Source organism: Patella vulgata, chromosome 8 (genome assembly GCF_932274485.2).
Source record: "Patella vulgata chromosome 8, xgPatVulg1.2, whole genome shotgun sequence".
In the NCBI taxonomy this organism is placed as follows: domain Eukaryota; kingdom Metazoa; phylum Mollusca; class Gastropoda; family Patellidae; genus Patella; species Patella vulgata.
In genome coordinates, this window is record NC_065886.2 from 40,208,045 (window position 1) to 40,352,223 (window position 144,179).

The following is a 144,179-nucleotide window of genomic DNA, read 5'->3' on the forward strand; positions in this document are numbered from 1 at the left end:
GACAAATAATTCGTGTTTTCAATGTCGAAGATTTTTGATGATATTGCGTTAGAGACTTAGCTACTTTAATGAAGACGGGCATACATCATGAGGGACATTTGGCCCGGATAGCAATTGAATCCCAACTGTCAAGTACCCGCCAACATGAAAACATGATCTCGGTATTTTTCCTATCCTAAAGAATATACGCTGTTTTCCTTGCCAGTCCCTCCGCGCTGCACCGGCGACAAGGGGAAACTCCCAGGGAATTGTGCAGTATTGTATTTAACAACAATCACAATAGTCGAGGGGACTGGACACTTTTAAGGAAATGAAATGAAATGCAATGGGGTTTAACGTCCTACTGTTTTGCTATGGGGGAAATTTTTCCCGGACAATGTGCACGCCAATGTGTACACGGGAGCTAGGTTTTTCTTCCCATCCAGACGACTAGACAACTAACTTTATCAGGTCCCCGACAGGAGGAAACCACGCTTGAAAATACCAAAGAAATTTCTCGGCCAACACCATGATCGAACCCGCAACCTCCAAGTTATCGAGCCAGCGCCTTACTCACTTAGGCACCGTGGCTCCACACTTTTAAGGAGGCTGGACACTTATGTAAATGACAGTTTGATTACTTTACACATCCCACATATTGCATATTCAATCGAACCCGCGACCTCCAGGTTATCGAGCCAGCGCCTTACTCACGTAGCCACCGTGGCTCCACACTTTAAGGAGGCTGGACATTTATGTAAATGACAGTTTGATTACTTTACACATCCCACATATTGCATATTCGATGGTGTGGGCGTGCATCTTTTCCCATACAACATTCTTTAAGATACGTCAGCATTTTGCAATAGATGGAGACATAACTAGGAAATAGGGCCCATCCTCTCATGTTTCCTATCGAATCAAATCCGTTAAAAACTGTAGCCTTTATCGTGTTCACAAGGTTTTTGGAAGAGGAGGAATAACTTTGGGTCGAAAGTTACGATGTACACCAAAATCAAACCCAGCCGAGATCTCTTAATCATTAACATATAGGCTAAGTTTCGCCCGAATCGGAGTGTCCACAAACTTTGTACATATTTCACATATTGCGTCAGAGGCTGGGGATCATGACACCGGAATCGAACGTCTGATGCACACTAAAATCGATATCATCTAAAATATTTTGATCGTTAACACATATTTCAACTTTCATCTTAATCGAACTGTGGTGTTATGTTTGGGAAATGTGACGATACAGTATGTTATATCGGAATGTTGTCTCAGATATTATGGTTGTTCATGTTTACGTTAATTTGACGACATACGTATATGGGATGGCCGTCTCAAACTGGACAAACATGGATAATATATTTTAAAATTTCGAAAAGAGCTTTCGATTTTATCATTAATTAAAGGTACATTATGAAAGATTTAGATAAAGAGTTGACCATTCTTGCTATAATTGCTCACAAATAGATAATGTAAAGTGAAAATATTGAAAATTTTATTCAAATTACTTCATTCTGAACCAAGTTATCACTGGTGGTAACCAGGGCACTGGTATATTCGAGACTTAGCCTCGCTTTCCCATTTTTAAATTAAATTTTGAAATGACGAACCGTTCTAACCTGGTTAAAATCTCGAGTATCCCTGCAATCGAGAGATGATTATGGTCTTGTTTTGTTAAACATCCATTATGCAAGAGCAAAATCGGCCTATTGTAGGCCTTTCTTTACGCCTGATATGTTAATTAGACATTAATTAACTTATCCAGACCAAAATCAGCTCTCGATGTCAAGGCTTGCCTGCGATATGTGTTGAATTACAATCCGATTTGCTGCAAAACTTTCCTTCGTGATTAACGATTAAATGGATAATCAAGACTATTAGTTTTGTCTTATCGACTTCAGTAATGATGATCGAGGCTTAGTGGAACTTTCATCCGCTTAGTTCTCGGTTCATAGTGGATAAATTTGACTGAAATTTTCAGCAAGTTGCCTTTACATTATGTAGTTTGATACTATTATAGTGAGAACTACCAACTCGTTATCTAATCTCCCATAATGTATCTTTAATAAATGTCTAATTAATAGTTTATACAGTATAATATTTCAGGTCTAAGGAAAGACATGCAATAGGCAGATTTAGCCCTTGCATAATGTATGTAAAACTGCTTAAGTATCACATAACATTATGATGTGGTCGGTGTTCCATACTCTGGATGACCTGGCGCCTGGTACGTTCGGGCATTTTTATGCGCGAACTCTTAGGGTTTTTTTTACTGGCATGCGCACAGGTACTATTTCTTTTTCTTTTAACAAGTACCCAAATCGGGGATTTCGTGCGGAGGTAGTTCGGAGGTAAACAGTCTGTGAAGTACAACACTTGCCACTGTACTAGTGTATCGCTAATTATAAACCGAATGTGTGAAGACAGTTCATACATATCACTCAAAAATATTTCAGTACAAACTCAGTTGATTCACGCTCGATTTGCTACTAAACAAACCCATCGGTTTATTTTCTCAACAGTGTGACCCGAAGTGACCGCGGATTTATTGACCTTGTATGAACTTATCCATAGCTATATCCTTACACCGAGAGAAATTATCTAGTCTCGGTGAAAAGAACCATGGTCATCTGGTAGAAAATTACTTTTGTATTTTTTGGAACGGAAAACAGTGTTTTTAGAAGCAAACTAACCTGCCGCACATGAGGAAGTCATTATACTAATAATAAAAGGCGAGACCTCTTTTTGCGGCGCAGGCTTATCACTAAGTAGTAAACCGTCCACAAACAATAATATAGGAAGCCTAGTGACGAGTGTAGTAAGTAGGCTATAGGCTATAGGTTTGAGTCGAGATTACTCGCTTTCACTTTACTCTGTTTTTGCGATAACCAATTATGTGAGAAATACCATACTGACATTCGGTTTTTAAAAGTTGTACGCGAACTAAATGCGTTTGTTAGATACTGACAGAGCAGCCCCGAGTCGAACAATCGCCGCCCGAGCTGTCTTCGTCAGCTAGTTTCACAATATCGTGCAATAGGTGTATTAATGTGATTTTTAGGTTTAACCCCGCAAACAATGCCAAAATAGTGTTTTCACTGCTTACAGAAAACTGAAATTTAAAAAAAAATTTTTTTATGAGGGTGACCCTCCCACACACTCCCTATCGAGCTGCCGCTCGGTCTGCGCAGCCTCATGCCTGGCACATACTGGCACATACATAGTACAACACTTGCCTCTGTACCTGTGTATCGCTAATTATAAACCGAATGTGTGAAGACAGTTCATACATATCACTCAAAAAATTTTCATTACAAACTCAGTTGATTCACGCTCGATTTGCTACTAAACAAACCCATCGGTTTATTTTCTCAACAGTGTGACCCGAAGTGACCGCGGATTTATTGACCTTGTATGAACTTATCCATAGCTATATCCTTACACCGAGAGAAATTATCTAGTCTCGGTGAAAAGAACCATGGTCATCTGGTAGAAAATTACTTTTGTATTTTTTGGAACGGAAAACAGTGTTTTTAGAAGCAAACTAACCTGCCGCACATGAGGAAGTCATTATACTAATAATAAAAGGCGAGACCTCTTTTTGCGGCGCAGGCTTATCACTGAGTAGTAAACCGTCCACAAACAATAATATAGGAAGCCTAGTGACGAGTGTAGTAAGTAGGCTATAGACTATAGGTTTGAGTCGAGATTACTCGCTTTCAGTTTACTCTGTTTTTGCGATAACCAATTATGTGTGAAATACCATACTGACATTCGGTTTTTAAAAGTTGTACGCGAACTAAATGCGTTTGTTAGATACTGACAGAGCAGCCCCGAGTCGAACAATCGCCGCCCGAGCTGTCTTCGTCAGCTAGTTTCACAATATCGTGCAATAGGTGTATTAATGTGATTTTTAGGTTTAACCCCGCAAACAATGCCAAAATAGTGTTTTCACTGCTTACAGAAAACTGAAATTTAAAAAAAAATTTTTTTATGAGGGTGACCCTCCCACACACTCCCTATCGAGCTGCCGCTCGGTCTGCGCAGCCTCATGCCTGGCACATACTGTCAACATTGTATATTTTTCCGTTTCCGCCCTTCCCCCCCCCCCACAATATATATTTCACGGCTACGTTGCGACGGTACCAGCATACCCAGTTGTTGACACCCATTACATCACTCCTGTCTAACCGATCATAAAGCTGTGGTGTTACGGTGGCGGCATAGTATTTCACCGTAACACCACAGCCACTCTAACCATTCATAATACATCTAACTATCCCTTTACAGCACTTCACTCCCTACACATTTCCCCTCGTCCTATTTTCCCAAACGTCAACAACACATCTCATACATCCAGTTCGCTGATTAACCCTTGTACCACGTCTACTGGATGCGCCTTACTTTCAGTATAAGGAAACTGCTGCTCGATAGGTAAATCTTTCTCCATCACATTTTCAGTATCCCGTTAACCACTCTGTCCATAAAAAGGTTGGATTGCATGGTATCAAATGCGTATATAGTTTTTCAGTTCTTATTTTTCATTTTGAGAATGTGTGTGTGTGTGTGTGGGGGGGGGGGGGTGCTCTACTGATTATACTAATGAATTTTCAAATTTACTAAGTTGTTTTTAAAAAGAAAATATTTCCTTTTTATACACTTCATAAATGAAATCACCCCAGCGGATTGAAGTGGGATTATTCATAGAAATAAGATATGAATGTTCTTGAGCTTTGGATTATGTCGATTATTAATATCGATGAATAATCAGTTTTGTATTAATTTCCGTGATATATTTATACGTCCGTTTAATCCTCTTATTCAAGCTATAATAGCCTTTGAATTGTTTCACATAGGATGCGGCGTTTCTTGGGTCTATTCTTTGATCACACAAATCTCCTTATATCTCTGAAAGTATGATATTTCTAATAACCAGGAAAATATTCCCGCAATATGACTAAGGCTAATCCGTGATTAAATTTTCCACAGCTATTTTCCTGTTTTAGTTCAAAGAGTGTAGGATGTACCTCAACTAATTAGTCCCCCGATGTGGAGACGGGAGTCGGATTGGGTGATAGCCCAGGGGCTGACCAGGGAAATATTTCAGAAAGCAAAACTGCAATACAGCTCTTTAGAATCGATTTTCAACTAAGGCTCATATTCAACTCTTCGGTGATTAAATTACTGTTTAAAACAATGTTAGATATTGTATATGTTAAACGATTGACTATTTGAAATGGCAAAACATTAAAGGCGTATAGATGTGTTGTTTTTTTTTTACGGCATAAAACAGATTTTGGTTGTGAAACTTTTGATGTTGAAGAAAATAGAAAACAACTAAATTTGAATGAATATTAATAACCATTTCCGTATAAAAATATATTACGAATTAATAAATTTAGAGCGTGAGGAGAGAGAGAGAGAAATGGGGTTTAACGTCCACTCGACACAAACTAGGTCATTTCGGGACTAACATATGGTTTAATGTTATTTCAATAATTCGCTTGTGCGTAGGGGTCTTTAGCAGTGGGAGGAAACCGGAAGACCCAGAGAAAACCCACGAGGTTGGACAGGCGACCCTACTCCTTATCACGTACAACCGGGGATTCACAACCACGCCAGTTGACTCAATGACAGGCCCTATGATACAGCGTGCACGTGCTAACCATTCGGCCACCTAACCCCCCAATAAATTTAGAAGATCGATAATGATAAAAGATTGATTGGGTTGTTGCCATTCGAAGAATGCCGTGAGAACTAAAAAAAACCCCAGCCTTGTCTGCTCCAATCATTTCACGATAATTGTCTTTATTATATCAGAAACTTAACATTGCTAATAATAAAAGGGAACAAATGACCAGATTTATTTATAACCGGTGTCGTGCTTTTGACAGATATTGCTTACAATTCTAGAACACCTTATTCTGCTTTTTTATGGAACAGTTCACATGGCTACAATAAGAAAATAATCCCTTTTTTTGTTTTCCAGGTTACTATGCTAACGAGAATACAAGAAATTGTGAGAAATGTTCGTATTGTTATCCAGATCACCCGGGTTACACGGTTTACGTGTCTGCTTGTGATCATATATCAAAGGACCCGGATTACAGGTGCATGCCTGTAAGGCATCCCCCACTTGTTGAATTTGCTGGTACACTAAGTGAGTAGAATACTCAAATAACAACACATGGCTAGAGATATAAATGAAATGAAATGGGGTTTAACGTCCTACTGATCTGCTCCGACTGGGCTAATGAAGATGGGCTTACACCACCCAGTGTCATATGAGGGAAAGTTTACCCGGAGATCGGCGCTAGGGCTATTCTTATATCGAATTTTAACTACCAAGGGTTATTTTACGTGCACACCAATTTGTTCACGGGACTTCGGGTTTTCGTTCCACCCGAACGAATAGTATGTTGTCCCTCGCCAGGCCCTCCGTCCTGTACAACTGACAAGGGGGAACCACATCAGAAATCCCGATGAACTTTCTCGACCAACGCAGGGAGCGGACCCGTGACCTCCAGGCTAGCGAGCCAGCGTCTTACTCAATTAGCCATCCTGGCTCCTTGGCTTAAGATATATTGAGTGGTCTATCTCAAAGGAATCCATTGAACTGGCCGGCTCTGGAATACCCCATATAATATATAACAGCCAATATAAGGATTGAGGTTAGGACAGATCCAATGGTGTTAAACATTTCTATTTCTGAGAACTGTTATGTTTGATCGGAAGAGAAGACCATTTTGACCGCAGCGGCAATAGCTGTTTAGGAAGTCTGAATGTCTAACAGTAGAATTGATTTAATTTATTTGTACCAACTCCCTGTTCTGTGCTTATAGCCACACCCCCACTTTTTTCTGGTATACAGTCCTAATGGTTTAGACCCATGCTTTTAATTTAGAAATTCTGACAGTTCAAGCCCGAGAACTTGCAATATTATCGACAACTCCTATTTTTTATCTTTTAATACTGCAAAACAAACACACGTTAATTTGTCTGCTAACCAATTTTAAGCTAAACTCCTATTACAAAACAACAGAAATGATTAAATAAAAGGAGTTAACGCCCCAAACAGTCGCCATACTTGTTTTCAATTTGTAGAACAAACATAGCGAATGTTTACAGCGTATAAAAAAGTACACTGTGGTTGGTTTATTTCATCTAATATGTGGGTGATCAGACATAATTGTTGTGTAGCAGTAATATTTTCAGTAAACTGATAATGAAAAAAATCTCAAACAGTCGAACGTGTGGTAGTTGAAATATAGCTAGCCGGATGTGGACACTGTGCTTGACAAGGCATATACTGGATGTGGGCATAGCCTGCCTATCTTGGTATACCCGTCACCAGTCGCCATGTTTGTTCTACAAATTGAAAACAAATATGGCGATTGTTTAGGGCGTTATCTTTCTTTTTATTTAATGATTTCCGTGGTTTTGTAATCGGAGTTCAGCTTTAAGACAGAGTAGTGGTCAAACATTCTTTTTTGGAGCATGTGTAGGTTGGTAAATTAATGGCTCGCTATAGCCTGGAGAGCCTGTTGGTCGAGAAAGTTCATCGGAATTTTCGGGAGTGGTTTCCCCATGTCAGTGATGCAGGACGGAGAACCTGACAAGGGCAGCTGTCTAGTCGTTCGGATAGGACGAAAACCCCGGTTTCCGCGTACACATTGGCTTGCACATTGCAGTTGGAATGTGATATAAGAAAAGGTCTTAGCGCTGCTTTCCGGGCAAAATTTCCACCATAGCACCCTGTATGGAGTATACCCGCCTTCATTGGTCCAGTCGGAGTAGAACAGTAGGACATCAAACCCCATTCATTTCATTTCCATAATATACCATGCCTATTTGAACACCATGCCAAGACTGAGAGTCGTTGGTTGTTATTTATAAATTAATAGCAATGTTGCTTCTTTAGTATCAATCCGAATGACATTTCAGTTAGTCTTTAAAATTGAAAGTCAGTAAAATTGCAATTGGCTAGCATGGTTTATATCATATTTAATGTTTTTTTCCCGCTTCTTTTCCAGATGTAGAAACAACATCCAGTGTTTCAGTCTCTTCTACAGTTCACATTAGCTCGCAGACGAAAAGTAAGAAACTTACTGCAACACAATGCAAAGTTATTATCGCCTTGACAAGCATAACAATCTTTATTGTGATTTGTGTAGTTGTGTACTGTACAATAAAACGAAAAAAAGGTCACACGACCTGGAAACTCCTCAATGTGATAATAGATAAACTGAGAAGGAATTCGGACTCACATATTTCAAGGGACATGCTGTTAGAAGCAAATGGGAGGCTCGGGTCAATGGAAGGCAGCGCAGAAAATGTGAGTTCAAATGAAGCCCTTAATGCGGTAGAAAGTGTAACAGTAAACTCAGATGATATCATTGGGAGCAACTCAGATGAAACCATTGGGGGCAACTCAGATGAAACCATTGGGGGCGACTCAGATGAAACCATTGGCTTTGAGAAATTTGACCTCCCTGAACATGTTGTCACCGAGACGCATCCATACAACGTTGATGAGCTGCTGTTGAACAGCCATTCAGAAAATGCCGAAAGCAATATACCTGTGGATAAATTGGATCGTATACCATGTATCAATGAAAAGCCATACCGTAAAGCGCAGAAAGTGGACCATCAGCTAATCGTCAATAGAACTGCCGAAATGACAGTTCCGATGTATATGAGGGGGGTGCAAATATAAATTTTAATCAAATAAATATTAATTACTAGCAGGATACCCGGCTTCGCTCGGGGGTCATAACTCCGAAACCGGAAGTGGTAGACTAACGCCACCTGGCCTATGTTACTCCCCGGTCCGAGCTACCCCTATACCCCAAATTTCAGACTCGGGGCAGACCTAGTGTAGCCGCCAACCCCGAACAGACCGGCTTCGCTCGGGGGCCATAACTCCGAAACCGGAAGTGGTAGACTAACGCCACCTGGCCTATGTTACTCCCCGGTCCGAGCTACCCCTATACCCCAAATTTCAGACTCGGGGCAGACCTAGTGTAGCCGCCAACCCCGAACAGACCGGCTTCGCTCGGGGGCCATAACTCCGAAACCGGAAGTGGTAGACTAACGCCACCTGGCCTATGTTACTCCCCGGTCCGATCTACCCCTATACCCCAAATTTCAGACTCGGGGCAGACCTAGTGTAGCCGCCAACCCCGAACAGACAGACAGACAGACAGACAGACAAACGACAGTCACAAATATATATATATAGATAAGATACTCTAAAGCCTTCCAATAACTATCAACGGCTTGCAACATATACAGGATGGCGTTACAATGGACATAATAAAAGCGTTGCAGTGTCTTCTTCTTTGTGACATAACGCCCGCTTCCACCTATCGCAGAATGATATTACAGGCAAGTGTTAAAACCTGCAAGAGGAGTCAAATAAGAGGCTCGTCTCGCATAGGTCGGAGACGGGTGAGCGATTAAGAGACGTAATCAATACCGTTTCCTTTAGATAAAGACAGGATGCCCTTTTTTAGGAGTAGCGTCCCGTGTAGTCTTCATGGCCACAATGTTGCGTTACAGTGACGATCAGCGGTTTTATATATACACAGGGTGGCGTTACAATAGAGATAATGTAGAAACAATTGGATAAAGATCTGATTGCTACACTGCGAAAGCTCCTCCGTCTTCTCTTATCCAGACTACCTACTACAATATTCGCAGCAAATTATCTCCGCGACCCCGCCATTTATGACAGCATAAGGTGGTAAAACCCTCGTCGTGATTAAGTGATTTGATATGATTTATAGGAAATGAAATGGGGTTTAACGTCCTACTGTTCTGCTCCGAATGAAGACGGACATATTACGCCATACAGTGTGCTAAGAGGTACTAAGAGCGAAATTGTGCCAGGACAACGGCAATATGGTCTAATCTTGTCTCGAATTCCAGCTGACAAGGGTTTTTTACATGCACACCAATGTGTACACGGCATCATGGTTTTTCGTCCCAAACGAATGACTATGCAGTGTCCCTTGCCAGTTCCTCTGTCCTGCACGACTGCCAAGGGGGAACCACGCTGAACAACCCAGATGAACTGATTTAAAGATTTCTCAAAATTATACAAATTTATAGCAATAATAATCACAAAGAATTTCCCTCCTAAACGACGCCCATACACCCATTCACCTTCCAATGCAAACACAGATAGATAAAAAGATAATTTAATTACAGAACCTACACCCTATTAGATATAGCTTAGTAATACAAGCTAATAGTCCAGGAGCTAATGACAAAATAATATGGTCATCAGTTACAAAAGGTTTGAACACCCAAATTCGTAGCAGGTGTCCGTACGAGTAAAAATCAGTTGGTCAGATCGGGCACTGCTGGGGCATATAGCCACAGCAGCACCTTAAAGTAGGCCCCAGGGGGCCTAAAATTAGGTCATAAGTTACATGGCTGAAACTTTGTAGAGACAATGGTATCCATAGTCGGAGTAAATATTTCACAAATCTAACCAAAATTTCCGGGGCTTTCCCCAAGTCAGACCACGCCCAATATCGCCTTACGGGGCTAATAATATGGTCATAAGTTACATGGCTGAAACTTACCAGAAACAAAGATCCACACTTGGTAAATACAATTTTCAAAAATCTAACGATGTACACCAAAATTAACATATAGGCTAAGTTTCGTCCGAATCGGAGTATCCACAAACTTTGTACATATTTCACATATTGCGTCAGAGGCTGGGGATTATGACACCGGAATCGAACGTCTGATGCACACCAAAATCGATCTCATCTAAGATATTTTGATCGTTAACACATATTTCAACTTTCATCTTAATCGAACATGGATAATATATTTTAAAATTTCGAAAAGAGCTTTCGATTTTTTATCATTAATTAAAGGTACATTATGTAAGATTTAGATAAAGAGTTGACCATTCTTGCTATAATTGCTCACAAATAGATAATGTAATGTGAAAATATTGAAAATTTCATTCAAATTACTTCATTCTGAACCAAGTTATCACGGATTGTAGTTTTGACAAGATGTCTGCATGGTGGTAACCAGGGCACTGGTATATTTGAGACTTAGTCTCGCTTTCCCATTTTTAAATTAAATTTTTAAATGACGAACCGTTCTAATCTGGTTAAAATCTCGAGTATCCGCTGCCATCGAGAGATGCTTATTAATATGCTCTTGTTTTGTTAATAAATGTCTAATTAATAGTTTATATAACATTTCAGGCCTAAAGAAAGACCTGCAATAGGCAGATTTAGCTCTTGCATAATATATTTATATTCGTTATTATTTTGTTATTGTTCCTTATTGATGTATGGGATGTGAGACAGAAAATACAATATAATATACCTGCATGAAAATTACATATTATTTTTTCTCAAAAAAACAATTGGAAACCCTCATATTTTGGATGGAGCCAAACTCCCGAAAAATAGGACCTATTGGACTTCCAGCAAAAAGTTAGTGTAGGCCTATGTTTGAATTATCTTGATAAAATTGTTTAATAATGATTAAGTGTTGAATTACGACAACACCACGGTCTCTAGCCACTGTAAATATAACAATATCTTTCCTTCAGTTTTCTCAGATATTTTGCACATTTTCCATCCGAGACGACAACGTAACGCTCGACATTTTGTAAAGTGTCTAAGCGTTGATATTTTACAATAAGTGCACTTACATTGGTAAAATTTGGTAGAATTTGGCATAAAGTATGTCTTATACCGATCTATTCTGTATTTGGGAATCATTTTCATGTTATTTTTGCACTACAAAATGCCCAACGTCATTCCATCCGCAAACACATAACGTTGACTTCGGATATAGAAATTATGAATGGTAGTTATAGGCTTCCATACCATCCAATATAACGAACAAAATCCAGCATTTATTTTGATGAGAGCTTTGCAACAGATTATTTTGTTATTTGTTTGTTTAATACATAATTCATAGATTGAATAAAAAGTATTGTAAATAATTAAATCAAGAAAATAAATGTTGTAGAGATATAACAGTTGTTATTTTCCATCCGAGTTATGCCAATTGATAATTCAACTATAATTTTAAAAGTAATGGGAATAAACACTCCATTCAAAATTATTATAAGGTGGAAATAACATACTATTAACTTAAAAAGGTCGAACAGTCATTTCTAAACCTCAAATGGTCAGTATTTATCATGCAATATCCGTGGTTCTTTTTTTGCTATCTCTGGGTACTGTTATGTAAACACTCATATGATGGAGCAACCCCGCTAAGCTATCCCAATAAATGAATTTTTAATTTTTAAAATGGTCCCTTGGTATGAATCAAAATAGATAAATGGCCTATTATTACATTTCTTTTAATCTTCCTGTTGGGAATAATATAACCCATTACTGTGCAAATAGCCATAATATATCTAAGTATCACATAACATTATGATGTGGTCGGTGTTCCATACTCTGGATTTTCCATAACTAAATACATAAAGATGACATCGTGACCTGGATATGCTTGCAGTCGGACACCGCGTACTGTTGGATTACAAATTCTCATTTAAAGTAAGGTTAGTAAGAAGCTTCTTTATCACATTATTGCACCATAATTAAATTTAGTAAGAGGCGATATCAATTGCATAATATGTAAGTCATAATAAATATTGCAAAATGGGACCTAATTAGCATAGTATGCCTATAATTTAAACACAACTAGCATAAGGCATTTGCCACGAAACTATTTAGAAAATGAAGCAAAAATAGAGCATATATACTACTACCTATATTTAAAGAAGACCATCAACTTTAATTATAGAAGTAAGTTTAAGATCGTAATGGTTATATATATTTAAATATAGTTAACGTAGAAATAATATAAATAGATACAGTTTATAAGCAAACAATAACCACGTTTACTTATTTCACACCTGGTGTACATCGAATCATATTACGCTAGCAGACTGCCATTCAGATAATCTAGTGCATATATACTCTTCAAAAAATAAGTAGGGGATATTGAAATACAAATACCTATGCTGGTTGCGTATGATAAATAGTCATGGACACTTGACATGCTTTGAGAGTTTGTTCACAGATGAAGAATTTATCGCCCCAACAGAACCACTGAGCTGCACATGCGACACGCAATAGCGCCATACACGTGGGAGGGGTTCATTGTCAAATTTGACACTTCAAGGAAGGGTTGATGAAAACTGCCGCGTGCTGGTTTATCCTATCCATGTTTGCTTTCTTATCGGTTCTTGCATACGATTTACTGTTTACCGAATCTTTGCTTTAGTGTGTTACGTTTAATTTGATCAGGAGACGTGTTCGGTCAACCGACAACACTGTAAAAATTGACCGTGGCACTACAAGGGGAGTAGGTCAGATTGCCCCAAATCGTGATTGGATGGTTGATTAGGACTATGACACGACGAATTGCTGAATGTCTGAGGATTGGTGGAGCAATTGCTCATTATTAAGACAAAAATCTAAAACGTCCATTTTCACTTTTGACAATGTATCTCTCTGCGAGTGAAATGGGGCCGTCAGATAAGCCGCCCATATGAACTGTTTATGTTCATGTGTAGGCAATTGGCCTGTTATTAAAGGCTCAATACCACTCTTGTTGTAACTGAATAATATGTCCCAATCTTTATTCTGGTCAACAAATTGTACTATTTTAGAATATTTCAATTAATTGATGATACAAATTTCATCTTAACACACCTTATTAAAAATTTTGAAAAATTCAACATAATGGTTTGAAACGTCTAACGTAAACCTTTTCAAATGAAACTTCGATTTAAAAATATTTTCTAACCCCTGGACAAGTAAAATAGGATGTAATGGATAATTTACACAACAGGTAGGACACTTAAACATCAAGTACTTAGATAGAGATATTATTTATTTTCTGGAGCTTTCAAGCCAGCAAGAGTGTTATTGTCCCTTTAACAAACACTGGTTACCTCTAATAAAAACAGCAGTGCATTTCCGCAGTTTTGTATTGTTTCTAAATATACCCTACTTTTTTTGAAGAGTATATATACATTATATAAATTGTTATACGTACAGTTCTGTACGGTGGCTGCAGATTAGTATCATGTCGTGATGTCGTAAGGCGACAACCCGACATGACGACATTTTAACCCGACATCACGACAACCCGAAAACACGATATTTTAACCCGACATTACGACATTTTCACCCGACACCACGTAATTTTCTGTGGACAGTGGCATTTCTTCATCGAATTCCAACAGTGAAGGGTTCTTTTGTGTGCACGCCAATTATACACAGGAGCTTGTGTTTTTGTCCCATCTACACATCTAGACACTTGTTCTTTGCCAGGCCCTTCGTCCTGCACTACCGACAGGGAAAAACCACATAGCCAAATTCCTATGAACTTTCTTGTCGGGTTGTCGCCTTATGAAGGGCATCACGACATGATATCAGTCAGCCACCATAGCTATATCTGTATAGAATAATAATAGAGTAACATGACAAAGGAATCGAAGAACAATATTACAAAGGTTTTTAATGTATATAATACACGGAAGAGGAAGTTAGAGTGGCTGACATCGATATTGACTAACATAAAATATATTTTATTTATATGACTTATTTATAATTATTTATATGTATTATAATGTCTATAAAGGGCAGACCAGAAATACTCAGCTTATGGTTTGATGTATATTAAAATGATGAAATAAAATTGTTTATTTGGGTGGTGGGTGGGTAACTAGGCGTATATTTATATGTATTCATCTATAAAATTGAACGCTTTTGGTATATATTTCCATCTACCGTTAACATTGAATACAGAAGAAGTATAGGGTCGATCATGATTACTAACTAGTCTCCGTTCATTATGGAGTGACAAAGAAAGCACTTTGGTCATGTTGAGACTAACAAACTGTTATTTTTGTTCGTTAATTGGGCTATGCTAAGTGGTGGATGTCATTGAAATATAGTACATGTATATTGGTTTGAATAACGGGAAGTATATTGCGAGGGCCCGGTCTATTTTAAGTAGTAACCGTATATTTATTCAAGTGTTTTTTTTCCTTTAGCACACAAGAATAGTAATAGCGTCGTCGTAACTTCCTGTTCTAGTGAATGAGCTATATATGTCTGCAGGAAAATGTATAGCTGCAAACAGTTAATCATCACAATACAATTGGTGAGTAAATGAAATTAAATGGGATTTTGCGGCCTACTCTTATGCACAAACTGGGATAATAAAGACGGGCATACGCCATACAGTGTGCTATGGCGAGGGAAATTTTGCTCCGACAGCGCCGCTACGGCCTTCTAATGGTTTCTTTTACGTGCACGCCATTGCCTACAAGGTCGCCCGGGTTTTCGTCCCTTCCGAGCGTCCAGAGAGCTGCCAGGCCCTCCATCCTGCACCACTGAGAAGGGGGGCTATAGAGTGCTGTGCAAAGAATATGACCAATTTCTCATATTCTAGTACATTAAAAATTACTTACGGGTTCAAAGCCTATTGGTGGGATAAACTGGGAAAAGCTGGAATGGCTTGCTGATCGAAAAGTTTGCACAATTTCCATTGAAAGATATTATATCGGGTGGCCCAGAAAAAAAGGAGTACACAATTTAAAGCGGGGTTATTCAAAAAGCACTATACATATATTACCAGGCTTGGATTCCCCCCCCCCCAACCTGCTCAGCTACATAAATTTTTTTGTAAAACAATCTTTTTTATGAGAAAAGTGTCATAATTGTGCTTTATCCTTTAGCGTTAGATGGTGCGACAGAATGGGCACTCAAAGCGCGAGATAGACATTATGTGATATCACAATTAATGCTTTGCATCAATAAAATTGAATCACAATGTCATCGTATTAATTCATAATAAAAATTGACGTCAAACAGGATGTTGGATTTCTCTGTTTAAAAAGATCAATGTGTATGTATATACGCCAAAATGACGATAGAGACCATGTATTTCTCAAAACATTTCAAGCCGAGGGGGGGGGGGGATACATTTTCTCAGGAACCTGGCAAACCTCCTCCTGCAAAAATTCCTGGATCCACCCCTGATTATATTTAACATTTCACATTGTTAATACTATTGAAGTTATCAAACATCCATACGGTACGACATGTGCAATGTTAATGATATAGGTACGAATATAGGTACGATACGTTTTTCAATTATTACACTTTTTCTATGCCACACGATATATTTTGCGGGTAATATCCACAGTTGTGGGATATAATCACTACATTTATGCGTGGCAAAAACTTAAAACGTTTGTTGTCGAAACAGACATTAAAAAGACAAACGTATTTGTATGAATCCAAGACAAGAATTTAACTGCACACTGTCGTTGCTGTGGAGCAACAGGCTGGGTTCGGTCTCTTAGATTTGGTTAATTTGTGCTTTCTTTACTCTCGACGATGCATCGCTTAAAATATGAATTTTGAAATACCGAAATCGCGTAAATTGACAATTTTTAAGATTATATTGTTACCTTTCCATTACAGGTATGTGTTGTTAAATCGGTGATATTTTGTGGATTACAAAATGAACATAACGAAGAACCAGGAACGACCCATAACTGTGCGCGGTGCTCGAGCTGCTCCCCAGGAGAGTTTATAAAAACAAAATGTGCTATTTCAAACGATACAGTGTGTGAACAGTGTCCGCCAGGAACGTTTTCTTTGGAGAAGAATTCAGTCATGTGTACAGAATGCACATCATGTGATGACATTCTTCAATTTACGATTCAAACTTGCACAGCTGTGAGCAACACGACCTGCTCCCCGTGCCCGGAGAACATGTTCTTAAGAGATGGAGTTTGTAAGAACTGTTCAACGTGTCCTCCGGGTACGTATGCGTTAAGAACGTGTTCCGGGGAGAGCGATACAGTGTGCAATGAATGCAGACCAGGTTCGTTTACTGCAACACAGAACCTGGACAGATATTGTAAAGCGTGTGCGATTTGTCTGAAGAATCGAATATATAACAGATCATGTACAAGTACAACGGATAACATCTGTGGTGACTGCAAACCAGGTAAATACTAACGTCACTGAAAAAAAACTTGTGTTGAAACAACACAAAATTGTGTTGTTTTCAACACAAGTTAGGTGTCTCTATTTAACAACACAAACTTGTGTTGAAACAACACAAGACTTGTGTTAAATGTTGAAACAACACAAGACTTGTGTTAAAATTTACCAAACAACACAAACTTGTGTGAAATTCTACACAATACTTGTGTTGAAACTTGTGTTGAAATTTCTGAAACTTGTGTTGAAATTTCTGAAACTTGTGTGGTTTCATAAAAACTTGTGTATAACCACCAACAAAAACTTGTGTTTTATTTTCCCTCAATTTAGCAATCTTTCCCATGCAGCCCCCACCCCTTTTGCTCTGTTTAACCTGTAAAGTTTGATAAATGAGGTAACAATTTCATTTGTTAAATTATCATTTATTCATAAAATGATAGGAAAAAGTAAATTAACACCACCAAATCAAAACTAAATAGACATCATTTGAAATGTTAACAGAAAAAACAGAGATATAATTCTAATACTAATAAAGTTTTTGTTATACTTTGCCCCCCCCCCCCCCACACACACCACATCACAAAATAGCTATTTAATTTTTTCTTTACCCGAAAACAAGAACTGAGAAAAGAAAGATCCCTACCCCATACCCCAAAAATATATAATTCAAATATATCTAAATTTAATAACATCCAAACCAAGACCTAATTAGATTAATTATGCACTAAATTGAAATACTTTCAGAAACTGAAAAGTGCTACAAAGTCATATTACAAGTGATTTGTGAGGCATCTGGAAATAACTAGCATACACAGAAAACTAACAAAAGAAAAATGCACTATTTTGCAGGAGTAATAAAATGATGTAGAACCTTTTCCTCATTAAAAAAAACAACAAACAAAATGAATATTTTGTACATAAAAGGAGCAAAGCATCAAGATTACAGGATTGAAAAATAAAAAAATATCAGAGAAAATCGCAAACATTAAATAATATGTACAAAATATATATAAATAATCACAAGTCAAAAGCAAGGAGGAGTCACTGTGGTTCAGTGAGTATAAGGCATTGGCCAAGAAATTTCAACTGGATTTTCCGACATAGTTCCCACACGTTAGTAGTGTAGGACATGGCAAGGGATAATTGGGTATAAGCCCGAAATTGAAACTACCCCCAGTGCGTTTACTTTAAAGAACCCTTGACAATTGAATTATCTGACTCAATGACAGACCTTCTGATCCAATGTGCGTGTGTTAACCATTCGGCCCTCCTGGGTTCCCTTTAAACAACCCTTGACAGTTGAAATATTTGATATAAGAGTAGGTTGTAGGGCAGAATCACCATAATAACACAGAAAAGTAGGATCTTAAACCCTATTTCATTTCATAAGCAAGGGAAAGTCACCTTAATGTAGGTCAAGGTTTTTTGTAATTCTGGGTATATTTGATCTACATTTGGTTTCTAGATTATGCCTATTAAATACTTTATAATTTCCGACCAAATTCTAAGTGATTAATATGTCACTTTACATTCTATATTATACATAAATTTCTGTAGAGAATTAAAATCTAATTGTGTTTGGGAAGAATATTTAACAGTAAAAACAAAAAATAAATATTCAAAAATTGGGTCAAATGCATTCTTTTCCAGAATTATAAAATATATTGGTGCTTGGGATCTCTTGTTGTTATCATACATCAAATAATCTTCCAGCCTAAAAAATAAAAAGTAGGCAATAAGAATACTTTCTTACTATTTATGGTTCACAATGTTTAAATAAACAATTTATTTTGCCACATCAAGACTGAGTCTCTATTTTGTTTCATCTTTGGGTAACACTTATTGTGTCTTGTCCAGTAACAGACCCAGGCAGATTATTATATTTTATTTCCATCGACAACAAATTGGATATTACCTATTAAAATCTATTTGAAAAGTAAAATATTGTCCATCATTTTTATACTGCTATTTACTGTAAAAATACACATAGGGTCTATCACAACTTGAAGAAAATCAATGGATGTGATTGTCAAAAATCAAGAATGCAACGACTTGAATAGGAGAGTCCTAGGCATTGCCCCAAGAAGAATAACTAGATTACCAAGCAAGTGTATAGAACTAGTTGATGATAAAAAATACAAATATGTATGGTACTTACATTTTACCTGATTATCAAGCTCTGTGAGAAAAAGTTTCCATAATATGAATAGCCATTTCCAACTGTCTTGATCTTTCTGATGTAGTTAACTGAGAAAAAAAAATACTATGTATTAGTTGACTTAAATCGACTCGACAGTTAAAAGATGAAAGTTTTAATTTAATTACATTGTATGGTAATGTGTTGGTTTGCTTTGTCACAGATGAGACAAAATGAAAAAAAGGAAATGGGGTTCGGCATCCTACTGTTCAGCTCCGACTGGGCTAATGAGGTTGGGCATATGCCATACAGTGTGCTATGAGAGAAATTTTGCCGGGTACCGTGACCCTAAGGCCTACTCTTGTATCAAATTCTAACTGCCAGGGGATCTTTTACATGCACGCCAATGTGTACACGGGACCACGTTTTTTTGTTCAATCTGAACGACTAGACAGCTGTCCTTGTAAGGCCCTCCGTTCTGCATTGTCTTACTGCAAACCCGCGACCTTAAAATATGCGAACCAGTGTCTAACCCACTTGGTCACCGTGGGTCCCCACAGATGAGATAGTCATATCTACATTTATCTGGACATAAGTAAGATTCTGTCTGTGCACATACATGTACGTTCACAGTTTTACTATACTAAACTGAATTTTAATTTTCAAAATATTAAAATGAAATCAAGGTTTATGTCACATCAGCTCCAACCGGGCTATATTGTGCCAAACACATTATGGTGAGATTCCAAAATACCACAACAACAATCTTTTCTATTAGAATTGAACACTCACCCTCAAAAAACACCTATGAGAAATCATAGGTGCTCAAATCACCATTTCTTCAGCTCTTTCTTTTCCCATATTTGGGTTTTTTGACTTATTTTATTATATGATCTTTGATTTGCTATGGCATCTAATATGGAAACTGAAAAATTGGAATATGTGACATGTAATTAACGTTTAAGATACCTTACCATATACAAACTGTGTGATATCTAAAACCATTTGAATCCCGAATATCTTACCCAAGCCGTGAAAATCTGTTTTAATAACCCTTGTTTGTCATGTGACTGGACTGTCACAGTAATTAGAAGAGAGCCATGTGGCTTAGTGTGTAAGGAACTGGCTTGCTACCCGGGAGGTTGCGGGTTCGCTCCCAGTGTTGACCGAGAAAGCTCATTTGGATTTTTCAGCATGGATTCTCTGTCTAGTCGTCATGGTGGCTAAGTGGGTAAGACGCTGGCTCGCTAGCCTGGAGGTGGGTTGTTCGATCCCTGCATTGGCCGAGAAAGTTCACCCAGATTTTCCGGCATGGTTTCCTCTTGTTAGTGATGCAGGACGGAGGGCCTGACAGGGACAGCTGTCTAGTCATTCAGATTGAACAAAAAAGCTTGGTCCCGTGTACACATTGGCGTGCATGTAAAAGATCCCCTGGCAGTTAGAATTTGATACAAGAGAAGGCCTTAAGGTCACGGTACCAGGCAAAATTTCTCTCGTAGCACACTGTATGGCATATGCCCAACTTCATTAGCCCAGTCCTCTGTACTGCATTGTCTTACTGAAAACCCGCGACCTTAAAATATGCGAGCCAGTGTCTAACCCACTTGGCCACCGTGGTCCACCACAGATGAGACAGTCATATCTACATGTATCTGGACATAAGTAAGATTCTGTTTGTGCACATACATGTACGTGTACAAATTTACTATACTAAACTGAATTTTAAATTTCAAAACAATAAAATGAAATGGAGGTTTATGTCACATCAGCTCCAACCGGGCTATATTGTGCCAAACACATTATGGTGAGATTCTAAAATACCATAACAACAATCTTTTCTATTAGAATTGAACACTTACCCTCCAAAAACACCTATGAGAAAGCATAGGTGCTCAAATCACCATTTCTTCAGCTCTTTCTTTTTCCATATTTGGGTTTTTTGACTTATTCTATTATATGATCTTTGATTTGCTATGGCATCTAATATTGAAACTGAAAAATATGAATATGTGACATGTAATAAACTGTTTAAGATACATGTACCTTACCATATACAAACTGTGTGATATCTAAAACCATTTGAATCCCGAAGATCTTACCCAAGCCGTGAAAATCTGTTTTAATTACCCTTGTTTGTCATGTGACTGGACTGTCACAGTAATTAGAAGAGAGCCATGTGGCTTAGTGTGTAAGGCACTGGCTTGGTACCCGGGAGGTTGCGGGTTTGCTCCCAGTGTTGACCGAGAAAGCTCATTTGGATTTTTCAGCATGGATTCCCTGCCTAGTCGTCATGGTGGCTAAGACGCTGACTCGCTAGCCTGGAGGTCAGGTGTTCGATCCCTGCATTGGCCGAGAAAGTTCACCCAGATTTTCCGGCGTGGTTCCCCCTTGTCAGTGATGCAGGATGGAGGGCCTGACAAGGACAGCTGTCTAGTCATTCGGATGATACGAAAAAGCGAGATCCCGTGTACACGTTGGCGTGCACGTAAAAGATCCCTTGACAGTTGGAATTCGATACACCGCAGTGTCGCTGTCCGGGTAAAATTTCCCTCATAGCACACTGTGTGGTGTATGCCTGTCTTCATTAGCCCAGTTCGGAGCAAAACAGTAGAACGTTAAACCCCATTTCATTTCATTTCTAGTCGTTTCAATGGAACACAAAACCTGAGGTCCCATTGGCGTGCATTTAAGCCGATAGTATGGTAGTTGGAATTTGTTGGCTGTAGCACCCGTGTCACAGTTTGACTGCAAGTTTGTGATACCCACTCGATATGAATGAGTGGTGATTGGCTAATGAATTCTAAAATCAGATGAATGCTTCGGCGAAGGGGACACACCACTCAAATACAATTCGGCCAAATATATCAAACATGTTTGATTCAGGTGTATGTCAGTGGATAAACTAGGTGAAGTTTAGCGCCAATTGATTCAGCCGAATCCTTTGGCTAGTTTATCCAGCACTGACGATTTAAGTTTGTACTTTCTTTATATGCAAATATCACATTTGAAAAGAGGCTGTAGGCCTACTTTCTTTATATGTAAATATCTTATTTGAAATAGGCCATTATTATGTGATTCCCCACTTGAATGTGACTAGGAATAGGGTCGCCTGTCCAGCCTTGTGGGTTTTCTCCGGGTCCTCCGGTTTCCTCCCTTTGCTATATACCCCTAGGGTGTATTCGAAACAGTGTTCCGGTGCAGAGAACGGACGGAGAATGGGTTCTTGTCGGACTTGAGCAGTCTGGAATGCGTTCACGAACACGTTCCCGTTCTCAAATCCCACACTACCTCATAGCTGGTGTGAGGGAGAGAAAACAGCATCATGGGTGCATTTATTAATTTAAAAGTTTAATACCATTCGAAAATTGGATGTAGTATGTGGCCAGTATAACATCAAGTAAGTTAGGTTGCCAGGCAACGAAACATATGTCCATAGCAGTTTAATCGTTTGCGCAGTCAACAGGGATTGTCGCGTATTCATTCTTTAGTAGGTAATGTGGGCATTTACAAGAACATTTCATACAAGATTATAATTTTCGTCGTTTGTGGGTTTACAAAAGTTCTACAAACTGAAACAAGGGCCTTAATTTTTGAAATTTGACAGATTTTTTTGTTTTGTGTTTTACTAATTTAAATAATGCATACAAATTTCATACAAATCTGATGATAATTTTGTTGTTCGCGCGTTCACAAGTTTCGAAAAAGTGAAACAAGGACCACAACTCTAGACATAATTCACGAAAATCGCAGAAATTTAATAGACGTCTTCGTTTCACTAATTTAAAAGATGCAAATGAATTTCACAAAGTGAAACAAGGGCCATAACTCCAGAAGAAACGGAAATTATTGAAATTAAATAGGATTCATCTCATTAAAATAAACAACATATCAATTTCAAAATAATCAGGTCTGTAGACGACGGACAAACCTACGGACGAGGGCGATGACAATATGCGACCACATTTCCATGTGGGCGTATCAAAAGGTGATGTAATCGTCATCCAAAGAATTGAAAAGGAGTAAAATGGAGTCATAATTTATCAAAATTATGCTTACTGTCTCAGTCTTGGTAAATTTTAAACGGATTTCTTCGATTATGAACAAACTACTTAACTTTGGTTATTATAAACTTACCTGTGTGTTTGTAATGAACTCCCGTTCGATAAAATCCATTGCACAACTAATTATCACAACGATGGAAACAAGTTCTCTCTTGAAAAATTGAAATATCACAAACTTTTCCCAGAGAAAATACCAATATGGAAGATGGTTACGTCACTCTGCGGAAGATATCATTTCGTATTAGGGGTGACAGCATAGGAAATTCAAGTACAATTACGACAAGAATCCATGACCACTCGGACCAAAGACCACTCGGTTCAAGACCAGTCGGACCAACTGATAGACCACTCAGCCCAAACAAATAGACTACTCGGACCATACAAAAAGACTATTCGAACCCAACAGAAAGACGACTCGGACCAATAATAAAGTGTTGTTTTAATAAATTGATAATTGCATTTGTTTTAATATGATTACTCGAACCAATAATAAAGTGTTATTTTAAAAAATTGATAATTGTGTTTATTTAAATATGACTACTCGAACCAATAATAAAGTGTTATTTGAATAAATAGCTAATTGTGTGTGTTTTAATATGACTACTCGAACTAATAATAACGTGTTGTTTGAATAAATTGATAATTGTATTCCAAATCGCAAAATATCGAGAACCACACTTGTAGTCACGTTTAAAAAGGGGCATATAAACGTCCGGTCTTCGTATTATTATGTGCTGTTTATATTAACGCATCAAAGGCGGATAACTTGAAAACGTGTCTCCCCCCCCCCCACCCACATACATGTATATAGTAACCCAGGGGTTAGTGGGGTAGAACGGAATGAAACCACTGGGGATACCGCGAATGTTTAAAAAGTAAAATTAGGCTATCAGACAAGAACAGTATACATGTATATGTAGAAACTGTCAAAAGTCTGGACATACCGAGTCTCATTGCAAGAGTAAATAAGAAAAATTAGATTGATATTTTTTTTGGCACCATTATTAATTAATTTTAAAACTAATCGTTGATTTATTTTCCGTACACAAAATTGAACTAAACAACTCTAAATATAAGAATTCCGTATAAGAATTATTTGCTTCTTTGTATTGTGATTTACTAATAAATAAATAGCATATTGTCTAGCCTTATAATATAATTTAATTGGTTCGACTGGTCTTGTTTTGGTCCGACTGGTCTTAGTCCGAGTAGTCTTTGGTCCGAGTGGTCTGGATACCTATGACAATTGGCATTGAGTTTGAGCGTTCGCACACATAACTACCCGCATTCCTGTATTTAGTTACCGTCTTTTACATTCTAGTAAAATCTCTGCAAATTTTATAGCTTTACTTTTTGAAATATTTTGTTCTAATTATTTGATTAGCGACTCGGATGGGATTATTTACTTTTGAACACGCATGTCGCACAAACACAACTATACATTCGTTTTACGGGCTTTATCACACTTCGGTCCAAACTGTTGAATCGAGAATTAATGTTCTGCTTCTTACGGGGTCATGCGGGCTTAGTAGCATTATATACCATTATATATGTTACTGAAGCGGTTATTATTCGATCGAAAGAATGCGTATAAAATTAAAAATACACTCAGAGAATTCGGAGGTAAGCTTCATGATCCTTGTTAAATTATTTATAACATAAAGAAGATAGGATATTTATAGTTTATACATGACTTTATTTTTACGAGTATCCGTGCAATCAGTGATATTTTAATTGTAAAGAAAATTTGATAGACTGGCGATCAATGGTTTCCATATAAATCTCCTATGTAATTGCCTTCAATTGATATTTTTCGTCGCCCAAACCCATATACGATCAAAATGATCGCGCTGTCAAACTATCTTTCAATGTTAACCAACCCCCGCAACAGGTATTTCGACCAATACGTCACGAAGACATTGTTGACATCGACTCTGTCGAAATTACAAGTAAATTTTCAAATTTTTCAAGAGAGAACTTGTTCTCCTCATTGTGATAATTAGTTGTGCAATGGATTTTATCGAACGGGGGTTCATTACAAACACACAGGTAAGTTTATAATAACCAAAGTTAAGTAGTTTGTTCATAATCGAAGAAATCCGTTTAAAATTTACGATGGTTCACACAGTAATAGCGAAGTCAATACCAAACAAGTTATCGTAACAGATTGTATAAATTTAATTCATCTTGTTACTATGGATACCGTTCTCTCATGTTCGAGACTCATGAAAGTGTTTTCATGTTCTTCAGCCGTTCTCGAACCTGCGCGAACACTGTTTCTAACGGTACGCGCAAGCAAATCATTCAAATAAAATTGAACAATATTAGCCTCGAAATTACCTAGCGCCAGTAAGTATAAAGGATCTATCCGACAAACACTAACAACAACTCTAGGTTTATGCAGTATTAATATAACACAACATACACAGATGGCAATAGAATGAGACAGTGTTCAGGAAAAGGGCGGAAACGGAGAAGACTACCTGTCCTACTTGATTCTAGGACATATATATGGCATGGACCTACTTGATTCGACCAATTTAATACAAGGAAATGAATGGCATAGTTTGTGTCAAATGAATTTAGTGAACTTTAAACCCCATTTACTCGCCCTCTCTCTACAGAGATAAATACTTTTCATGTTACATCCAATAACAATTATTGGCCATTATTAAAAAAATATATTAAAAGGAAATGAAATTCTGTTACCTGTTTTTCTTTGTGTAGTACATGCTAACATCAATGACTGGAAAAAAAATAACGAAACTGTAGAAAAACTTCTGAATCATTGAAAGTCTAATATTAGGCCTACACATTGATGACATTGATATAAAAAAAGGCTGATTTGTTTGTTGTTGTTTTTTTTCTTTTGCAGAAATAAGATTACATTTCAACTAAACAACTAACACAAAAGTTAGTATCTAGCTATAGTCCATGTCTGGATATACATTTCTCCTTTTGCCCGAACGTCTATAAAAATCAAAGATGGCGGCCAATAATTGCAACCGGGTATTACTATAAAATCAAAACAGATTCTTACCTGCTGGTTTGTCTGCGATATCACCTCGGTGGAAGCGGACGTAAAATACAACTAACCCATCATCATTACCTGCTGGTCCTAGTCGGGGGTTTCTTGCAATTATAAGTATTTGAACAACGGTGTAGCGCCGATTAGCTAGTAATAATTAAGCACGATTTCAGAAAAATTAAGACAGATTCATTAGATTGCTGAATTAGCGGAACACTTTTAGAACACATCAAAAAAATTTTCATTGTGGCGCCATTATATAAATAGACTTCCGGTGCAGTCAGTGGCAGTGGTTCTAAATCTGACTGTTTTAAACGCAACGAATTATTATATACATAGAAGCAATATATACATGCTAAATTAAACACACGGTTTTATTTTTTGTAAAAATTTACAAACCTGCGGTCTGGTATTCTATGTGACCATTATAATTTTTTTAAAAATATCACGGCTAAAGCACTCTGTTGATGCTAACTTCACTACATCTAACATTCTAACTGAATGTCGCTGATATAATATCAAAGAAAGAATTTGTCGCAATGACTAAAGTATAGATACTTCTTCTTAGTTAGTTGTATTTTAGGTCCGCTTCCACCGAAGAGATATCGCAGACAAAAAGTATAGATAACTTGGAGAACCATTATATCAATAAGTCGATTATGAGATACACGTGGATGATCAATTAAATTTGATTGGTTACTTTTCAGTTAACCAATACTGTCCAATTTCGATTAGGCCTACATCAACCAATTACATTATTAAGAGTTTTACTCATTTTTTTGTTCATTGCACATTGAATCAATTTTCGAAAACACCAGGGTGCTGAAAATCACATGTACACTATATATTCATTTGATCTATCAGTTTATTGGGTCAATAAAAAAAGACAGACATTTTAACTATACAGACAACTAAACACCAATTAACATTCAAGTCTGTCTGGCAATTGTCTGATTAATTGGTACTCACTCCCTTCCAGTGAAGAACAGCATGTGATTTTCGAGATGTGAATTAAGCCCTTTATTACTTTTCTTAAAACTTGACGACTCCCGAATTCAGACTTTGTATGGAGTTTTTTTTTAAAAAGAAAACAAATCGTGGAAGGTACACATTACTTGTGTTAATGATATGAAAAAACACACAAGATTTTCTAAATCGACACAAGTTTGTGTTAATGCAATGCAAAACAACACATAACTTGTGTAGATTAGTTTTAACACAAGTACTTGTGTTGAGATCCAACACAAGTGTTTTTTCAGTAAAGTGAAGCCCTTGGCATTTAGAAATGAAATGAAATGGGGTTTAACGTCCTACTGTTCTGCTCCTAACCTGGGCTAATGTAGACGGGCATACAGTGTGTTATGATGGAAATTTTGCCCGGGCAGCGGTGCTAAGGCCTACTCTTATATCGATTTCCAACTGCCAAGGGATCTTTGACATGCACGCCAATGTGTACACGGGACCTCGGTTTTTCGTTCCATCCGAATGGTTAGCACGTGCGCGCTGTATCATAAGGTCTGTCATTGAGTCAACTGGCGTGGTTTCGAATCCGCGGTTGTACGTCATGACAAGGAGTAGGGTCGCCTGTCCAACCTCGTGGGTTTTCTCCGGGTCCTCCGATTTCCCCAGACTGGTAAAGACCCCTACGCGCAAGCAAATTATTGAAATAAAATTGAACCATATGTTAGTCCCGAAATGACCTAGTTTGTGTCGAGTGGACGTTAAACCCCATTTCTCTCTCTCTCACTCTCTAAAAATTTGGCGGGTAGAGAAAGCAGACGTTAACTAGCCCCACGGTATACCCAGCATCGTCCTCGACATCCACTACACCGTGTAGGTGTGAGATCCTATCTTTTCAAAGCCGACCTTTGGCGTTAAACGTTTTCAGTTTCTGGCATCCTCAAACACAACGATTGTATTCCAAAACTAAAATCGAAGTGTACTCTGTGGTCATTACAGTCCAAATAAAATCAAAGTGACCATTCTGGCGAATTCCATATATTTCCGACCCCCCCCCCCCCCCTAAAAAAACAAAAACAGACACACCCTTTATTACGGGCATGTCAAAAATCCTTGGATGCGCCTTACTTTCAGTATAAGGAAACTGCTGCTCGATAGGTAAATCTTTCCCCATCACGACATTTTCAGTATCCCGTTAACCACTCTGTCCATAAAAAGGTTGGATTGCATGGTATCAAATGTGTATATAGTTTTTCAGTTCTTATTTTTCATTTTGAGAATGGGTGGGGGGGGGGTATTTGTGCTCTACTGATTACACTAATGAATTTTCAAATATACTAAGTTCTTTCTTAAAAAAGAAAATATTTCCTTTTTAGACACTTCATAAATGAAGTCACCCCAGCGGATTGAAGTGGGATTATTCATAGAAATAATATATATGAGTGTTCTTGAGTTTTGGATTATGTCGATTATTAATATCGATGAATAATCAGTTTTGTATTAATTTCCGTGATATATTTATACGTCCGTATAATCCTCTTATTCAAGCTATAATAGCCTATGAATTGTTTCACATAGGATGCGGCGTTTCTTGGGTCTATTCTTTGATCACACAAATCTCCTTTTATCTCTGAGAGTGTGATATTTCTAATAACCAGGAAAATATTCCCGCAATATGACTAAGGCTAATCCGTGATTAAATTTTCCACAGCTATTTTCCTGTTTTAGTTCAAACAGTGTAGGATGTACCTCAACTAATTAGTCCCCCGATGTGGAGACGGGAGTCGGATTGGGTGATAGCCAAGGGGCTGACCAGGGAAATATTTCAGAAAGCAAAACTGCAATACAGCTCTTTAGAATCGATTTTCAACTAAGGCTCATATTCAACTCTTCGGTGATTAAATTACTGTTTAAAACAATGTTAGATATTGTATATGTTAAACGATTGACTATTTGAAATGGCAAAACATTAAAGGCGTATAGATGTGTTGTTTTTTTTACGGCATAAAACAGATTTTGGTTGTGAAACGTTTGATGTTGAAGAAAATAGAAAACAACTAAAGAATAAAAAATGAATGAAAATTAATAACCATTTCCGTATAAAAATATATTACGAATTAATAAATTTAGAGCGTGAGGAGAGAGAGAGAGAGAAATGGGGTTTAACGTCCACTCGACACAAACTAGGTCATTTCGGGACTAACCTATGGTTAAATTGTATTTCAATAATCCGCTTGCGCGTAGGGGTCTTTAGCAGTGGGAGGAAACCGGAGGACCCAGAGAAAACCCACGAGGTTGGACACGCGACCCTACACCTTATCACGTGCAACCGGGGATTCGAAACCACGCCAGTTGACTCAATGACAGGCCTTATGATACAGCGTGCACGTGCTAACCAATAAATTTAGAAGATCGATAATGATAAAAGATTGATTGGGTTGTCGCCATTCGAAGAATGCCGTGAGAACTGAAAACAAAACAGCCTTGTCTGCTCCAACCATCAGAAACTTATCATGGCTTATAATAAAAGGGGACAAATGACCAGATTTATTTATAACCGGTATCGTGCTTTGGACAGATATTGCTTACAATTCTAGAACACCTTATTCTGCTTTTTTTTTATTGAACAGTTCACATGCCTTTTGTTTTGTTTTCCAGGTTACTATGCCAACGAGAATACAGGAAATTGTGAGAAATGTTCGTATTGTTATCCAGATCACCCGGGTTACACGGTTTACGTGTCTGCTTGTGATCATATATCAGATGACCCGGATTACAGGTGCATGCCTGTAAGGCATCCTCCACCTGTTGAATTTGTTGGTACACTAAGTGAGTAGAATACTCAAATAACAACACATGGCTAGAGATATAAATGAAATAAAATGGGGTTTAACGTCCTACTGATCTGCTCCGACTGGGCTAATGAAGATGGGCTTACACCACCCAATGTCATATGGGGGAAAGTTTGCCCGGAGATCGGCGCTAGGGCTATTATTATATCGAATTTTAACTACCAAGGGTTATTTTACGTGCACACCAATTTGTACACGGGACTTCGGGTTTTCGTTCCACCCGAACGAATAGTATGTTGTCCCTCCCGATGAACTTTCTCGACCAACGCAGGGAGGGAACCCGTGACCGCCAGGCTACCGACCCAGGGTCTTACTCAAATAACCATCCTGGCTCCTTGGCTTAAGATACATTGAGTGGCCCATCTCAAAGGAATCCATTGAGCTGGCCGGCTCTGGAATAACCCATATAATATACAACAGCCAATAAGGGTTGAGGTTAGGACAGATCCAATGGTGTTAAACGTTTCTATTTCTGGAGTGTTATGTTTGATCGGAAGAGAAGATCATTTCCGGGCAAAATTTCCATCAAAGCACCCTGTATGGCGTATGTTCGTCTTCATTGGCCCAGTCGGAGTAAAACAGTAGGACATTAAACCCCATGTTATTTCATGTTCATTATATACCATGCCTATTTGAACACCATGCGAAGAATGGGAGTCGTTGGTTTTTATTTTTAAATTAATAGCAATGTTGCTACTTTAGTATCAACCCAATGACATTTCATTTAGTCTTTATAATTGAAAGTCAGTAAAATTGCAATTGGCTCGCATCGTTCATATCATATTTAATGTTTTTTTCCCGCTTCTTTTCCAGATGTAGAAAGAACATCCAGTGTTTCAGTCTCTTCTACAGTTAACACTAGCTCGCAGACGAAAAGTAAGAAACTTACTGCAACACAATGGAAAGTTATTATCGCCTTGACAAGCATAACAATCTTTATTGTGATTTGTGTAGTTGTGTACTGTACAATAAAACGAAAAAAAGGCCACACTACCTGGAAACTCCTCAATGTGATACTAGATAAACTGAGAGGGAATTTGGACTCACATATTTCAAGGGACATGCTGTTAGAAGCAAATGGGAGGCTCGGGTCAATTGAAGGCAGCGCAGGAAATGAAAATGTGAGTTCAAATGAAGCCCTTAATGCTGTAGAAAGTGTAACAGTAAACTCAGATGATATCACTGGAGACAACTCAGATGAAACCATTGGGGGCAACTCAGATGAAACCTTTGGGGACAACTCAGATGAAACCATTGGCTTTGAGAAATTTGAACTTCCTGAACATGTTGTCACCGAGACGCATCCATACAACGTTGATGAGCTGCTGTTGAACAGTCATTCAGAAAATGCCGAAAGCAATATATCTGTGGATAAATTGGATCGTATACCATGTATCAATGAAAAGCCATGCCGTAAAGCGCAGAAAGTGGACCATCAGCTAATCGTCAATAGAACTGCCGAAATGACAGTTCCGATGTATATGAGGGGGGTGCAAATATAAATTTTAATCAAATAAATAACTTTGACGATATTAATTATAAGATGCTCTAAAGTCTTTCAATAACTATCAACGGCTTGCAATATATACAGGATGGCGTTACAATGGACATAATAAAACGTTGTAGTGTCTTATTCTTTGAGACATAACGCCCGCTTCCACCTATCGCAGAATGATATTACAGACAAGTGTTAAAACCTGCAAGAGGAGTCAAATAAGAGGCTCGTCTCGCATAGGTCGGAGACGGGTGAGCGATTAAGAGACGTAATCAATACCGTTTCCTTTAGATAAAGACAGGATGCTCTTTCTTAGGAGTAGCGTCCCGTGTAGTCTTCATGGCCACAATGTTGCGTTACAGTGACGATCAGCGGTTTTATATATACACAGGGTGGCGTTACAATAGAGATAATGTAGAAACAATTGGATAAAGATCTGATTGCTACACTGCGAAAGCTCCTCCGTCTCCTCTTATCCAGACTACCTACTACAATATTCGCAGCAAATTATCTCCGCGACCCCGCCATTTATGACAGCATAAGGTGGTCAAACCCTCGTCGTGATTAAGTGATTTGATATGATTTATAGGAAATGAAATGGAGTTTAACGTCCTACTGTTCTGCTCCGAATGAAGACGGACATACGCCATACAGTGTGCTAAGAGGTACTAAGGGCGAAATTGTGCCAGGACAACGGCAATATGGTCTAATCTTGTCTCGAATTCCAGCTGCCAAGGTTTTTTTTTTTACATGCACACCAATGTGTACACGACATCATGGTTTTTCGTCCCAAACGAATGACTATGCAGTGTCCCTTGCCAGTTCCTCTGTCCTGCACGACTGCCAAGGGGGAACCACGCTGAACAACCCAGATGAACCGATTTAAAGATATCTCAAAATTATACAAATTTATAGCAATAATAATTACAAAGAATTTCCCTCCTAAACGACGCCCATACACCCATTCACCTTCCAATCCAAAAACACAGATAGATAAAAAAGATAATTTAATTACAGAACCTACACCCTATTAGATATAGCTTAGTAATACAAGCTAAGTTATATCACAAAGTTTAATGAACTGTCCATATATATATATATATATATATATATATATATATATATATATATATATATATATATATATATGTGTGTAGGTTAAGACACGCATTATGTATATAATAATGGACTCTTGTATTCTATTTCATCATTAATTAACTTATTATCTTTATGAGCATGATCTTGCACATTATTTGACTCGAGAACACCATTGGATTATTCAGAAATGAATGGGGTTTAAAGATGCATTATGTAAGATTTGGATAAAGAGTAGGCAGTTCTCGCTAAATGAAAAGAGAATTGCAGAACGGTGTAGTCACGGTTGCCATTGCTACCGTTGTTACGATAATAAAGTCTGGAATATCCAATTTTAAATTAAATCATTAAGTGTGAATCGTATTTAAATATCTTGAAAATCTAGAGCATCCGGTGGCATCGCGAGGTGATTATAGTTTTGGCATGTTTATAAATGTCTAATTAATAATTTAGATAACATTTAAGGCCTTAAGCAAGACCTGTAATAGGTGAATTTGGCTCTGACATAATGCATCTTTAACGTCCTAATATTCGGCTTCAACCGGGCTAATGAAGGCGGGTACCCGCCATGTAGTCTGCTATGAGGGAAATCTTGCCCGGACATCGGTGTTTCCACATAGTCAACGTCGAATTCCAACTGACAAGGGTTTTTATATGTGGCCTCCCAACGACTTGACATGGGAAATCCCCACTGGAAAATCCCCAGGAGCGTTCTCGGCCATCCCCGGGATCGAACCCTGGTAAGTGAGCCCACGACTGAGCTACATTCACACCCCTATTGTATACAAATACATTTAGGCAATAGTTTTGCGTCTTTAATAACTGTAAATACCGGAAAGTTTTCCCCCACCTTTTAGTGGTCGTCGCTAGCCAGGAGTTAATTTTATGAAAATAAGCTAGAAAACTGGATGAATTTCTGGCATTTACTTCAGAGAGTTATGGAACAGTGATAAGACTAGAGAATATAATAGTATAACTAGTAGAAGCAGACGGTAAACAGTGGGCTACTATTGCCAGAAAGGGAGAAAGAAAGAATGGGGTTTAACGTCCACTCGACACAAACTAGGTTATTCCGGGACTAAAACACGGTTCAATTTTATTTCAATAATTTGCTTGCGCGTAGGGGTCTTAGCAGTGGGGGGAAACCGGAGGACCCGAAGAAAACCCACGATGTTGGACAGGCGACCCTAATCCTTGTCATGTACAACCGAGGTGCTAGAAAGGGTTTTCTTGGCAGCAACAATAGTGTTGAATTTGAACACCTGCTGACAAACACTGTTTTTCACCGAAATTTTGCTCTGACAGTGGCCTATTTTATATTTCCAATTAGAAATGTCAAGGGTTCTTTTACGTGTATGTCAATGAGTACACGGGACCGCGGTTTTCGTCCCATCCGAACAACTATACGTTGTCCCTTGCCAGACTAAAAAGGGGAACAGCGGCCATAAAATCCCGATGAACTTTCTAAAACCCTTTTAAAGAAGACCTTGGCCTACTTGTAAACAAAAGCGTTATTTCGTGCTAAATATAGACAAGGGGGCTGTGGCAAAGTAAATATTAGAAAAGGGGGGATGGGGGGTAGTGGGAGTGGTGTCTTCCTTTTCTTTACGTAGACTAAAGTCAGAAGCACTAATAATCATATAGGCCTACATCTTTGGTAGGCAGCTCCAGAATTCCTCAAAACATTGTAACGTCCGTTTTCCATGTACGCGTTTCTGCGCGTGTTTTCGCCGGTTACATGGAAACGGTTCCATTACATTAGCATTAGACTGCCTTCTTTTTCGCAGCGAAAAAAATGCGCGAAAGCTCCGCGAAAACGCGTTTATGGAATATGGGCCTATGTACAATCACGTGACTAGCATTATGGCCAGAATCGGATTTACTTACTTCAAGAGAAAAATCGGGGTTGAAAAATAGAAAACAACTGCCCCCCTTGGGGCTATCGCAATAGCGCCCTTTGTAGTCCCATTTAGCACAACCGTAGCAAGTGCATCCAAAATCATCAGAGAACACTATACTGATCTCCAGGAAAATCACCTGAAAATCAACTAGATATAACTATAAGAATCCCCTGGGATAGTGGAACAAAAACGTTTTTAGAAAATTCAATCCATATTAAAAAAAATACACTAATGTGGCTCTCACTCTAGAGCCTCAATTTAGTTACATTTTTTCTTCAGAAACATAAATACCTGAAGACCACCAGCTCCACCTGCAGATCATCAGCGCCACCACCCACCAAAAATAAATTTAATGTATATTATGTATTTTTATAAAACTATATAGGAAATACCACGACCTAAATTTCCATCATCATCTCCCCCAAACTCTTAAACCCAACCCTTGCCCGTGCCAGGCTGATGGAGCCCTAGTTTGGGATATTTCCTGTATAAATTTAGTCATTTCTACTTATACATATAATCATGTTTAATACATATTTTTATTATAAAACTAGGAAATACCACGAACTAAATTTCCATCATCCTAGGCCAGTGCTTATGTGGAGACTATAACTCTCCCCCAAATTCTTAAACCTAACCCACAATCCTCGGAATCAATCACGAGCCCTTGACGAAATCTGCAGGTAGCCTTAATATTTAGATCTGACCATATACGCTGGCACATTGCACGTCAGATTGGTTGACCTAGGCCCATGACATACTATGCCTATATATGAATATGCCTATGAGTAAACCAGACCCTGGCCATGCATAGCAGTTTCTTCCTTCCACAATAGCACCCAGACACTCTACAGTGAAGCCAGCAAGAATAGACCCTTCACCCATACGCGTCAGCATACCATTCAACGGCAGTTCATCATATCACATCAGAAGGATCCTGAAACAGGCAGGCATTGACACGGTCTTCTCCAGCAGCAGCACCCTGAAAGATTTACTACGAGCCAACGGAAAAATAGACCCAACCATCCCACAACAACCAAAAGGATATGTCTACCAAGTTTCGTGTTCGTGCGGCCAGACATACATAGGAGAAACTAAACGCCCGTTAAATGCCCGTATCAAAGAACACCAATCCCTAGCAGCCAACAATACCTCTGCAATAGCCCAACATCTTAACAACAATGGTCGTCACAAAGTGAATTGGGAAGATACAAAAACACTGACAGTAAACCAACACAACAAAAAGACAAGGAAACTCTTAGAAGCTATCAACATTAAAAGGTACCATCCAGAACTCAACCGCGATCCTGGTCTATTTATCCCAAGGGCATACGACAGTCTTATCAAGTAGTATACCACTCGGTTATTCCCCCAAGACATTTATGAATTTCTTTACACTAGTAAGCCACAGGCCCCCTATTTCCCATACAGTTACATTCACAATATTAATCCTGATTATTTTTTATATTTATGAATACGGTTTCTTTTATTCATTTCTCACAGCATGTATGCCCTATGTTCATAATTGTTCCACAATGTTCAAAAATGCTTTTGCAAATGAATCTTCACATGTTTTTTTGCATAATTACTTTGTACTTTAAGTACTATACATATACTTATTGAATTTCTTAACACCCAATGCTTTTCACGTCTATCTTAACAATTTCACTCAACCTTTTTTTGTATATCCTTTATATGTTATAGTTTTCACATTTTTTTACAATTCTTAAACATATTCATAAATCTGGATTTTTTAAAGACAATTTATGTATATCAAATTTTGTTAAAACCATGCATCCAACTTTTTTTTAAATGCCTAATTGATTTGTACCGGATAATCTCGTGTTATTTCACAATATGGCTTCTCTATATGGTCCTTTAGTAGGTTCGTTCTGTGAAAGCATAGTCACCGACCAATCTAGCTGCCTTTATTACCATGTTTTCTTTGTACATAGTTCACTAGACCCACCCTTATGGCTTCCCATCCCCTTTGATGGTTTCCAAATGATTATCTCTGATTGTATATAGATGTTTGTCTTTGTTCCATATTTTGTATATATATCCTCATTGCACTATGATTGTCATTCTTTGCTTGATAAAGAGGTGAGAATCCTCGTCGAAACGTCGCTGTAATAAACTCTTTAAGTAACTTGTATTCCATATAATTGTGTCATGTGTTAGTTACTTCCTTGACATAAAATTTAGTAGCGGTCAATTCGGACATTCGTGATGTGGTATAACTAAAAAAGCTAAGAAAATACGCAACAATTTTCCACTGAATAGATAGGCGTTAAAAATAACTGAAATATAATATGATGATATGATAAAATACCACATCTTATGTGTCATAAAACTATTGTATAATTCCATCAACGTGTAGCCCACGCTTCAATTATGGTTTATTGTCAGCTGTATTAAATAACGCTTAAAGATGCCTATGTAAGATTTAGATACATGGGTGGTCCTTCTTGCTATACCAGTTCAAAATTAGATAATGCAAAATGAATATATTGAAAGTTTCATTCAAATTACTTTTTTCTGAGCGAAGTTGTCAGTGTTTGGAGTTATGAAAATATTTGGCATTGATTATTTATTATTGTAATCACGGTACTGTTTATTCGAGACTTAGCTTTTCTTCTCCATTTTTAAATTAAATCATTAAATGGTCGAAGCGTGCTAATCTATTTAATATCGGAGATATTCGATGACCTAGAGAGTTGAATATGGGCTTGCCGTGTTAATAAATGTCTAAATAATAGTTTATATAACATTTGAAGTCAAAATAAAGACCTACAATAGATAGATTTAGCTCTTACAAAATGTATAGAGTGGATTAGACAATGTCCGCCATATCTGCGCTGAACGCTAATATGGGGATAATATGAACTACGGGTGGAGTTTCCATCTGCCAATTATGGCTATCTTTTGGCAACACCTCAAACAATCATAATAGAATAAAGTAATTCGATTGAAATGCTCAATATATTAATTTTCCATTGTATATCTTTAAACTATTATAGCAATGCCGGCCATTGCTTTATGTTAGACTTACGTAATACATCTTTAAATTATAATAATGAATATGTGTTCATTACGCCAATACTGTCGTGATGTCGTGTTGTCGCGTTATGAAAAGGGCGAGATTTAACATGGCCACTATCAGCCACCATAGGTTCATTGTACGTTTGAGTGGGAAATTTTGGGGTGGTGTATAATAAGAAATTTTAACATCCTGATTTAATAGTTTCAAAATAGATCAATCAAAATTAATATATCTAAAGATTCATTCAAATTATAATTTATTTATCTTAAATGTTATCTAATATTATACCTTATAAGACAGCTCTAAAGAAGGAAGGGTGTGTTAAATATTAAACTGCACCCAACTACACCGGGAGATAAAATGTGCATATTTCTAAGAAATAAAACCCTCGTGGTTTAAATAGAGCTTTAATAACCCACCCAACTGACACATAAATTCCAAATATATTAGGTTTTATATTGCTTAAAATGTTATCTTATCCACCCATCCGACAAAATTAAAAATTCCAATTTTATTATATTTTACATAACAATAATTTCAACATTTCTTGGGCTTGGTGTGTTTGATTGTTACATGGATTGTTAACGATATAGAGCATTCATTTTTAACTATTGTATCTGAAAATCAAACAAACAAACAAACAAATAAATAAATAATGTAAATGTTTAACAATTAAAAAATACCCCAAAAAAGTTTAAGAATTTTAAATAGATAATACAGATTCTTATTTACAAAACTAGATGAATTTAACAATTAAAAACATAATTGCTCAATATAAAAATAAGAATAGTGAGTACAAATAGTGGTCCAATATAAGAATTATGTCATGCGGCTAAAATGGATAGTGTAAGATCTAAATTTAGCTGTAAATGTCATATAAACTATTACATATATTGACCTGACAAGCCTATAATATATTGCTGGATAACGGGAGTCGCGGTGGCTCAGTGGGTATAGAGCTGCCCCCCCCCCCCAACACTGATTGAGGACAGAGAGACCGGTAGGTGTAGATAAGGAGGTTGTTAAACCCCATTAATAGTTCATTCATTCATTTGCTGGATAACGTGCATTCTGTGAAGTATTGGAGTAGTTTGCTGGATAATCTGCAATCGGTATAATTTGGTATTGGAGTAGCTAATTTGGTAGATTTTTAGGATTAAATCAGGAATTCATAAAATTCATTTCAAATTGATCATGAACAGAGTATGTTAGAACATGGGAATGGTATTGACCAAGCGCCAAAACCACTCCCAAAATTATTTTCGCATAGTAGGCTCGGCCAAATAATAATCTAATCACCAACATTCCAATTCACACCAACCACCTTCATACTGGAAATTCCAGTTTTACCATGTTTAGACATTGGCTTATTTGAATTACATAAATATAACACGTCCTCAAATATCGGAAATCCCAGTTATTCATAGTCTAGAAATGCACTGACCTCGCCTTAATGTCAAAGTAGCACAGTGGGTATTTCCGATAGATGGTGACAGAAACAAAGTGCTGCAATCTTCATTTGTGCAATTGTTAGCAGACCCTGGACATTACAGGCGAATACCGAACGCCCCTTTCTAATTTTGAAAACTGGAAAACGTCTGCAATCAGAGTTGACAGTAAAGTTTAGGTTAATTTAGTTTCTCTAGCAATCTAATTAAAATGTAGATCTATACTTCGTTTCTTTTTTTTATATATATACTTTCGATGGACTCCACTAAATGAAGATCTTACCAGTGGGAGGGGGAGGTCGCGTCAGGGGTCGAACGAGCGGCTTTCGGCCTTGTGAGGTCAGATATTTTATTAACCAATCAGCGTTGATTGCACCGTACGCCAAGAATTCGCTGTAACAGACCGTTTCATTGGCTAATCCCTCACATCAACCAGAACGCGGGTTATATAACAACTCTTTCAGATCCTAGTGTAGTAAAGACAAGTAAAACGAAATTTTGAACTATAAAAAACGAAACGAAATAAGATCTGTGTTTTAATCAGATTGTTTCTCTAATTACCAATAGTTATAACATAAATCTGAAGTCGCACTTAGACTCGTTTTCCCACTGCGTTCCTCCTTTTTCTCGGCAGCAATTTAAAAATATGTTTTGTAGATTTTAAACTTTTGATCTACGACGATGATTGGTTTATGTGGCAATAATCATTAGATAAAAATATTGATGTGTTACCCCCCCCCTCACCCCTGGAATTTAAAAGAAAAAAATAATCATTTTTTGACGTATTATTTTCCCTAAGCCATATTTTTTTTTTAGTTTTACATTTTTAGCATTCCACAGTAAAAACATCAATCAAACCTGACAAAAGATGAAGATTAAAAAATACACATATATATAACAATATATGCATGTAGTGTATATAATATTATATTTTTCATGCGATACATAGATATGGATTAGTGATTAATCTGGTTTCATAAGCAGGTCGGATTAAGGGGCGGTGTACTGACTGGGCTGAAACCAGGGTCCCCCAATATTAAGAGGGCCCGATAATTAGTTAAAAGAAGAAAAACAAAACAACAGTCATACCTATAGATAGACCAATGAAGTATATTGACTGTCAGCGTGTGTGTGTGTGTGTGTGTGTGTGTGGGGGGGGGGGGTAGACCTTGTACTGATATTTAATTTCTTGAAAAACTGTGCCAACTTTTAGTTGATTAGCATCAAAACAGAAATGGCGTGAAACGAAATGGGGTTTAACGCCCTATTGTTCTGCTAATGGATAGTTGCATACAATATACACTGTGATATGTGGGAAATTTTGCCCGGACAGCGGCAGTACGGCCTACCCTTATTTGGAGTTCAAAATGTCAAGGGCTGTTTTACGTGCACGTCAGTGTGTACGCCGGACCTTGATTTTTCGTTCCGTCCAACCGACTAGGTGTTGGCAATGGCAAGGGGTGGCCACGCTGAAAAATCCCAATGAACTTTCTCGACCAACAACGGGGATCGGACTTAGGACTTCCTAGTTACCAAGCCAACGTTATAATCACTTTACCACTGCAGCTCTTGTAACGTTTATAACAATATGTATGGAAAAAACTACTTCTTTGGATATATGCTAATAATAAAACAAGCCAATTTATTATCTTCAATAATAATATATCATCCCCACTATCGATTACATATAAAACTTTGACTTTTACGCTCGTATATTTATATATTATGTCAGACATTCCCCGATTGGAGTTTTTCAGGGAAACTTTAACATTCCTAGAATAGTGGGACGAGATTGTGGGTTTAACCAAAGTAGGAAATATTTATGAGAAACTCAAGTGTAATAGAATGTTGTAAGAGAGAGAGAGAGGGGGAGAAAGAGAGAGAGAGAGATAGAGGGGTAACGCCAACTCGACATAAACTAGGTCATTTCGGGACTACCATATGATTCTATTTTATTTCGATAATTTGTAGGGGTCTTTGGCAGTGGGAGGAAACCGGAGGACCCGGAGAACACCCAGGAGGTCGAACAGGCGACCCTACTCCTTGTCACGTACAAGCCGGGAATTGTAACCATGACGCCACTTGACTCAATAACAGACCTTGTAATTTCACGCGCACACGTTCCACCAATAGATTACTCTATTACTTTGAGTCAAACCAAACTGAAAGTCAAATATTTAGATACAGGTCGGGGTGAATCCATTCATTTACAGTGTGTGCAAGAGGACAGCACCACACACAAACAATTACACAAGACAAACCTACGGACTTGACATAAACAAATAAACAACAAATGTATGTTGCAGATCATGTGAATAGATCCGGGGGAGTAGGCTGAGACTCCGCTGTTCATGCAAAATTCTCATCAGAATTGCACGTGTGAGCATAGAAAAAAAAGTCTTAAAAGGGTTCAATTCCGGTGTTGGCCTAGAAATGTTCTCAGGGTTTTTTCCATGGCGGGTTCCCCTTGTCAGTGGTGCAGAATGGAGGGTCTGGCATGGTACAGCGTCTAGTCGTTCGAATGAAATGAAATGAAATGGAGTTTAACGTCCTACTGTTCTGCTCCTAATCTGGGCTAATGAAGACGGTAGTCGTTTGAATGGGATGAAAGACTGAAGTCCCATGTACACGTTGGCGTGCACGTAAAGGACCCCTGGCAGTTGGAATTCGAAATAAGACTAGTTGTAGAGCTGCTGTCGAAGCAAAATTCCTCCATCATAGTCCAGTCGGCGAAGAAAGTTAGGGCGTTCATCTCCATTTCATTTCATAACGTCTAGAGATTTATGAAACGAGACGAGACTGCGGGTTTTCCAAACTAGGAAACATTTATAAGAAACTCCTGTATAATGTTATTTAGATATAAGTTTTCAGGTCAGGGTGAATCTATTTATTGATATTACATAAAATGTCCGTTCTAATTCTGAATACAATTCCTTGTTGGAATTCCTTATTGACAACATATTCTTTACTATGGAAACCGTTTGTACTCCTTTGGTTTCTGTATTTTTATACTGGCTAAATCTATTAATTCCACTAACAGGTATATTGGTTACGTTTTGTTACTAAACAAGTCCGTGTTTTGTGGGTATACAGGCTTAATTTATCCTGATGAGCTGACGTTCCTGGTCTCAACATTGCAGTGCTGCAGCAACGGGTCCTGGTCGGGAGCACCGTCTTACTGAACATGATAATCGCGCAACTTTTTTGGATTTGCGTCTCGAATTTGAGTTGAAACGAAACATTGGTGTCATATTTTTTTGGCAAGCATGACACGTATGCAGCAAAATACCTCGATCACCAGGCTAATGACGTGTTTATTTCTCTTCGTAAGGTCGTTTTATAACGACTTCTAAGTCTGCAATGCTTGTGTGCTTTGGAAACTAAACTAACAACCAAAATTGTGTCTAGTTAAAAGATGCCTTGGCAGATGTAATTCTGAGAAGAGTAGGCCACTGACAGGACAGAATTCATGTAATAAGTAGTAACAACCTCCAATTATTATTAGACAACTTCAGAGCATACATTAGGCAATTAAAAAGTTATATATCTTACAAAGAGTCACGTTTCAGTATTACATTTTTGACTGTTTTCTTTTCCAGATAAATCAGAGAAGGCTCCCTTTAAAAACATTTTTAATGCTTTCAGTTCACAGAGAGAGAGAGAGAGAGAGAGAGAGAGGGGGGGGTGTAGTGTCGACTCAACACGAAGTAGATCATTTCTTGACTAACATAAGTGCGCAGGGGGCATTAGCTGAAGTGAGAAACCGGAGGACCCGGAGAAAACCCACGAGTCTTCACAGGCGACCTACTCCTTGTCACGGTCAAGCGGGGACTCGAAACCACGCCACTTCACTCCGTGACGGAACTTGTAATCTAACGCGCTCTGGAGGAGCAGTCGACTTACTCTTTCAGCCCTTCTTCTTTGGTCCCATGTTTTAAACCAACTGAAAATATTCAATTTCTTTGGTTGATATGCCGGAGGCAAATCATTAATACGCACTACTGACATGCGTTTCGCGTTCGTCGGGAGTAGTATCACGTGCTAACCAGGGGCATAACGAGTGCTGGTCGTACTTCTGGTGCACGAAATTGGTTAAAGTTAAGTCACACGTACCCCACAAGCACTACTGACCCACTGAGCACGTACATCAGACTTGCGCTTTCCACGGAATTACGAAGAAATTTTTCCCACGGTTTAAATAAGTCAGACGTGCGGCCTGTACGTGACAAGTACTGTGTCTGTACTATTAACAAAACTTTCACCCGGTTTCTTGCGGCCGCTCTGCAAGTTACCAAACCCTACTACCCGTGGGTGTCCAAAACACGTACGACAAGATGTGAGTTACTGGCCAATTCACAACCACCTCGAAATCTGAGCACAGAGAGTGAACAATATGGTCATTCTCAACCACCCACACTCCACTTAATAAATCTGTAACATTCCACTCTGTTTTTTTTATAGCAACAGGTGTCATTGTCCACCATCTTATGGGGATCACGGTGGCTAAGTGGGTAAGACGCTGGATCGCTAGCCTGGAGATCGGGTGTTCGATCCCTGTATTAGCCGAGAAAGTTCATCCAGATTTTCCGGTGTGGTTCTCCCTTGTCAGTGATGCAGGACGGAGGGCCTGACAAAGACAGCTGTCTAGTCGTTCGGATGGGACGAAAAACCAAGGCCCCGTGTACACATTGGCGTGCACGTAAAAGATCCCTTGACAGTTTGAATTCGATGGCCTTAGTGCCGCTGTCCGGGCAAAATTTCCCTCTTATACACTGTATGGCGTATGCCCGTCTTCATTAGCCCAGTTTGGTACAAAACAGTAGGACGTTAAACCCCATTTTATTTCATTTCATTTCCACCATCTTATTAGTACCTAAAATGTTGTCGCCACTAGATACAAACGTACGATACGTGGATGATTCTTACACAACATTCATATTTTGTTATCGTCAGTTGTACTTTATGTAAAATTAGGGAAGTGCTGTACATGATTTAATGGTGGCATCTTCTCTTTTGTTCAGATCTAAGAAAATGCTTATTTGTGATATATATATACATATATATATGTGGCGATTAACTCAAACACGCCATGGCAAACCCTGCATCTGAATATCTTTATTGGACTTCTCAGTTTGGCCTACTAGATCGGAAGCCACCTGATCGCTGCAAGACGCGTCGCTCGCCAAAATTAAACTGGCATCAAAAGTTAATGTCTTATCGCAGGAAATTTGTCTTCTGTCAGAGTTCGGACCTGTGGTAGTATATCCAGAGCTGGGATGTTTGCTTGTATATTTAGCACACCTTCAGAGCACTATGCAGATACGTGCCACTGGATAGACGCCATTTTAAGGATTAACCTCTTCTGAAACTATTAAAGGGACCATCTCGATTTTAACAGAGTCTCAGAAATAAAAGTCCGTGTACGTATGAAATTTAGGCGCCAAAACATAGAGGAATTGTGTATTTACCTTGCCTGAAAATTTCAGCTCAAAATATTGAGTCGTTTGGGTATGAACTCCAATACCGCTTATCCGGACACGTAACCCTTTTAAGATTTCGGGTCAATTTTTTCGTACGGTGACCTGATAATCTATTACCGTTCCTTTAGAAGTCAAAACAGTGTGCGGTGCATGTTCTGTACTTGATAACGAGCGGTAAATTTCACCTACACGCAAAAGTCTGGTTTTATTCAGACACCGTATAATACAGCTTGGGGCATCAGCCTCCATTTCCAGACGAAGACTGGTGGGTTTAAGTTTTTTGAAAACGTACCACGTATATTGAGTTAGTTGCTCGGCCCTAAGGTAAAGGTTTTTAAGGGCTTTTCACACAAAAGTAAGCAGTTTTATTCTCGAAAATATAATCGAGATTGGGCCATTAAAATGTTCAATATATATAAATAGTGATAATGTCACCGTTGTATATGTAAATATTCCCTTGTATGGACAGGTTGTGTAATGGTTTGAATACCCACTATACTGTGATATAATATACGCTTTGTGGAAGAATAATATCTTTATTTCATTGAGTCGGGCTTGCATTGTCAACATACCCACCATAAGCAAAAGAAATACTTTTCACCTTCACGCCACATTGCCTGCCCATCAACAAAGGACACTATAGGACATAATAAAAATAATCAAGTTATAAACGCGTACGAAACTAGGGCTCGATAAATAAATCCTTCCCCTTACAAGATAGAAATTCACGTGACATATAGGTAATACCCACTCCCACTAGACACACATAAAAACATATCAAATACACCCCCTCTACATGTCCGTGTATGTTTCCACGGTGGTGATACAATAGGCAGAGCGAAAAATCCATCAAATCCCAGAATTCATCCCAAAACAAAGCACCATATAACATACCACAAACAATTTTATTGACAAATAAGCTCATGTGATCTGAACACTGTACAATAAAAGGTAATAAACATCGATTTATTATCAAAGTGTGAAAGACAAATTATAAATAAATAAAATAAAGGATGGAGGTCCTTTTATATACTATCAACAATATTATTATATTCCGAAAAAGAACCATTCATGATAAAAATCAATACATGTATTTCTTTAAATTTCAAATCTTCAAGAAATGTGTAATCTTAATTACATCACCATAAATAAATGTAGAGAGCCATTTGCATAGAATATATTACCCTATTGTCATTTCTTTACTTATCAAAAGCAAACAAATGTCAAATCTGAGGAATGTGTCCTTTATGCACAGATTTTATAGATTGATAAAGCCGTGGTTAATGGTGTGTTGCTGCTCTTTACCATTACTTTAGGAATAATGGTATTGGTCTTTTGGTTTTTTTTTACGATTGTGATTCTGGTCGAAACCAAGCAACATCCTCGCCCTTACTGACTAAAATGACAACCTCGTCAAAATCTCTAAATTTATTAAACCTAAGCACGCAGAATAAATAATATGGTCATTTTCACCCACCCCTATATTACACAACATATTAAATCATTTTAATACCTCTCTATGTTCTGTATAGCAACATTTGTCTGCAGTATAACTTTCTTGTCGTTGCCCACCGTCTTATTAGTACGTATTAATGAGGCCGTTATGAAATTAGCCCAACCCTTTCCATCGCCATCAGGTACAAAAGTATGATGTGATTTCTTCACTACACTTTTGCTATCGTCAGATGTACTTAATAGTTTAAAGTTGAAACTCGCAGTGCACGATTTAACGGTGGCATCTTCTGCTTTCTTCAGAAATAAGAAAATATCCATTTGTGGATCATCTTGGTTCTGTTTAACCCGTACTCGTACACGCCATTGCATACCTTGCATCCGAAAGTCTTTCTCTTGTATCAGATCGGAAGCCACGCCACCATCATTACCGCTATAAGATGGGTCGTTCGCCAAAATTAAACCGACATCAAAAGTTAATGTGAAAGTTTGGGCATCCATAGTTTTTAATTCTCCCAGCTGCTGTTTCAATGCTTGCAGATTGATTTCTACTGGTGGAAAATGTGGATATCTTATCTCGGGCAATTCTAAATCTTCTAATGTTTCGTCTTCTGACATAGTTCGGACCTGTGGTAGAATATCCAGGGCTGGGATTGTTGCTTGTGTCTTTAGCACATCATCAGAGCACTGTACACTGGTCAGTAGCTGCTCTTGTAATTTCATGACATCATCCAGCAGCTTCCTGACTTTATCAACTTCTTCTTCTTCTATTTTGTGGATTTCAACCTTCACATCGTCGCCCTGCTTCCTTGCTGTGCTACAAATCTTCTCCACTTGTTTATCAACATCAGAGCAGGCTCTGGTGGCAGATTTGGTTATATCATGTATGTGAAGAGTCAATGATTTGGAAAGGGTTTGTGTTTTGTCCACCATTCTTTCAATTTGAAGTTTTAAAGTTGATAATGCTTCCATAGCTTCTTTCCCAACCTCTTTCAGGTCAGCTTTATTGTGAAGTTCGTGGTCAACAACAACACAGTCATGACAAATAGGCTTAGAACAATCACGGCAATAAAATTTAAGCCCCATTGCCTCGTGCTTTGGACATATTGGTTTCTCTCCAATATAGAAATTCGCCACAAAACCGCTAGCACCCTCTTGTGGAACATCTATCTCCGTCCTGCAGCGAGGACAGTTGAATTTATTTAGATGAGCATCTTTTTTGATAAGGTTGTCTAGGCAGCGCTGACAAAAACTGTGGAAACATGGAAGTATCTTTGGTTGATTAAATTCTTCCGAACATATCGAACATTTACGCCATTGGATGGACGCCATTTTGAAGAATATTCACTTATAAAACTATTAGGAATGCCCAATAGATATAAAAATGATATCGTCACCGTTGTAGCTAAATATTTGCGTGTATACGTGTGGTTAGAAGGGTCATGTATTCGGGTTGAATACCCAGAGTAAAAGCTAGAAAACCCTCGAAACCAATCCCTATACTGTGACGGGCTATCCAACTCCTGGTCACGTACGAGACTTGCCTTGGTAACATACCCACCATAAGCAAAAGCAAGACTTTCCACCATTTGACCACGGTTCACTTCAACCACACATAACTTAAGTTATAAAAGAAGGGCTTTGTAAAGAGTTCCTTCCTTGTAGAAACTAAAAGTATTTATACATGCACGTGACCTATAGATAATAATAACTGAAGTTATGAAGGCCTATAAAACAAAGGCCCTGTAAATAAATTCTTCCTTATCGAAACTGAAAAAATTTATACACGCACGTGACATATAGATGATCATATTTAAAACAGTCGAGCTAACTGATTGGCCGATTTTATAGGGACTTGCGGTAGATTAAAATTTGACACGTCTGGTGTCTATAGAGGGTTAGGTCTATTTGACAAGGCCAAATGCATAATTACAAGATGTAAACAGGGCTAGCGCTAACCCCAACCCTGACCCTAAGCCAAGGCCTAGCCCTACGCCTTACCCTAACCCACGATAATCGGGAACAATCGCGTGTCCTAACCCTGTTTATATCTAGTGACATTGTGGAAATATGCATTTGGCCTTTTTAAATAGATCTGACCGTTAGACAGGTATTATTATAAGCCAATAAAACCGAACCAATTAAGCATAGAAATAACCAAAGCACTAATTCGTCTACAAATAGAAGACGGGCATCTGCAGTGAGCTATGAGGGAAATGTGTCCCGACTGTGGTGCTAAGGTCTACTCATCCAAGCCTACAGAAAGTTATCTGGGAAAGACCAGATAGTAAACGAAGAAATTTTCAAGACATCAGAATATACCAGGACTAGAGGTCACGGCAAGAAGCTACGGGATATCCGAATGAGATCAGATGTTCGAAACAATTTCGTTTCAGTTACAATTATCAGCGACTTCCCATCCTGAATTTGTAATATGTTTCGAATCGATTAACTTATTCAAGAACAACCAGTCTATTGTCTGGAAGTCACACAGGATTCAAATTCATCCTAGTTGTCTGAACTGCTAAGTCAATTAAAAATTGAATTATTATAGACCAAAATTAGTCCGAACAGCTGAACGCATGTGCAACTAAAATAATACAACTGTCTATTAGGGCATTATGCTATAAAAGAACGAATAATCAAGTAATCAAAACTTTTAATGATTCTATTGCTACACCAGGGCTTGTTTAAACATATTTTATTTTTAAAAATTATGAACCTTCTCCCAGTAAATATATATTACAATATGTCGCTAGAAAAGCATACATTTAACATACAATAGATACACGTACATATAGTTATCTATCGTCTATGTATTGTATTAACATAAGTATAGATGGTAATCGATTTCGAGCTACCGCTTGTATTTGGAGCCAGGAAGAAGTACACCAAGATCTTGTAGTAGCAACCAAGCCGTCTGATATGGAGGGAGTGAACGAAATGGTTACCTTATTGAAAACCCAACAGGAAATGCCTACCAGACAACAAGCACAGCTGGACAGATTTGAACGGAGTGGTGCCACCAGACCGACATTTTCTAGGGGACCCCTCAATGCTGCAATACAGCAGTATACGACGTTTCAAGTGTGGGGGCGTCGGTCACAAGATAAACCAATGTCCATCATCGGAAATTCCTGGTAGTAGGCAGTATGAAGAAGCATCCTACGCAAGAGGAAACAGCTCTCAAAATTATAGACGTGGCGAATTAACACCATAGTCAGAGAACACCTACCGAGATCAGAGACGTTCTTTTATCCCATCTTTTCAGCGGTCCTTTCCACCTCCAAATCAGGCACCCACAGGTCAAGGAAGGTCGTCGCAGAATTCGGGAAACAAACCCCTTCCCCTACTGTGAGTCGTGTAGTGGGAAGTAAGGACACAGAGAGGGATTTAGAAGACTCCAATTTAACCAAATTCGAAATAACAGAAAAATAAGATCGTAAAATTACTTTCGAAGTTGATATAATGGCGTACCACCCTCGAGCTCTTCAGACCCACTGAATATTAATTAGTTGAGCTTCCCTACTGACAAATGTTCATTGGATAAATTGGTCACATGACACCGTATAGTTCACAATGCGCGAAATTTAAATGGACATAATTATAATATAACATACATGTAAACCTGACTAAGTCGTAAAACAAATTTCCTAAATAATTGACTATCCAAAAATATGTTACACGTACTATGGAGGCAGATTGCTATCTTGGTCTATGGAAACACGAATTGAAAACAATGTATCTATTGACAGGTTACATTACCAAGATCAAAACTAAACAGTTTCAACTTTTCACCAAAGCTAAACATCGACGATACCGAAATTTCACAATCATGTAAAGCACGAAATCTTGGTTTCATCATGGACAAGACAATGTCTCTCATCCCACAGGTTAACAATACTATGTGTAAAATGTACATGAGATTAAAGCCAATATCCAGAATCAGGAGGTATCTTACTAAAGATTCATGTGCTAGAGTTGTATTAGCACTGGTCATATCTCAGTAGTTGGACTATGGAAATGGACTCCTGGGATTAAAGCCAATATCCAGAATCAGGAGGTATCTTACTAAAGATTCCTGTGCTAGAGTTGTATTAGCACTGGTCATAACTCAGTTGGACTGTGGAAATGGACCCCTGGCTGGCATTCCAGATTTCTCCCTCAACCGTCTTCAAGTTGTACAAAATAAATGTGCTCGACTAGTTGCCAAGTCATCTTCTAGAGATCATGTAATAGAAACTCTTAAAAGTCTTCATTGGCTGCCTGTGAAAGCCCGGATCAACTTTAAAGTGCTATCAAATGTGTAAAGCTTTATTTTCGGATACTGCTCACCCGTTCGTCCACCGATACTACTTTACTCTCTGTGCCTGCTTACAAGAGACTCAGGGGGAAATTATCTTTCCCTATAAATGGTGCCCATATGTGGAATAAGCTACCATGATCAATTAGAGCAAGTTCAACTTTTGTTAAATTTAAATCGGAGTTAAAAACACACTTGTTTAAATATTATTACAAACTGTGGTGTGACATTTGTTAAGCGCTTAGAAATATCACCGGATATAATGAAGCGCTATAGAAGATGAATAATAATAATAATATCATTATCATTTCACCCTGGCTGAAACCTGATTAGTGGCCTGATCCCTGATCGTTAAATTGGGTAGTCTCCCTTCTACTGTACTAGACAGAAAATAAACTAATTTCAAACACGAATTGTCTTGTTTGCAATATTATCCGTTCTTATGAGAAGCGCGCTCGATAAGACACCGATTATAGTGGGCTACTTTATTTACTACAACTGCCACTATGGCTGTCGGCGAAATCACTCTAGACTGTGGAAGCAGGCCAGGGGCGGATCTAGGAATTTTGAAAAGGGGGGGGGGGCGCCGCAAAATGAGGGCATGACCGCGGAGACGGGGCACGCCGCTGAGAGGGTATTTTTTAAAAAAAATTTTTAGGGGGGGGGGGGGGTCCCCCAATAAAATTATCCGTCATTTCCTTGCATCTGTAGCCATTCCAAGAGCTATTTGGCTGATATTTTCGTCTAAGTAAACGTTCGGAAATCGTTGAAAAAGAGCCTTAAAATCGAGCAAAAAAGCCAGTTGAACATGCGACTCGAAAATTGTCAAGGCGAGCGAGGCATTATGATGTGAAAAAAGACGAATCTATTCCCTAGCCACTTCACTATTTAAGCCTTGTAACTTGTACTTTGTACTGTCCCCACATGAAACAATGCTACATCAAGTTGCACTCATGCGCGTCGGTTATGGGCATGAGTCATTGAGTGTATACGCCGCCGATTCCACAAGATGTATAGTCACTCTATAGGATTAGGGCACCGTCAGCTAAACAACATGAATTCGTTTGCAAGTGGAAGCATTAATTAGACCAGATTCGACTGGTGTGTTTGAATCGATGGTTTGAGTCATTTGGGATCCCTGCAACGGGTTGGGAACGGACATATTTGGGTCTGAAAAGGGCACTTTCAGCAGTAAAAAAGGGCACTGTCGAAAATTAGGGGGGGGGGGGCGCCCCTCGCGCCCCCCTTAATTCCGCCTCTGCAGGCGTTCAACCATGGACATCAGTTATAGTATTAGTATAGGCTATATAGTACATTACCAATCTATGGTTTAACCTTAAAAATTAATACTACTAGTAGAGCCTGCAGTAAACATATTTTTATCTTCACCAATGACAGCAATTCATGATCACGAGTTTTTAAAATCCGTCAGACACTGCGCATATTGTGATATAGAAAGTTCAAACCTACTATAGTCTACAAAAGGTCACTCTACCAAAATATCACGTGTTAATTCCCCCATCTTTTGAAATTTCCGCGAATTTATCTTTGAGTCGAATGTCAAGAAACATTTATTTTATTTGGTACGGACGTATCTGGTGTATGTACTGGTGTCAAATTTTGGACTAGTTCTTTTTTTATAATTACTAGTATTGTTTATAGTTGTTTGGCTGAATGTCAACTGCGACTAAAAGTTAGTTTTTTTCTAGATAGGAGAAAGCCAAGCTTTTTCTGTACGACTTGTATAAGTCGGACTACGGTGTGAATATTCATCAGAAAACAACGCCTCCAATAGTCTCGCTTAACCTGTGACAAATTAGAAGAAGCAGTCACATGACTTGATATCGGAGAAAAAATATCGCGGGAAAGTTGATCGCGTCCTGCTCCTACCCGCCAAATTTAATCTTTGTTAGTGACAACACACGGTATTATCGTCTCTGCTAGAATTTCATCAAGAATTCAAAATGTTTGTCGTGAAGCGAGGTAATATTCCCAAATTTGTTTTGAATTAATATTCGTAGATCACCACATCTAATTAAAAACATGCGTTTTTGTTTTCATTCTTTCAAAATTCTCAAATTTGTAAGTTGTTTATTTGGGTCAGAATTTGTTTTCAAAAATTTGAAAAAATGTCGATGTTTTTATCCTTTTAGATGGGCGAAATGAGAAAGTTATGTTTGATAAAATCACGTCAAGAATTAGTAAACTATGTTATGGTTTGAATATGGATTTTGTTGATCCCGTAAGTATTAAAATCTAGATCTTAATTTCTTTATTTATCATAACGTTATGGATTAAAATTAAACCTGTAGATCTAAGTCTAAATTCTAAATCTAAATTAATTTGGATTAATAGCTTAGTATAAAACCCAACTAATTATAAGGATATTATATGGTAAAGGAAATAGGGTTTAGGGTTTTACTTTTGAAACCAAGCTGATTCGCACCAAAGGGTGAGGGCTCTTTTGGAACGGAATGAGGCTCATTCGTACCATACAAAATCCGATTCTAATCCTACCCACACCACCAGATACCCACGTTCAGAACAGTTGCTGGTTTTCATGTACTTTACGATCAAGTAGTAACAGTGCTTTTTGCCCCCCCCCCCCCCCCGTCTCAAGGTCCCTGTTCAAAGGCCTTTATCTAGACTCTTTTCATGACATCTGTGCTTTTAATGTTTTATTTCTGACGGGGGCCTTATTTTCATGGTTGATAATCCAGTCCCTGTCCCCACTTGGCCAGAAATCAAGTCAGTACCGAATTGTAATTATTTTATTTTTTCAGACGGCCATTACACTGAAAGTAATCAGTGGTTTATACCAGGGAGTGACAACAGTGGAGCTGGATAATCTAGCTGCTGAAACTGCGGCTACCATGACAACCAAACATCCAGAGTACGCCACTCTAGCAGCAAGAATTGCCATTTCCAATCTACACAAAGAAACTAGAAAAGTATTTAGTGGTAAGTTAGCATGTGCATTTATCTTTGGACTCGTCGAGCTAATACACAAAATGTTTTATTTGTAGCTGCTGGTGTAGCAAGTGTGAAAATAGACTCTTTATTCCCTTTCAGGTTCCCCTTGTGCATGGTGCAGGATGGACGGTGTGTCAAGAACCGTGTCTAATCGTTCTATTGGTGTGAAAAACCGACGTGCATGTAAAATAACTCTTTGACGAATTCGCAATAAGAGTTGATTGTCCATAGCGCTGTCGTCCGCCCTAAATTTTCCTTGTAGCCATCTATATGGCGTATGTCTGCTTCATTAACTCAGTAGGTGCAGATCATCAGGACGTTAAACATCATTATACTTCATTTTCCATTTTAGATTACAGAAATCTAACCTGTTTAATAAAATCCTTATATGGCATAAACAGATTTGATTTTTAATTAGGCCTACTTTGAAAAATGTTTTTTCTTGGATTGTATTTTAATTTTTTTTTACATATTATACAGGCTACAGATATTCCTACTATGTAGAGAAATATAGTTATTTATATATTTTTATGTTTTCAGAGGTTATGGATGATTTGTATCGTTGGGTAAATCCTAAAACAGGAAAATTATCACCCATGATATCTGAAGATATATACAATATTATGATGAAAAATGCTGATGTAAGTTTTTAACTGTTGTCATTGGGTTTGATTGGTTAACCAAGTTGAGAGAGAAATTTGATAATTTTGTAATTTAGAAAAGTCTTCTTAAAGCGGTGAATAGACTAGCTGAATGATTGGACAGAATCAATCGTCGCTGAATGAGATTCGGCCGAATGCGTGGACACACTAGGAAAATCCTTGGTCTGATTCACTACTCAATTACATCACCTTTCACATCACATGATGGAAGTAACCATGTCATCAAACAATCACATGACTACTCGATATGAGTGGTGATTGGCTAATGAATTCTACAATCGGACGATTGCTTCGGCGAATCAGACACACTAGGCGAATGTTATTCGGCCAAATATATGAAACATGCTTGATCCGGGTTGAATCATTCGGCTAGTGTATCCACTGCTTAAAGCTACTAATTCTCATTAAGAGAGATTTTGAGATGTTTATTTAGTATTTGGAAAGATATGAATAGGCCTATGATGTATTGAAAATTTCTTAACATCGCTCATCATATGTAGATGATACAAACAAGCCAGCATCACCTGTAAGTGTTAGGTCAAATCTGTCAAATAAATAAGCCAGCATCACCTATAAGTTTTAGGTAAAACCTTTCAAATAAACAAGCCAGCATCACCTATAAGTGTTGGGTAAAACCTTTCAAATAAACATGCCAGCATCACCTCTAAGTGTAAGGTCAAATCTTTCAAATAAACAAGCCAGCATCACCTCTAAGTGTAAGGTCAAATCGTTCAAATAAACAAGCCAGCATCACCTGTAACTGTTGGTTAAAACCTTTCAAAAAAACATGATAAAAACTACTGTAAATAAAAATTGACATTTTATTTCAGAGATTGAATTCAGCCATTATATATGATCGTGATTTTGGTTACAACTATTTTGGTTTTAAGGTAAGACATGCTGCTGATCCTTTAAATTAATTTTCCTCAAACATTTGTCTGTATCACTATTAGCTACAGTGTTTATAAAGAAAGAATAAATGTGACTATATCTGGACAAACTCTGTGGCTTACAGTAAGTTTTATGAAGTTGTGGTCATGAACAATTGCATTTTCCTTAAAGAAAAAAATATTGCCAGCATTGATTAGACCCTTATTGGTGTGAGAACATGGCATTTATCAAGGTCGGATATTTTTTCAGAATTTATAAAATAGAATGTTTATCAAGGCAAGGGGGAATATTTTGTGCAAGAAAAACTTATTTTAATTTTTGTAATGGAAATAAAATGTTTTTGTTACAGACATTGGAGAGATCGTATTTGTTAAGAATTAGTGGAAAGGGTAAGTTGGTCTATTTTTTCTGTACTGGTGAATGCAAGCTGAAATTGAATCAAGTCTCTGAACAAACTAGGCTAATGAAGACGAACATATGCCATGCAATATGCTTTGAGGGAATTTTGCCAGGGCAGACGCCTTTCCAGCTACTCTTCATTGAATGCCAGTTTTTCGTCTCGTTCAAACAACTGTGCACTGTTCCTTGCCACACCTTCCGTCCTACACCACTAACACAGAGAAACAACACTAAAAAATCCTAAGAAACTTTCCTGTCCAAAACCGGGATCAAACCCGGAGACCTCATCTAGGTTCAACACATAATCACTAATATTTATGATAATTTAGACTCCATTGCTTTGCTTTTTCCCTGGACAGAAACTTGACTTTATTCATCCTATTAAACCATAGGTATTTATGTGGAAAAGTCTAACCTAGAGAGGGAGGCGCAGTGGCTAAGTGAATAAGTCATTTGCTCCCTGACCTGGAGGTCCTGTGTACAATCCCCCTGTTGACCCAGAAAATTCTTCAGGATTTTCTGGCGTGGTTTCCCCTTCACAGTAGTTAAGTATCGAGGGCCAGGCAAGGGACAATGTATAGTCGTTTGGATGGCATCTTTGTAAAAGGTCCTTTGGCGGTTGTAATAAGATATTGGAGTAGGTAATGGCCCTTTTTCAAGACAAAATTTCCCTCATAACACACTGTATGGCGTATGCCGGTGCCCGTCTTCATTAGCCCAGTCAGAGCAGAACACTAGGATGTCAAACCTAGAGTTTTGTACCCCATTAACTTTGTTCGCCAAATATTTTTATTGCCAAATAAAACAGCTAACATGGGTTAATGTATGGATGTTTGTTTTTAGTTGCTGAGCGACCACAACATATGTTAATGAGAGTTGCTGTAGGAATACATCATGAAGATATTGATGCTGCTATTGAGGTTAGTAAAACAATGAGTGTCTATAGATTCGGAGGACTACTGGATCCTAGCCCTTGATGAAATGAATGCACAGAACACATGTTAACTCCCTTAGTACATATATTTATTGACAAAACTACTTTGATTGCCTGGAACATTTAAATAGAATTATGTTAGTCCAGAAATGACCTAGTATGTATCGAGTTAAACCCCATTTCTCTCTTTCTCTCTCTCAAAAACCACACTGAATTATCACTCCATCTGGAGTCAAATACAACTTTTGGTCTCAGCTTTTGCTTTTAAAAAAAATATTGTATTTAGTCGGAATAGAGCGATGGTTATTAAGCTATTTATGTTTTCCATTAATGAATTTCCATTGAAATAACTATATGCTGTATTAGATACATATATAAAATGTTTTATATCAACAGACTTATAATTTATTATCGGAGAAATGGTTTACACATGCTTCACCTACATTATTTAATGCTGGAACACCAAGACCACAATTATCAAGGTATGTTATTATATGATATACCTAATACAATCCAGAAAGAACTGATTTGAACACCCAAAATATATGCAGGTGAACGTAAAACTGTCTGATGTCTTTGTTGAATAGTGCAACTGGTATGGTCTCGATTCCCCGGTTGTATGTGACAAGGAGTAGGGTCACCTGTCCAACCTTGTGGGTTTTCTCCAGTTTCTTCACACTGCTAAAGACCCCTACACGCAAGCAAATTATTGTGTTAGTCCCAAAATCACCTAGTTTGGGTCGAGTGGACATTAAACCCATTTTCTCTCTCTCTTTCTCTATTGAATAGTGAATTTATCCCTCCCCGAACAAAGTTCATTGAGGACAATTGAAATGGCCATCCCAGAGCTGTTCTAGATCTTTATGGAACTTTTTACAATTTGACGTAGCACAGGATTTTGATGATTGAGTCTTGTTATTCTTTTTTTTCAGTTGTTTTTTGTTGACTATGGCATCTGATAGTATAGAGGGTATTTACGATACATTAAAACAGACGGCTCTTATATCTAAATCAGCAGGCGGTATTGGTTTAAATGTTCATAATATCCGAGCTACTGGAAGTTATATTGCTGGGGTAAGATTTTATATCTTAAATTAACCAATTCCTTGAAAAACAGAAGTTGGAATAATACTGGATATGGCAGAGAAAAGTTAGTCCATGAACGACTAAAATGTCATAGATCATGTCTGATCATAATTTCAAGTTTCTAATCCTCTGCAAAATATATATTTTAAAAGTCAAATCTCTTGAAGGTATATCGGTCTAAAATGGTTCAATTACGTTCTGTATTAACAAAGATATGTGAAATTTAAGATTTCGCAACATGCGGCATAATCTCTGCAGATGAAAAAGAACTAGATATGTTCAAAATGGCCTGGAGATTGGCTACCATTGATATTTTAATTGCTTTCAATATTATGGAATCAGTTCAACTACTTGTAGCATAGATTGATTAAGTCATAGAAATTTGATATTTTCTGAAAAATGTGAACCAACACAGAAAGATTGTCTTTAATAACTTGTTTCACTAATGATAAAGGTTAAAAATAATTTGTTTATATTTTAATAGACAAATGGAACATCAAATGGTTTGATTCCGATGTTACGAGTGTTTAATAATACAGCTAGATATGTTGATCAAGGTGGTAATAAGGTAAGTTATTTTATGCGCTTGAATTAGTTATATTATGTAACTTTAGCTAAATAATATGTATGTAAGATTAGTTAATAAATATGTATGTAACATACATGTAAATATGTATATGAAACGTTAGTTAATAAATATGTAACGTTATTTAACAAATCAGGAGGTGGGGAGCAGGCAAGATCAGAAAACATCAGTTCAGGGTTATGGGGGGAAAAAGTTAATTTCTAAGACTATGTTGTCGGAATTAATATTATTAATGCTTTTTGTCCAAAAGTCACAATTCCTGCTTTCTTAAAACACTTTCAAGTTTTACATTTGTACAAAGCTCTTGTGCTCACACCATGGTCACAGGAATCAAATTTACATATTATTGTTTATAAAATTTTTGCACATTAAAATTAAAGGGGAACATTGGTTAGGAATGACGATAGATTCTAGAATCACTCAGTTAATTTCAAGACACTAAATAAATGTCATTTTAATTGACTGAATAAAATATATGTTAATTTCAGAGACCTGGAGCTTTTGCCATTTATCTAGAACCATGGCACGCAGACGTCTTCGAGTTTCTAGACTTGAAGAAAAACACCGGAAAAGAAGAACAGAGAGCTAGAGATTTATTTTACGCTTTGTGGATTCCTGATTTATTTATGAAACGTGTTGAAGAAAATGGAAACTGGACTCTGATGTGTCCGCATGAATGTCCCGGTTTAGAAAATGTCTGGGGTGAAGAATTTGAAAAACTATACGAAGGGTACGTATAATTTTGATTTTGTTTGTGGGGGGAAAATGGAATGTCTGAACTATATACCGATATTTTGTGATCAAACCCATTTTGCCTTAATGCTGATTTACAATATTTTTCCATTTTAATTGATCAACTCTCAAAAATTGAAATCAATGTTATTACTCAAATATTTGGATGAATCTTTTAATTTTGTAATTCAAACTATTTGAATATTATTTCGTAATAAAAAAAACTACATTATTTTGTAGAGATTACCATTCGATCGAGACTTCTGGCATATTTTGCTGAATATAACTAATCAGAAATTACAGTAAAAATAGAAACGATTGAATGTAAATCAGTTTATATACATTCATATTACATTATTATATGCATTGTGACCAATTTGTGTCAATTTCTAGATCCCAAATATTAGCGACTTAGCTCCTTTAAACTATTTTATTATTATTTTGTAATTAAAATTATATTTGAATATTATTTTATAGTTATGAAAAGGCTGGTAAAGGAAGGAAGATAGTAGCAGCTCAGAAGTTATGGTTTGCTATAATAGAATCTCAGACAGAAACAGGAACACCATACATGTTATATAAAGATCATTGTAATAGGAAATCAAATCAACAGAATCTTGGAACTATTAAATGTAGTAATTTATGTACAGAGATCGTAGAATACAGCGCACCTGACGAGGTAAATAAACACAGCTATTAGTTTTCTTTATCAGATCTGGAAATAATTATTTTAGTTGTAACTAATAACTGACAATGTCGGTGACGATTCACTACCAACATGGGTATTATGTAGTTGTGCTGTTATAGCAGGAGTTTCTGTATTAAATGTTAAGTTTCAAACCATCGTTGAAAAGACAGGCACCAGTGAATTGTGCCCGACAAAGCCTTAATTTATGCATGAGATTCTAGGTGCCGTATTTCCAAGCTTGTTATTACAAGTCGCCTGGGTAATCAATGACTTATCACACAATGCATATTTCTTCTGTGAAACCTTATGGACGTGCCCACGTGCCCAAGTCTATTATTACAATAGTCTAGATTGGCAAGGTTCTAAAGTTTTCACCATGATTACTAGTCTCTGCAATAGAAGGCTTGATCTCGCTTTAACTCTTGCAGTTGTTGCTTCAAGAACATTGTCATGACATGTGGCAATTTTAATGGTTCATGACACAGTACTTAAAAAAACACCAAATCATGTACAAAAATGAACTGGTACTGTAACATTTGCATAGTGGACCTATTATTCCCGGAACATCTGATAACATGTATCATTTAATTGGGAAATTCCAATAGGTAACCAGTTGTGTTAGTAGATATGCACTTCAGATAACTTTTTTTCTTCCCTGCTCCCCTGGCAAAATTCTCCATATCTCCTTTATATTTTGCACTGTAAGTGACTTATTTTTAGTAAACAATATCTTATTTGATGACTAATGTTATTGTTAACAGGTAGCAGTGTGTAACCTGGCATCCATCGCTCTCAACATGTACGTTAAACCAGATAAAACATATGACTTCAAGAAGTTACGAGAAGTGACAAAAGTTGTTACCAGAAACTTGAATAAAATTATAGAGGTTAATTATTACCCTGTTGACGAGGTGAGTTCATTAAACTCTTATTGCTGACTAAACAGGAGGTCCTGGGTTTCATCCATGTGTTGGCCAAGAAAGTTCCTCAACATTTTCCAGTCTGGTCTTACCTTTGTCAGTGTGTCTGTCCATATTGAAAGAAGAGTAGAGTGTAGCATTGTTGTTGGGTTGAAATTGCCATCGTAGAATAAAGTGATTAAGTAAACTTTTAAAGAGATGTATTGTGGAGTATGTCATAATGCTGTCTGAAAAATAAACTCACAATGATGAACACATTACCTTTGGATTCTATTTCTTAAGATGGAAGAAGACATAGGAAATGTTATTGTTGTATCTATTGAATAAGTTGAATGTGCCTCAAGACAATCGGCAAGTTTGGTTGGTGATCAAATTGGTGGTACTGACGAAAGTTTTGGCAAATGAATTTTAGAGTGTAATATTGTAAATCTGCTAATTTTAAACTTGAATCGTCTTGTCGAACACTTCTTTCGATCTGTAGTGTCTATTTTTAGTGTCACTCTAGTGTTAATCTTACAAGACTTACTCGCAAATTAGTCAATGGTTATGCATTAAAACGACCCAAAAAATCGTGACTTATAAACTATAAACACAGTTACATCCCTTTGTTTCCTTCCGCCAAGTTACAGTTTTTCGATTTATGTTATTCACATGTCTAAACAGCAAACTTTCAAACATTATAATAATGACTACTAATGAAAATGATACGGTATATAATATTGGGCAACAAGTTTCTGAAATTACTAAAAAAAAAAAAATTTTTGTTTGGCTAAAAATCAGGCTAAAGGTTTTTAAGTGTAGTTAACAAAGACCCATCCAGAAAATGAGTATTACAAATTGAAGCAATGGATTCGTAGAATATCTGATTTTAATGCAAGTAATTTATTTTATTTCAGGCCAAGAATTCAAACATGCGACACAGACCTATTGGAATTGGTGTGCAGGGTTTAGCCGATGCTTTCATTTTGATGAGATATCCATTTGAAAGCGAACAAGCCCAAGAACTGAATAAATTAATATTTGAAAATATATATTACGCTGCTTTAGATGCTAGCTGTGAGTTAGCTGAGAAAGACGGACCATATTTAACGTACAAAGGCAGTCCTATCAGTAAAGGGGTGAGCTGATTGTAAATTTTTAAACTACAGTTAGATTTTCACGGTACCAGTAATGTCATTTATTGATGTAAGAAAATTAAACTAGACATCTTTCATCTCGAATGTTTCTGTCAAGTAAGCCAGCTTTGTAAAACTGAAATCAAACGATTGTTGCGTTACCAAAATGAAACTCGTTTTATTTTAATTTGTTTGAACAGCTTCTAGTAATTAAATTGGAAATACACAGAACACAATTTTATGAAGTACAATGACTGTTTATTACTGAGTAACACTTTAACTAGAATCCTTATTTTCCTGGAATCTTAAGTCGTAACGTTTCTCAGTTATAAACAGTAACTGTATTTCATAATCTGTTTGTATTTGAATATTATTACTGGTTATGAAAAATATAATAAACAGACAGTTTTATGGATAACATTGACTAGGTTTATTAACTGAAACGTTTCAATGAGGATTATCTCACCGTTATCAAGCAATGTTATCCATAAAACTGTTTATATCGCTTTCACTAAATGACTTACAGAGATATTATGAAAATTAGTTGAATATTTATGAGAAAAATAGTTGCACATTTATGAGAAAACAGTTCAACATTTATGAGAAAACAGTTAAATATTTATGAGAAAATTTTTTGAATATTTATGAAAAAATGTTTGTTTTATAGATATTACAGTTTGATATGTGGAAAGTAAAACCATCTGGTACATTAGATTGGCAATCATTAAGAGACAGAATAGCCAAGTAAGTTCATTAACTCTCTATAAACTTTTTAAATCTAACTCTTGTTCCCAGGACAAAGAGAGATGGGTCACTATAGTCCAGCGGTAAGTGTACTTGAATCTCAACTAGAATGTTGCAGGTTCTAATCCTGGTGTGTTCCGAGAAAAAATTCAGATTTTCAAGCAGTATTATTCTGGGCTTCAGTCCTCGGCTCTGATTGAATTAAATTATTCTTGTGGAATAATTCTGTTTATTTCATTTGTAGACATGGTGTTAGAAATAGTTTATTAATGGCTCCCATGCCAACAGCATCAACAGCTCAGATACTGGGTAATAATGAAGCTATAGAAGCTTATACTAGTAATATATACACAAGACGAGTTTTATCTGGAGAATTTCAGGTTTGTTATTTATCTTACTTATCAGTGTCATGATTATTTATATTTTATATATAGTGGTTCTCAACCTTTTTTTGCCAATGGCACACCTTGGAACACATGAAAAAATAGCGGCACACCTGGCTAAATATATATGAAAAATATTTTAATTTTGCAGAATCAATACGTGGCATACTTTATTTCAGTGTTTCAAATTTCATCAGTCAAATAGCTGGCTTCTTTAGTGAGAAATTTTCTTAGTGTGTCGTTCAAAATTTTGCAACACACTTAAGATCTTGTGGCACACTGGTTGAGAATCACTGATTTATACAATAAAAAGTGACAACAGAGACTAATACGGAAAGCCCACCTGAAGCTGGCAATTAATTTGGCCAGTAGTCACAAAACAGATGAGTAGATTTATGAAACAAACCCTTATTTAAAATCCGATTAATATGCTTTGTTTGATATTTCAGGTTGTTAATGGTCATCTATTGAGAGATTTAACAGATTTAGGAATGTGGGATGATTCTATGAAAAATAGAATTATATCAGAAGGTGGATCAATTCAGGTAAGTAATATATTCTAGATTTTATTATGGGGGATGGATACGTGATTAAATCTTCCAGAATTGAATTCTCTCAACCCTTTGAAGTTGTAAAAGAAATAATCTTGAGAATTTCTGGAGACGAGGCATGCATTTCTTTAAAACATTTGTTAAATTATGTTTCTGCTTTGCAAAAAGATTTGCCAAAGTTTGTAAAGGTATTGAATTTAAAATAATCGTAAATTGTTTTCCAGAATATTGAAGAAATACCAGAAGATTTGAAGAACTTATACAAAACTACATGGGAAATAAGTCAGAAAACTGTTATAAAAATGGCTGCCGACCGAGGTGCTTATATTGATCAGAGCCAGTCGTTGAATATTCATATTGCTGTACCCAATTATGGTAAACTAACCAGCATGCACTTCTACACATGGAAACTGGTAAGTATCTTTAGAATATTTGTGGTGTCATGTGATCGTGTGTTTAGCTTAAAGGACTTTCATGCACAATATCTTGGGGGAAAACGTTATCATCCGATTAGTTCATTTCGGAACAACCTCTGTTCCTGTCCATCCCCCTTAAGCTGCAATATGAATATACCTCTCTACCTCTAACTGTTCTAAGACTATTTTGGAGTCCTTAACTTCTTACCACAATTCTTCTTTGGTTGTCAAAACTACATTCAAGTAGAATTTTGCAATTAAAAAAAATGTTTGAATGAATTAATCTGCAATTTCTGACTTTTCCAAAAGGAGCTATCATCAGATCTGCTTGATAATGTGGTAGAATCTTGTAATTGTAAAGCAAAGATTTTGCTTTTTATTTAGCTCTAACTTTGTGTACTGCTTGGACAACTTAGCTACCGCGGACATATGTTTCATTAGCTGGCAATCTTACCTTTTATCAGCAGATATATTGGAAAAGGCCTTGGAATATCAGTTAATTAGGCTCATTATCACTGCTTTAGAAATACCTTGAAGTCATTATTTGAAAATTGACCTACATTTATTATATCTATCTTTTCTAGGGTTTGAAAACTGGAATGTATTATCTACGAACAAAGCCAGCTGCCAATGCCATCCAATTTACTGTAGATAAATCTAAACTTAATAAAACAAACACTCAAGATAAGACTGTCAACGAAGAAGATAAAACTGAAGAAGATCAAATGGCTGTTATTGCCTGTTCATTGGCTAATAAAGACGAGTGTTTGATGTGCAGCGGTTAGATTCAGACTTTACCAAGAGTGAAAAAACTGACAAAACTTGAACAAACACTGAACAGGATTTTAATGTATAGACTGGGACCATGATATAATGACTGACTATTTATCAGGATCATTGAGTTTGATATACATCACGCAGAAAGTCAGTGGTTCTTTGCAGCCTTAGTGAATTTTTTTTAAGTGCTATTAAGGGGTATTTAGGGTAAGATTAGATAAAGAGCTAACAGTTTGAGTTATCGCTATGTTAGCTTAAAAAAAAGATAATGAAAAGAGAGTATGCTGAATTTTTTTGTCAAATTGCTTCACTCTGAACTGAGAAATTACATGAATAAGGAAACAGAATTCTGTTTATGTATTTATTTAATTATTATTACTTGTATAAGAAACAAGGGTTCTGTATTGAGTATTTGGTTGATTGCAGTATCCATAAATTAATAAAAACCATACTGTTAAATAGATGTATATTCAGGCACTCCTAACAATTTGTTTCACTTAATGCATTTATCACAAGTTGAAAAAGTATTGTCCAATTAATGTATATTTGATATCTTAAAGACCAAGCACTCCAACAATTTATTTAACATTGCATTTATTAGATGTAAAGATGTGCTATTTTATGTATATTTGTAAGATATTTTATGTAATCATTATGTGATTGTATTGTACTATAATCAGTGTAATCATCAGCTCTTCACTGCCAGCTATTGTATAATTGATACCTATATCATCACTTGTTAATATATATATATACTATGGGTTAATAAATACTTTAACCACACTCATTTGGTTATATCCTCCTTACTTGTGCGGACTCAAGGGGACAACCCAACTTCATTATCCCAGTCTGAAAAGTTTGATGCTAAACCCATTTCAAATAGGCTGTAACTTGGCCCTGAAAATCGTTTCATTTTATCCTAGGAAATTGCAGGCAAAAATTGTGCGCTGTTGCAGAAGTAAAAATTTCTCCTATGATGCACTGTACAATCATGAAAGCACTCAAATTATGCCTCAAACGGGGTGAAAAATATCAGAAACTTTAAGAGCAAATAATATGATAGGGTCAATAGCCATAAATAGACCAGGAAATGCATTTTTATACGCCCACATTGAAATGTGGTCGTATATTGTCGTCGCCTAGAGGCTAAAGTTAATATCTGATTGACTTTAAATTTATACACAGTGTTTAAGGTCATGAGACGAAGAAGCCTATTGATTTTCAGCGATTTCCGATAATTACTGCCAGAGTTATGGCCCTTGATCACTTCAAAAAATCTTGTGGATGCTCTAGAGGAGAAAGTTAATATCCGATTGACTTTAAATTTATACACAGTGTTTAAGACCTTGAGACGAACAAGTGTATTGATTTTCAATGAATTTTTATGACTTGGAACAGCTAAATCCATGATACAGTATTAAAAGTTTTGTATACAAACCGTTAGCATGGGGCAGAACTTTATAAAAACCAAACAAATTCTAATGGTTTTCTGTATTAGATTTTAGTGTATTATAAATGTTTCATTACCGAAAAAAGTAAAAATATGCGACAACTCTTGTTGACTGCCCGGATGATTTAGCTGCTGTGGGCGTATGTTTTGTTGCCTGGCAACCTATCTTGTTTATTACATTTGTCAGAACTTCTCTGCAAATATGCTGTGATGATGGATGTTGATGGGTCAATAACATCAGATTAATGTTGTGTTGAGACAGTGAACATGGCTAAGCCCCGATTTGTTATTGCTGTGACATAATGCCATTGTCAAAAGAAAAATTGCAAAAATGACCTATTTTGGTGAGTTTATTTCCAAAATGTTTTTGGCACAATTGAAAGACACTTGTTTGGTATTATAATTATATGTAATGTTTATAGACAAAAATAATTATACCATCTTATATGAATATTAATGATTCACCTTACATCCACCTGAACATGCATCAATTATACCTTTCTTTTTTTTAAAATGATACATATTGTAAGAGAGATTAAATGTGTATAAAAGAAATTATTACATGTATGTACGTGTATATAAATTTCCTCATGCAAATATGCCCATTTTGCAAGAGATGGACAGAGAACAAGCTAAAAAGTTTCATCAAAATAAGATAAAAACTGAGGAGCGTCCATTTTGTAGTGCTCCCCTATGTGTTTGCTCAATAGCCTGGTCAAATGCTATGGACGAAAATGTCTAACTGTCCTGTCTCTGAAGTGACCATTTTCAATAACTGCAGTGTCAAAACCGGAGTGTGTTTCCTCTAATTGCATCATTTCCATCCAATAGGTTGGAGCGTAAGTTGGATCTTGCTCAACTCGGATCAAAATGTTCAGTCCATTTGATTTAATTCCGCCTTTTTTCCTTCGCCTAAGTCGGATCGGCACAATGTTCAGAATTTCCCGAAGTCTAAAACACAGTTAGGTATTCCATGCACAGAGCCCCAAAATACTTTCCCCTATCATTTTGACTCAAATCAGCCTATTTGATGCGATGCAATAATAGAATATTCCCGGAAAATTCGAAACTCGCTGTCTGCTGTACAAGACAGGGAAAATTTAGGACATTTTTCAAAGATGGCGACAAAACGGAAGTTATCTACTCACACATACAAACAAAATCTTGAAATGTGCCTTTGAATAAATTATTGTACGGCTCTTGCAGTCTATTTCTAATTGAGCTAAGATTGAATTTTGGTCTTCGGCAAACTCAGATAAAATGGGTCAGTCCACTTAGATCCAACTTATGTGAAGTATACTGTAATACCTATCAAGGACCTGATAGAAGTGGATGTTTCAGTTAGATTCTCTATAAACAGCAGTAAGGACTGTATCATATGAATTTATAAACTCCAAAATGCAAATGTAAAACATTCATTGTACAATTCTTTCAAAGATTCAAGTTTTTTGGAATGTATTAGCTTGAAGAATGATGCTGACCTGTATGATAATGATTGTTGTAAATTTTAAATATGGGGTGATGATGTAAACAAAGGTTTGGAGACGAAGACGTTGCATGGCCTCAAACAATTATTTTTGAGTTCTAATGTTGCAGTGATGACCAGACAAAACTCCATTTATGGAAGCTTGGGCAACCACCTCTGATTAAACCAAAATGTCCAACATATCATAAAAAGACATGGAAGTGTGGAACTTGCTAAATAACCATAAATCTCTTCATCATCATATCACTTTTCCATCTAATTCGCTGTGCCTTGGCCAAAAACTAACACAATATGATTAACTCTAATCTATCAGCAATCTCTAAGCTTCTTATGAGAATCGTAGTACATTGAAACCTGTCCAACCAGGAACTAGCAAAGACTCAAGCTGGGAATACTTCATTAAAACAAAAGCCAAATCTATGTAAAGGGCACCAACAATATCTTCTTCTTCAAAATAATTCTCATCATAGACTTCTTATTCTGCACTATTTGTGTGGTGGGTCGGTCCCTCCCCTGAAATTGTCTCCTTTCCAAAATCAATGTTATCTTTAACAAGTATAGCGGGTACCTTCTTTGCGAATCCAGGAGGCACCTCTTTCATGCAGGTAAGTTGTAACTGAGCTAAACCTGTTTTATATGTCACAATTGTTGATCTTGATGACAATGTTCTAATTTATTTAGCAGAGTTAAGGGCTGTGAGGAACCAGTCAGATGGCAAATAGTTAAACCAAGACATTATGACTTGAGAGTCAATTTTTGACCATTTGATGCTAATGAAACCAAATCCTGACAAATTGACAACAACCTCGGAAGAACATCATCTGAAACAGCAACAAATTTGTCTAGCACAGGATCCTCAGATGCTCCAACACTCCAGGCTAAGAAATTAAACAGGACTTCTGGCACCACTGATCTTACTGCATCGGTTGTAAGATCAACAGATGTGGGTAGCCATGGACATGTAAGACCTGCAGAGTCATTCAATGTACATTTCACTTGTAGTCCGGCATTATACAGTGTTTTCACTGGATTTTCACCAAAAGCTAGAAAAGTTGCACTCTCACTCCCTGTACTGGAACCATCCTCGGTTACTGATGAGGATGAATAGTTTTGACGGAAATCCCCTGCTGTTAACATCTCTACATAAACAATTTTACTCATATTCATTTGGTTTGGAGCATGGAAATTAAGTTGTGGAAAGTCTTTCTTGAGCAAATGTTTCAGCTGATCATTCCTGAAATAGAAAATCATACTTTCAGCACAACAAGATAATTATTATCAACAATTTGCACACTCAAAGTTAACTAAAGTCCATTTTGTTCCTTGGGAAGTAACAAATGAGACAATTGTTAACACATGCACCTGGGTTGTCCCTTGCCAGACCATTCATCATGCACCATTGAGAAGGGGGAGCCACACAAAAAACCTTGATGAACTTTCTCAGCCAATGCAGGTATTGAACAAGGGACTTTCAGGATAGCGAGCCAACGTCTTACTCACTGAGCCACTGTGGCTCACCACTGATAAACGTGACCGGGCATGCAGTGGAAAGAAAGGAAATAATACGATACACACATTTGCATTTTATGAAAAGGAAATAAAAACACACCTGTATGTAAAGTGAACACCTTTCTTCTCCAGCATATCATTTAATATAATTGTTAGTCTAGTCATGCATAGAATTTCCTTGTTATTAATTAGTCTCTCTGTTATAATTTCTTTACTAAAACTACCATAAACTTCTTTGTGTGCTGGGTCTAGCACCATTGCCGCTTTTTCGGAACTGAAAGTAACCAAATGAGAAGTGTTGAATTAAACCTGGAAATATAATTGAAATTATGTCTTCGTAATGCAACTCAGCTGCACACTACGAATCATGAGCTTATATGTGTAATGGTCACAAAAGCTAGAAAATATTCAATGGTGTGATAAGGCAGTCTTTGCCATAAATTTTTAGCAGGAAAATCGGATGGAAGATCAAAATATCACCCAAATTGCATCAAATTTATTAAAGTAATAATTAAAGATATAAATTCAGATGTGTTTTACTTTATTAAGTCTTTTATAATTTGTAACTGTTTGCATGAAAAAAAACTCTAATACCATATGAATGAGAAAGCATACCAAATTCATCGTGTATAAAGGCCTTGCTAAAGTTTGTGTTGAAAATTACAGTTTGTGTAGTATTTACTGCACACTCTCTTAGCTTTACCCATAGCATGGGGAGAAGAAACAAGGTATCAGTTTTACATGGCTAAGATAACAACATCCACGTTGATTTAAATTGACCAATAAGTCGTGTTCGCAATCAATGTCAAAGACTATGGATGATATTAAGTTGGAGACTTGCTTCCTTTAAGCTTAATCCGGTCCTGCTTACAAAAGATTTTAATAGTGTATAAACAATTCATGGTTTTTCAATAAAGTAAGCATAAAGCATTCTTGTACCAACCCATCTATTTCTGTTCTCCTTTTCTCCACAACACTTTTGGTATATTTCTTAAAGCACTGCGCATGATATTTCACTTCAATGTCGACACAGTCTTTACCATGTATAAGTAGGAGAATATCCTGATCTGCCTTCTGGATAGCAGCTTCAAGTAAATTTCCTAAAAAAGTACAGAAAGATAACATTTTATTTGCAGTTTACAAGAAAATGAACAAATAACCACACCTATTTTTGTCCGAAACTGCGTTATTATGGAGTCTATATAACCTTTTTCAAGTCTGAGTCCGAACTATTGTTCGTGCAGAGTCGTGGGTAAGGATGTAAACATCTACAAATCAACCGGTCACGGTTCGGTTGCACTGCATGATGAACCAGTTAAAAAAATTACCAAGCGATATTCGTTTTCATATCGTATCTGCCTTCAAACCCAGAATGTTAGCCACAACATTGTCTTATTTCACTAAAGACCACACAAATACTTTATATAGCACAGGTCACTGTAATATATCATGGGAAGTTATAACACCTTTAAATTATGTATGTATATGTTGAGCGCAGATTACCCTCCTCGGACAAATTACCCCCGCGCAGGCGCGAAACTCTGTCTAATATCCGATGAGTAATCTGCGCATGCGAATTGAACTTTGTCCGTGCTATTTAATGGATTACTGCGATGATAATCTACCAGGTAGTAGTAGTAGTAGATAAGCCGCCTAATCTTACTTGGTATTCACCAGATTGAGATTGCAATCTGCGCCTAAATATACGTTATGAGCACTCGCTGCCAAGCATGAGAGTTAAAAGCTATAATTCTAATAATCTAAACATGTATCAAAGTCTTCCTGTGGTCCAATAAATATTTTAATTTTAATACTAATAGACATTTATTTATTAAAGGTGAATAAATCGGTGAACCGGTTGCGGTTGGCATGAACAATTGAAAATGGAAGTTACTTACCAGCTGTAGTTGTTTGTGCTTGTACCAATTTATCTCGTACTCTTTTTCTGCCAAAGCCATATACAAACGATGTTACTTTTTTGCAAATAATGCAAACTTGGGGTAAAATGGATTTTCCCTCACTGGCTGTCGAAGTTGTTAACGTTCCATTATGCGGGTGAAATTTTCTTTTTTTAGCGGGGGAAATTGTAGCTGCTTGTTTCATGCCAGGACTTCCTTCAACAATTTTGGAATCGGCAGCATGTTTCATACACCGTTTTTCGGCTCCTTTAATTCTTACTTTGTTAGTAAAACGTTGGTAACATGGAAGATGATATCCCAGTGTCCTGTCTGTACATTCCTGAAGTTCTTTCTCCAGCAAATCAGCATTTCTCTCAGCCAAAAGCCTGCCATTTCCATCTAATTTGATCCACTGGTTAGCACATACCTTAAATTTTGCCCAGCTTGTCAAAGTGAACTGTCTGACCTCACTTTCTTTCACAGAATCTTCATGAAGAAGGCAAGGAACAACAGTTTCCGCCATATCAAAACGTAAACAGAGCGGTGACCTTTCACACCACGCGACCTATTGAACTTTTTTCATGCTCTGGTTGGCCGGCTGTGTCACGTGATCTGTTAAACCCAAATCACCGCGAAGTTCAATTTAAAGGACAATATTGGTGTCAGTCATTATTACATATGTGATAGAACTGGTTAAATACATTATATTTGGGATGTATTTAACGAGCTCTATCTCATATTTTATAATAAGTATCCATGATACATTGGCTCCTTATGGTGATATAGACAAAATTGATCTTATTACAGATAAAGCTACGGGAAAAGTTGAAGCAAATATACGTATTGTTGATAGTAATAAACAAGCGTGGATAACAGTGAAAATCGATAGGGGTCTTCCTCTCATTATCTCAATTCCTGATATCGAATTTGAAACCATCCGTTAAAAACTGCAAACCTCTACGTTCACAAAATGTTCGGAAAGGGGGGAATAACTCCGGCATGGGAGGTCATGGAACGCTGATGGACGAAGAGCATGCTAAATCGAAAGGGCCCATCTCAATGTCCTAATACTTCACATCGAAATTGAAAAAAAATCTGTTAACATCGCGTTTACGAGGTTTTCGGCTAAGGGAGGTTGCACAACGCTTAATTTCGATCGGTTTTTCGGCTAAAGGGGCATAACCAAATTCGAAAAATATCTGTTAAAAACTATAGCCTGTGCCGAATTCGCAGTGTTTTCGGAAAATGGGGACACCTCCTGAACGGAAGGTCCGATGCGCACCAAAATCAAACCAATTATTGTTACTGACAATAAATTAATTTTATTCCTACCAACAATAATTTATGACTTACCATAACATTTTCATTCGTCTCTTATAATCAATAATTTAATAGATTGTTTTGATTTCGATCTACGAATTGTATTATTAACCTAGCAGTATTTCACGTATAGAATCCACGAACGAATATTTCTATTGTTTGGCTTGTTTTGAGTAAAATTTCCAGATTTTCCACAATTTGAGTGCTATTGGTTTTGGTACAATAATATACTGTAACTAAAACAAGATCTTAATGGCAAACGATCCATGCCAAAATATAGGCCTACCCCCTCCCCTTTTCATGAAATTGCCATAGCATCCTGCATTAATTGTGGTGCAGTCTGTCAGCATAGTATGTAGTTAAATCTGGATCATTTATCAGTATAGACTTGTTGGACTGATCTTTTATATTATTTTTATTGTTGGCTCCGTTTTATTATCAGACCTAAACTATATTTTCACTAACGCTCTTGAACACCAATAATTAACAACATTAGCTTTTTAACCAATTTGTGTTTTGGTATTATTGGTTTAAAGTAGAAATATTGTTAACAAGCCTGTATGGCCAATCTTTGAATAGTGAAAACCACTTACCGTATCCGAAAACCTTCCACTTTTGAAATTAGTTAGCTTAAAAAAAAGCCTTTGTTTACATTTAGTGACGTTATCGAGTTGTAAACACAGACATCAATTTAAAGTGTTTTATATAATGGAGCTTGAACTGTGATAATTTCTAAGTTAATTTTTACTTTTAGCAGTTAGTATGATTAATGCCAGTAAATCATTCCGACTGGCATAAACTTACCTCGTATATAATGATGTCATCTGTATTTTTAGTTCTATTTGTTTATATTAGAAATGAAATGGAGTTTAACGTCCTACTGTTCTGCTCCGACTAGGCTAATGAAGACGGACATACGCCATGCAGTGTGCTGTAAGGGACATTTTGCCCGGACAGCGGCACTATGGCCTACTCTTATATCATTATAGGGAATCCCGTGCACGCCAATGTAGACAATTTATTATAGCCATTAACAACTTGCTGTATCCGAAAACGTTTTAAAACTCACTTCTTAAAGTAATTGGCTTCCATAATAGCGTCTGTATACATTTAAAGGCGAATTATTTTATTGCCGTGGCGGGGGAGGGGGGCTCAAATTGAAAACTGTTTGTACTGACAGCTTGCCATTCCTTGTCATTTTTTACTAGTTAAAATTTCTTATGCAACATTTGATAAGGTAATAGTTATGGTCAATTGGAAATTTCAAAATATTAGTTTGTCTGATTTCTAAAGTTGATAGTTTCCCCCTAATCATAACGGTTTAAATAGAGTTGTCTCCCGTAGTTCAGTGGACACGACATGGTTAAGTTCTCAGTCCGTCAAGACAATTATTGGTTTTCATAATATAATGGGCGATAACATTTTCAATTAATATAACGGTGAAATGTACGCTAGTTTACAGTTATTAATTAAATCAGGTTAATGACATGAAATGAAGACTGGACAGTGACATTGCGACCTTCTATATATATATATCTCTCTCTCTCTCTCTCTCTCTCTCTCTCAGCTCTCTCTGTCTTGTCACGCACAACCGGGGAATCAAAACCCCGCCAGTTGACTAAATGACAGACTGTATGATACAGCGCGCGCGTGCTAACCATTCGCCCCCCCCCCCCCCGGAGAGAGTATAATCGAAACATGCCTTTTCACTCGAGTGTCACTAGTTTGGGGATTGAGAGAGTTCAATTCCCAAAGGTTCAATCGAATATCCCTTATATAAAGGGGGGTTGGATGGCTAAATGGTTAGCGTGCGCGCGCTGTATCATAAAGTCTGTCATTGAGTCGACTGGCGTGGTTTCGAATCCCCGGTTGTACGTGGCAAGGATTAGGGTCGCCTGTCCAACCTCGTGGGTTTTCTCCGGGTCCTCCGGTTTCCTCCCACTGCTAAAGACCCCTACGCGCAAGCGAATTATTGAAATAAAATTAAACGATATGTTAGTCCCGAAATGACCTAGTTTGTGTCGAGTGGACGTTAAACCCCATTTCTCTCTCTCTCCCTTATATAAACCTCTGGTTGTGGAGAACCAACTTCAAGGGAGATCAATCTTTCTATTGGATCATCTTCAACTGCAGACGGCCTGTATTTGTCATGTTATGAAGGAACTATGTTACTAATAATTGGTCTTAGCACGCCATCCTCGTGTACGTATATAAGTCCTGGAACAACGAGTGTATATGCAAACAGGAGACCTCTTGAAACAATTATTGTCTCTAACTATTCTTGAGAACTGTACGCGTTATCGTCATTCGAACAAGACGACTGAATAAAATCATCTCCTCGCAAATTAAGGCTCCTGTCAAATCTAATAGACTCAAGACTTAATTTCAAGAAATCAGATTTCAAAATAAGCCTCCAAAAAAAAAACCACCTCCCACAAACCCGTAAACTTGGCGATTACGGGAACGTTTCACCATCAAAAGCGAGCTTTACGGCATGAGATAATATTACAAACGAATCGTGGCCAGTCTAGAAAAGGTAACGCAGACCAGGGGGTTCATTTTGTTGTCTTAAAATGTGTTTATGGCGTTATCTCACTCACTAACCAATGCTTCTAGGACAATTGTAAATCGAAATAAGAGTAGCTCGTAGTCACAGTGCCGCTGTCAGGGCAAAATGTCCCCTTCCAACACGGCATGGCACATGTCTGTCTTTATTAGCTCGGTCGGTATTGACAAGTAAAACGTTAACTGCCATTTCATTTCAGTTTAAAAAAGGGTATTAAAGTAAATGACTTGTGTATAGTGTAAACAATAACTGTCGGGTAATAATGTAATCTGATCTACGATATATACGCATGTCTATAAAATACACATCACCTGTCGTAACATCAAACGTTTTTGTGGATTCATCCAAGGTCGTTTAAGGGCTTGGCCATGTAGTCTTTGCAGATTAGACATGCATCAACTGGGATAATAAAGATTGGTGTACGGCAAGCAGTTACATTTTACCCGGACAGCGGCGTTTCAAAGAAATCAAAATGCTTCTTTAGAGTTTAAGGGGTATACAGGTTGCCCCTCGATTTTTCGTTTCATCCGTACGACTCGGTGCTTTGCTTGTCAGACTCGTCGGTTCTGCACCACTAACAATGAAAGACCAGACTGAAACAGCACTTAGAACATTTTCGATAACGCCGAGATCGAGTCCGATATATTGAACCAACGCCATGCCCCCTGAGCCACCGCGGATCTCTTGCATATTTGATTTAATACAGTTGGGAGTCAAGAAAAGTTGTTCGTCCGAAGTTATAAAATCCCATGAAATCGTGAAAGGTTTTTCCCACGCAAAAGTACAAATGAAATGAAAATTAAAGAGTTTAATGTCCCAATTTTTTGCCCCATCCACAGCACAGTGCATGACGTATGATCGTCTTCATTACCCCGGTTAGTGCAGAAAAGTAGGACGTTAAATCGCAATTTATTTCATGCATATTTATATGTAATCCAGGTTGTTTTCTTCTGCCGAATGATCTTCAAATGGATAGGTTAGTAAACGTACTCATTAAACGATAATCAGTTAATTTAATTTACCAGTACAGAATGTAAGACATGCTTGGTTACTATGGCAATACGCTTTTATATCATTGTCTGGGATCGGTTCGTATTAAGCACTGGAGATTCCGCGAGATAATTTGATACGTGGTACCAAAGATATACAAATACAATATTCCAGAATAAACGATGACAAAACCCTCAGGAGTTTATATAATGAAATAGTCTTACCAAAATGCACAATATTATGGTCCAAAATGATTAAAATCGACCAATCCTAGCATTTAGGGCTATCCAAAGTTCAGATAACCCTCTGTTGATTTCTTGTCGCCATCTTTATTTCTTTATAACTGTCTATCAGTGTCTAAACGACAACTCATTTCTATCCTCGACTATTCAGCTCTTTTTTTTTCTTTTTTTTTTGTTAAATTCAAATAAGGAGAATGATTATTGGCTTTTGTATCTACGAACATCGAGACCAACATGGTATCTGGCTTCATGGTATTGTTTGAATCGTTTAGCTAAATGACAGATCTTAGGTCTTTATTATTGTTATTTTGAATACGGAGAATAATCTTTCTTGACCTTTTAAAACGAAATATCCACGAGTTCTGAAGAATATGAGAATGTCCATATAAATAAATTATTTGTCAAGATCAGGTAAAACTAAAATCTTTACCGTCTGCCCTGTCAGTCATTTTCTTTATTTCTGAATGCAAGGAATTTCATATATTATCAAATTATTATACACCCTGGCCTTAGATATAATATGCAAAAGTTTTGTGGGTACTTAAAAGGCCCTTATAGCATCATGGATTGGCAGATAAGTCTCAAATTATGAATGCAATCTATAATTTAAACGCAGCAAATATCACTTAAAATTCGAATCACGGCAAATCGAAAAATATATTTTTTTTTTACCGACCAACGAAGTTCTCCAACAAACTAAGAAAATTTTGCCTTTAATGCTCACAAGGCATCCGTGGAACCATTTAATAGGTAATAAATAAATGTTAAAAACCAACACTATTCTACCGTGATATGGATAATAAACTTCGTTAAATACCAAGCCCAATGTTACTTCAAATTTGGGGATATTTTTGGGTGTATGAAGTATTTTTTCCGTTGAGACTTTTCTTAGAAATTGGCACTAGATTGACATAAATTAGACCTGTAGGTTACCATGGCAATCATCCGTATATCACTTACAGGAATCAGGATTATTATAGAATGCAGCAGACGTGGAGTGTTTTACTGTGATTAACGTCAGGTGAGACTGAAAAAAAAGAGACTAAGATCTGATGATATGATGATTATCTTTCTTCGGGGTATGGGAGCCACGGGGACTCAATGAGTAAGACGTTGGCTCGCTAACCTGGAGCTCCCAAGTTCAATCCCGGTGTTGTCCGAGAAACTTCAGTGGTGCAGGGCAGTGGTGCCTGGTAAGGCACAATGTATAGTCGATTGGATGGGACTAAAAACCAAGGCCGCGTGCTGTAAAAGAACCGCTGGCAGTTGGAATTCAATATAAGGGTAGGCCATAGTACCGCCGCTGCCCGGGCAAAATTCTCCTCATAGCATACTGTATGGCGTATTCCCTTCTTCATGATCCAAGTTGGGGCAAAACAGTAGGACGTTAAACATCAATTCATTTCATTTCATGTTCGGGGTATACGAGACGATAATTTTCAAATTCTACAAACCACCCCAACGTAAACTGTTATCTGTTATTTTGTAATTCAAAATACAAATGCTTTATGATTGATTTTAAAATATTTTACGGATGTTGCCTTTTTACTGGCAGTGGATTTAAATCAAATTTACAAATTTCAGCCAATAGTCAATGAAACGACTCCATTCTTAAGATATTTTACGGATGCGGCCATTGTAATGGTTGCGAGTTAAAAAGAAATCCTATTACAAATTTCAGATCCTTCAAATATTTTAGTTTTATTGCTCGTGAATAAAGTCCCAAATAAAAAGCATAAAGCTTTAAGCACATTGGGACATAACTTTTTTTAAAATTAAATAAAACAGAAAATATGTAGCGTTTTGATTAAATCTTGTGAAATATTTTCGTTGTCGTTAGGGTAAAGAGATGATTTCCTTTCTGTTATTGCAGATAAGTATAGCATATCTGATTCTGTTTTTAAACGAGCTCTACGCTGATATATAATGTAGAAGACTTCTTTGGTTTAAGTCAGTTTTGAATCTAAGTTCGAGTAATCTGTCTCACAGGATACATGTGGCCGTATTCACAAAAAGTTAAATAGAAATATTTTAAGGATATGTACGTTGGCCCGTATACGACATTTAAATATTTTGTAGTGTTTGGGGTTTTGGTTTTTAGCTTTAGGTTTATATTTTTTTAGTTCTCACCTTAGTGAAAACGTTTAGACCTAGGTGAAAACCTTAGGTGGTAACTCAGTGTTACTAACTGGCCTCGTTCGATCTTGCTCCCTCATAAAATAAAAAGAAGGGTATATCTTGGGTTGATGCGGAGGCCCCAATAAATACACCATAAATTATTTGTTCGCAGTTACGTTAAGTATCATCAGGATAAGTATATTTACATATAAAGTCATGGTAATGGTATGTGGCGACGAATTATGTTAGATTAAAGTGACTATATTAGCTCCAAAAAATAAGCTTGAGCAGAAAGAAAATGCCCAGTCGGTTTCAAAACTGTTTTGAAATATTTTTTGCGATTTTTTTTCAAGGAGTTATGATCGATTACTCAAATACCTAGGCACAAAATCATGACGTCACATCACTACCAAATAACATGTAGAAGTATAGGGATTTGATCTAATACTGCTATTTTTCAGAGATTAGCCATCTTTAGAATGAAGTTCCGCATAAAAGTGTAGGCCAATGTTAAATTATATATGTTTAACAAAAACTTAATGTATATAAAACAAACTCTTGATGTAGTTGCAGTAATTCTGTTTGTTCCTATACACTTACTGGTGCGTTGACGTCACCATTTTGACTATCGGTCTGCGAGCGATTGTTCTTAACTCTTTGTGAAAAAATCGCAAAAAATATTCAAAACCAGATTTGGAACCGGATGGACACCGTCTTTCAACGGAAGCATGCTTTATTTTACTTTAAATATAAGTATGTTTCATACGAAAGACGATATATACTTCAAATTGTTTTTGTTCCAATATTTCCACATGGAGTCATCGCAACAGAACATGTAAGGGTAGGCTTATAATAAGAGTCAACAATTTTTGGTACTGTCAAAAATTCATATTTTAACATTAGCCAGGCAACAGTTTTCATTCTAAAACCCCCAAAATCGCAGCAATATCATAACCAATAGCAATGCTAGCAGACCCTTACGTGTTAGTCCAGGTGTTGTGACTTTTGCCATTATGACAGTCGGTCTGTTACTAATGGATCATAACTTACTCCTTGTAGAAAATCACCCAAACATGTTCAAAACCAGTTTTGGAACCAGGTGGGTATCGTCTTTTGAATGAAGCACACTAAATTTAGCAACGGTAATTGTGTGACCTTAAACTAGTAAAGATCTAATGACTATGACAGTCTTAAGGCCGTCTGTGTGACTTTGTTTTTTGATTTATGACGTTGGAAGTTTTGTAAAGATGCGGTACATTGAAGGCTCTATCGGTTTAATGTCACATGTTGTCCATCATGATTTACCCCGGACACGTCACTGTCAATGGACATACGTTTTGCCAACAGTAGTGATTATTATTTTGAACTATGACCATGACTAGTTTATATCAGGCGTAATGTTATATCGTGGAGTAATTTGTACTGAGTAAAAACAGTTAGTATAGTAGGACGTAATGTGGTTTTAAACGATCGGTTACCACCTAGGCGAAAAGATTATCACCTAGGTGAAAACTTTTCCACCTAGGTGAGAACTAAAAAAAACCCTCTAAACTAAAAAACCCCCACAAAACTACAAAATATTTAAAAGTCGTATATGGGCCACCATAGATATGTCATATTCATAGGTTTTCACATAGATTTTTGTTCATTTCTTCCTGCCAGGATGTTAATATTAACATTTTTTATATAGCCTAAGTATATGAGTAAATGGCTGTGACCAGGGTAACAAGTACCAATATATTCTATAATCTATTAGAGATGAAAGACATGATATGCCATGTTGATTTATATAACAGAGAAAAGTCGTTGAAACGTGGAGAAAGATGTCTTTATCTCGGTTAGTAATCAGAGTGAAGGAATCTGTAATATATAGATACAGCTTACCTTATATTGCTACAAGACAACACTAGCATTACCAGTAATCATTAGACAGGGAATCACACAGTACAGAATGAATGAGGTGTCAGTTTGTTCGCGATTCGAAATCCCACAAATGACTTTGGACACCGGCACTCTGAACTACACTGACCTATATACTAGCCACCTATATACTTATTCTTTGATCTTTTTTATATGTTCATACAGAACATGAATTCTTGTCTTTGTGGCTTCTTCTACATTGTTATGCTTACTCTCAATTTTTTGAATCATATTATCGTTTACCTTGTGATTGATAATGACAAGAAGTGACTTGTTGAAATGTTGCACTATTACAGTTGCTAGTACCCATAAAGTTGCGTTAGTGTTATTTCAATGTTTTTCCTATCACTAAATGCCTTATAAATAATATATTATTAAAGGACTTTAAAGGAGTAAATATAGATGGAATGAAATGGGGTTTTACAGTAGGACGTTCAACCCCATTTCGACAAGAAGTAGGGTCGCCTGTCCAAACTCGTGGGTTTTCTCTGGGTCCTCCGGTTTCCTCCCACTGCTAAAGACCCCTAAGCGCAAGCGAATTATTGAAATAAAATTAAACCATATGTTAGTCCCGAAATGAACTAGTTTGTGTCGAGTGGACATTAAACCCCATTTCTCTCTTTCTCTCAACCCCATTTCATTTTAATTTCAGTTCATCTATATTTACTCCTTTAAAGTTCCATTGATCATCATTTGTGGTATTTCTAATCGCGAAAAAACTGCCATCTATATGAATGTTAGCGTGGATTAAATCGTGAACAATTAGATATTGCTCGAAAATAGGTTGCATATTGTAGTTTGAAAGAAATGAAATGAAATGGGGTTTAACATCCTACTGTTCTGCTCCGACTGGACTAATGAAGACGGGCATATTCCATACAGTTTGCTATATATGAGGGAAATTTTGCCCGAAAAGTAGTGCCCCGACCTACTCTTATATTGAGTTCTAACTTCCAAGGGATCTTTTACGTGCACGTCAATGTATACATGGAACCTCGGTTTTATGCATCCCATCCAAACGACTATGCATTGTACCTTGCCAGGCCATCTGTCCTGCACCAATGGCAAAGGCGAATCACACCAGAAAATCCCGATGACCTTTCTTGGCCAACGTAGGGTCGAATACCCGATCTCCAGGTAAGCGGGCCAAGTTTGAAAGAGATTATACATTCCCCAAGTAATTGATTAGCAATTGGGAATTCAATTTAAACCAATCAGAAAATGAATACCATTCATCCCAAGTGAGCATATAGTCAAATTTGGCCAAGCTCTAGTCTTGTCATTTAATACACTTTAAATTTATTTCTCTAATTGCCCTACTCTCTGATTTTCTGGAAAATGTTCCCTATGTTTTGTTGCGCATCTCACTTTCTTTCTATTTAAATGACCTTTCCGCAAACAATTAAAGCTTACATTTTTTAAAAATAAAAACATATATTGATATAGGGTTAAGTAAAACCTTGCTTACTAACCACTTAATACAATCCTAGATATATAAAGCTAAACTAATTTATTTATATAATTGTTCATCTCGTATATCACACGTGCTGTTTATCTGGTCTTCGTTTATTTCTTTTCACTTAAAGATCAGATTCTGCAATTTATAGAAACCTACGAACAGGTGCACGTGCAGACTAAAGCAGAGGTGAATGTAAATTTGTAGATGGAGGTAAAAATGTCTAAATTTACCTGCACATCTGATTACAACCCCCGTGCTGTAAATATTTCCTACTCGTAAGATGAAAGTAAAGCTCAAGCAGTAGCATGTACAGCCCAGTACTGGCATAACACGTGTACCTGTAGTGAAGATTAAAGAACATTTTGTATGGAACACCAGGTGGACAAGCATTTAAGATCATAGAACGGTTCGTATGGAACACCAGGGGAACACATATGCATTTAAGATTAAATAACGTTTGGCATTGAGCGCTAGAAGAAAGAACACGTAATTAAAATTAAAGAACGTCTAGTATGGAGCACCAATGGAAACATAACACAAAACAGACAAATCTTAAACACACCTTTACAAACCTGCTTACAAATGCAAAGAGCAAATTTAGAATATATTCGCCAAATTTAAGAGCGATTACGTTCAGCAATATATACACATGTAATAAGCCCTGTTCATTGATTTTGGTGAATGCGCATTATTCAAATGGAATCACTAGCCTAGCTTAACGTGTGCTGCGTAGAGCACAATCTATGTCTCCTGTCTCTCGGCGATACACTTTAACTGAGTTAGCACCTCTTCTGAAAAAAAAATTGAATCTGGAAAGTCTAATATGATTAAGTGTTTCATTCACGTATACACAAAAACAATGCCACGCAAACGCATAATATGCGTTATTTGCTACGTAATGCGAAGGTAGACTGAATACCCCATTTCCTGTTTAATTGTAAAACGCCATCTAATGACCCACCCCACCCCACCAACAGTGCCAATAATTCCAGAATAAATCTTGCGGAACTCGTGTCGTGTCCTCTTAATACGGAATTAAATGAATCTTGCGGAACTCGTGTCGTGTCCTCTTAATACGGAATTAAATAAATCAATGAACACGTGGAAACGGAGTAGGTGTGGGTGATGGAATTCGTGAATTTGTGGGAGCGACTTTGGCTAGTAAAAGACACACATCTTGAGGGGCTGGCAACATTTGAGTAAATATACCCCCCTCCCCTATCAATGTAACAATTCTATTTCATTTGTGTATTATATGTATAATCAAGATGAATGAACACCATCATGTATTAACTCTTGACATATGTTAATAATTAAGTAGAGTAATTAGTAAGATAGTTAAAACCCTGTGTTTTATATTACAGGTAGTCGTTGATCTATCACAGACTTTAGATGTACGAATACCACCCTACAAATCAACCAAACACTTCATCATCGTCAATTTCATCCACGTCACAGCCTATCACCAACAACGTCAAACTTCAGATGAAACGTTAATAGTAAACACTACATATAATTTTGCTTTGGGTTGTTAATGGCGAAATTTAATTTTCATTATATTTCGACGTAGTACATGTGAATAGACGGGACTCAATCTGTATAATATCCGCACTTTGTTTCGTTTTTTTTCCAATGATAACTTATTAAATCCGAGACCTACATTGAAACTAATTTCTAATGCAATGACAGCGCGCATTAGCAGCTCATTCCTCCATGAATGCGACATTGGAGTATACTGTTATAGCTTATCGAGGTAGCTTGCGAATCGCAGTTTGGCGATTCTCGACGATCGGGGTTTCAACGTGATGCTCTGTACTTGACCAACATGTCCATCCATGTTAATTGACTTCTGTCTTTCATCCGGCTCACCCATATGACACAACGATAATTGTTCTTGGGATAAAATCTCATGACAGAAATAAGAAAATGTTATGCCAACTGGTGTGGTTTTTGACACGTAAATAAAATAGACTATGTTCTAGAACAAAATATGAATGATTTTTTAGCATAAAATATAACGTGGATTTCCAAGGATTTTGTGTGTTTTGTTTGTTTTGTAGGATGATGACAATCTGTCTTTGTTGTAAATGTTACGTCTATAGATAAAGCCAGTTTTAAGCTACAACAGTCAGTCTAAAATTAAACTAAGAAAGATATAATCGATTTAGCGTTCCACTGTCTACACAGTAAAAATAATAAAAAAAAAAAACGTAAAGAAGCTGACCTTAATGTTTCGAAACAAAACCCTTTTTACGTCACTTCCGGTATAAATTTTAAAATATTAACAGGTAAATAGCAAAAATGTTTTGTATTTGTCTTATTTAATTTAGGATCCAAGGTGACTCAGGAGTAAGTAGCTGCCTGGAAGGCCTGGTATGGAAGTGCTTAGAAGCAGGCCGTAGTGGCACTGTCAGGACAAAATTTGTCTCATAGCACACCCAGACAGCATGACTTATACCCACCTTCATTAGCGCAGTTGGTGCATATTTCTTATTAATATATGGCTAGAGAAAGATGTCTTTGTGTTTCCTATTATACATGAATTAGTTGTTATTAATGAGTTAGAGTTGTACCTTCTACACTACTATAGATATCCAGCAGTTCAGTGAACTACTTGTAATTATAAGCACATAGTCAAATAGAGTTCACCTCTCTACCAGTATCCTCGATCATCCAAAGAATTAGCTATATATACTATTCAAAAAAAGTAGGGGATATTTGATTTTTAAGTGTTATTAAAGTCACCTAATTAAACTGACGAAGAAACAAATGACAAAATGAAATGAAGTTCACATTCATCGATTTATTCCAAATGATCGTTAGACTAAGTAAGGCACAGACTGACCATTATAAGGGTAAAATGATACCCGGGGTCAAACAGCAAAGTTACCACAGCATCACAACCAAGTCAGTAACGGGTAAATCCTCCCCTGTTTGCCAAACAAGCATTGATCCGACGTGGCATACTCCTAATGAGACGTCTAAGGTCATTTTGGTCCAGATTGTCCCATTCCTGTTGCAACGCAGCAGCAAGTTCTTGGACATTGGCAGGACGTTGTTGACGTTGACGTAACCTCTGTCCAAGCATGTCCCAGACATGCTCGATGGGGGAGAGGTCGGGACTCAGTGCTGGCCAAGGTAATGTGGTGATGTTCTGTTGTTGGAGGTAACCTGTAACGATCCTGGCCCTGTGACATCTTGCATTGTCATCCTGGAAGATGAAACGGCGGCCATGACGTCGTGCGAACGGCACAACATGGACTGCCAAGATGTTGTCCCGGTAGTACTGGCCTGTAACACGCCCTGCAACAACATGTAAAGCCGTTCTTCCAGCAACAGTGATGCCTCCCCACACCATAACAGAACCACCCCCAAATCGATCATGTCTGATGACGTTAACGTCTTGGAAGCGCTCGTTTCGACGACGCCACACCCTCCTACGTCTGTCCAAAAAATCAACAGTGAACCTTGACTCATCTGAAAACATCACATTTCTCCAGCGTCGATTATCCCAGTGTTGACGATCCCTACACCAACGACGTCTTGCCTGAATGTGATGATCTCTCAAACAAGGGATCACGCGAGGACGTCGGGCGCGAAGGTGACCCCTTTGCAGTCGATTCCGAATCGTCTGGCCACTCACTCTCACACCAGTGTCTGTTTGAAGACGAGCGCTGATCTGATTTGCTGTGATGACACGATTTCTCAAGGCCAAGGTACGGATAAATCGATCCTGGGCTTGAGTTGTCGCCCTTGGTCGACCTGAGCGTGGTCTGTCCTGTACAGATTGTGTATCACGGTATCTGGACCATAGCCTGCTTATGACAGACTGAGAAACATTCATCGTCCGCGCCACAACCGCCTGTGTTGTGCCGATCTGTAGCATGCCAAGGGCACGTAACCTTTCATTTTGGGTAAGCCGACGCATATCAAAATTTGTTTTCTGGTCACTAAAACAATTAAACTGATGTTTCCACCCTGGAATTCAATGCCACAATGACTGTAACATTCAAAGTCAGAGTCGTGCAAATCTTGGGCTGGACCCCCATGATGATCCCAAGCATCACCTGCATTCCATGCGGTAGCTATTGGTGCGTTTGGGCGTCACATGTAACTGGAAATGTTTCTTCTGTTAGGTTCTATAGTGACTTTTTTCGTAGTCATTTGCATATTTTAGTATTATGCCCCCAAAATCAAATATCCCCTACTTTTTTTGAATAGTATATTTTGGTAGAGTCTATGGTCAGGCATGTTGGTAAGGTTTGCGGAAATAGCCCTAATGTTGTGAGGCTATATTAACCAATCAGCTATTAGTGTGCAATGATTACGTTTACTGCTGAGCACGTGGTCATTACATGAATACCCCGTGAATGTCATTTAATATAGGTTTTGGTTATGATGTCCTTCCGTCCTTGGTTATAGGAGCTAGTATGCAATCTGATTAAAAATACAGATCTATATTTCGTTTCGTGTTTTTTTATACTTTCGATGACCTACACTACATGAAGATCTGGCCGGTTGTAGCGATAGGTCACGTCAGAGGTCATACGAGCGGCTTTTGACCCTATGACGTCAGACATTTGATTAACCAATCAGCATTGATGTTACTAGTGGATTAGTAAAGACAAGTAAAACGAAATTTTGAAATATAAAAACGAAACGAAATAGGATCTGTGTTTTAATCAGATTGAGCTAGTGTGAGGTCAAATTATCGGGATTCGCGTAAGAGGAATGTTCACCACCTCCACCCCAATCGTTTAATTTGTTGATGTTGAGTATATTTTATGTCTGTTTGCAGTAGTGTCGTTTTATTGTCAGTTCGACATGCGCCACTCCCCACCGTCAAAATTCTTGTCGGCTAGTTGTTCAGTGTTCTAAAATACAGCCACCACAATCACGAACTGCTTCTCCCCCGTCCATACCGTGGACATGATGTAGACGGACATATCAGTTGAGGAATATATATAATGGCGATATTTAAAACATACCAGAATGAAAGCGTTAATGACGATGTAGTGAACAGGTAATGACGATGCAACAAAGAGTTGGAAGGATGCCGAGCAAAACGAGACCAAAATGAACGCGTTAATGACGATGCAGCGAACAGTTAATGACGATGCAGCGAACAGTTAATGACGATGCAACAAACAGTTGGAAGGGTGCCGAGTAAAACGAGACGATATCTGGAAAACGCAATGATTTAATTTGTAATATTGATGGGTCGTTTGACACACGCCTAATAGCGTCGTTCGACTAGACGTAGGCGGTGTGTCCCATATAGTTTTACAAATTTCTAATCCTGTTTTACGACGATGACAGATGAAAAGTGTCCAACTGTTAGTTTAGGTGAAGATGTTTACCTGGAATGTTTGTAGAAGACTGTTTCGCCTGGTGTTGGTAGTTTTACGTAAATCTAATTATACCTCTTCTACCATTACCCGGACTAGAGCCGACAACAGAATGGTAGATTAATCATCCATGGTTAAGTTCGACGATGATCCCAGGTATGGGGCCAACTGACTATGTCGCGAGTACAGGGCAACAGATTCAAATTAATTGAAGATGTTGTGAATATATGCGGTAAAGAAAAATATCAAATTTATTTTAAAAGGGAATCTTTACCCATCAATACTCCATCGTTCATTTTATGGTGCAAAACATTACTACAAATATACCTTACTCTGCACACGTAGTCAGAGCAACGACAGTGTCTATATGTTAGTCTTTTAAACTGGTTTGTTTGGAAGGTACCCCAAACCTCATTCGAACAAATTATCATAGCTTCTCAGTATGACGGGCACATGATACTGCATAAATATCTCGTCGATTCAGGAATTAGTTTTCTAACACATTTTAGTAACTGACCTACTTAATATTGAAGAACTAGGTAATCATATCTAGCGAGATCAATAAATTAAGATATGAAAATCGTGTATTACTTATTAATGATGATGGGTTTTTTTCTGGCTAATAATTATAGTGGCTAGTACCAGTTATAATCCCGTTCAGAAAATTGCCAATTAAACTCCTTATGTTTTTCCGTATCATGGTTCGTATCATTCATTCATTCCTTCATTCAGTCATTCATTTTATTTGAATGATTTACAGCGATCAAAAGGTATTTTAGTTTAAATAAAATGAAATGGGGTTTAACGTCCTGCCCGTACAGCGGCGTTACAGGCTACTCTTATTTCAAATTCCAACTGTATATGATTCTTATACGTGAACGCCAATCGAATTCCAACTGTCAAGGGTTCTTTTGCGTGCACCCATTAAAAAGGGGATACAACGATGGAGAATTCCAGGGAACTTTCTCGACCAAAGCCAGGATCGAACCCAAGATCGCCTAGTTAGTGATTAAACGCTAATACATTGGAAACATTCGTTCAGGTCACTAACGGAACTCAAACACAACACTTTTAGTGCCTGGGAGGGGGGGGGGGAACGCGTGCGCGTTGTATCATAAGGTCTGTCATTGAGTCACGTGACTTGGTTTCGATTCCCCGCTTTGAAATACAATTGAACCATTTTATTATGTTAGTCCCGAAATGACCTAGTTTATGTCGAGTGGACGTTAAACTCTCCCTTTAGTGCTTAAGAAAGGTACATGGACAATGTATGTCCTGGGGGCCGTTCACTAGTCAGTGATTCAAGATATAATTTACCTTTGAAGACGGAGGAGTCATACATTCGATGTAATCAAGTTGGTATGATTGTTTAACCAGACGCGTCATGTATTTCTAAGAAACAACCAGAAACTGATACCATCCTTACTCTAAAGGGATCTATGGTGGTCCATAATTGCCATAATACATTTTCCTTAGTTTCTCTCTTTTTTTTAATTTAAAAGAATGTTTTAAATTATTGGGGAATAATTTGACTATGTTGAACATCTAGGATAAATAATTTATCCTTGTCAGTGTATAATTGTCTGTGAAATCGCTGCTTAAGTTAAAACTCTACCTGCTACTATTACTGGATAATGTTGTCGGCGAAATCACTACTGTGGAAGCGAACGTTAAAACTCCACTTGCAACTATTTGGGAATAATTGTCTGTGATATCACTACTGTGGAAGCGGACGTTAAACCTCCACTTGTTACCATTGCTAATTGAATGAATTATCGTCTCCGCTACCTCAAAACTCAGCTGTGCAAGTTCTCTTAGTTTCAAACCAAGCGCGATCTTTGTTAATATTCAATTGCAACCTGCACAATTACCAAATATAAACACGAAGGCGTTTTCTTCTTCTCGAGGATTATCATCCACTTCCACTTGATTTCACACAGACAAGAACACTATTCAGATGAATTCAGACTATCTAAAAGAACTTTTATTTTGTTTTAACAAATTAAACTTTGCTGAGAAGTAAAATCAAGCTTGTACGAGAAAAATCGTGTTTTTTGGTGGAGGAACTATGCGAATTGTAAACGGCTCAACGGAAGCTTAAGATTGGATTTCCTTCTTTGCCACCCACCTTTCAAAATTTGCCAGTCTGTACGAAGACCTTGCTATATTGGTTATGCTGACAATAGAATATCGTTCAACAATTGTTTAGATATCGTAGCTGATGAGTGAATAGATTGTTTAAAAAATGAGTCAACAACCCATTTATTTATCATCTACATATGATAGATGCTAGAATCAGTCTAGCTTTGCTAAATGTAGAATTTTATTGGTTTACCGGCACTCAGCAACAATTTACCTGGCCATTATTCAACGGTGCCAAATATACTACAGTCTTATACACTGTAAAATAAACTGTTAAAAAGAGGGAATGCAATGAAATGGGGTTTAACGTCCCACTGTTCTGCTCCTACTGGGCTAATGAAGACGGGCATACGGCATACAGTGTGCTATGAGGGACATTTTCCCCGGACAGCGGAACCACTGCCTACTCATAACGAATTCCAATTGACAAGGGATCTTTTACGTGCAATGAAATCCGAACGACTACACAGCTGTCCTTGTCAGACCCTCCGTTTCGCACCACTGACAAGGGGAAACCGCGCTGGAAAATCCCAATGAACTTTCTCGGCCAACACCGGGAGCGAATCCTCGATAGCCAGGCTAGTGAGCGAGCGTCTTACTCACTGAGCCACCATGGTTCGTTAAAAGCGGGAAATAAAATGAGGTTAAGAATTCCGCTTTTTACTATACCAACCGTGCTAATAAAGTGGCTCTCGACCGACACCGAGATCGAACTCGGGACTACCTAGTTAATGAACTCTACCATACTAAATTACATAAAAAGATTAGGTCAACGGTTACAACTTTTGCGACTAACGAAACAAAATTCTTGAAATTTGATAGGATCATCAAAAAATCCAATGTAATTATGAATGTAATTATGTATGACCCACACGAAAGCCATTTTAAATTAAGAAGTCGACAATTATGTATCTTAGGACAATGTACCTATGGATTTCCCATTTCGAACGGCATATTAATTTGTCACTCTTCCAATGGATCAAATCAAATACACTTGTAGATGTGGAATCTAACTCTTTTTTATTTTCTGTAAAAAAAAAAAAAAAAAAAAAAAATCCCTCCCCGAGGAACAGGCGTGGAATGGGATTTTGGGAGTGGTGTATAGAACTTGTTTTTTTTTTCAGTGGTTACATGTGAACGATGGCGTTTCCGTCTATTCTTCTTCGAATTCTAGCTGCCAATGGTTCTTTTACGTCAAAGTATTAATTGGTTGATCCCGAGTTTTCGTCTCATCCGAACGACTAGACACACTTTGTTCGTCAACCAAACAGGCGCCAACCCTGACACAAAGGGAACTGGGTCTAGAAAAATCTCAAAGGTTAAATTCTTCCCGACCTACACACTCGGGATATTCTATTCGAGGGGTAAGTACCGTCTGACATCCGTAGCCCCCTAACCCCTTCACCTACGCCCCCGCCTTCAACTACGCCCCTCTCAACCCCCTCATCTACCACTAGTAGAAAACAAGGAACAGAACTGAACACCGATAACAGTGTACGTAGCTATAATTAAACTCTGAAACACTCTAACATACCAAATAGATTATCTCGTTCTTCTAAAATAAAATCTGGAGATATTCCTGCTGAGCAATACACGGCATACTTTTACCATGATAATATCTCAAATAGAACACTTTTTTACACCAGCAGAACTCTACCGGCATTCTGTGTTCTAAATGGAGCACGCGAGACATTAGGCCATTCTGACATCAAGCGCGCGAATCATTGCCAACATTGATTTTTGATTGGTCAGCAAGTTCACGTGACATGTATTTTGACGTTAACGCTAATCATTAAACCAAACTTAGTGATTCTTATACGAAATGGTTGGTCTATAAACTAAATTAGACAATATGGGAAAATTATAAAAGTAAAAAATATATGGAACTGTAAAGCAAGTGTGTGTGTACCCAAGCACTTAAATTTAACTTGACACGGGAATTGTTTTGTCGAATGTCAAAAAGGCATTATTCTGTATAATTCAGTTCAACTGTCTGAAGTAAGCAGTTACTCAAACATGTACAAATTGCCAAACTGTGTTACTTCAATGTGGTCGACAATTATTGGTTTGCCTAGAGTTGGTAAAGTCCTCGGAACATCTCAGTGTAAGATTCCTGTTGATGTTCGACCTTAATTCCGGAAAATACAATTATTATTGCATCGTTATGCAAGTAGTTGTTCTGTATTGATTCTGAATGGCATATTGCAATAACATCAAGAGTTTTGGCCCTTGTACCCCCTTGTCAGTGGTTCAGGACAGAGGACCTGGCAAGGGACCAGTATAGTCGTGTTCAGAATTTTACAAAAAACCGAGGTCCCGTGTACACATTGGCGTGCACGTAAAAATCCCTTCGTAGTTGAAATTCGATATAAGAGTAGGCCGTATCGCCGCTGTCTGGGCAAAATTTCGGGGCAGAACAGCATCACATTAAACTTTAAACCCCCTTTTTTTTATTTCATCCGACGACTTATATGGCTCGAAAATCCGGAGAAACTTCTCGTTCAACACTGGGCTGAAATCGGGGATCTTCTGTTTAGTGAACCAAGCCTTATCCACTGATCCAGGGTGGCTTCCATTACCTGTATGTCACCAGCTATTTATTTTCAACAGTATTAAAGAGCTTTCACAAGAACAGTTAAAGTGCGACGAATTGTTGTTGTTGTTTATTACCATATTAACGTCCAATATAGATGGTATCATGAACAGATTGGTTTAATTAAGATTATTTACATTATGGATGGTATTATGGACAGAGGCTCGCTTAACCGTTGTTGTTGTTGTTACGTCCAATACATTATGGATGGTATTATGGACAGATTGGTTTAATTAAGATTATTTACATATGAAATGAAAAGAAATGAAATGAAATGGGGTTTAACGTTCTACTGTTCTACTTCTACTGGGCTAATGAAGACGGGCATACTCCATACAGTGTGCTATGAGGGAAATTTTTCCCGGGCTGTGGTACTATGGCCTACTCTTATGTCAAATTCCAACTCCCAAGGGATCTGTTACGTGCACGCCAATGTATACGCGGGTCCTCGTTTTTTTGTCCCATCCGAACTATTAGACAGCTGTCCTTGTCAGGTCCTCCATTCTGCACCACTGACAAGGGGAAACCACGCCGGAAGATCCCGATAAAGGAGGCGTTGTTATTGTTGTTTATTAAAGTGTTAAACGTCCAATACATTAAATTATGATTATAGATCATATTAATTTGATTAAGATTGCTTGCATATTAAGGAGGTGCGTGTGTGATCATTGATGGGTGTTAGTGGGCGTATATATCGTTGCTTGGTAACCATAATTTGTTAGTAAATAATATTGTATAAAGTAAAGGTGATATAAAGCACGTGTCTAAGAACCATCCCTTAACTTTGTATACATTACATGGTGTTGAAGGATATGATCCATGAAGAACAGACTGACATGTAAATACTACTTCAAGTACAGTTATATAATTAGTGGGATTGGTTTGGCTGTTCCTGGAAACCTCCGTTAATATATTCATGTGTTATAGGTGTCAATAGACAGAAATGAAATGTATGGAATGAAATGGAGTTTAACGTCCTGCTGTTCTGCTACCACTAAGCTAATGAAGACGGGTATACGCCATACAGTTTTCTTTGAAGGAAATTTTCCAAGACACAGTGGCTATGGCCTACTTTTATATCGAATTTCAACTGCAAAGTGATATTTTACGTGCATGCGAATGTGTACGCGGGTTTTCGTCCCATCCGAAAGACTAACGTTGTCCACCCCGCTGTCCTGTATCACTGACATGCCGGAAAAACCCGATAAACTCTCTCGGTCAACACCGGGATCGAACACGGGATAGCCAGGTTAGCGGGCCAACGTCTTACTCACTGATCCACCCTGGCTCCTTCCAATAAACAATGCAGTACTAACTGTCCAACAAAACCAGAAGAAACAAATACAATCCAAAATGTCAGAGTTACACCGAGTGCCAAATTGAAGCTAGAAATCAGAAAAACAAAAGTAGACACACTTGTAAAAACTGCATGGTAAATTGAATACAGTGCAGAGATAAAAATATTTAGCAAATGTGTGCAGCGAAATGATTTACACAAAACTTATAGTTGGCACTGGCTTTTTTATATTGTGCGTAGAGGATGCCGAATATTGTGAAATTATCATTTCATTATATCTCTATAAAGCTGAAAGGAATTGAACTATTCTCGGACTTTTAGATTTAAATTACGCATACGCAATATTGTATTTTGCTAGATATTAGCAATTCCCCAAATGAAGTTCAACCGCTTTAATGGCATATTACACTGTGTGTAAAATGTGATAATAATTATACAACCATCTTATAATTACAGAAAGCCATTATACTAAGATTTAATGTTAGCTAATTATATTTTATGGTAAATATATAGCAAAAAAAATTCAGTGCTGACAAGTAAGCAGGTGCTCTTGACAGCTAACTTGAGTTGAAAATAATAAAAAATATATATTTTATTCATTTGAAAAACTGGAGTAAACAACAGACATATACCTATATAAGTTCTTTTCTTGGGATACAGCAAAATGTTGAAATGTATCCATGATAAACATTAGCTGTTAAAATTAGAGATAATGAGTAAACTATTTACATGATATAGACAGTACTATTTACAAAACCATACACCGTGCCTTTATTGCGAACCGTTTAAAGCACAGGGGGAGTTGGGTGGTTGACCAATTCAGAGCAACACATAGTTTTGAAATGACCCCCCCCCCCTTGGCGACCTAACTGCACGATCCTTAAAGATACATTATATAAGATCTAAATATGTCTATTGCATGTCTTCAGTTTGGCTTAAAATGTTATATAAACTATTATATAAACAGTTATTTAAATCGGATTGATGAGATTTAAATGAATTGAAACTTGATCGCTATTTAATTATTTCATTTAAAAGTGGTGAATCGAGGCTTAGTCTCAATTCTCAATTATCGTTGCTACCACAAGAAACAGTCTATGCTGCTGCAGCAAGAACGATCAGCTTCTTGAACAGCTGCAGCAAGACCGATCAGCATCTTGAACTGATAATATATATATATGTTTATCCACAATTGTGATAATCCGTATGACCTTCAATAATACTAAACTGATTGATACTTAATTTAAACGTTTCTATTTAAAATACTGGCCTGTATATTTTTATATTTTACTAGGCTAAACTGTTTGGTTTGGCTGCTTTTTGTTTTATATAAATCAAGATGGTAGCACTTCCGGTTTAACCCCAAGCGCTGTCCTATCTTCAGCATTTCTCTATTGATCAATTTAACGGAAATGTTAAATACACGTGATTCACAAAAAAACAAACTTGTATTGTCTGATGTAAAATATTATTGTATAGTACAAACTCTCCGTACATGTAAACTTGGGGTAGTGTTGATACTAAAACCAACACCCTAGAACAGATGTTACGGAATCAACAACGGGTAGGATATAAAAGGTCACGTACTGGTGGTATTTTGTTTGGTAGTGATACACCTGAATTTGAAGACTGATATTGCGTGATAGACATTTTCCACATAATTTATATATCATCATAACAGAAAAGGGGGGAATTTTGGCTTTATTGTTCATATGATCGTCTCTGTGCATTATTGGCGCCATTATTGGGGGTTGGATGGCCGAATGGTTTGCACGCGTGCGCGGTATCAAAAGCCTGTCATTTAGTCAACCGGCGTGGTTTCGAATCTATGGTTGTATGTGACAAGGAATAGGGTCGCCTGTCCAACCTCGTGGGTTTTCTCCGGGTCTTCCGGTTTCCTCCCACTGCTAAAGACCCCTACGCGCAAGCGAATTATTGAAATAAAATTAAAAACCATATGTTAGTCCCGAAATGACCTAGTTTGTGTTGAGGGGACGTTAAACCCCATTTCTCTCTCTCTCTCTCTCTCTCTCTCTGCCGCCATTATTTCATTTAGAAAATAAATATAATGGGATTTAACGCCCTTTTTTCGGCACCAACCGGGATTTTCAAGAAGGGTGTATATCAATCGATGTGTTTCCGCTTACATTAAACGAATTTCTACCATCATGGTGTCTGTTCCGTGCACGCCTCTTATTGCGTTCCATCCGTTTTGTCGCTGCCAGGCCCTTTATTCTGCACCACTGACATTGATAAACCAGGCTTAAACATCTCGAAAAATGTTATCGCCTAATACCTTAATCGAACCAACAATCCCCTAGTTAGTCAGCCGGGACAAATTACAGGGGTCTACGAGTCTCAGCAGGTGTTGGGTGGGGGCGTTTTTTTTTTTTGGGGGGGGGGGGTCCAGAAATTTCAGATCTCCATGATGAAGTGTTGTAGTACCAATTAGGAAATTAAACCTGAGCGACCCCTCCCCGTGGATCCGCGCCTGTTTTAACTGAGCCACCGTGATTTGGTTCATGCTGTGCTAATAACACTAATCTCAGTAGTTTAACATTTCGTCTGGTATGATTCAACAGGCAATGCGCAGCAAATTGTCCATTAATAATTGGCCTTGGATTAAATGTAAATAAATGTTAAACATACATTATATTATCTAAATTATTAATTAGACATTAATTAACTTATCCAGATCATAATCAACTCCGGTGTCATCGCTAGCCTTCGATACTTACTGGATTGGAATCCTGTCTGCTGCTCAACGCTCATTGATGATTATATAAAAAAAATGGATAATCGAGACTGTTTTTTTTTATCGTAGCGACATTAGTAATGATGAGCGCAGATAGGCCTAAAATTCAATCGCTAAATTCTTGGTTCAGAGTGGATGGATTTGACTGAAATTTTCATCAAATCCCCTTTACAGTATCTAGTTTTTAACTATTATAGTGAGAATTGCCAGCTCTTTAATCTCCCATAATCTATCTTTAACGAATTAAAATAATAAAATGACGAATAATGATCACATGTAATACTGCAAAGTTGGGACGAAGGGAGAGAAACACACACCATATAGTTGGGGATCAAACGATCATAGTGGGCAATTAAAGATGCATTATGTAAGATCTGAATCGGCCTATTGCAAGTCTTTATGTTGGTTTCAAATGTTATATAAACTATTATTTAGACCAGGGGTCGGAGATATACAAAATATCAAGATAAAGCCAAACGTCCTTGAGCTTTACTGAATTCTAAAAACCAAGCCAAACGTCCTTGACATAGGTATTTATTTACATTGTTTTCCAAATTGCCAAGAAAAATTATTGAACACAACGTTCTCTTGTATTACGTACAACTTAAACATGTATGACATACAGTACAGAAGTACGAGTTTTACTGAAACCGGAAACAATCATAAATTGTTGAAGTTTGTTCCACGGGCCACATTTAAAACCTTGGCAGGTCAAATCTGGCCCGTGGGCCTCATGTTAGACACTTATTAACATTCATAACAAAACACAACACAAGGTATATATGGATAGTTAACCGTGCTTCTAGATGTCATTAAAGAATTCACTTATTAACATTGCAAGCCTATAATAAACTCGCTAGACCATCGGATGGCTGGGATTTAAATGAATTAAAACACGCGCGAGACTTAAAAAGTTAACGATACAATGGATAATCGAGATTTAGAATTGATTGTTATGTACCGTTGTTACTATAATAAACAATCTACACTACATCTTCAAACAGTCATAACTTAACTCACAATAACGTAATTTGAAAACAATTTTCAATATTCATTTTTCATTATCTATTTTGAACTATTATAGCAAGAAGGATGAGCTCTTTATCTAAATCTTACATAATGCATCTTTAATAAGCACAAAAGGGTGGAGTCGATGTCCGAAAAGAAATCCGTACTTTGTAAAATAAGCTACTGCTAAGCTTATGGAAGGAAATAAATATCACGATGCCTTGTGATGTAAGACTCAAAGATAAAAGTGAAGGGCGATGTTTAATAGAAGGTGCTGACCACATGTTATTAGTAGAAGGTATAGAACAGATGTGCCTATCACAGTATAATATAAACATATATCGTGTATAAAGATTATCTTATAATAGTAAGTAATCTAATTATATCATAATAGTAAGTAATCTAATTATATACTTTACACTATCAAATTGATTCTGAAATCTTTATTAAATAATTCCAGCTTTTTGATCGAAAGTCTCCGTCTTCATTAGCCTATTCTGAGTAGGACGTTAAACCCCATTTCATTTCATTTCTGATCGTAAGTCTCGGGCGCCTTCCAAAATCATGATCTGTTGATGGTATTTTTATGAAGTTTAACGTCCTAATGTTGTATTCAGACTGGGCTAATGAAGATGGTTGACAATCTAAAGGTATGTCGGCTAGCTCATTTTCCTATGTCAGTTTGACGGTCGAAAACATACACAAACGTTTTGAGTTAAGACGCTGGCTCGCTAGCCTGGAGGTCGCTTGTTCGATCCCTGCATTGGCCGACGTGGGTTCCCCTTGTCAGTGGTGCAGACTGTATGGCGTATGCCCGTCTTCATTAGCCCAGTATATGAGCAAAACAGTAGGACGTTAAACCCCATTTCATTTCATTTTCTGTCCGGTTATGGGCTTAACAATAGAAAACCCGAGGTCCCGTGTATAACGCTGGAAACATAAAAGAATCCTTGGTAGTTGGAAATTTAAACAAATGTAGTCTGTAGCACCGCTGTCTTGAAAACCATTACCCCCCCTCCCCACCCACACACCCTACAGCACAACCATTAACCCGGTTTGTGCAAAATAGTAAAAGACGTTAACCCGCGCCTGCATCGATACGTGTAGACAAACACCGATACTGCACATGTTTAAGGAATTAACGACGTTATAATAATAAACACTGAAACGTTGTTTATATCTTTAAGGGGGGTATGTTATAACACAGCATTGATGCATAACACACATATATGTATAAAACGTTCTTTGTATAAACTATTGTAATCTTGTATCTGAGTATACAAGATCTACCTGGTGTATATTACTGCACGTGCCTATAAAGATTGTTTATATTAATTGTCTGTTGTGTATCAGACCAGTGTATCCAGACCACTCAACAAACTATCTACAGCAGAGTGAACAAATGTTTTACTGAAAACAACCAGGTCATTTCGACACCGACATTCCATATATTTGCATTTTATTTAACCACATTTAATTTGAGACCAGAGAAAGACTAGGGGTTGCGATTGTCATTGACAGACCTGTGATCCCAGAGCATGCGGTAAATCATTCACCCATCCAACGCACAAAAAAAAAATCCAGAACAGTAAAGAACATTTAAAGAAGAAAGGAGTGTGACTTTCCACCCACGTCGGTAAGTTCGCGTCGTCCAAAAGTTTAGATCAACTTTGACAATTTGGAGGTTTTAACTGTTTTAGAATAGATGTCGGATGTGTATATATGTCCTAATCCCGATCTACTGACTTTATCAATCAAAATCATAAGATAATGCCGCCTTGGAAATATATTGAACTCGAGCAACATCTGCCCCCCGCCCCCTACACACACACACTGATTCCACAGCACATTCTTCATTGTTATCCCAACTTTTAGAAATAATGTCTATAATACCACTTCTCTAACACCTGATACCTCTGGTAAAACATAGGATACCTCTTCTAAAACACATGATACCGCTTCTAGAACACCTTATCCAAGTCGGTGGGTAATCTAAAGTTAATATTTGGATTTTCTTTTCTTAATTACATGTTAAATAATCATTTTAGCGTGGAATAAGCCGTGAAAAGTAGATATTGCCCGACCAAGTACGAGTGTATCATGGGAACCAATCATGGCGTCATCGAGGCCATCTTGGAAATGTGACGGTAATAATCGAAGTTTGTCAAATCATGTCCGGTTTCATGTCGTTCGTAATTTAAATGGTGGAGCCTTGGGCTTTTTTCGAAGAGCGTCGGCCTAAAGAACAACAACAATATTAGCAGCGCTTGGGACCCGTTCCAAATAACGTCTAGTAGCTTTAATCGTTAGTGCAAAACTTTCCATAAAATATTAGAGAAACAGACACAATTTACATCAACAAAGTTTGATAATATTACATTCTGTACAAGTTGGTGCATAACGTATCTCAACAGGGGGTGTGGTAATACTTGATAACGTGACTTTCATCGACTGTTATAGATTCTGATAATATGCCATATACCAGTTTCATCAAACAGATAAATAGTTTTCTATTAGTCTTCATGTTTATGTTTTGCAGCACATGCTGTGATGCACCGCTGAGTAAAACCCACGTGGTTTTTGTGCAATCTACAGTAACAAAACATCTTGTATATTGGTCATATACAATCCCTTCTTCTGTCTATTTTGTGCAGTTGTCTTACAATGGTTGTGTTATATATCTGAGTTTAAAATATTTTATATTCGAACTATGTACACATCAAAATATTGAACCGGAGTTGGGCGACCGTCATATATTTTATTTCGTTAATCAGGTCATCTGGGGTTCGATCCAGGTGTTGTCCGCGAAAATTTCGCATGGCGCAGGACAGAGGCCCTTGCAAGGAAGATCATCTAGTCGTGTGGATAAGACAAAAGACTGGTGTCCCGTATACACGTTGGCGTGTACGTACAATAAATCTTGAGGCAGGTTCTGGCAAGGAAGATCGTCTAGTTGTTCGGATGGAACGAGAAACCGATGTCCCGTGTACAGGATTTGGCGATCAGCTTGAATCCGACTTGAGATTTGGAATTTAGAGCGACATATTCCCGGTTTGCCTTCGACACTATGCTTTCTATACCTAGCTATTTATTCGTTTAGGTTTTAAGAGTGAATGACGGAAGTGTGGCTTAACGTCCAGCTTTCCTGCATTTCGAGACTACCATATGGTCCAATTCCTATTTCAATAATTCGCTTGCGCATTGCGAGAAAACTGGAGCACCCGTGAAAATCCATGAGGTTGATAAGGCGACCCTACTCCTTGTCACGTACAAGCGGGGAATCCAAACCACGCCACTTGACTCTATGACAGACCTCATGATGCAACGCCCACGCGTTAATAATCCCCCCCCCCCCGTACGTTAAAGCTCAAGTCATCGTACACCTTATTGTACTCGTAATTTCTTCAGTTAGACGTCATGTGTTGGAGTATGTTGATTTCATGTAATTTAGTTAGTTAAGTACGAAAAAGTCACAAAGTAAAAATAGACATACAGTACACCATGTTTTATGTGTGTATGGAATAGGTGGAGAAACCAACGAAATTAAGACAAAAACACGGACATTAGTATCACATTACTAACATTGTACTGCAACTGGAAATTCGCGGGTGTCATTATAATAATGAATCTGAAACCAAAAAGACAAAAACACGGACATAAGTAACGAATTACTGACATTGTAACCCACCAGGGAACTATCAAATCAGGTGAAAATATCGTCAACTGCTTCGGTGAAAATCCACGCCACCAACACATAAATCCAATATAGATATTGCACGGTTTCCAAGAACCGAACGTGATTGACATTCCATGTGAAGGTAAAGAAGTGAAGACTTACCGAGATGATAATTATGGAACAATTATATATCAATTAACGTAATTAACATAATTAATAACACGTTGGTATTTTATTTACTGATAAAAGAAAATAATAGAAAGTGTAACATACTTAAGGGTTTTAATTGATTAATTAAATTCATACCCACGTCAATCTGATTTAAACTGTTGATCTAAATGTGCTACCGTTTGTAATACTTCGAATTTCGTTTAATTTGTTTGTAATACAGTTAAAGCTTTTCAAATCATAGAGAGCACAAAAAACGAAACGAAATTATATTTTTATAAACTGTATCAACATTACCGTCGTCAGAAGTTCGGTTCAATCCATTTAAAACACTATGGTAAAATAAATGAAATGCAACGGGGTTTAACGTTCTAATGTTATATAGGCTAATGAAGATGTGCATACTACGGCCTAATCTTATATAGAATTACCACTGCCAAGGGATCTTTTACAAGCATCCCAATGTGTACACGGGAACGACTACCTATTGTAAAATAAGGTACGATACTATCTGATAAATTAAAGATACATTATGGTAGATTAGATAACGAGTTTGCAGTTCTCACTATAATAGTTAAAAACTTGATAATGTAAAGGCAATTTGCTGAAAATTTCATTCAAATTGATCCACTATGAACCGAGAACTATAAGGTTGAAATTTCCGGCTAGCCTTGATCATCATTACAAAAGTCAGTACGATAAACAGCATAGTCTCGATTATCCATTTAATCGTTAAATCGGGAAGGAAAGTTATGCAGTAAATCAGTAAATCGGTTCATAATCCACTAAAGTCGCAGGCTAGCGATGCATCTAGAGTTGATTATGGTCTAGATAAGTTAATTAATGTCTTATTAATAATTTAGATAACATTTCAGGCCTAAAGAAAGACCTGCAATAGGCAGATTTAGCTCTTGCATAATGTATGTTTAAAAATAGGATATCGCTGTAAAGCAGCTTGTCCATAATGGCGGTCTCTAATTATTAGGTAGCTCTTGAAGGTCGGCATTTAACCAACTAAATGATGACAATATAAACGGAGTTTAATATCCTATTGTTTTCCACCAAACGGGAAAATGAAGGTACATGTCCAAGCCATGCGCTGGTGCTCTGCGGTGTTTCCGACGAGTACAAGGGTATAGATCCCATCTTTAGTTCCCATCCCAACGACTAGACTTTTTCGTTTTGTCGAGTTGTACGTTCACTGTCTCGTTGTGATTATGAATATTATACATATGTTTGCTTACCGTTTATAAGCGTACAGTATTGAAAAATATCTTAAAATGTAAATTAAGTGATTAATTTACCATGTGAATATATAAAGTTTTATACGACAGCTTCTAGATAACAAACACAATAAACTGAAACCGTTGTTTATCTGTGGAATATTTGAATTAAAGCCAAACCAAGTTATTTCGAGTTATTTATAAATATATTTTGGAATGTGCTTAGTGAAAAATTCCAAGGTTGTCTTGGATTGAAATCCGTAGCTTGCTAAGCAAATTTAAACAATTTACCCTTCTTCCATTTAAAGTCCTTTGAGTTATGAATAGGCCTATCGGTTTGATCCTGGGGGTGTTTGAGAAAAGTACGTCGAAATTTTCCACCCCGGTTCTCCCATGCCAATTGTGTATGACCTGGCAATGAAAATCGTCTTGTCGTTCGGATCGGACGAAAGGCCGAGGTATACCATTGGTAGAACGTTAAAGATCCCCAACAGTTGGAATCGAATTATTAGTAGGCTAAACGTTAAATCCCATTTCATTTGAATTCATTTTAAAACTAACCAGTTGTTGACCCGACAAGTATATTGTGTCTAGTTATTCGGATGGAAAGATAAAACCATGCCAACGTAAATTTTCTGATGAATATCAAGAATCATTCCACAGTCGTAATTCAAGGATGAGTAGCTTCCATTTCACAGATAACACAGGATAAAATTACAGTATATACGTCTAAAAATAGTCGTGATATTGTGTTGTCAAGACATTAAACACCATTTATTCTGGTATTCCGTACCAACCGAAGGGAGCCGCGGTGGCTCGATGAGTAAGACGTTGACTCGATAACCTGTAGGTTCCGTGTTCGTTCCCGGTGTTGGCCGAGAAAGTAAATTGGGATTTTCCTCTTACCAGTGGTGCAGGACGGAGGGCCTGGCGACGGATACACATTGGCGTGCACTTAAAAGAACACATGACAGTTGGAATTCGATATAAGAGTTGTCCGTATGTGTTGTGTATGCCCGTCTTCATTAGCCCAGTCGGTGCAGAACAGTAGGACGTTAAACCACATGAAGAGGCGCACATGTTTTAAGGGATATTTTGTAATTATAAGAATCTCGGTTTTTCGTCTCTTCCGAATGTCCCAAATGTCAGCTTCCAAATGTCTAGTCGGTAAGACGGGACGAAAAATGAGGTCACGTGTATACGTTGAGTGTACGTTAAAGATTTTGATGAAGAGTAGGATGAAACGCCGGTCTGTACAGAGAAATAGGACAATAAAACATCTGTATTATTGTGAGATCGGAAGAACTCTTAACATGAAACATAAACTTAAAGGCCAAAACATGTCAATCAAACATCAAACTAGAATGTTTACTAAGATAGCCAGGATGCATTCACACCGCCTAGGGTAGAGGAAATACTGAAATATCGCACCGAACCAGACTCGGCAATATCCCAAAATATATTAGTACAATCTGATTATGACAGTTTTATAAAGATTTCATGTATTTTACATGTAATGATATAAGAACGACGAGTAAACATCGTGTCGTGTGCTAGGACAGTGGCGCTATGACAATATTTCCAACTGTCGTGGCATCTTTTAATGTGCTGTTTATATAGACCACACTACCGACAAGACCAAGCTGCGGACAAGACAAACTTCATAGACATTGCAATAGGCGCAGATGAATAGACGCGCTTTTGCTTGCCCGCCCCTCCTTTTTGTACCACTGGCAAGGCAATAAACCATTTTGAAAAACCCGAGGAACTCTCTCGGGCAACATCGGTATCCAACATCCCGGATAATCATTGAGCCACCATGAAAATGAAATGGGGTTTAACGTCCTACTGTTATGTTCCGAACTGGGCTAATGAAGACGGGCATACGCCATAAAGTGTGCTATGAGGGAAATTTTGCCCGGACAGCGGCAATACGACCTACTCTTATATCGAATTCTGTCAAGGGATCTTTTACGTGCACGCCAAGGTGTACACAGGACCTCTGTTTTTCGTCCCATCCGAACGACTAGACAGTTGTCCTTGTCAGGCCCTCCGTCCTACATCACTGACAAGGGGGAACCACGCCAGAATATCTGGATGAACTTTCTCGGCCAATGCAGGGACCGGACACCTGACCAACAGGTTAGCGAGCCAGAGTCTTACCCACTTAGCCACCGTGCACCCCCCCTCCCCGAGCCACCATGGCAGAACGGAATCAATAAATTTATTATACATATAACATTAAAATGTTCCCCTCCCATATCATATTTTGTGATACCATAAGTCCACCACTTGTGTGGTAGCCACAGTGGTAAATGAGTAAGACGCTGGCTCGCTAGTCTGGAGGTCGCCGAGGTGTGGCTTCACCTTGTCAATGGTGCAGCACAGGGGGGGGGGGGCTGAAAGGACAGCTGTCTAGTCGACGGATGGGACGAAAACTGAAGTCCCGTGACATTGGCAGTTGGAATTCGGGTAGCCCGTAGCGCCGCTGTCCGGTCAAAATTTCACCCATAGCACACTGTATGGCGTATGCCCGTCTTCATTAGCCCAGTCGGAACATAACAGTAAGAAATTAAACCCCAGTTCATTTCTAACACTTGTACGGCAAAATCTTCTATACATCATATCACAGTGTATACATATCTGTTTTGTACATCTATCTAATAATATCAATTCATAACAGAGAATAAAGTTATTATATAACATTAAACGTTATGAATGAATGTCATGGGGTTTAAGAATCTACTTGTCAGCATACACCGTGTTAATGAAGACCGTCAAACACCACGAAGTGTGCTTTGTGGGACATTTTTTGTTCTGACAGCCGCGTCGTTTCCAACTGCTCCTTATCGCATTCCAACTGTCATTGGACCTATTACATGCGCACCAATGCATACACATACTGTCGTCCCGTACGAATGACTAGACACCTTTTCCTTGCCTCTTATTTTCTTAGACTATAAACTATAAGCATGTAAACCTTTTCATAAACTTTAAATAAAGCTATTTCAAACACCTTTCATAAACATATCATCAAAATGTCAATTCATAATAATAGGTCTATTTTCCTCGTATATTTGAGCCTTAAGTTATTTTTTGATATTTCTCAATGAATTCGATAAGACTTAATCATATTGTGTCTCATACGATCAAGACGCAGTGGAATGTTTATTTACATTGAATATAAATATAAATTCTGGACAATCAGAGCTTTTAAGAGTATCGTATTAACAGAAAGCGGGCTACATTATTTATAATGCTTCGTTTATCGCTCATCATCATCAACAATCCCGCCCCCTTTCACTCACTATTCACATCCGCTATGTGCTGTTAACTTTGATGGCTATTTTCATACACCTGACAAATTTCGCCCCTAACCTTCAAGGTCCGCTTTTGATACACAATTAATGTCGACATTAATAACTCACAATTTATACCAGAATTAAGCCATCTGTGTAATAACTTCTTTTTCAATTTCTAAGAATAAAGCAATTTGGCATTAAGTCATCGTTTATGCCTGTATTGTAGTAGATAACTGCAAGCCATTTTTAGCTTCCACAGTAAACTTTCATCCTCAGCATTGTTACTTATTGCACGTTCAGATACGTAAGCCGTTGCTAGGGACATATTAGGCCTCACATAGTTGTAAGGTAAATCGCTAGAAACTCATTGCTTTTAACGTTATACGTCACTCGAAGCCGCGTATTACTCACAAACTCTGGGCATTCCCCTTTTTCCTTATATGGAGCATGAAGGTCGGCCCTAAGAGCAGAAACTGAACAGAGAAAAAAGAAAATAAAACTCAAGATGTTAATTACCAATTAACACGTGCACGCGCTTTTCTCCCCTAGCACCAATGGTGTTTTGGAATAGACTCTGTATAAGAGAATCTCTAATAGATAACGAAAGATAGGGAGGCGGGTGACCATCTTTGACTGTTGCCGTCTCAAATTACCAACAGGCGAACAATTTTTAGGCAGCACGACGCCACCTAGCGGTAAATGGTGGTATATATAGGGTAAAGGTAGGAGTATTTAAAGAAACTCTAGCGGACGTTCAAAGTAGACTGCAACCAGCGTAGTGGTATAGTTTTAAGCTGCTGGTCCGGAACGAGGGTTTACACTCATTCTCAGCTTTTCGGTGGAGCATTTATTTCTGTAAAATCTGTGGATATAATACTAAACAAAGATGTCCCTGAATTATGATGACTACGATTCCAACATTAGGACCGTTCGTACCGTACAAAGGTACAACGTGTACCGCGGAACATCCCCTGCCACACAGAACAGGCTGGAGGTAGGCATTAATTAAGACAAATTATTCATAAAATCATGTACTAAATAATTATTTAAATGAGACTACTAACAAACTTATTATACTGCTAATCATAAAGTGTCGGAAAGGAAATTTTTAGTGCTGTAAAGTGATAAATTTAAAGGTTTCTGAGTTATTAAATTTATTATATTATGTAGAATTCCCACACGGGATACCTAAACTGAACACTTTATGTTAGGCAGTTTTCAGAGGTTCTGAAATAATTTCATTGTTATTATCGTGTGTTTATTTATTGTGTGCTATCTTCAAGACAATTTCAACAAAACTGGATTTAATGCGATGAATGCTAGGAAGGACAAACTTGTGTATTATCAGAAAGGTCACAGTGGTCAGATGATGACTATACCTTTAAAGAATATTGTCCAACCTTGAGAAAGCAGATTTAGCTGGTATGAAGAAAATCGCATTTGTTTGCCAAATTCTCAAAATGTGCTTATGTGTTTTTATTTTTTGCTGAGTCAACAAAATAAAGATGCCACAATGCACAAATTGTTGTGTCACTGAGAAAACACCTGAATTAGATATAAAGAAGCCCACCGCCATCCCGAATTACCTTAAAATCAACAGGGCAACAGTTTCTGAAATTGTCATGCAGTTAGCAATTATTAATTGTGGTGATAAAAGTCTTAATTATTTATTGTTCAAATGTTGTCTCTAATTGTTATGCAATGGTAATTAATTAGTAATGTTAATTAATTAATTAATTAGTAATTCTTCGCCTTAACTACATTTCTTATGCTTAGTTTAATTTTATTTTGTTTAAAGCTTGCTTATTTGAATCCTCTCTAGCGCACTAGATTTTTGTGTAGCCAAGTTCAATATTTATGTTAATTAATTAATATTTCATTGTTTAGGAAACTTCTGTAGTTTCTGTCAAACTTTTAAATCCGGGCTAATACAAAACCACATAATTAAACGTTTCGGTATAAAAATGACTTTACCGTACCGTTGTTCTATGACCATATAGATACCATATCGTGTTACCTGAACAACAATGTATCTTTACATAGAACACAAACACATTTTAACCTTTCCCAAGGTCGTGTTATCACGTGATACATAATGCAATAGGCTTACGTTCCGCTATTTGTTTAGTCAGTAAGTTGTTGTAACTTCAAAACAGCTGTCAAATAAATTAGAAACATAATTATAAACTTAGATTTTATTTGAATGATTTAAACTTTCAGAATTTCATTAAAACTTATTATAGATTCACACGAAGGAAAATAAAATGAATAAAATGAAAAGGGTCAAGAGTAAAAGAAATGCACGGTGTGTTAGAGGTATACATGGTAATCTGTTTTCTTTCAGATAAGCGCGATTCGAACTTTCTCGTTTTCATGGTATTTTGCAACCCGCCATATCTATATATTCATACAACACCTGACATATTAATATATACATATATATTTAGGAATGTCAGATCGTCTTCGAGTGACTCATTAGTTAGGAATTTGCTGATATAAAGTACGTTCCACCTACACTTAGGTACCAATATCATAAATAACTAGTCTCTTGCAAAGAAAACCATCTCAAACAAAATCCGCTTCTGCAAAATGTCTAAATAATTAATTAATTTAATAAATGTAATTAATCAATTTGTTTAATAATTGGCAAGACATCATAACGCAATCTGAATCATATTCAATAATAACATCGATAGTTAACTTTTAGGTATCGTGCACGTAATACGTATGCTGATACGTTCCATAACACCTAATAAACCTCTCATTTTCTTGGGAAGATGACTTAGTTAACTACGGTATTCCTGTACACTAAGAATGAATGCAACTATTGTAATAAGTCTGTCGTTAAAGAATATTTGTAATTTTTTCTATTTCAAGAAGAGTGAGATTTGTATATAAAACTAGAGATAAATAAGTCAAGAACATAGAAAGAGTAAAAACAGATGGTGGGAGATATTTAGTAAGGATAGACCGGTAGTTATAACTACCTACTGATAGCATAGCAAATAGAATATCTTCATACCTTCCCTTCCCGCTAAATTCTTATTGAAACCCGATCTTATTCCATAAACAACATGGCACGTGCCGCCTACATCAGTTTAGTTACCGTTAGCAACTAAATCAATATGGCCGAACTATTTTTGTCGTAATAAATCCAGTAGTTTAGGTATAATTTCCCCGAAGAGAATTCAACACACCTCGTTCCGAAGATATATTTAGTAATCTTTCACTTAAACGACCAAGAACTAAAATTCCTTAATAAGATAACAGAATAGGTCTAAACCACAAGTTAAATCTAAATCAAGAAATAGTTTACTAAACTGGTTTCAAAATTTTAAATTTTAAAATGCTAAATTATCCATTTGATTGTCACACTGAATTTTTATTGTATAATTACAAATGCATATTGTGAATCAATAGAGTAAATTTTAAAATCGACAAAATTATCAAATCGTTGACTCGGAACATTTGGTAAAACTTGACAACTTGTTTATGATATCAAAGATGGCAAGAAAACTGGCTAATATTAAAACGCTAAGAGGCATTATTTTAATCTCGATAGGTATTATTTGTTTAAAATGAATTTATAGTTTTGAAAAGTAGAAGTTGTTTCTATTGCCCATGGGATATATCAACCTACTCTACATATGCTTCGCCGCTTTTGGGCATCCGTGTTATGGCACGGTGCCATTTATATTTTTATCTATTCTCATCTATTGGTGTAGCGTTACTATCATCTAATTTTAGAATAATTACCCCGCTTTTCTTCACAGTCGTATGTACGTATAACAAAGAAATGGGTAAGAATACGTCTGCTGACTAAGTATTGTTTTAATATTATTTAAAGGTGGCGCATGCGTCAGTTAATTATTATCTTGGAATAAAAATATTATGAAATCATATACCAGTCTACGTACATTTATCTGATAATGATAATTGATGCGGAAACCAATTTTATACACGACAACCGATTGTAATACTTCTTTGAAAAGCGAATAAATTTATTTAGACTCGGAAGATCTCGAAGCCCTATTTATTCGTTGATATACACAGACATTATTTTAGAATATTTCATCGGTATTTTTGTAGGAATGTGACAGTTGGCCGACAGTCTCAAAAAATCTTTAGTGCGCCGAAGCCAAATATTTTGTAGGAATTGGCACGAACACAATTAGTGACAGAATAAATTCTGATTATCTTTAATGGCATAACAAAAAATTGTTGAGACGTGTAATATGTTTATTGTCGATACAGCAGATCGGATTTGTTACAGTTCTACAGTCTGTTAATGGTTACTATAAATAGCACAGCCGGCTCCTTTTATGGAAAACGCGTGGCGCGTGCAGCACTCGTGAATACCTGTGGCATTCAAGGTATCCAAGGCGACTAAATTCTTAGCTCGTAAATAATTCTATTTACAAACATCTGAATCAGTAAAACTTAGTTCATATTAGATTAAAAGTGAATAATTCCGATAAAATTTTGGCACCAAGCCGTTCTAGAATTTGATAAATTTAACGAGAGTCATTCGGGTTTAGATGAACTAAAATCAACATACCAGTTGTTACATTGTGAGTTATTCGGGTTAAGATAATGAAATAATCCCTTTGTTTTAATTATCACTTCTTTGATGTTTATATTAGCCATGTTTTAGCTTCTAGAATATATCAAGTTAATAATAACAGTATAACGGCCTACACTTAAGTATACGATAGATGTTGTAAGACATGAAACATACACTGGTATATCAATTACTTCATAACATATGGTATAGTGTATACTTTATACACCGTGTAGTACTGAAGCACATAGACTATAAATAATATTATTACATAGCGTGTTTTCATATCAGTCTGCCCCAGGTACCACTTTCTGAACAGTGCTCATTACGGTAATAGCTTAGATCACCATGCCGAGAACTGATTAGAACGTATTACTGCCTCTAATTTGGCTTAAGATCAAATACATATTCATAGTTTACATGTTTAAAAACATTTCGTACTTTTCCAAAAATGAATTAAGTAAAACACAAACCAATTTATATCCTATATTATATTATATTATACAAAATGGCTCAAAGCTTTAATTTATCAAATTTATTTACGGCGAAAAGAATAAAGGTATATAAAATGGCTACACGTGAAAATCAAATAAACTTTTAAAAAAACCTGTAATACTGTGCAAAGGCTTTAGAAAGTTACTGTCATGTAATGTTTTGTTTTACTAATCTATGTTTAGATTATCGTCCCACCCGAACGACTACGATCATGTGCTTGTCATTTAAATGTTTATGTTCTGTTTATAAGTCAAATGTTTGTTTATTATAATGTTATTAACACGTTATTCCACAGAGTAAATCAGAGACAGCCACATCCTCGCGTGTTGTAAAGACGGAGAAAGCTTTTTTTGAACATGAAGAAAATAGATTGCAGGTATTATATAATACAGGTGTGAACCCAAACTTTACGGATGTGACGTCATGCGCGTTCATTATGTGTGAAGTAGTTGTACATTATGTTATCCGAAATTCTGAATTTTAGAAACATAAAAAGTTTTCCTGGATTTATTTGCATTTTTTTTTTCTCACTTTTTTCCAAACCTTGCACATCCTATTCAAAGATCGCAAGCGACCTTCTTAGACGATTAGTCACCCAATTCGACCAAATCCTGCTGCGAGCCTGCACCCTCTATATTTTACCTGCTATACCCAACCTTATTCGCGTAGAATCCCCCGAATTTCGATCGATTAATCATACCAAAGTTTGCGGGAAACCAAATTGCACGAGAATGTTTATTTTTTTTTATTTTTTCTTTAGTTCTTCGAAGTCTTAATAAATAACTCAGATCACCCCAATACTTGTGTGGTGTTTTGTAAAACTCTCAAAATTTAAACATTTAGAACTATAAGCTTAACAACATTTTGTTTTCAAGTGTTTTCTTTTTCTGAAGAAATGGGAGACATAATTTGTAATAAGTGTTACTCAAGAACAGACATATAAATTGGCATGGCCTTATTATTCTTATATGTTTAATATTTATTTATAAACCAATAATTCTTCATCTTTGTTGCTTGCTATATTTATTGAATATATGTATGTATACATATTTCATTAATTATTAGTATTAACTCATATTAAAGAAATATTCATCAACATCGACCATGGCGAAACAAATACTTACACATTGTTCAACCATCAAAGCGGTTCTTAATGTTCCCAATTTCAACGAATATATTAATGGACCTAATTTGTAATTTATTATAACTGTTTGATTATGTGCTATTTTTACTAATTTCATGGTAGATAAGCATTACTATTTCTTTTTTATTTTAAATTTAGGCTAGAATCCGAGAACTCGAAGACAGCTTAGACTTCGAAAGAGATCACCGAGTACGAGTAAGTATGCCATTTTAATACTTTATTTCATATTACTACAGTACAGTCAGCGTTTGACTATAGCACTGTTTGAAGTTTCTGATGATATCAGATTATAACGACTGTTCAGTCTATGGACATTTTTAACAATGACACTAATAAATACAATTCATATTTAATGTTTTTGATATCCATTGATCTATTACCATGTTGACTTGTACTGATCTGAACAAAGATTTAATAAGCATTTACCTATATATATATATAGCAAATACTACAACTATTTGTTTTAAGTGATGTGTAACCAACGTGGCGGGAAACAGAAAGAACTGAAACTAATTGTCTCTCTATGTCTCGTATATTGATTGGATTATTTTATTTACAGGTTGAGAAACTCCTCGCCGAGACCCAGTTTCAATATGACCAGATTTCAGACAGACTTGAAGAACAGGGTGGTGCCACATCAGCCCAGGTAAGTTGAACTTAATTGAATCCAGCGGTACTTTGTGTAGGCAACTCATGGATGTTAAGATAGAGATTTTCCTTTGCAATGATGACAGCTGAAACTAATGGATAATTTTTACTTTCCACTACCCTGTCTTTAACAGAATTGGAATTTGGCATATTTCCGCCATGTTAAAATAATGTTAGTTTAAAAATAAACCCGGTTCATTAATCTGTTTGCTTTTGATACTTCCGGTTTTAATTTGATTTAATATCGTTCATCCAAGGTGCTGAATTATTGTTCCCCCAAACACCCGCGGTTAAATCTTTTCAACCACACTTCAAAGGTAGATGGTCACCTACTCTTTGCCCTGTCATATTGTTAGTAGGCATCAACGTTACGTCTTGACTTTTCCAGGTTGAAATCAGCAAAAAGAGGGAATCTGAACTCGCTAAATTGAGGAAAGATCTTGAAATTGTCAACATTGCCCACGAGGGAGCTGAACAGAGTATGAGAAAACGACACAACCAGGCAATGGCTGATCTCACTGACCAACTTGAACATTTAAACAAAGCCAAAAATAGGTACGTATCGCAAACACTATTAAAAGATGATGTTTTAAAGGATGTAGATGTGGTTGAGCCACCTTTCCATTGCAATAAAATATGAACTTGTTTGCAGGTAAATACTTTAAGCCGGCTTTAATACGAATAAAATATAAATGAACCATATATTTTCTAAATATCAGGTTTTTATTTGTAATTGAATCTAATTTCAGGGTAGAGAAAGAAAAACACCAACTTATTATTGAAATTGACGGTCTCCAGGGCACTATGGACTCACTTTCCAAGGCCAAGGTAAGTTAAATGCCACTTTCTTGTGTTTCTTTATTACACACAAAAAGTGACCAGCCCGATACGTTAGAACTCTTGGTAAACCACTAGAAACGTCAACGCAGATTGATCAATCAATGTCTGACTTTATAGGGTCAAAAGCCACTCGTACGACCCCTGACACGACCTTCGAGTATAACTTGTCAGACCCTCATATAGTGTAGGCCATCAAAAGTATAATGAAAACGAAACGAAATATAGATCTGTATTTTGATCAGATTGTAATGTAACCACCAGCCAATTCATACGACCAACGGATTGTATATAACATATAATATAATGTAATTATCATTTTTTCTATTCCAGACCTCAGCTGAAAACAAAGCTGATGCTCTTGCCGGTAGCTGTGAGCGACTCAAGGGCCAAGTTGATGACCTAACCCGTCAAGTCAACGATCTCTCTGGATTCAAAGCTAGATTGACCCAAGAAAATTTCGACCTCCAACATCAAGTTCAGGAACTCGACTCCAACAATGCCGCTCTTGCCAAAGCCAAAGCCCAGCTCCAGGCCTCCAATGATGACCTCAAGAGAAGCCTTGATGATGAGAGCAGAGTAAGTATAGTCGTGTACAGTAAAATCTAGCTATAGCGTTCTATAGGGACTAGAATATTTTTATCTTTCTACAAGTCTGTTTATAACGTTATGCAGAGACTGTTTATAACGTTATGCAGAGACTAATTTTGGCTTTATGGAAGTGTAACATTACATCAATCAACCGAGCTTGACATGTTGAAATGCTGAACTACCATAGATATCATGTCATGGAATAGAGTTGAATATCAAATTACACAAAATTAATTATTACTCTTTAATAATTTACAGCAACGACAGAATCTCCAGATCCAACTCCAGGGTCTCCAGGCTGATTTTGATAACTTGAACGTCCGTTATGAGGAGGAAGTTGAAACTTCCACAACTATTCGTACCACGCTCGTCAAAGTACAGGCTGAATACACTGCTCTTAAAACACGATTCGACAAAGAAATGATTGCCAAGACAGAGGAACTCGAGGAGACTAGGTAAGAATGCTTCAAGTCAATACCCTAATTATTAAAGTAGAAAATAGGCAAGTTAATTCACAGTTCATAGTCAAGGACATGATAAATACTCATATACATATTAGAAATGTGATCTATAAACTATGCCAGATAGTAACAATGCCATCTTCGTCTACATTTTGATTTTAATCATAAACACCCATTGTTTCATTATAGGCGTAAGCTTAATGCCCGAATCCAAGACTTGGAAGACCAATGTGAGCAACTCCGTGCCAGAAATAGCAACTTGGAGAAAGCGAAATCCAAGCTCACAATGGAACTTAAAGAAGTCACCATTGAATTGGAAAATGTAAGTGGCTATAGCTATGTGATCTTATATTTTCAAAATCTGCACCATACAGCATTTTAAATACACGGAAAGTAACTTCTGACATTGCTGTTAGACGTAATCTTCAAAGCACTTATTGTTTCTCTTCGTCTTCTATTATAGATCCAGATCATTGTCCAGGATCTTACCAAGAGGAACCGACAATTGGAGAATGACAATGCCAATCTCCAGAGACGAGTTGATGAACTTTCGAAAGAAAATGATGCCCTTCGAGGCGAGAAGGCTGCCCTTGAACAAGAGTTATACAGGATGCGAGTTGCCAATGCTGAACTTACTGAACGTAATGAAGCTCTCCAACGTGAAAACAAAACACTCGCTGGTAGGTCAATGATTTGTTTTGTTTTTGTACTATTAGGTTTAATAAAGCAAGTAATACCTCATCATAATGTCTTGTGTATATGCTTCTAAAGGGCAATAAATAAGAAAACAAACGCAAAACATTTAGCCATATTTAATCTTTATTACAGACCAACTCCGTGAAGCTAATCTCGCTCTCAAGGACGCCAACAGGGAACTCAACGAACTCCGAGCCATCCGTGCCCAACTTGAACAAGAGAGAGATTCTCTTGCTGCTGCCCTTAGAGATACCGAAGATGCCCTTAAGGACGCCGAAAACAAATTGGCTGCTGCCAATCTTGCCCTCAACAATCTCCGTGTTGAAATGGAGAACAGACTTAGAGCTAAGGATGAAGAAATTGATAACATCAGGTAAATCTTGTGGTCATTCACGCTATCTTACTGTAAAAATAAACATCATGCAAGTTCTTCTCAAATTTACCCCAATCATAACAGTCCTACACTTCTTTATGTACGCCACTGATCCAAACTGGAAGTCAAATTAAAAATCTATAAATTCAAAATGGCAAATCATTGTAGCAATACTCGAACTTTACCCCTATAACATGTTAAAGTAACAGGCTATGTAGTGTTAAGTGTCGTCTATACCAAACGCAACCAAGAAGTTCTTAACATGATAAATCAGACGTGGGCGGTTACTGGACGTTAATAACAACATTCTTTGAGTAAACATACGCAATATACCATACCATAACCAACATCCGTGTACTGTAACCTATACATACCAAAAGTCATGTAGTTCAAACAGTGATTTATATATAATCAAAGCATACCACATCCTCATGATACATTCTAGCAATGGACATATGGTCCACAGACCGCTTTACCTGGCCCGTACGGAGCATAGAGGTCGGCCATGTCAAAATGTGATTAACACCCAAACAACACCGTAACCTAAATATAACACGATTCATTGATTTACATTCTATTGCATTTCTCACTAATGGCCTCATATCCGGTTGTGTTATTTTCGGATCTGGTGGAATAATACCTATGATCTTCAATTTTTTCTGTTTGACCTTTGATTATGCGGTACTATTGGCATTAAGGTTGGCTATCTAACATGTTGTTTATATTACCATCGATAGTATATACGCTATTATATTACCCACACGACCATGCGAGACGGGTAGAGGCGGATATCCTAGAGTTGTATAACCTTAGAGTAAATATCAACAACGGTCATATACATCGATCATAACCTTATCATAAACAACCACCTTTCTATAGCGGTGAAATACATTAATAGAACTCTTATTATAAAGAACCAAGTGTTATACCTCCAAGTAGCGACCATGGCACCATTTGGTACCAATAATATTTTAACATTTAAAAAAAAAAAACAACAGTGGTTAATATATTCATAACCGTTAACAATCTAGTAAATGCAGGGCATAGCATCAAACACAACTCACTAGACAAATAAACAGGTTGAAACACCAAGTCCCACACTGAAATTTTTCAAAAACTTGCCGTAATAATCGGTTCATATGACTTTCAAACTCTAGATTAACCTCACCATATTGTCAGATAATAAATCATGTAGCAGTGCAGGAAGCAAGTAAAAGTCAGTAGATGGTTCAGGTCATTTTAAAATTTAACTAAAATCTGTTTTCATTTACATTTACAGGAGAAGCAGTGCCCGTGCTATTGAAGAATTGCAGAGGACTCTGATCGAAGTCGAAACCCGCTACAAGACCGAAATCAGCCGAATCAAGAAGAAGTATGAAGCTGACATCCGTGAACTCGAAGCTGCCCTCGATAATGCCAACCGAGCCAATGCTGAATATCTTAAACAAATCAAATCTCTCCAAGCCCGTGTCAAGGTATGGTTTCATTTTATTCTGAAAAAACCGGGAACATGTTGTATCTGTAAAAGTTATCGGAACTCCTATGTCTTTTTTGGGACATTCGAAGCTTATAAGCGCGTATAGTAGTTAATTATCATGGCAAGAGTCGTGCAGAGACGAATATACCCATGATATGTACAGGTGGTTATACCATAGTCACATCCTAACTATTACACAAACAAGAAGTTGAGACATCTTTCAGATGAACGCCACCGGAAAGCTGGAACGCCAGAAACAATTGATCTTAACGCCTGGCCACCAGAAACAATTCATCATGATCAGTGCTTAATCAGGCGATGCTGAAATGGATGACAGTATAGGATAACGTAATCCCACAATGATTCATAAATAAAATTCCAAGGTCGAAAATTTGCAAATAATGGAGTTTTACAAATTTGGCAGTTTATCCTTTGTCTTTTTTTTTCTGACAATAAAATAATTAGAAAACTGTAAGCCTGTAATTTATTTCAAGCGCCTGTTAAATAAATTGTTTTATTTTGGAAAGACTTGGCAGGCGTTTTATCTCACGAATCAGCAAGTTGATGACATGCGCTCTCGCGTGTTTTGGCACCAACTCAAGTATTTGTATATCAGATATGACTCTGGCTGCCGTGTAGCCTTATACAGCCAACTCTCAGGAATTCTTAGAACTCGGTAGATTCTTGTTTCAACAAGATCAGCAAAACAACAATAAAAGTAGATTATAGCGAATTATACTGCATGGCTTAAGTAAAACATGGACAATTTAATAAAACTCATTTTTCTGATTCCCGATTTCCGATTGTTTGATTTTGTTGAATTCGTGTTGATTTTATTAATCGTTGATTTTATTTTGCCACTACAGGAATTGGAAAGTCTTTTGGATGATGAGCGCCGCATCGCCGATGATCTCCGAGGTCAACTCTCCGTCTCCGAAAGGAAACGAGTTGCTCTTAACCAAGAATTGGAAGATTGCCGATCTCTCCTCGAAAATGTAAGTATATCGAAACTGACTCATTCCGACTTCTTATATAGACATTATGTTCTTTATTAAACGTCTTACTTTTGAAACGGAGATGTGAAATTCGTCTTTTTAAAAAGTCACTTGTTCTTATTACAGGCCGAGCGAGCAAGAAAGAACGCTGAAACCGAACTCAATGACGTCACCGTTCGTCTTACCGAAATCAACATCCAAGTCACAGCCCTCACCAACGACAAACGCCGAATGGAAGCTGATATCGCCGCCATGCAATCCGATTTGGATGAAGCCATTAATGCCCAGAGAGCTGCTGAAGAACGTGCTGATCGTCTCCAGAACGAGGTTGGCCGTTTGGCTGATGAACTCAGACAAGAACAAGAAAACTACAAGAACGCTGAAAGCCTTCGAAAACAACTTGAAATCGAAATCCGTGAAATCACCGTCCGATTGGAAGAAGCTGAAGCCTACGCCCTCCGTGAAGGAAAGCGAATGGTTGCCAAATTACAAGGCCGAGTATGTGAATCATATTTTTTCATCAACCCTTCTTAGATACAACTCCTACTTGATTTATCAGTGTTCATTATCGATTATTGAGGAAGTTATTGCTTACTCTCTTAGGACGTATGATACTACTATCCTAACTTGAGTACTGATTTTTTTTTTACAATCAGGTACTCCCCACATTCAGGAAGTCCACTCAATATTGTCTCGATTTCTATATTTTATATTTTTTTATCTAATTGAGCAACTTCATTTTAGGTACGAGATCTCGAAGCTGAATTAGAAGCTGAAATGCGCCGAACACGTGAAGCCGTCGCAACACAACGTAAAGTAGAGAGAGTATACAAAGAATACGTCATCCAGACCGAGGATGATAGACGACAACTTGCTGAGTTGTCCAGCTTGAACGATACATTGGCAAACAAAGTTAGACAATACAAACGCCAGATCGATGAAGCCGTGAGTACAATTTCCTTGTTTTTCTTTTATAATTTTTTTTTGGGTAAAGACTACAATCCATCCAATCTTACACGAAACGAGAGTAGTGGCCTTGTTTGCTATCTTGTGTTGTCACGACAGACCTGGAACTTGACCTGGTCACCATTGTTGTTGGCATCTTTGCGAGCAGAGTTGAAATTGACTAGTTCCATATGTGATATGGGTTGCTTTGGTTATCTGATTAACCCGGTGCGAAATAACCTTATCCATGTACAGCATAAAATATATTACCATCTAATTGTTGAGGGGGCATTAACTCTAACCTCCGACACCCTCTTTAGTCTACCCTTTCTAATATGTATTTGCCTTTGTATATTACAGGAAGATATTGCCAACTTATCATTGAATAAATACCGCAAAGCCACCGCCTTGGTTGAGGAAGCCGAACACCGAGCAGATCTTGCCGAAAAGAACCTCACCACCGTCCGAAGAGCACGATCTATGTCTGTTACCAGGGAAGTGGTGTTGAGAATGTAAAGAGAACTAACCAATCACTGATTAGATCTTCAAACACGAGGGTCAGAACGGCAGTAAATTATATCCCTTTTTCCCATACCTTTGATTTAAACTTCCGGAACATTTCCTGTTTTTTGATTTTGCACTTTTTGGTGACATTTGCTTTCCAAATTTGCTTTCTTAAAAGTATGATACCAGACCTCAATTTATTATCATGGTTATCTATTTCATGGAAAGATTCAATCAAATGTTAGTCATGCTCATTATTTTATAGTTGAAGATTTCTGCATATCCAAATTTAAATTCACACGAAAAGAAGAATTCTCGATAAATTTGCTTTATACAAATTGTTTGAATTATGAATCTTGAATAGAAACTGAGAAGTTATATTGACGTTTTATCTGCCTTTTGTGATTCCATGACCCTCGTGGTTAAACATGATGCACCATCAAATAACGACTAGGCTTCAAAATTTAATTTGAACGACTTTCTGTGGTTCAACAAGATTAATAATTTACGTAAAACGAATTGAAGAATCCACCCAAATTTCTGAAACTTTTTAAAAAATTTTACTCATTCTCAACTGACTTTGTGTTCAGAATGGTTTCATTATTTTGGGTGGTGCATCATGGAAGTGAATGTTGTTCGATTAACTAACAATTCAAGGTGGTTTACAAGGGGTCACTTTAACCAAGCTTTCACTTATTCCCGACTCCTATAATAATTTCCACTCCCTCAACGCAAATATTATAAAACAACCTCACCTTACAAATCCAAAATGAAGTCATTCTGCTTGTCATAGGTATCTTGAAGATCACCAAATGTTTTCGTATGTTGTTTTTTTTTTCGTTCTGTTGTTGTTTTTGCTTTACAAAATTTAATCACCATTTTCAACGCTCAACTTTTTCAATTAAGTTGCTTGTCTGTTTGTTTTTGTTTTAAATTGGTTTTCAGATATCATAAAGTGTTTTTTTAAAAAGCCATGTACAAACATATATTTTTCTTTCTGGGGTCCACAAGCTGCTGCACGAACAGGCGATACGTTTCAAGTCAGTAGCTTGAAGCGTATATATGGTATTAGTGTCAGTGGCCTGTGGCACGAAGTAACAGTATATTGTCGCATACATAATATATTATGTCAACGCTTGGGCGATATAATATATTATGTCAACGCTTGGAACTAGGATGGAGGTGACTAGGCATGAACTTGCAACGATAGATTTAATTGGCGCTTTGATAACCAATGAATGCTTGTTTTTTTCTTTTCTGTTTTTTCTCTCTTTTCTGTGTCCTAACCCTAACCCTAACCCTAATCCGAAAGAAAAGTGCCCTTTTTTGAAATTCTGACATCACAGGTGCCCTTTTTCTGATAAGGATGCCCTCTTTTATTTACAGGGACACTCTCTATGGCTCTGATGACGCGTACATTCCACTGAGTCTACAGGTCTAATATGCTAACACGCTTGGAGCGTCAACACAATATATTATGTCGCCCAAGCGTTGACATAATATATTATGTATGCGACAATATACTGTTACTTCGTGCCACAAGCCACTGACACTAATACCATATATACGCTTCAAGCTACTGACTTGAAACGTGCAGGGTGGCACGAATGGTTACGATCGAGTCTGCTTGAATCTTACTTTTATCGCCATGACCCCTCCTCGAGCCCGCCGCCTGCTTACATGTAGGCCTACATATTCACAAAGCTTGTGTGTAGTAATAAGAACTTACCAACGTTGTTCAAAGGGATGTCTCCCTTATCTAGTAAATTAGAAAGATAATTTAAAATATCATGTAGAGAAATAATGTTTTTCATAAATATCATTTAAACTTTCCTTCATTAACAGTGACAATGCTATCGACATTTTGAGAAAGTTATAGATGTATGTGAACGTTATTGTAAAGGAAAATAACTCTAGCAATGTATCTTGTAGCTTTGCTGATACTTTGAATAACTTCCAATACGTAACAACTTGTTCTTTTTGTCTTTTTACAGGGTCAACGTGCTTCAACAATAAACTGTTAAGACTGTATAAAGTTCTCGCTACCCCGTCTTATTTCTTATAAAAAGTTTTATTTTAATATTTATTATGGCATTGCGTTGAAACTTGCTTTCAATTTATCCTTGTGAAGCATTTTGGTATGTGGCTAAATGCTAAGGACTATCACGTGTCTCGTTGTCATGGTTATTGTTACTAGGCAAAGATTCGTGTTGGACTTTTAAAGTGTGACGTCAACAGACCGGAAGTTCTATTATTGGAACATGATTCAACAAGTGCCTTGTTTTTTTTTAATTTTATTTTTTGGGGAAGAAGTCACAAATTTTTGCATCACTGCCAATAAAAAAAACACAAAAAGATTGATAATAATGGATCATTGTTTTGGGTTAAAGGTAGTTTTAGATGGATTCAAGCAGTATCTACACTTTCGAAATATTTTCTACGTGACGATAACGTGAAGAGATTTTGTTTACCTGTGACCATCGTTTTATAATCTTCCTCATTGTGACATTCTAAAAGTGCAATAAAGCTATATTTGTCAACATCATTGTGATAATATGATTTTATTTACTATTATTTATTTGAATATTTATTTCTTGCCAAAGGAAACAATTAAAAATACTTTTTAAAAAATAACGTTCTCAGGAGTAATGATGACAATGTAAGTCGTATAGTATTTATGATAGGGTATTATTAATGGAGAATGGGACAGTTCAAATCCTGTTCGCATGTTTGCGCGTGCCTATTCGAATGGATTTGCCTTCAGTGATGACGTCAATGCGTCATTGGTTACTGGGTAGAATATAGCATTTGTATCAATCATTTTACTACTATTTTTCAATTTGATTTTTTTTTTTTTATTTATTTAAATTTTTTTGTACTTTTTTTGACAACATCTTCGGTTCGACTGGTACAAAAAAATAGAATAATTATTTAAAATTATCAAAGTTGTAAGCGACCTATTCATGAACGTAGTAGTCCTTACTGTACCAGACTCAAATTATTCTGTTAATTGCAATGTATATGTGTAATTTCTTTCTCTCTGCTCCTCGCCGCATATTTGTCAATAAAACTATCATTGCAGCTTTGTTAATCCGTAGTTACTTTTATTTTCTAAACCACCCACGTGACGTGACACACCAATAACCATTCAAATGCATTAATAATTTAGTTTTGTAAACGCGGTCTGTCAAATATGTGACGGCCCAGCACAAAACCAGTCACAGCAAAATCGACTATATGGGGCAAAACTGTTATAAGAATTTCCATTTTTTAAAGAAGTTATGAAATTATTAGAAGCCAATTGATATCAATCGTTCAGAGATATTTGGAATATGTTGACTGCTTTCTGTTCTGGCCTCTAGTAGTTATTTGTGCTATCAGACACGAGAAAACAATATAATATTAAAGGCTGGGAAATACTATTTGATATTTGATTGGCACCAAACCGGAAATACTATCAGATATTGTTTGGTTTTTTTTTTGTTATGGACTTATGAAATAGTCTCAGTCAACTATTATTACTAGGATTGTTGCCACTATTGCTCTTAAATTTTAAAAAATCAGATTCATGAATCAGCGACTAGTGACTAAATCAAGTAGTACAAACAATTTAGGGCACTGACCTCATTCGGTTTTTAAAATCAAGGGGGAAGCTTGAAAGTCTGGAGGTAGACCATCAATTACTTTCCATATCTAATTTCTATCTCGGTACCCACAAATAAAGTTGCTGTTATTGATATCCCTAGTATCCCCCACCCTCCCTCACCCCCTGCCAGCTCCCTTCCTCCCTCTTGCGTTTCGAAGAAGAGGGGTTGAATTGACATGATCTGTAAAGTTTTGCTGTATATTGATACAGTAGTTGATCCAGGTGTGCCTAAAGGACCGGTTCCCCTCTAAATAACAGAATAAAAGATTTACATTTTATTGTTTCTGTGAAACTTTTAAATTTGAAATGAAAATGTAATGAACGGGGTTTAACGTCCTACTGTTCTGCTCCGACTGGACCAATGAAGACAGACATACGTCATACAGTATGCTATGGACGCACCTTTATCAGGACAGCGGCACTACGACCTACTCTTATATCGAATTCCAAATGCCAGGGATTCATTTACGTGTACGCTAATGTGTATACGGGACCTCTACTTTTTGTCCCATCCGAACGACTATACGCTATCCCTTGCCAGCCCCCCCCCCATCCTGCACCGCTGACAAGGGCGAGTCACGCCAGAAAATGCCAAGATCGAGAGGGGTACCTCCAGGAAAGCGAGCAAACGTCTTACTCACCGATCTACCGTCGCCCCGTGAAAATTTGAACTGTTGGTTGCGGTATATAATCGGATGGTAGCTGATGAAACTGAATGTTATATTCGGGTCCATATATAGGTCACAAATCTTCACTGACACCCCGATTTTTCTCACTTTTCTCGGAGGTGCCCCCACCCCCTAACCAATTATTCTGTGTCCGGTTGATTCCGAAGCCAATGAATAACAGTTATATTATGTTTACTAGCATGTCACATCAAATTTGTGATTCATAAAATCACAAAACTGCTATCCTCAACATTGGTACAATACATTGCCCGATGATGCTAAGCTTCGTGTGTGGAAGAGAGTGTACAGCACAACAATATCTTTAGTTGGTTGATCTTTAGTTGTCGACAATTCGCATATTTTAGTTGGAATTGTAAGAGAAGCAAAGGTTTGACATTTACTACTGCATTCTGAATACGGACACGGTCAACCTAATAATACTGTCAAGAGAATCGCACCACACAAAAACCAAAAGCAACCAGTAAGAGAATCTCATGGAAAAGCCACGCCACAAAAATACTATCAATTCAAGTGAATTCAACCACGAAAAAAGATGTCCAGATAGGATAATTCAAAACCATAGCTTACCTGACAAAGTTACAAACGCCAATTACGAACGTATAAACATGAATAACCAACAATAATTGTTTAATCTCATTAATACAACATACAGCTATCGATGTAATATCTTTTATTATTTCAAAAGAATGGCGATGTAGATAATCATTGATGTAATAAAACCACGAAGGGTGGGCGCTGACATTTAAAGACAACCATAATTTTATAAAGAAATGAAAGTTCAAATGGCTGGAACGAGTGAGCTCATTTTCCATTACGATCAATAGTGATAGGACAATCGACATCTGGGCATCATCATCGAGACTTATTCAATTGCCTAAAAAGTTTGTGGCGCGCTTTTTATGATAAATGACACCCAAACTATCAGTAGGTGTAGCAATCACGGAGTTCAATAAATAATAGTAATAATACGTCATCAGACGACATTCATCTCTAGAGTAGTGAACGGCTTGACATGAACAATCCAATACACATGACGTTACGCAATCCATCATGCTTCTTACTCTAAAGGCCGTTAATCCAACTGGTGCTGCTATGTCTGAATACAATAGTTCCATATAATTTGATGATAGATCTGAAATAATTTAAAGTGAAATCTTAGATAAATTTTATTTCGGTTGTAATTACCTAGACAAAACCCTTTTTTTTATCTAATGATTAATGAAGTGAAATGAAATGGAATAGGATTACGGGCATATGCCATACGGTGTGCTATGGGGGGAAATTGTACCCGGACAGCGGCGCTACGGCCTTGCCTTATATCGAATTCCAACTACCATGGGTTCTTTTACGTGCACACCAATGTGTACAAGGGGCCTCAATTTTTAGTCCTATCCGATCGACTATAAAAGTTGTCCCTTGTCAGGCCCTTTGTCCCGCACCACTGATATAAGAGAACCGTGACAGAAAATGCCAATGGACTTTCTTCCTCAACACCGGGATCAAAGAAGGGAACTACATGTTAGTGAGACAACGTCTTAGTCACTGAGCCACCGTGGGTCCCTAATAAATAGTGACAATCCTTTCCTGTTGTAGGAATGGTCTAACTGATGCGCTTTTAATTATAGGGCCTGTCATTGAGTTAACTGGTGTGCTTTCGGTTCCCAGCTTGTACGTTACAAGGAGCAGGGTCGCTTGTCCAACCTCGTGGGTTTTCTCCGGATAGCCCGGTTTCTTCCCACTGATAAAGACCCTTCGCGTAAATGGAAGTAATCAAAGAAAATTGAACCATTACTCCCGAAATGACATAGTTTGTGTCGAGTGGACGTAAACCCTATTTTCTGATGAAACATTCTAAAGGGATGGGAATTGCCGCTTTAGATTTTAGAATTTGGGGCCCGGAAATTTAATCGAAACAGGGCTACATGTATTTTGTTGGGCTTTTGTCCTTTTTTCTTTGATAATATAAGTTTGCAAAGTCAATAGTTCCCATACTACTAGCAGTATTTCGTTTTATTATACCTAATCCCACTTAACACTGCTATAAAGGAAGCAAATTTCTGTTCCACGTTATGACTGGTCAATAGTTCAATTAACAACCAATAGCTAACTGCGTAACAATATCATTACGATTTAAAGAGAGCTCCAAATTGGACCAAATATGTTAAATAACGTCACGTCATGACTCGCGATTTTATTATGCCCAATTAACCTGTGCATAGCAGCATATTGCGGAAAAACTAATTGCGTGACAAACGAGGTTATCAAAACAAATAAAATGTAAAAAATACAGCTTGAAGACGAACAATAATTTAACCTTTTTTAATACCTTAAATCACCGTCCAAAGTTTTAGGGAAGACCCTAGATTAAACGAAAGGATATCATGTTGCTGTACTTGGGATAGATTTGATTGAAGGGGAAGAATAAACACACTCCCTCAAAAGCTCAAGTTTCAGAAGCCAATCCAGCAATGGCCAGAGAGGGATTTATCGGACCATTGCTTCAGGAATATGATAGATCCTGGCTTATTGTACTTTTAAGAAAGACCAACCTCATATTTACCTTTTGTTCGATGGCAAAGTGCTTCATAGTTTATCCAGCAGCCTGTAGTTGCCATGTTTATGTCTGTTGGATTGGCGTCACGATATTTCAAGCGAATACACAGTTCAATATCCGGTCTATCAGGTTCAAACTCGTCCCAAGAACCAGGAATTTCTACCCACTCCTCGCCAGATTCCCACCACCAACTGCTAGTAGAGATGTTACGCTTCAGACCAATCCACACATTAGCTACTGGGACACCTTTACTACAAACATAAATTGTTAATGATTACGAATCCTGGGTATACGAGATGCAAATCCGAGGTTTCCTTACGGAAAGTTAAAGTCAAGCTGTCTTTCCTGAAGCGATACGCAAACTAGCAATATCAGATAAATTACTAGTAAAAAAATCAGTTTCTTATCCCGCCCCTATTCAATGAAGCGTCGGCTTTATCTTAGTACCTGAACTATAGTAATTTGTTATTATCATTGTTTAAGATGCCGGGGAACCAGCAAGTATTTTCGAAAGAAAAGATATCATACTTATAAATGAGATCGTTTGCAAGTTTTTGTTGTTGTTGAGTCTTTAGTTCTGCTAATCCTTGATATCCCATCTCTATACATCTGGTATTAGCACTGGATTGATTTAATTTGGTTGCTAGGTAAAACATCTCATCTTGACAACATAATATGTCTACAAAAATAAATTATATAATATATTTATTTATCATAGACCTAACCGTCAACCCCTACACAGCATCATTTACCCTTAGATAGCCCTGTGAGTTCAGTGAAATCGGATTCGATGGGGCAATGGACATGTACTATGGGTTACGGTACGAACGACTTCTTTCTTGGCCACAGAAGTGGGGGTAGGTGGTTGACTCGCACTACCGTATAACGTGTAGAATTAGGCAAAATGACTTACGGTAACACCACGATTCTGTGTGACACAATCCTAGTCATTCTTTAAACACTATTCCGTGTTTTACGGCTAAATATATGATTATAGCATTATCCTGTGGTGACTTCACGTTGTGTTTTCACATAATACAAGGAACTCTGGAAAACCATGTTATTATAAATACACATCGCTAATACAAATGCACAGCAGCTATATGGATTGCCACACGGTGTCCACCTTACTATGTATCTCCCAGTCTCTAGCCCGATGTCGTCATTGCCATTATACCAATTTTAATATGTTGGCGCACCCAGCACTGCTTAACTACCTATGCTACACTAGCAATGGCTACGGGCAGTGTTTTGGAGCATAGCGTTATTACTCAGGACAATCTTAAGAACATCTGCAGTTCCAGAGTGAAGGTGCTGGGGCTTTTCCCTGAAAGTTGGTCGACTTACAAAGCTGATTTGATGAAGTTGTCCCAAGGATTGTCCGAATGCTGACGCGACGAACAATAACATCGGAGTGGAATAAGTGGTATTTGTATTTTGACCCACTTTCATTAAAACTTTTATTTCGCTGTCATTTTTTTAATAGCAAATTCTGTTTAGTTTCTTAAACGTCTTAAGGTTTCACAAATGACACGCGACCTAAATGATTCATCACAATCCTAATCCTAATTATTGAAAAGCAAAATTTACAGTGACTGGCCATTGAATAAATCCACATTGCATTTTACAAGACAACTGTAGAAAATATTCCGTAAATGTTTTGAAGAACAATCCTGATAAAAAACATCGTCTCACTTCCGAGACACTTTCAAAATTTGATAGTGCAGATATAAAGAACAAATCTGTATAGGATTATGAGGGATCCATTAAAGCAGCTTCAAAAGAAACAAATGAAAGCCATTCGTAAAATCTGATCCGTTATTTGCCTGACGTTCCAGGTGGAGTTAAAGGGCAATTATGAACAAATATTCTGCATGTGTAATCGGTTCGCATCGCCATTAAGTACAGCTGTATGCCATACGTATAGCAGTGCCGATGGAAAGGGGGAACTGGGGATGGTAGTCTGTGTCTTTATAGTTTTGAAATGAAATGAAATGGGGTTTAACGTCCTACTGTTTTGCTCCGAACTGGGCCAATGAAGACGGGCATATGCCATACAGTGTGCTATGAGTGAAATTTTGCCCGGACAGCGGCACTACGGCCTACTCTTATATCGAATTCCAACTGTCAAGGGATCTTTTACGTGCACGCCAATGTGTACACGGGACCTCGGGTTTTTCGTCTAATCCGAATGACCAGACAGCTGTCCTTGTCAGGCCCTCCGTCCTGCATCACTGACAAGGGGAAACCACGCCGGAAAATCTGGATGAACTTTCTCGGACAATGCAGGGATCGAACACCCGACCTCCAGGCTAGCGAGCCAGCGCCTTACCAACTTACCCAAGTTTTGACTTCCTTTTATTTCTATTTATTGACCACTTATGACATAAAAAATCATTAAAAAAAATTATTCTCATCGCATTAAAATTTCCATCTTCCGCTTCCCGGTGGTACACCAGACATTACATGCGTGAACAGTTTTAGGAGAATTATCTTAAAGTACAGAGGTTTCGTCACGAAGTTTTTACTCAATGAGTCCCATACCCAGCCTTGTTTCAAAAGCCGGTTACTGCGAAATAAAAGAAATTATGTCGTTATTACCGTGGATTGTAACATTTTTTAAATGCCAAAATGTCAACAAAATTAATGGATCTACAATCTGTTTTGATATAAATGTTTGCCAGTAAATTAAGACTTTTAATGTAACAGAACAAAATACAAATTCAAACTACCTTATTCAAGGAATCATTGATATAAATTATTTTTGACCTGTGTAAATAGTCAGTTTGCCATGCTTTAAGTAATATTTACATGCGTTAAAGAAACGATATTAACATATGCAATACCAAGTTAAGACTAATATGTAATGATTGCCGCCCCGTATATATACGGATAAAACTAATTAAAAAAGCATTTACCTTTTAATAAGCAGCAGGATGAACAGCATAGCCCTACAATAATATATAATATTTTCATATTCTCTTCACAATAACGATGTAGATGATGAATATCACACGAGTTTAAAATATGTCCACCGATACTGGTGAAGATTGCATTTGATATAGGTCGAAGTTCTTTGTGGTTTAGCGGAGGCGATATTGATCTACATTTCTTTAAGTATTTTAATTGTTGTTAATGCCTTCGTTATATTTGTTTAATTAATGGTCCATTAAAAGCTTTGAAACATTGACTTTTGTTAAACGTATAATTGATAATGTGGAAAACTGCACCTAGATTATCTTATGGTTATGTTTTTGATTGACACTCACAAATGGACCAGTTTTAAAGCCGTCTGTTGTTTTCGAATTTATCAACTTTCCATTTCAAAACAGTGTGAAATATCGATATGCGGGTTTGTTTGTACATAACTTTCCACAAATGAGCAGTAAATGTATCGAACATTTAGAAACAACACCACAAATAATTGTCAAGCGCTATAAAGGGGCATCGAGTATACAGTTAAAGGGGATCAGTATGAAGTCCTGCTTTCCCCCTACTGAAAAATAGCGGGACCAGAAGCGCACGTAACAGATCGTGTTGGTAAACGGACATTCCATGTTCTAGCAGCCCAAAGTCCGTTATTATTTCAAGGACCGGTTCTTGTAAAATAATTTTATAGAAAGTGCCATTTTTAAATATCTTTATGGTTTCAATCTGAAATTTCAGAAGGAGTGTGTGTCTACGCTGCCCCGTGTTCGACACTGACCATAAAATACAACTTCCGTTGCAATGAAGGGCAGAATTTTGACCTTGTTTCATGTCTTATAATATTAAAAATTTGTGGAATGTCAAAAGGATTATGCAACTAAACACACTAAACAACCAGCTTTACTAACACACTAACGTGACAGTAATATAGAACAAAATACAGGATTATGTCGTGAATTCCGCTCCATATGATACACGTTAGTTCTCTAGAATCATATAGCAGTATAGTTCTATACTAACGAATCTATAGGTTAATTCTCTTTTCCATATGATTTTGTACAGTACAATTTTGAATTCTGTATGTAAGAAACACGCTACATTCATCGAAGTAAGGATATTATACATTTTACAAGATAAGAGTTGTGAGTGCCGCTCCATATATTAATTAAATTTGCTGTTTATTAAAAATGCTTTATGTAAGATTTAGATAAAAGCTGGTCGCCCTAGCTATAATAGTTGAAAAATATATAATGAAAAATAAAACTGAAAATTTCTGAGGTAAGATACAATACGTGTTAGCGAAGATTAACTATTATCGTAGCACCATTACTTGACAAACGAGACTAAGTCTCGATTATCCAGTTTTTCGTTAACTTTTTAAATCTCGCGGGGATTATAATCCGATAGTCTAGAGAGTTGATTATGGGCTTGTCATTAATAAATGGCAAAATAACATTTGAAGCCAAAATAAAGACCCACATTAGTCAGATGTAGCGCTTACATAATGCGCCTTTAAGCAGCAAGATAAACAACACGGTGATGTGTAAATAATCGCTTCAAAATGAAGAATAGTCTTCAGTGGTTAATGAATATGCCCACCTTCCTTTTGAGTTTAGTTTACTCGATATTGGTGAAAAATACCATTGTTAAACGGCAAAGTTCTTTTTATTATGCTGACTAAATATTGGTGAAAAATACATTTGTTAAACGGCGAAGTGTTGTTAATAAATTCATTATATTGGTTTAATTAATAGTCCATTAAAAGCACTGGGACATCGACTTTTATGACACATATCACTAATTATGGACTTTCTCGTGGGTATTTTGATGACTGACAGCCATGGAAGAAATATAATGAAACTGGGTTTAACGTCCTACTTTTCTGCACCAACCGGGATAATGAAGACGGGCATACACCATCATGTTGACTGCCAACGTGTTCACCGGACCTCTTTTTGTTGGTGCAGCCTCACCACTGACAAGGATAAACAATGCTAGAAATCAATATGGATTATCTCGGTACGTTTAAAATTCTGGTAAAATCAACATGGATTATCGCATTACGTTTATTAACTAGCCACATGTCGCTAACATTTTGGACGTACAGATTTTGTGTTAAATTAGCTTTTTCAACTTTAAGAATTCTAATATGTCCAGAGTCGGGTATTTGTTTCAAGCATTTTTCGATTATAAATAAATATACTACACAAGTTCCTGTTAAAACGACTCCCAGTTCCCTTCATTTTTTTTAGTTAATCTGTGTTTACTAATTACCCCCCCCCCCCCAAAAAAAAACCCCAAAAAACAAAAAAAACCCAGGTGTGTCCAGAAAGAAGAACTAAGTGTTCATGGACAGAAATTCCATTACACTATGTATATACATTTATATTGCATTACTATATACGTTGCGGCCCATTTGTGTCAATTTCCGGGTCCCAAATATTAGCGATTTAGCTCCTGTAAGACTACCAAATTAATGACTGTCACGTTTTTCGCGGCGTAAATGTCTGGACTTTGTAAAATACAATCTTTATGATTGACTTATATTTGGAGACAATTAACAGTGTTTGTGGTGGGTCAATATCTAATTAGGATAAAGATTAATTACACTGTTTGGTACTAATCTGTAGTTACCCCGTGTTTGTATGTATGTAACTAAGATAAGTTGTTACTATAAACATATTAGAGTATATAAGCTATTAACTACTGTGTTTAAATCATTATTATTATAACTTGTCTACTGACTACATCAGTTATAGCAAGCTTTATTTATTTATTTATTACTGTATACACAAGTTGAACGTTATCCTTCAATATGGTAAGTTAATTTTCTTCTGTTGATATTTTTTACTGTTTTAGAAACACGACTACAGATTTCTATAAAGTAATAAAAAAAATTGGGTTTAATGTAAATTGGCATAAAGTATTGCTGCTGCCTTTTACGTGCAAGCCGATGTGTATACTAGACCTCAGTCTTTTTTCCATCAGGGCGTAGGTACTTCCCAGGTGACGGGGTGGGCGGAAGGGGGGGGGGGGGCTGTCCTTGTCTGCTAACACAGGGAGCACACGCAAAACTTCTTGGTTAGTGAGTCAGCGTATTACTCACTGAGCCAGCGCGACCCCCGGAACTTAAAATAAAAAATGCCTTTATACGTTTTTTAAGTTATAGTAATGCATGTAGCTCTAAATGAATGTTTCACGAGCCTTTTTGATTTTTAAGAGATTCTGATTCTAGTTGTCACATGTTGAATATGTTCCTCATTTATCCATGAGTAATTCGTATTGGCCATCAACATGGAAATGAATTTCAAATATTTTGCCCATTTCGTACATTTCCGGACAATGTCTCAATTATTTATATCGTTTGTTTTTCAGCGTGAGTGTATCTCTGTTCATATCGGCCAGGCTGGTGTCCAGATGGGCAATGCCTGTTGGGAGTTGTACTGTTTGGAACATGGTATCCAGCCTGATGGTCAGATGCCTTCAGATAAAACTATTGGAGGTGGAGACGATTCCTTCAACACATTCTTTAGTGAGACGGGAGCCGGTAAACATGTACCAAGAGCTGTGTTTGTTGACTTGGAACCAACGGTTGTAGATGAAGTAAGAACTGGTACCTATCGTCAACTCTTCCATCCTGAACAACTCATCACTGGTAAAGAAGATGCTGCTAATAACTATGCTCGAGGTCACTACACCGTGGGTAAAGAAATCATTGATTTGGTTCTCGACAGAATCAGGAAATTGGCTGATCAATGTACTGGTCTTCAGGGATTCCTCATCTTCCACAGTTTTGGTGGTGGAACCGGTTCTGGTTTCTCATCTCTTCTCATGGAAAGATTGAGTGTCGACTATGGCAAGAAATCCAAGTTAGAATTCGCCATTTATCCAGCACCACAAATTTCAACTGCTGTGGTTGAACCCTACAACTCTATCCTGACAACTCACACCACTTTGGAACATTCTGACTGTGCTTTTATGGTTGATAATGAAGCTATTTATGACATCTGTCGTCGTAACTTGGATATTGAACGTCCAACTTACACCAACTTGAATCGTTTAATTGGTCAGATTGTCAGCTCCATCACCGCCTCTCTACGATTTGATGGAGCCCTTAATGTTGATCTTACTGAGTTCCAGACCAACTTGGTTCCCTACCCACGTATCCATTTCCCTCTTGCTACCTATGCTCCAGTCATCTCTGCTGAAAAGGCCTACCATGAACAACTAACTGTCGCTGAAATCACTAACGCCTGCTTTGAACCTGCCAACCAGATGGTAAAATGCGATCCTCGTCATGGCAAGTACATGTCTTGCTGTATGTTGTACCGAGGAGATGTTGTTCCCAAGGATGTCAATGCTGCCATCGCCACCATCAAGACCAAGAGAACCATCCAATTTGTTGACTGGTGTCCAACTGGTTTTAAAGTCGGTATCAACTACCAACCACCAACTGTTGTACCAGGAGGTGATTTAGCCAAGGTACAGAGAGCTGTTTGTATGTTGAGTAACACTACTGCTATTGCTGAAGCTTGGGCTCGTCTAGATCATAAATTTGATCTGATGTACGCGAAGAGAGCTTTCGTCCACTGGTATGTTGGTGAAGGTATGGAAGAAGGTGAATTCTCTGAAGCTAGAGAAGATTTGGCTGCTCTAGAGAAAGATTATGAAGAAGTTGGTGTTGATTCTGTTGAAGGTGAAGGAGAGGAGGAAGGCGGAGAAGAATATTAAATACAAATATTTCCGTGTAATAAATATAATATATGAAAATTGTATTTAGTTTTGTATTTTAATGATTTCAATGATTACGAGATAATTTTAGTAACACCTGATTCTCGAAATTATGTAAAGTCCCCCTGTATTCATCTTCGGATTTATTAACAAGGTCGGTCAGTACCATCATGTGCGGCAACGAATCTAGACGTTTGACACATTTTATACAACGATATTATTCAAAGATATAATGCAATATCATACAGGGCCGTAACTAGCTCAGAGCAACGAGGGGACGGGAAGTGTTCTCGGGGTGCTGTAATATTGACGGACAATGCATATCTATTTTTTTTATGGTCGAAAATTTTTTCACGGGGGGGGGGGGGGGGCTACGGGCCTGCAAAGATAGCATACAAAAGCGGCCTCCCAAGAAGTTCATGTATCAAAACATGTATGACCGCACTATATGAAACAGAAATCGAGCATGACACCATTGCAGCCATCTTGAAATCATACTCAATTGTCAAAAAAGAAAAAAAGAAAAACAGAAACAAGTGTCGATGTCGATCTTACGTGAATTGGTGGAGCATTGGGCGTCGCACCCAAGAAGAACAACGCGTAATATTTTGAGCTTATGTAAGAACAGGAAACGATGAATCTCGCAAAATGGGCTTGTAGAATAGGGGGGGGGGGGGGATGGCCGAATGGTTAGCACGTGTCCGCTGTGTCATAAGGTCTGTCACTTAGTCAACTGGCGTTGTTTCAAATCCCCGGTTGTACGTGACAATTATATTCATCGGGATATGCAAACTGTACAGTAATCAATTTTAGCTATTATTTATCCCACCCCATCGTCCTTATCATGATATTCATCCATCCATCATTATAATTAGGTGTAGTTTGTAATATCTGATATCAGTCCGCTTTTTGGATCTAAAATATTGCTTGGGATGATTAAATTGATGTAATTGCACAGTCGTTTACAAATTAATGATATGTGGCTAAGATTAAACTAAAATATACCCTACTTTGTACATACATATTAAGGTTGTGTCCAATAAAACGTCTGTACTTATTAAGGTTGTGTCCAGCTATATGTCTGCTGAGATTGGGATAATGAACTCCAAATAAATCGAAACAAATTAAATAATGAATTATTTTCATTATGATAGAGCAACTATTATACAAAGTACATAATTTTAAATAGTTGATCTTAAAGTAACATCCCATAAAATTCATCTCTCATAATAATATATAATTTAAAATAGTTCATCATATCAAAGCGACATCCGATAAAATACATCCCTCATATATAATTTGATACAGTTCATCAGATTAAAGCGACATCCAATAAAATATAATTTGATACAGTTCATCATATTAAAGCGATATCCCATGAAATACAACTCGCATGTATAATTTGAAATAGTTCATCAGCTTAAAGGGACCTTCCATATGATCTAACTCAAATATATATTAATTACATAATTTTAAATTGTCATCAGTGACTTTCATTTTAATATATAAATTGAAATAGTTCATAAGTTTAAAGTGACATTCCATATTATATAACTCTCATATATACTAATTGCATAATCTAAAAACAGGGTGGAAACATTTCACCAGTAAATTTCACTATCTCGGTACAGACGTATGTCGCTAGTTCAAATACAAGTCTTTTGCATGGCTAGAATCGAAGAAGAGGGGGTGACTTGAGATCTGCCAATTTTTGGTATATATTCATTATCTGGGAAGATAGCAGAGAAAAGAGGTTAATATGGCTCAGTTTCGAGGTAGTTTATATTTTAACATAAATATCACCGATAAAATCAGTGGGTGTTGTCGAGATAGAGTATAATAAATAATACGTCATCAGACGACATTCACCTCCGGAGTAGTGAATAGCTTGACATGAACAATCCAATATACATGACGTCACACAATCCATCATGCTTCTTACTCTAAAGGCGGTTGATCCTGCTGGTGCTGCTGTGTCTGAATACAATAGTTCCATATTATTAAACGATACCTCTGAAATTTATGTAGTGGAAAAATCTTCGTTAATTAAAATCTGTCCATGTGCCTCTTTTTATATGAATTGCGGTTTAACGTCCTACTGCAGTGCTCCGACTTGGCTAATGACGACGGGCATACGCTATACAGTGTGCTGTGGGGGAAATATTGCTTGGACAACGGCGCTATGGCCTACTCTTACATCCAATTCCAACTGCCAAGGGATCTTTTACGTACACGGGACCTCAGTTTATCGTCCCATCCGAAAACCCCGATGAACTTTCTCGGCCACACCGGGATCTAATCCGCGACTTCCAGGCTAGCGAGCCCGCGTCTTACTCACTTAGCCACCGTGGCTCTCGCCTCTTTTTAATCTCATTGAATCCAAACCAGTGTAATTATCTAACGTCAATAGTTTTATTTTCTTAAGTAAATGTTAATTAATTCATTCATGGACATGTTAGCATGGATTAATCAGAGATTTCAAAATTAGATATGTGCGATCAGCATCTTCGACTTAAACTTCTAATAAAATAGAATATGTTATCTATTTGAACTTCTGAAAAAATATAAATTAGTAACGTCTATTTCAGACATTTAATAGTAATTTTGAAAGATTACAGCTTATTAGAAATGTTCATCAACAATGTATGCAAACATATACAATTCGATTTGGAAGCTGTGTCGCCCCGGTGAGCTTCGAAAAATCTGTTTCTCGTAAGAACGATAAATAACTGGATATTCAGATGACGGGACGGGACAGTAATATTTACTGGATGATTTAGTCTAGTACGTATTAGATTTACTTCCCGTAGCATTATTGACTATTAGCAACAGTTTGATATGTTGATACTTAGTTAGAAGCTGCAATGCGACTAGAATCGAAATCCCCTGGAATCAAAATGAGAACGGCCATGTTCGAGTGCCACACCCAGGAACATAGGCAATTGGGGACTTGAATAATCTTAGTTTACAATGGATATGTATATCTTAGCAAAAAACAAACACCAAGTTTACCTTTCGTCCGTTGACAAAGTGCGTGGAATGTGAAGAAACATTCTCTATTCCCCCACGGGACGTTCGGTGTATCAGAGACTCTGTAATACAGACGAGCACATTGCTCAATGACAATGTCATTAGGTTCATTATCGCGCCAAACATCAGGATTATTTATCCACTGTTCACCAGATCCCCACCACCAACTGCCAGTAGAGATGATATACGTCAGACCAATCCATACGTCAGCCGAGACACCTTTACTACAAATAGGATTTATTAATAATTACAAATGGTTTACAATTTAGGTGCATGAGAAAGTCCATATTCGGTTTTACGCTGAGGGAAGACAACCTCTAAGACAAAAGCTCCCAGGAGGGGTAACGGCAATAATAAAAGAGGATTAAAAAAAGGGAGACAAAGTAGGTGTTTACCAATATTACATGTTATATTTACGACTCAGTCTGCTACATTGATTATGGAGACCAAACAGAAGCATTTAGGCCTACTGCTTGTTCAGTACTGCTTTGGAAATGAAATGAAATGAAATGGGGTTTAACGTCCTACTGTTCTGCTCCTATACTGGGCTAATGAAGACGGGCATACGCCATACAGTGTGCTATGAGGGAAATTTTGCCCGGGCAGCGGCATTATCGCCTACTCTTATATCGAATTCCAACTGCCAAGGGATCTTTTACGTGCATTCCAATGTATACACGGGACCTCGGTTTTTCGTCTCATCCGAAGGACTAGACAGCTGTCCTTGTCAGGCCCTCCGGTACTGCTTTGGACTACTGATGACTTGTGCTATCATCCTGTAAGCATCCCAGCCACACCGACATACTGACATCAGGTTTTCAAGTGCCGTTGTCTTCAATTTAAAAAACAGAAAAGAAATAGCATAAACATACTTATAGTTGTAAACGATATCGTTTGCAAGTTTTTGTTGTTGTTGAGTTTTTAATTCTGCTAATCCTTGATATCCCATCTCTATACATCTGGTATTAGCATTGGATTGATTAAATTTGGTTGCTAGGTAAAACATCTCAACCTGACAACCACACATTCCTAAGGAAAGAGAGACAATAAATATTAATTTTACTAATGTCTAATAAATGAAGCATAACTTTCGCCACTATTCCTATATGGGGGGCGAATGGTTATCGCGTGCGCGTTGTACCATAAAGTCTGTCATTAAGTCAACCGGCATGGTTGTGATTCCACGGTTGTACATTACAAGGAGTCTGTCATTGAGTCGACTGGCGTGGTTTCGAAGCCCCAGTTGTACGTGACAAGGAGTGAGGTCGCATGTTTTTCTCCGGGTCCTCCGGTTTCCTCCCACTGCTAAAGACCCCTACGCGAATTATTGAAATAAAATTGAACCATGTGTTAGTCCCGAAATAAGATAGTTTGTGTCGAGTGGACGTTAAACCGCATCTCTCTTTCTCTCTCCCCCCCCCCTCTCTCTCTCTGATTGAAGAAGATCGTTTTTGACATCAAACATGTTGTCTTAATTATTTCCAACTAACCAAATTATCGCAAAACAGTAGAATAATAGATGGGAATAATCGAATACCCGGTCACAGGGACAGTATTTTCTGAAAACGTAAATTGAACTCATTTGAATGTTGACTCTTAATTACGAATAACGAAATCTATAACGGAAATTTATTATGTCACACTCGCTGGAACATCTTATTTCAGTATCGGGATGAAAATTATACTACTGTTAGTAATAGGCCTATCGTGAATATAAACCGTGTCTTTGGTTCCTACTTATGGAAGCGTATATGACGCGATAAGGCGAAAAATACTGCTTTATCGTGTTTTTATCGTGTCATTTTGTACATCACGCGTTAATAACGATACATCAACATTTTAATTATTCAAAGTATGTCAATTTATCTATTCACTACTTTTTCTTCACAAAATTGACTTATTTTATATCAATATATTGTAATATTTTTAAAATGTTGACATCAGTAGTTGTCTTTCCAGTTTCGAAATTGTGGATTTTTACTCCAATGTAAACTACCAAATTTTGAAAGCTGAATGCTGGCCGCTCCAAATTCAGAGGGAGTCGCGATGGCTCAGCCAATAAGACATTGACCAGCTAACCTGGGGGTCTCGTGTTCGATAGCGGTGTTCGTTGAGACAGTTCATCGTGATTTACCGGCGTCATCCCCACTCACCCCACCACCCTTGCCAGTAGTGCAAGACAGGGGGTATAGTCGTTCGGTTGGGACATAAAACCGAGGTCCTGTGTACACATTGGCGTGCGCGTAAAATATCCCACGGCAGTTGAAATTCGATATAAGAGCAGACCATATCGCCGCTGTCCGGGTAAAATTTTCCTCATAGTAAACATGCATGGCGTATGATCGTCTTCATTAGCCCAATCGAATCAATAGGATGTTCAGCCATTTCATTTCCAAATTTCGCAACATTCAGGATCCATCGGAGATCATATAGTCAAGACAAGAAATCTTTTGCTGTTGTTTATAACAAACTAGCAGGATACCCGGCTTCGCTCGGGGGTCATAACTCCGAAACCGGAAGTGGTAGACTAACGCCACCTGGCCTATGTTACTCCCCGGTCCGAGCTACCTCTATACCCCAAATTTCAGACTCGGGGCAGGATACCCGGCTTCGCTCGGGGGTCATAACTCCGAAACCGGAAGTGGTAGACTAACGCCACCTGGCCTATGTTACTCCCTGGTCCGAGCTACCCCTATACCCCAAATTTCAGACTCGGGGCAGACCGGCTTCGCTCGAGGGTCATAACTCCGAAACCGGAGTGGTAGACTAACGCCACCTGGCCTATGTTACTCCCCGATCCGAGCTACCCCTATACCCCAAATTTCAGATTTGGGGCAGACATAGTGTAGCCGCCAACCCCGAACAGACAGACAGACAGACAAACGACAGCAAATATATATATATATAATATAATATATATATAGATTAAACGTCCAATACAAGTTCTTGTATATAAAAAGTGACCTCCTTTTAATTCAATTGAATCCAATATCTAGATTGGGTACATTTTAAAGTAGATTAAACCGTTAGAAATATATATTGTCCGAAAAATGATCTCAGATTCATGTAGATATGAGAAATATCAATTTACGGGGGAATTAAATTGAGAGTGGTATGACTCTTACTCGACCTAAGCTTCAAATTCCCATTTTAAAGTAGATTAAGGCGTTAAAAATAGATATAGTCGATTATCGGCTTTAAAACGTTTTATCACGATTATTTGATTAAGAGGAATCAAATGATCTCAAATTCTTGTAAATATCAAAAATATCGATTGACGGGGAAGTTAATGAGGGCGGCATGACGGTTACACAGCTTATTTTTCAAATTCCCAATCTCTCCACAATTTTTAATCCATAATATGAAACAATAATTACTGCACGGCCTAAGCTCCAAGTTCCCATTTTCTCCACAATTTATAATCCACGATTTGAAATAACTGTTACTTTACAAGCTAGGATCCTGAGGGGAGCGGGGGGGGGGGGGGGTTGGATGGCCAAATGGTAAGCATGAGCGCTCTGTATCATAAAGCTTGTTATTGAGTCAACTGGCGTGGTTTCGAACCCCCTATTATTGAAATAAAATTAAACCATATGTTAGTCCCGAAATGCCCTAGTTTGTGTCGAGTGGACGTTAAACCCCATTTCTCTCTCTCTCTCTCTCTCTCTCTCTCTCTCTGGATCCTGTAGCTTAGGCCCTGTTGATGGCGACCACAATTCTCGTATTGCTTTGCACATGTAGTCGTATGGCCAATGTGTTGGGATGACGAGACTAAACTCAATTCCAGAAGCAAGGGTAGCATGACTGTATGAAATAGAAAAAATCTTTAAAATCTTACCGTTTATTAAGAAACCAGCTAAACACATGTAAGACAGTCCCGGAATAATTTGTAACATTTCCATGATCTCAAAGAAGCTTCTTTGTAATTTTTAAGTCAGAACTCTAACTGATATTCTCCCCGTGTTTTTATTTCAAATGGTTCGATATGCTTGCATAAAAATCTCTGCATTAGAAACTCGAATTCCGTCGTTCAAATGGTGATCCTTTAGTTTAAACAGATCCTTAAAGGGGTATCTCAGATTGCCGATTTCGTTTCTTGTATCTCATGCATTTAATTTTTAAATAGTTTCAACAATGGACAACAACAAGTACAGTTTCCTTTATTAATTTTATCTAGATGTTATTAAGTATCAACAGCAACAGCATACCTGGGTAGGGTTGTGCAGTACTCTTATTGAACAGCCGTTACAGTTTCCGCTTTAATGTTTTATACTATCTGGAATTTAATGAGTGTCAACAACATTGGTAGGGTTGTACAGTGTTGAAACTATTTAAATTATTTCAAAATCTGAAACGGATAATATTCCCCTTTAACTAACTAAGCAAACCAAAGGCGCAATTGGTAAAACGATTTTTATGAAGTCTTCTTATTGATAACTTCGGCATGACATACAATTGATAATTTCATTGATTATCCGTGAAGTCTTCTGATATATATAAGTGATATATCTAAGCACTGTTCCCGTTCCATTATCCATTTTGTATTCATACTGGGGTTTCTGTCGTCGGTAACAAATTGTTAATTAAATAAAACATTTTGATATCTATGGTTTTTATTGGTACAAAACGATAATAGAGTGATGTCATATAATGTCTGACTTGGATCCCGGTGTTGGCTGAGAATGTCCCCCCCCCCCCCGCCCCCTTGTCATTGGTGAGTGTGGATGGTCTGACAAGACACGACATATAGTCATTCGGATCGGACAAAAACAAAGGTCCCGTGTACAATGGGCGTGCACGTAAAGGGACTCTGGACAGATGGAATTCTAGATACGTGTAGGCCATAGTGCCGCTGTCCTGGCAAAAATTCCCTCATGGTATGCTATATAGTGTATGCCCGTCTTCGGTAGCCCATTCGGTGCAGAACAGTGGGACGTTAAACCCCATTTTATTTTATTTGCCAATTTAGGAAGATTGGATAAGAAAATACAACCCTAAGAGTAAGTATATTCATAGCATTAATGAATACAATCATTATTACTATATTACTTACTAATCTTCTACCATTAATCCACATAGAGATTAATTACAGTGTTTGGGATAATCTGTTCTTGACCAGGATACTAATCTATAGTTGACCCGTGTTTGTATGTATGTAACTAAGATTAGTTGTAACTATAAACATATTAGAGTATATAAACTATTAACTACTGTGTTTAAATCATTATTATTATAACTTGTCTACTGACTACATCAGTTATAGCAAGCTTTATTTATTTATATTTTACTGTATACACAAGTTGAACCCCATCCTTCAAAATGGTAAGTTAGTTTTCTATTACTTTTTGTTGATACTTTCTACTGTTTGATATTTTCTAATGTTTTCTATTGATGTTTTCTACTATTTTCTGTTGATATTTTCAACTGTTTTCCTTTTGGTATTTCCTTCTGTTTTCTTTTGATATTTTCTGCTAGTGATTTATATAAAGTAAGAAATGAAATGGGGTTGGCATAAAGTATGCTATTGGCATAAAGTATGGCGGCATAAAGTACGCTACGCTGAACAGTTTGCCCTTGGGCAGCGCGTAATCGAATTCCAACTGTCTGGGGTTTTGTTTGCATGCATGCTAACGTGTACACGGGACGTCTGTCCGGGCGTTCTTCCTTCCCAGACTCTCCGCCCTGCACCATGGACAATGGGGTGGATGGCCGAATGGTTAGCACGTGCGTGCTGTATCGTAAAGCCTGTCATTGAGTCAACTGGCGTGGTTTCGAATCTCCGGTTTCCTCCCACTGCTAAAGACCCCTACGCGCAAGCGAATTATTGAAATAAAATCAAACCATATGTTAGTCCCGAAATGACCTAGTTTGTGTCGAGTGGACGTTAAACCCCATCTCCCTCTCTCTCTCGCTCTCAGTCTCTCTCTCTCTCTCTCTCTCTTAAAGAGGTTCTATATAAATTTCAAATATTTAGCCCATTTCTAACATTTCTCGACAATGTCTCAGTTATCGTTATCTTTTGTTTTTCAGCGTGAATGTATCTCTGTTCATATCGGCCAGGCTGGTGTCCAGATGGGTAATGCCTGTTGGGAGTTGTACTGTTTGGAACATGGTATCCAGCCTGATGGTCAGATGCCATCAGATAAAACTATTGGAGGTGGAGACGATTCTTTCAACACATTCTTCAGTGAGACGGGAGCTGGTAAACATGTACCAAGAGCTGTGTTTGTTGACTTGGAACCAACGGTTGTAGATGAAGTAAGAACTGGTACCTATCGTCAACTCTTCCATCCTGAACAACTCATCACTGGTAAAGAAGATGCTGCCAATAACTATGCTCGAGGTCACTACACCGTGGGTAAAGAAATCATTGATTTGGTTCTCGACAGAATCAGGAAATTGGCTGATCAATGTACTGGTCTTCAGGGATTTCTCATCTTCCACAGTTTTGGTGGTGGAACCGGTTCCGGTTTCTCATCTCTTCTCATGGAAAGATTGAGTGTCGACTATGGCAAGAAATCTAAGTTGGAGTTCGCCATTTATCCAGCACCACAAATTTCCACTGCTGTGGTTGAACCCTACAACTCTATCCTGACAACTCACACCACTTTGGAACATTCTGACTGTGCTTTTATGGTTGATAATGAAGCTATTTATGACATCTGTCGCCGTAACTTGGATATTGAACGTCCTACCTACACCAACTTGAATCGTTTAATTGGTCAGATCGTCAGCTCCATCACCGCCTCTCTACGATTTGATGGTGCCCTTAATGTTGATCTTACTGAGTTCCAGACCAACTTGGTTCCCTACCCACGTATCCATTTCCCTCTTGCTACCTATGCTCCAGTTATCTCTGCTGAGAAGGCCTACCATGAACAACTCACCGTGGCTGAAATCACCAACGCCTGTTTCGAACCTGCCAACCAGATGGTAAAATGCGATCCTCGTCATGGCAAGTACATGTCTTGTTGTATGTTGTACCGAGGAGATGTTGTTCCTAAAGATGTCAATGCTGCCATCGCCACCATCAAGACCAAGAGAACCATCCAATTTGTTGACTGGTGTCCAACTGGTTTTAAAGTCGGTATCAACTACCAACCACCAACTGTTGTACCAGGAGGGGATTTAGCCAAGGTACAGAGAGCTGTTTGTATGTTGAGTAACACTACTGCTATTGCCGAAGCTTGGGCTCGTCTAGATCATAAATTTGATCTGATGTACGCTAAGAGAGCTTTCGTCCACTGGTATGTTGGTGAAGGTATGGAAGAAGGTGAATTCTCTGAAGCTAGAGAGGATTTGGCTGCTCTAGAGAAAGATTATGAAGAAGTTGGTGTTGACTCTGTTGAAGGCGAAGGAGAGGAAGAAGGAGGTGAAGAATATTAAATACAAATAGTTTAGTTTAATAAAATGGACGAAACTTGTATCTGATTTTGTATTATTTCTATTTATAAACGTGGGACACGGCAGTTGCCAGGTCATCAAGATGTCCAGTCGTACAAAGACAGCTGGTTGAAAGTATCCAAATTTCATTGCGTGTGCCCCCACTCCCACCCTCCAATCTGCACACACCTATCTCCGTCATTCCTGTGTGAACATGTCGTCACCTGGTTGAAAGTATCTAAATTCCATTGCGTGTTTAAGGTCCTACTGTTCTGCTCCGACTCTGGGCTAATGAAGACGGGCATACGCCATACAGTGTGCTGTGAGGGAAATTTTGCCAGGACAGCGGCGCTACAGCCTACTCTTACATCAAATTCCAACTGCCAAGGGACCTTGCTTTTTCGTGCCATCCGAACGACTAAACATCTGTCCTTGTCAGGCCCTCCGTCCTGCACCACTGACAAGGGGGAGCCACGCCGGAAAATTCCGATGAACTTTCTGGACCGACACCGGAAGCGAACCAGCGAACTCAAGACTAGCGAGCCAGTGTCTTACTTACTTAGCCACCGTGGCTCCCCACCTTAGTCTGCACTAAATAGTCAATATGCGTTCCTATTCGGTCACACTGGGGAGTCTTAGAAGATGCATACGATAGAGCAGATAATCAACTGACCACCAATACATCATAGCTAGATGTGTAGTTCTTATCAGATTTATATTAAAAGTAAAAATAGTACCTATCTAATATGTTAGAATTATATTAAGAACACAAATATTATCAATCTTATATGTTAGATTTATATTGAGAACACATAAAGTAACAATCTTATATGTCAGATATATATTAAGTACACATCTAGCATCAATCTTATTATATATCAGATTTAT

At 37.4% G+C, this 144,179-nt stretch overlaps 6 protein-coding genes, 1 long non-coding RNA gene and 1 pseudogene across 8 annotated transcripts; 5 read left to right on the forward strand and 3 right to left on the reverse strand.

Annotated features, from left to right (window-relative positions):
• Positions 1-12,434: 12,434 nt before the first annotated feature.
• LOC126830031 (uncharacterized) lies at positions 12,435-31,601 on the forward strand. Of its 2 annotated transcripts, none has more exons than XM_050560248.1 (5): positions 12,435-12,547; positions 15,056-15,165; positions 16,494-17,025; positions 29,866-30,036; positions 30,873-31,601. In XM_050560248.1, the coding sequence occupies exons 2-5, from the start codon at positions 15,127-15,129 to the stop codon at positions 31,559-31,561; spliced, it is 1,431 nt and encodes a 476-aa protein (XP_050416205.1). In that variant the 5' UTR covers positions 12,435-12,547; positions 15,056-15,126; the 3' UTR covers positions 31,562-31,601. The 2 variants fall into 2 exon arrangements, with proteins under 2 accessions (XP_050416205.1, XP_050416206.1); XM_050560249.1 differs by having other exon boundaries at positions 12,524-12,542.
• LOC126830040 (uncharacterized) lies at positions 18,314-26,057 on the reverse strand. Its single transcript, XR_007683665.2, has 5 exons — positions 25,929-26,057; positions 21,018-21,150; positions 19,951-20,083; positions 19,180-19,268; positions 18,314-18,735 (listed from the first exon to the last, which is right to left on the reverse strand). It is a non-coding gene; the product is annotated as an uncharacterized LOC126830040 (long non-coding RNA).
• A 13,806-nt stretch (positions 31,602-45,407) lies between the features above and the next one.
• Positions 45,408-47,667, reverse strand: LOC126830033 (tripartite motif-containing protein 2). The gene has a single exon (XM_050560251.2). It carries the CDS (start codon positions 47,303-47,305, stop codon positions 46,028-46,030), a length of 1,278 nt encoding a protein of 425 aa, XP_050416208.1. The 5' UTR covers positions 47,306-47,667; the 3' UTR covers positions 45,408-46,027.
• A 4,437-nt stretch (positions 47,668-52,104) lies between these two features.
• On the forward strand, positions 52,105-64,913 carry LOC126830025 (ribonucleoside-diphosphate reductase large subunit). Its single transcript, XM_050560238.2, has 19 exons — positions 52,105-52,259; positions 52,430-52,518; positions 53,060-53,237; positions 53,790-53,890; positions 54,742-54,801; positions 55,152-55,191; positions 56,045-56,121; positions 56,532-56,617; positions 57,068-57,209; positions 57,706-57,789; positions 58,296-58,537; positions 59,017-59,218; positions 59,989-60,138; positions 61,044-61,265; positions 61,930-62,006; positions 62,251-62,386; positions 62,839-62,934; positions 63,165-63,353; positions 63,941-64,913. The coding sequence occupies exons 1-19, from the start codon at positions 52,241-52,243 to the stop codon at positions 64,139-64,141; spliced, it is 2,391 nt and encodes a 796-aa protein (XP_050416195.1). The 5' UTR covers positions 52,105-52,240; the 3' UTR covers positions 64,142-64,913.
• A 2,079-nt stretch (positions 64,914-66,992) lies between these two features.
• Positions 66,993-71,001, reverse strand: LOC126830032 (uncharacterized). Its single transcript, XM_050560250.1, has 4 exons — positions 70,477-71,001; positions 69,522-69,678; positions 68,679-68,852; positions 66,993-68,303 (listed from the first exon to the last, which is right to left on the reverse strand). Exons 1-4 carry the CDS (start codon positions 70,997-70,999, stop codon positions 67,805-67,807), a joined length of 1,353 nt encoding a protein of 450 aa, XP_050416207.1. The 5' UTR covers positions 71,000-71,001; the 3' UTR covers positions 66,993-67,804.
• A 34,328-nt stretch (positions 71,002-105,329) lies between these two features.
• On the forward strand, positions 105,330-120,198 carry LOC126830429 (paramyosin). Its single transcript, XM_050560817.2, has 15 exons — positions 105,330-105,597; positions 110,942-110,998; positions 111,363-111,449; positions 111,840-112,006; positions 112,201-112,279; positions 112,622-112,867; positions 113,138-113,334; positions 113,530-113,662; positions 113,804-114,020; positions 114,169-114,409; positions 115,689-115,884; positions 116,753-116,881; positions 117,008-117,379; positions 117,626-117,830; positions 120,176-120,198. The coding sequence occupies exons 1-15, from the start codon at positions 105,490-105,492 to the stop codon at positions 120,196-120,198; spliced, it is 2,457 nt and encodes an 818-aa protein (XP_050416774.1). The 5' UTR covers positions 105,330-105,489.
• Positions 120,199-131,533: 11,335 nt separating this feature from the next.
• On the forward strand, positions 131,534-132,429 carry LOC130013981 (tubulin alpha-2/alpha-4 chain-like; annotated as a pseudogene).
• A 9,476-nt stretch (positions 132,430-141,905) lies between these two features.
• On the forward strand, positions 141,906-143,294 carry LOC126830401 (tubulin alpha-2/alpha-4 chain-like). Its single transcript, XM_056102889.1, has 2 exons — positions 141,906-142,357; positions 142,829-143,294. The coding sequence occupies exons 1-2, from the start codon at positions 141,906-141,908 to the stop codon at positions 143,292-143,294; spliced, it is 918 nt and encodes a 305-aa protein (XP_055958864.1).
• The last annotated feature ends 885 nt before the right edge of the window (positions 143,295-144,179 follow it).

Bases quoted from the DNA above. Each gene is read 5' to 3' on its own strand.
- LOC126830031 (XM_050560248.1), top strand. From the start codon at position 15,127: ATGTATAGCTGCAAACAGTTAATCATCACAATACAATTG. The intron at 17,026-29,865 runs GTAAATACTAAC...TTTGTTTTCCAG, and splicing joins CTGTGGTGACTGCAAACCAG to GTTACTATGCCAACGAGAAT. The intron at 30,037-30,872 runs GTGAGTAGAATA...CTTCTTTTCCAG, and splicing joins TGAATTTGTTGGTACACTAA to ATGTAGAAAGAACATCCAGT.
- LOC126830033 (XM_050560251.2), bottom strand. From the start codon at position 47,305: ATGGCGTCCATCCAATGGCGTAAATGTTCGATATGTTCGGAAGAATTT.
- LOC126830025 (XM_050560238.2), top strand. The intron at 57,210-57,705 runs GTAAGATTTTAT...ATATTTTAATAG, and splicing joins CTGGAAGTTATATTGCTGGG to ACAAATGGAACATCAAATGG. The intron at 62,935-63,164 runs GTAAGTAATATA...ATTGTTTTCCAG, and splicing joins CAGAAGGTGGATCAATTCAG to AATATTGAAGAAATACCAGA.
- LOC126830032 (XM_050560250.1), bottom strand. From the start codon at position 70,999: ATGGCGGAAACTGTTGTTCCTTGCCTTCTTCATGAAGATTCTGTGAAA. The intron at 69,679-70,476 runs GTAAGTAACTTC...GTACTTTTTTAG, and splicing joins AGCACAAACAACTACAGCTG to GAAATTTACTTGAAGCTGCT. The intron at 68,304-68,678 runs GTGTGTTTTTAT...TTTCTATTTCAG, and splicing joins GGTGTTCACTTTACATACAG to GAATGATCAGCTGAAACATT.
- LOC126830429 (XM_050560817.2), top strand. From the start codon at position 105,490: ATGTCCCTGAATTATGATGACTACGATTCCAACATTAGGACCGTTCGT. The intron at 105,598-110,941 runs GTAGGCATTAAT...TTTTAAATTTAG, and splicing joins CCACACAGAACAGGCTGGAG to GCTAGAATCCGAGAACTCGA. The intron at 110,999-111,362 runs GTAAGTATGCCA...TTTTATTTACAG, and splicing joins AAAGAGATCACCGAGTACGA to GTTGAGAAACTCCTCGCCGA.
- LOC126830401 (XM_056102889.1), top strand. From the start codon at position 141,906: ATGTCTCAGTTATCGTTATCTTTTGTTTTTCAGCGTGAATGTATCTCT. The intron at 142,358-142,828 runs TGGTGGTGGAAC...CTGTTTCGAACC, and splicing joins TTTCTCATCTTCCACAGTTT to TGCCAACCAGATGGTAAAAT.